The 141,649-nt window shown below is 39.8% G+C and overlaps 13 protein-coding genes and 1 long non-coding RNA gene across 44 annotated transcripts in view; 5 read left to right on the plus strand and 9 right to left on the minus strand.

Annotated features, from left to right (window-relative positions):
- Positions 1-1,001: 1,001 nt before the first annotated feature.
- LOC124219691 (RNA exonuclease 1 homolog) lies at positions 1,002-6,992 on the minus strand. Its single transcript, XM_046627634.2, has 9 exons — positions 6,559-6,992; positions 4,064-5,712; positions 3,612-3,978; positions 3,392-3,540; positions 2,754-3,218; positions 2,323-2,620; positions 2,009-2,174; positions 1,636-1,895; positions 1,002-1,512 (listed from the first exon to the last, which is right to left on the minus strand). Exons 1-9 carry the CDS (start codon positions 6,656-6,658, stop codon positions 1,427-1,429), a joined length of 3,540 nt encoding a protein of 1,179 aa, XP_046483590.1. The 5' UTR covers positions 6,659-6,992; the 3' UTR covers positions 1,002-1,426.
- Positions 6,993-8,447: 1,455 nt separating this feature from the next.
- Cln3 (CLN3 lysosomal/endosomal transmembrane protein, battenin) lies at positions 8,448-14,952 on the plus strand. 6 transcript variants are annotated; one of them, XM_046627662.2, is made up of 9 exons: positions 8,788-8,884; positions 8,967-9,250; positions 12,454-12,614; positions 13,049-13,188; positions 13,273-13,431; positions 13,827-14,172; positions 14,345-14,494; positions 14,592-14,732; positions 14,815-14,952. In XM_046627662.2, exons 2-9 carry the CDS (start codon positions 9,226-9,228, stop codon positions 14,950-14,952), a joined length of 1,260 nt encoding a protein of 419 aa, XP_046483618.1. In that variant the 5' UTR covers positions 8,788-8,884; positions 8,967-9,225. The 6 variants fall into 6 exon arrangements, with proteins under 6 accessions (XP_046483622.1, XP_046483618.1, XP_046483620.1 ...); XM_046627666.2 differs by lacking the exons at positions 8,788-8,884; positions 8,967-9,250 and adding an exon at positions 8,448-8,464; XM_046627664.2 differs by lacking the exon at positions 8,788-8,884 and having other exon boundaries at positions 8,961-9,250.
- A 124-nt stretch (positions 14,953-15,076) lies between these two features.
- On the minus strand, positions 15,077-17,831 carry LOC124219703 (actin-like protein 6B). 2 transcript variants are annotated; one of them, XM_046627667.1, is made up of 6 exons: positions 17,680-17,831; positions 17,270-17,464; positions 16,685-17,122; positions 15,940-16,280; positions 15,764-15,859; positions 15,077-15,673 (listed from the first exon to the last, which is right to left on the minus strand). In XM_046627667.1, exons 1-6 carry the CDS (start codon positions 17,702-17,704, stop codon positions 15,509-15,511), a joined length of 1,260 nt encoding a protein of 419 aa, XP_046483623.1. In that variant the 5' UTR covers positions 17,705-17,831; the 3' UTR covers positions 15,077-15,508. The 2 variants fall into 2 exon arrangements, with proteins under 2 accessions (XP_046483623.1, XP_046483624.1); XM_046627668.2 differs by having other exon boundaries at positions 15,538-15,673; positions 15,753-15,859.
- Positions 17,832-18,240: 409 nt separating this feature from the next.
- Positions 18,241-21,663, minus strand: LOC124219694 (serine-rich adhesin for platelets). Its single transcript, XM_046627640.2, has 3 exons — positions 21,540-21,663; positions 19,599-21,138; positions 18,241-19,449 (listed from the first exon to the last, which is right to left on the minus strand). Exons 1-3 carry the CDS (start codon positions 21,555-21,557, stop codon positions 19,034-19,036), a joined length of 1,974 nt encoding a protein of 657 aa, XP_046483596.1. The 5' UTR covers positions 21,558-21,663; the 3' UTR covers positions 18,241-19,033.
- Positions 21,664-21,791: 128 nt separating this feature from the next.
- Positions 21,792-23,440, minus strand: Trm7-32 (tRNA methyltransferase 7-32). Its single transcript, XM_046627669.1, has 6 exons — positions 23,249-23,440; positions 23,018-23,166; positions 22,868-22,937; positions 22,628-22,803; positions 22,176-22,570; positions 21,792-22,084 (listed from the first exon to the last, which is right to left on the minus strand). Exons 2-6 carry the CDS (start codon positions 23,136-23,138, stop codon positions 21,818-21,820), a joined length of 1,029 nt encoding a protein of 342 aa, XP_046483625.1. The 5' UTR covers positions 23,139-23,166; positions 23,249-23,440; the 3' UTR covers positions 21,792-21,817.
- A 926-nt stretch (positions 23,441-24,366) lies between these two features.
- On the minus strand, positions 24,367-31,187 carry LOC124219693 (FYVE, RhoGEF and PH domain-containing protein 1). 3 transcript variants are annotated; one of them, XM_046627638.2, is made up of 8 exons: positions 30,398-31,187; positions 28,762-28,838; positions 28,368-28,626; positions 26,467-27,188; positions 26,050-26,255; positions 25,538-25,903; positions 24,953-25,398; positions 24,367-24,858 (listed from the first exon to the last, which is right to left on the minus strand). In XM_046627638.2, exons 2-8 carry the CDS (start codon positions 28,835-28,837, stop codon positions 24,777-24,779), a joined length of 2,157 nt encoding a protein of 718 aa, XP_046483594.1. In that variant the 5' UTR covers position 28,838; positions 30,398-31,187; the 3' UTR covers positions 24,367-24,776. The 3 variants fall into 3 exon arrangements, with proteins under 3 accessions (XP_046483594.1, XP_046483593.1, XP_046483595.1); XM_046627637.2 differs by having other exon boundaries at positions 28,368-28,838; XM_046627639.1 differs by lacking the exons at positions 28,762-28,838; positions 30,398-31,187 and having other exon boundaries at positions 27,463-28,510.
- Positions 31,188-34,557: 3,370 nt separating this feature from the next.
- On the plus strand, positions 34,558-39,694 carry LOC124219697 (alkaline phosphatase 4-like). Of its 4 annotated transcripts, XM_046627648.2 has the most exons (9): positions 34,579-34,934; positions 35,006-35,072; positions 35,141-35,232; positions 36,333-36,553; positions 36,745-36,937; positions 37,543-37,709; positions 38,077-38,397; positions 38,641-39,067; positions 39,246-39,694. In XM_046627648.2, the coding sequence occupies exons 3-9, from the start codon at positions 35,148-35,150 to the stop codon at positions 39,467-39,469; spliced, it is 1,638 nt and encodes a 545-aa protein (XP_046483604.1). In that variant the 5' UTR covers positions 34,579-34,934; positions 35,006-35,072; positions 35,141-35,147; the 3' UTR covers positions 39,470-39,694. The 4 variants fall into 4 exon arrangements, with proteins under 4 accessions (XP_046483606.1, XP_046483602.1, XP_046483604.1 ...); XM_046627647.2 differs by lacking the exon at positions 35,006-35,072 and having other exon boundaries at positions 34,581-34,934; XM_046627650.2 differs by lacking the exons at positions 35,006-35,072; positions 35,141-35,232 and having other exon boundaries at positions 34,558-34,934; positions 39,284-39,694.
- Positions 39,680-41,504, minus strand: LOC124219700 (uncharacterized). Of its 2 annotated transcripts, none has more exons than XM_046627658.2 (2): positions 41,358-41,504; positions 39,680-41,215 (listed from the first exon to the last, which is right to left on the minus strand). In XM_046627658.2, the coding sequence occupies exon 2, from the start codon at positions 41,189-41,191 to the stop codon at positions 39,722-39,724; it is 1,470 nt and encodes a 489-aa protein (XP_046483614.1). In that variant the 5' UTR covers positions 41,192-41,215; positions 41,358-41,504; the 3' UTR covers positions 39,680-39,721. The 2 variants fall into 2 exon arrangements, with proteins under 2 accessions (XP_046483614.1, XP_046483615.1); XM_046627659.2 differs by having other exon boundaries at positions 41,389-41,487.
- An 891-nt stretch (positions 41,505-42,395) lies between these two features.
- On the minus strand, positions 42,396-46,578 carry LOC124219705 (uncharacterized). 2 transcript variants are annotated; one of them, XR_006883444.2, is made up of 4 exons: positions 46,322-46,578; positions 45,063-45,236; positions 43,553-43,675; positions 42,396-43,044 (listed from the first exon to the last, which is right to left on the minus strand). It is a non-coding gene; the product is annotated as an uncharacterized lncRNA (long non-coding RNA). The 2 variants fall into 2 exon arrangements; XR_011177108.1 differs by having other exon boundaries at positions 45,830-46,578.
- On the plus strand, positions 43,516-49,937 carry LOC124219699 (solute carrier family 41 member 1-like). 9 transcript variants are annotated; one of them, XM_046627657.2, is made up of 9 exons: positions 43,516-43,998; positions 45,155-45,187; positions 46,394-46,817; positions 46,890-47,361; positions 47,820-47,967; positions 48,071-48,273; positions 48,347-48,495; positions 48,583-48,771; positions 49,715-49,937. In XM_046627657.2, the coding sequence occupies exons 3-8, from the start codon at positions 46,431-46,433 to the stop codon at positions 48,766-48,768; spliced, it is 1,545 nt and encodes a 514-aa protein (XP_046483613.1). In that variant the 5' UTR covers positions 43,516-43,998; positions 45,155-45,187; positions 46,394-46,430; the 3' UTR covers positions 48,769-48,771; positions 49,715-49,937. The 9 variants fall into 9 exon arrangements, with proteins under 9 accessions (XP_046483613.1, XP_068992046.1, XP_068992041.1 ...); XM_069135945.1 differs by lacking the exon at positions 49,715-49,937 and having other exon boundaries at positions 45,155-45,224; positions 48,583-49,506; XM_069135940.1 differs by lacking the exon at positions 49,715-49,937 and having other exon boundaries at positions 48,583-49,506.
- A 1,529-nt stretch (positions 49,938-51,466) lies between these two features.
- Positions 51,467-61,116, plus strand: LOC124219698 (solute carrier family 41 member 1). Of its 4 annotated transcripts, none has more exons than XM_046627652.2 (6): positions 51,467-52,128; positions 57,582-57,915; positions 58,061-58,240; positions 58,922-59,361; positions 59,571-59,791; positions 59,872-61,116. In XM_046627652.2, exons 2-6 carry the CDS (start codon positions 57,631-57,633, stop codon positions 60,210-60,212), a joined length of 1,467 nt encoding a protein of 488 aa, XP_046483608.1. In that variant the 5' UTR covers positions 51,467-52,128; positions 57,582-57,630; the 3' UTR covers positions 60,213-61,116. The 4 variants fall into 4 exon arrangements, with proteins under 4 accessions (XP_046483608.1, XP_046483610.1, XP_046483609.1 ...); XM_046627654.1 differs by lacking the exon at positions 51,467-52,128 and adding an exon at positions 55,334-55,600; XM_046627653.1 differs by lacking the exon at positions 51,467-52,128 and adding an exon at positions 55,334-55,553.
- Positions 61,117-63,343: 2,227 nt separating this feature from the next.
- On the minus strand, positions 63,344-75,940 carry LOC124219695 (solute carrier family 41 member 1). 4 transcript variants are annotated; one of them, XM_069135939.1, is made up of 9 exons: positions 75,363-75,940; positions 69,461-69,580; positions 68,393-68,668; positions 68,026-68,309; positions 66,931-67,255; positions 66,215-66,509; positions 65,911-66,116; positions 65,665-65,813; positions 63,344-65,542 (listed from the first exon to the last, which is right to left on the minus strand). In XM_069135939.1, exons 3-9 carry the CDS (start codon positions 68,664-68,666, stop codon positions 65,363-65,365), a joined length of 1,713 nt encoding a protein of 570 aa, XP_068992040.1. In that variant the 5' UTR covers positions 68,667-68,668; positions 69,461-69,580; positions 75,363-75,940; the 3' UTR covers positions 63,344-65,362. The 4 variants fall into 4 exon arrangements, with proteins under 4 accessions (XP_068992040.1, XP_046483600.1, XP_046483601.1 ...); XM_046627644.2 differs by lacking the exon at positions 75,363-75,940 and adding an exon at positions 71,478-71,681; XM_046627645.2 differs by lacking the exon at positions 75,363-75,940 and adding an exon at positions 70,881-71,125.
- Positions 75,941-98,308: 22,368 nt separating this feature from the next.
- LOC124219692 (zinc finger protein 423) lies at positions 98,309-115,178 on the minus strand. Its single transcript, XM_046627636.1, has 3 exons — positions 115,111-115,178; positions 101,375-102,300; positions 98,309-101,293 (listed from the first exon to the last, which is right to left on the minus strand). The coding sequence occupies exons 2-3, from the start codon at positions 102,227-102,229 to the stop codon at positions 98,714-98,716; spliced, it is 3,435 nt and encodes a 1,144-aa protein (XP_046483592.1). The 5' UTR covers positions 102,230-102,300; positions 115,111-115,178; the 3' UTR covers positions 98,309-98,713.
- A 7,051-nt stretch (positions 115,179-122,229) lies between these two features.
- Positions 122,230-141,649, plus strand: part of siz (Brefeldin-resistant Arf-GEF family protein schizo) — a 48,193-nt gene continuing 28,773 nt past the window's right edge. For 2 of the 4 annotated variants that reach the window (XM_046629991.2, XM_046629995.2), the window contains exon 1: positions 122,230-122,762. In XM_046629991.2, coding sequence (XP_046485947.1) covers positions 122,536-122,762 — 227 coding nt within the window. In that variant the 5' untranslated portion in view covers positions 122,230-122,535. Of the gene's footprint in view, positions 122,763-131,865; positions 131,889-137,404; positions 137,767-141,649 lie in introns of those variants that run through there. The other 2 variants (XM_046629997.2, XM_046629994.2) reach the window with 2 other exon arrangements.

Genomic DNA, 141,649 nt, shown 5'->3' on the forward strand with positions numbered 1-141,649 from the left:
CCTTGAACTGAATCCAGGTAGGACTTGTACCCGTTCCGAGTTGTGGTCGAGGTCTTAACCCTAATCGGTCAATCGGGGTGAATTTCACCCCGAAAATTTTTCAAACTCCTCGGAAATGTCCTTGAATTTGTTACGGACCTTCTACTGGACACCATGGTTCATGCGAAATAGGGACCCTTTTTTTTTGATATTTTTGGCACCTTCGTCAAGTTTTCCCATGTATTACAATATTTAAACAATCAACAACAAGTCACTTTTGGGGTGAATTTCACCCAGTGTAACCGTTATGCGATTCTGCCAAGGTGTGAACGAATAAGGTTAAAAATAAATTGGCCAACTTCGGGAAAAAAAAAGGTTCAAGTCTTTGCTATTTCGACGCGGATATCCAAGATAATGCCAGTCTAAAAACTTCATTCCCACAAACCCATTCATTAGCGAAGTTTTGACCGCGGGCACGTTCTTCGAGTCACATATTCATGAGGCGTACGAATAGAGCGGGCGTTCCGTGAGGACTTTCGAACAATTTCGGTTGGTCCTAAAGTTCCCGCTTATAACATCTCGATGGTCCTTCGAAAGCGCTGCCTTTCACGCTCGGCGGTCTCTCTCTCCTCCCTGATTTATTTCCATCTTCCTCACCGAGTACCCACCAGCTGCAGCCCTTTCTCATCGGGTACAACGATGAAGAGACAAAACAAAACAGAGAGAGAGAGAGAGAAGAAATAAGAAGAAAAAATAACCAGGGCTTTCATAGGTCCGCTAAAATATTCATTGTCTTGAAATGGGTGTTTGTTTAGGGTGGCAAAGCAGGTAATAGTGTGTTGGCAACACTCGGGAAATGAATAAAAAAAAATTTAAAAAAAAACAAGAGAAGAAAAGAGAAAAAAAATTACTAGAAATTATCCACGCGTTAATAATAACGCATCACGAGCTCTGCGGGCGAGTGAAAAGAATTTACATGACGAGTAAATCCTGGATGCAGGCACAAAAATTGTTCTCTGGGATTTTCATTAAATTTAAGCTTTATTTCTAAATACGGTAAGACAAGACCTTACATTTTTCGAATAATTCCAGTGAAAAATTCCGCTTTTTCAAAATTCTTTTCGAGCATCTGTCGTTGTACTTTGCTGTGATATATCGACGAAAAGTTGCTCAGAAACAGTGGCAAAAATAAAAAACATATATTAACCGTACGCGTATCCGAGTTTTTTCGAAGCAGTTTGGCAAAAATTGAAACAAAAAATGCAGTAGTAAAACGTGAGGAATAGAGTGAAGAGATTTTCAGCTTAATAGGTAAATTGTACATCAGTTATTGCAACGTATTGTATAAAACAATATGGTATAATTTATTAATCAGCTAATATAAACGCAATTAGCTACAGGCAAATAAAACGACTCTTCCTGATACTCGAATATCCCTTCAAACATTTTATTGCGATTTGGCTTCCTCCTTCAGCTTCCAAAGGACCAACTCCATACATGACACAGCATCTTCGTTACTGTCATGACCTCCAACTAAGAACAAAATAATACACCTATACACGCGTATAGCATTGTGTACCTGGAAACTTGTTAACGAGGTAGGTACATTCATATTCTTGCCCAATTCAAACTAATAAGGACGCATTTACAACGTACCGTCGTTTTGTATGATTTTTTGAAGATATTCCGAGCACAAATTTCTCAGTGCCCTCTTTTGCGGATATCCGTTACGATGAGGAAACATAACACTCGTATCTACAACGGTATCGTGAACCAATTTGAGTGCCTTAAAATCACTCTCTAAGCTATGCCCAATGAGTATCGTTTTGTCAGAGAACATTGTCAATAGAGTGGCTTGTACATCTAGGAGAGACGTAGTGACTCCTTCCATATGTTGCTCTGTAATCCCTGAGAATCTGAATTGACATCACACATATATTTTTCGTCTTTCCAATTATTTTGAAACAGAATTCATCAATTCATATATTATGTTCCATCGTATTCCGATAGGCCAAGCTATATTTATTACCTTGTGTTATAGTCTATGACTGGATGAACTGGTTTAACTAATGTTTCGTAGACGACATTGCATTCCTCGTTAATCACCGTCACCCTTGTCAATTCGAGCCCCTGTGTTGTGTATGACATTTCGCAGTCCAGGGCGTAAACGCCTTGCTCTTCAACCGGTATGTAATCTACGGTAAGAATAAACTAAAGGCTAGTGATTTTCCTTTGAGAAACATGACTTTTCAGCCGGAATTTGTTATCATCTTATTCAAAGATGAGGGAACAACAATAGCAGGAACGAAGAAAACGGCTTCTTGCGGTCGGATTTTGGCTTACCTTTCGGTAAAGTTTTTACGTAACCGCGTAAATTTTTGTAATCAACGTATTCCCAAACGTGAGTTTTGGCGTCACAGCATCCAGTCGCAGATCCGTACTGCTGGCAGCAGCTGTACCTCCCCTCCCCTCTTATCGTAAACTTCCGACCCCAGTGATATATACAATTTTGTTGAAGCACCGCATTTCCGTGCTTGTCAACCATGTACGGCTGGTTGCAACGACTGCAGAATCTTTCGTTAGGCACTTTGGACAAAATTGACTGATTCCGGGTGTTGGTGACGTAGATTTTAACGCGACCCTGGAAACAAAATATTTTTACGCCATGTCGCTGCTTCCGGTTATCATCCGAATTCTCTATGATCTTGCCATAAAACCTGAAACGTGCATTCTCTTTATCTCACTCTGACAATGAGTGATAGCTAATTTTTTACCGTCGGTCCGTCTGGATGAGGCCTCGGAAAACCGTTGTCTTTGAGTTGCTCCTCGGTCATGATCCATTTGGAAAGAAGAGCGTAGAGAGTGGCTCCCTTGAACTCCATAACAGATCTCTTGGTTTTTACAACGCTCCATGAGCCTTTAGATTTCCCCGCGAGAACAGCTTCGTGTGAAACAGTTCCGCTTGCTGGGGAAGAACCGCTCTCTGCGCTAGATTGTTGGTCCAATTCCTTTCTCAGACGGTGCGTGGCTAGCATACAAGAATTTTTGTAAACGGCTACAGCCTTGCAACGCTCGTGACACGCAAATTCTTCCCTCAAGGCTCGCTGCGCCGCATCTTCGCCGTTTGTATATATTTGTATGCAAATGTCTTGCATCATGTTCACATAGTACTGACGTACATTCAAAGGGAACTTCTGTGTCGCTACATGCAGTGGTTCTGGCCTTATAAGTTGAGGAATCTGGGAAAAGTTCCAGGTGAAAATTTGAAGTATAGGAAGCCGCAATCAATGTTCCTAACTATTTACGTCAATCGCACCCTGACAGACAATCCAAGGTTTACGTATAATAAGTTTTTGGTAAATCTCAGCGGGATAAAAAGGATATTTTTTTATCAGGAACATCGAAAACTTACTATTTGAGGAACGTGGGCAACGCGAGATCCACCTTTGGCAGTTTGGGCGATTGTTTTACTTTCGGAATTCTTGTTCATAGCTTCAGAGACCTTTTTCTTAGCCAAGGCTAGAGATGTGGCATAAGGCACATGAGCTATCCTCAACCGGCCTGAAGAAAAACAAATTGGTAAACTATAAATCAGCATACGCGCGCCGTTTCATGGAAACTAATTGTATTACCATTTCCGTTAACAATCTGATCTCCTTTTGTCGCCATGTTTGTGGTTGGTTTATGCGAGGACTGAAGTGCCGAAGGTGTTGCGTCTGAGGTCTGACTCGAGGTTAAGGACGCAGAACTCTGCAAGGCAGCCGCTGCTGCAACTTTTTCAGCAATCGCTTCTCTCATCAATCGCCACCTATCAGTCAATTTTAGGTGAGGATTCGGCGGCGCCTTTACCGGCTGAATTGGAGTCCTTTTATACTCGGTGTATTGACCGGCTGAGGCATGAGCTACTCTCTTCCGGCCAGGTTCCTCAGCCTCTTCGGGCTCTCGTCTGGGATGCTCCTTCACTCTTGCTTCTTTGGGATGTTCCGTTACCTCGTATTCCTATTTTTGAGTTGAAAAAATAGATAATGAAATGGGACACAGCGATTAAGCTAGTACAAATAATTCGAATCTGTTTACTTCATACCTGAAAAATTTTCAGACATTCTTCTTCAATGTCATGATCGGAGTCTGAGATCTCTAAAATTTCTTCCAAATATGAAGGCGAGCCTCGAAACCTGATCGAAGGGCTGTTTTCCTTTTCGTCATGATCTTCTGCGCTGCTTACTTCGTCGTCGCTCTTCTTTCTGGCCTCCGTTTTCTTGCTCGAACTGCTTGACTTTGTACTTGACCTAGACCGACTCTTGTCCGTTTTCTTTGAAGAATATCTATCTCTGCTTGACGACGAATTTGATTTACTTTTGTGCTTTTGATGGCTACTTGATTTTGTATGCTCTTCATTTTTGTCTTTATCCTTACTAGACCTAGAAGAATTTTCTCTTTTTTTTGAGCTCTCCCGCGTACTGTGTCTGCTCTCCTTTCTTTCCCTTGAACTCCGCCTTTTGTTTTTATCCCTACTGGAAGATGAGGAATGATGTCTTTCCTTTGAACTAGAACTTGAACTATGTTTACGCTTTTCCCTGTCTCTACTCGTGTCCTCAGTGCTAGCTTCCTCAGAATCCTTTTTTTGCACTTTCCTGCCCTCCTTATCCTTCTCCGACTTATCCTTTGACTTTCCTCTCTCCTTGCTGAGGCTGCTGTCTCTCCTCTCTTGCGCCTTGCTGCTGTTACTAGCCTCCTTAGATTTACTGCCATTACGCTTATCCTCTGATCTGTTGCTCGACTTATGGCTTGTCTTAGGTTTATCTTCACTTCTAACTTCACCCTCTGCCTTATTGTCTCCTTTCACTACGCTATTTATCATCTGATCTGGCTCTTCTTCTTCAGAAAATTGGGCTTCGATCTCTGGATCGTAGTCCTGAGAATCCTGAATTTCTAGACGTGCACTGGCTTCTTTTCCGGCATTTAAGCTTTCGTCTATACTCATCAAAAGTTCACCAATACCAGGCTCTTCTAATTGCTGCACAGTTTTGAGCGGTGCTTTCAATTTCTTAGGCACATACTCTTCGCGCCGTTTCTTTGACCTAGGCCGATACTCGTCCTTATTCTTGAAAATATAATCATTCGAATTTCCATCTTCATACGAGTTTGAAGACGAAGAATCAGACTTGATTGTCGGTACATAGTTGTGCACAAACGAAGCATCACCGCTGCTTGATATGGCCGTGGGTTTGTAAGTTATTTCGGTAACTTTAACACTTGAGTAACTTGGAGCAACACTTGCTGTATTGTCCAAGGAGTTTGCGATCTCTTGTGGGATGCTCAGCCAGGGCTTGAATCTATCCGGTGAAGACTTTCTCTTGATCGCGACTTTGCTCTCCCTTGTTGGCATATAGGGTACGACAGGTATATGACGCTTCTTTAGCTCAGCTATAGGCGTTGGATTATAAACACATGGCGTGGCCTGCACTGTAGGTTTAGTGATCAATATCTCTTGATGAGAAACTGAACCTGCCGCCGAGTTCAGAGTTGGATTCAGCTCTTCTACTACTCTTGACACAATTTTCTGTGATATTTTACCAGTCTCTGCTACCTTGTGATCAGCCAGTACCTTTTTGACCGCCTGAGAAACCAATTGTTGAAATGTATTCGAATCCGACGGACCTCCATCGACCCTTTCTCCTTCGTTCGTTGCCACACTCTGAGTGGGGACTCCAATGTTGGATGTTCCATCATCTGCGACAAACAACTCATTACAAAATTGTGTTTGGATCACTATAAACCGTTCATTTAATCAAAACCAAACGAGGTATTCCTTGAACAAAAATTTTTTACACCTCGATGTGATTGAAAAGCATCATGGAATAATATTTGAAATGGGCTCCGTTTTGTGAAATTTGTAATAACATAAGTGAAACTTGTTGTAATTTCGCAGTTATTGAACGAACTATGTTAATAAAGAACAATCGCCTGAATAACAGAATTTTTCAATTAGATTCACTAGCCTTGCCCTGATAGAAACTCAGTGTAAAATGTTCTTGCGCACTTTTATTTAAAAGTACTATCCCTAGTGTTGTGTTGTTAAAAAAAAAATTGTTCCTAAATTTTCTCATTATTATACAGATTATACACATCTATGTAGTTATCATTCGACCAAATAGTGTCCATTTTTGTTGATTCTGAAAATCATCAAGTCATCAAATTTCAAGTGATGATTGCTTATATCTACACATGCTCACTATGATGTGCATGTGCAAAGTTAGATTTGCGTAACCAGCGAATGAATTGAAAATGCTATCTGATAACATTTGTAACTCATGGGGGGAATGCTATGGAAGACATGATATTTCGTCGGGGGCGGGAGGAGAAGTGGGGAGATTGAGAGGCGGATCCTATGTTGTTTCACTTGTCAATGAGAACATTCGCGTCGCAAAATTATGACCTTAAACACCCAAAATTGGATGCGACGCATCGACAGTTGAAAAAATTAGATGTGGAGGGGGGAGGGGAGGACGGGGTTATTTGGTCATGTTTTTATAAGGGTTCAGAAAGACATTTAAATTGTTTATTTTTCCTCATTACCTCTCCGTGGATGTTTGAAGTGGCAATAGGGCCTCTCGCAGAGTCCGTTGTCATAAAATGGGCAGTTTATTGTCTTGAAATATCCCGTGGACGGCAACATAACTGGATGTATCTCATTACTTCAACGAGCACATATTATCATGGTGACGAAAGAGTGATCAGTTTAATTGTAACAGAAACAACCATGAGTTAACATTAACGATATGATGTCAACGCATCTTAATTCTTTGTATTCATCTATTTCTTTACTTTTTACGTACAGGTGTATATATTTTTTTTTTTTTATAACAATTGTTGACAGATCTATCTATCTGCCGAGATATTATCAACAATCGTCACGCGCTCTACCCACGGCAAAAAAAAAAAACCAAGTGAAATGTTGGCGTGCAGATTTGAGGTTACGTACATTTCGCTTTGTGTCTTCCTCCACTGTATTTCTACCAATCAGTGAGAACTCTGAGAGGAGTGCCAGCGCCTACCGGCACCAAACACTTTCTTGCAACTCAATTCCGCTGACTTACGCCTGTCGGTAATCGACCTCCTTTACCACCCTACCAGCAGTGAATAGACATCAACAAAGAAAATAATTTTCTTTTGAGTTTATATTTAGATAAATTAATTTTGACTCTACATATTATAGAATATTAAGCAAAATCTTCATTCATTACTTTTAACGTTTGTCTTTCGTCTTTTTTAAATGGATAAATAAGTCTAGAAGTGTTTGGTTGATAGCTATGACCAAAAACTTGAAGAGCTATTTATAACGTAGAAAGGAAAAAAGCAAACTTTATGAGTAATAAATGAAGATTCTGATCATTATTCAATGTACAGAACCAAAAGTTGTTTATTTATGATTGGATGTAAATTCAAAACCAAATTTCTTTCCGTCGACCTGTGATTAATTATTATTTTTTTAACACAAGTGATTTAAATCTGAAACTGAAGTTTGTTTAGTTGTTACTTACAATAGATGTTTGGGGAAATAGGTAATTTTTCTTAAAATTCGAAATATCGTTCCGTTTTCTAAGAAAACGAGCTTCATCTAATGAAACTATTTTTTGTTTTATTAGTTACGTGGAATAAACGGAAATTTGACATCTAGAACCCAGACTGAAAATTCGTATTAACAAGTGAGTTGAGGATGCTTATTGAGGATACCACGTTAAAAAAAACGATGGTGTGGAAGGGAGCATAACATATACTTACGTAATTTGTTCAATATTAATAATTCTATTTGTGTAAGAATTTGTGTTTAATCGATTATCTTCTTCAAAGTTTTCTACATCAGGCAACACATTAGGCGACACATTTGTTTCAAAAATATTCAAATGTTCTTTATTCTCTTATGTAATACATGTTCCTACACGAATATTAAATTAATTAATAAATGTATAAACAAGAGTGTCAAGATTAATTAATTAATCCCTAATCTTTGCATCGAGTTGCTTGGAATCTAGTCTGGCTGCTCATTCTCAGCCACGTTTTCAGCTTTCTCGATCGTTATCGGCGGGCAACAAACAGACGTTACCATCCGTCGGCTGCAACCCAATTTTTCTTATCGGGAGACGGTTTTCATAACTCTGTATTACCGATACCTACGTCAACGGTATGCAAATATTGAAATATCGTAACAAACACATAATTGGTGTTGTTTAATATCTAAATACAGTTATATACTACACATGTCCATGTTTATGCATAAGAAATTTTCAATTCAAGTCAGGAGCGGACCAGTAACGAGAACCACCATTCAAACGTGAAAATATTTGCGGCATACCACCTTCAAAGAGACGGCACCAGTTTCCACTGAATTTATATTTCAGCAATGTGGCAGTAGCAATTCTTCTGAATATAATAAGGACATTTCAAGTATAAATGATTATCTATCGGCAATTATGATGTCATGGTAAGTAAACTTTCATAACTGTATGATTATTCCTAAACAATAATCATATTATGCAGTGTATACGTATATATTGTATGTATGTACAATGAAAGTATAGTTGCAATTTCATCCAATATTATAGAATCGATTGATATCCAAGTCATCATATGGTATGTGTCTTACATTTTTACCAAGTACCCATTCAAGTCTGACACTTATAGGCCTGTACGTTACAGTTTAAACATTGATCTAATTGCTCGGCTGCTCATTGAACCGTTATCAAGAGGTTATCGAATTATCATTTGTACTCGTGCTGTGTTATTGAAAGTACTAAGCTGCCGCTTAGAACTTGTTTCCCGATTGCCGTAGATAACATCTTACAACTGTCGCGTTTCGTTTCGCATCGCGATGGAGTTCTTACGTACCTACCCTGTGCAATAGGTGAGCTTAACATGTACACGAACACTGCGAGTGCTTTGCCGGAGTTGGATTGGGTACGGACTCTGATCAATGTCTCAAATAGGATAGTTTTATGTAATTTATAGAAAGAATCGAACTAACACACGGCAGCTTGTCAAAGAGTTGATGACGGCGAGGCAATCGCGGCTTTCGTTATCTGCGTGTAATTCTTATCCGGTCAGGATCTTCGACTAACACTTCAACGGACATCTTGTACTTGGGACTGAAACCTCGTTGGTCTCCAAAGTCATCAGCGTGCTTCCTGACGCAGCTTCTGCAGCTTCTGGTTTATCCGGTCCGGTGGTTTTAGTCAATAAGAAAATATGAGTACCGATAAGGAATTGTCAGGTATTTATTGCAAAAAAAAAAAAATTCATAAAACTTTATGCAGAATACGTGCGTGAGCGTGTTTAGCTTCGGACCAATATAAAGAGAAAGAAATTCATGCCTTACTGTGCCATAGGAAACATGTTTTTATTTGAAGACTGATGTTTTGTACGTTCATGCGTCATATGAATTTCTTTATACTAACATTCAAAACAAGTTTTGTCGATAATGATTATTCAATTGCATTCACCAGGATTCAATCTATCAATGATATTTATAAATACTTAAAACACATCCTGCCGATGTCAATATACCAACTGCGAATATATAAATTGAGTAAATCAGACGTTGAATACGTACATTTTCATATTTTGAGTGTACTGCTGCTCTTGTTAGCGTTTAAAAATTAAAGCCAACAACAGTCTTCAACTCAATACAAATTTCAATATACAATGTCAACATCATTAAATACGATACTTCTTTGTGGTATCTACGTAATTATGCTGGATGATTTAATATTTAAAAAATTATTTATCGTGCATGAAGGTTACTCGTTACTACGTGCATCGCTATAAGAATTTTGCATTGTATATCAGTTCAATACGCGGTTACTGAAAATCTGACCATGAGATCGTATCGTGTTTGTCTCTTTTATTCCGTTTCACTGCCGATTTCTCTATTTTGATATCTGCTACTACATGAAGCCACGTGTTTATCAGTTGGTGAAAAAAATTCTAGAACACATGTCAATAAGGTCAAAAATACAGATGTTTCGCTTTGCATATCTTCTATGCAAAACATTCCACTTATAGTCCGAGTGTATACCTATACGTATTATAACAGCAGCGAATTGAGGAGTCATGTAATCTGCGATGTTTAAGGCGGAATGAAATCTTTCGCAGCCGCTAAAATGTGTATCTTGTCATTAGCGGGATCAGTAGTCAAAAAAAGTAGAGTGCACGTACATGCAATCCAGTCGTCAGCACATTTTATATGGAAAATTTTGAACAAAAAAACAATTATACTCGTAACTAATGTTCAGAATGATGCTATACACGAGTAACTCTATAAGAGACGCTCACAGTGATTTCAACTCTCGGTTTCACTCTTTTAATCGTCGAATAATTGAATTGTCATTATCAGACGTACAGAAATAGAATGTATAAGTTGATCCGGGTTTCGCACTTCTCTTATGAAAAGAACACTTAACGGATATCGATGGGAAATCAATACCTTCATAAGTTCCGAACGTTCAATTGAACGCAAGTTCAGTTGGCAAACCTCACAAGTTTTTCCACAAACTTTCACAGAAATTAAGTTACAAATCTATCAATTCGTACTATAATTTTTGAGGAAACTGTCGAATACCTTAAACAGTGGCAAAACTTAGCATAGATTAATTGATCAGTTTATTTTATCACATTGTATCAAGTCTGCAGCTGCCGATTACAGTTAAATAAAACATTTGTCACCGTTTTGTCCTTGACACACCGACTTTGTCCGTGGAATAATTGGCCTTGACTGCACCGAACGCTTTCCATTCGCGTACACGATCTGAATAAAGTTTACTCTTTAAACGTACTCGAAACTCACTCGGAGCTCGGCCGTCACTACCCATCAAAAATAAACATCAGCTGTGCGATGATATCGGTGGAAAATGAAGGAGCCTGGCTAACAGCTATTTGGACGACAGCGATATGTTCGGCTGCACGAAAATGACACAGCTCAGTTATTCTTTAACGGATTTTGATAACGCATCAAGTTCCAGTGTTTCATTAATTTACAGCTGGGATTCCTTAGGTACTAAAGAGAAAACGTTCGTCCAAATCATGTATGTAATAATTAATGGAATTTGCCATGTCATTTTCATCCTTTCTTACACTTTACCTGTCTCATGTAGTGAATCGTAATCGTTTTCACTTTAATTTCGCAATCGAACTGGCTCGGCAGGTACATTGAGTGGTTATACTTAGTGAGAAGTCTGAAAAAAGCAATTTTCAAGGATATTTAATGAAGAAACATTTCAATTTATTAATATCAAAATTTATATACATATTGGAATAGCTTTGAACATCATTCTACATAGTATATTTCTTATTTCTAAAAATAATGATTTTCAAAGCTGCTATAGTAGATCTCCGGGAGTACCTATAAAAAAAGTCGTCTTGCGGTGAGCAAGATTTCTCTGGTCTGAAAATCCTAACTCTCAAGTTTCTTTCACGCTGCAATAAATGGAAGATAAATATTTTGCAGTAACGACAGGCCAACGTACGTGACACAATAACCATAATTATCCAACTGAATCTGCAACCGTGAAATGATTATACAACTTTTAGATCAATGTTTACATACAATGCAGATGCGTACAGAAATTTGAAGAAATTTCGAATAATGAGAATGACTTTTTTCGCTCAAGGTAGTTCCTCCAGCGTGTTGTCATCTGGTTCATCGTTATCATACGTTATAAAAATAACTCAATTCGCAATGATCTTTAACTACGTAATTTACATGCTGTAAAGATCAGTTCCAAAGGATGACCAGCTGATGCATAATTCATGAACTGGAGGATACCCTAAGCGAATTTTCAATTCGCTGGTAATGGTCGCGGTCGATCTTCGCGAGTTATTCAAAGTGTGAGCCAATGTATTGCATGAGGACAGCATAGTTGTGTAGAGGCATTCATAATCAGTTGAGAAAACCAGTCGGGTTGCATGGGTTCCTACTGCTTGGTTGCTTTGTTCGGCGAAAAATCGGACTGCAAAGTTATTGTGACTTGATTGCTGACGGTTTATCATCACTGATACGATACACGTATTCGTATGTATTTATATATTCGATTTCGTTATTGTCTATTTCCTTTACAATATCACCTCCCGTTCGTGTTGAAAATATATGTATATCGGGCCGGGATTTACCCACGGGCGTGCATTAGCATTTAGCTGTGTAGTCGTTATAGTTATCAAGAAACGTGGCAAGCTGGTCGCTGGCTTTATGAGCTGCGATTGTGCTCGTGTGCGAATTTGCGAACGAAGGCTGGAGGGAATAATAGTGGAAATATACGGAAAGTAAAGCTGCAGAAAAAGTGATCGCTTATTGGTGTGGCAGTGCCGATATAATATTATTATCGTTTAACGTGAATCGGAAAATTTTCACATCTCTCGGTCGAGTTGCCTGAACATATTTTCTTGTTATTGAAATGGTGAAAAAGTCGTTACCTATCACAGGGACGCGGAATGATCCAATCGACCCTGAAACTCAGGCTGAGAAACGAAAGAAATGGAGGAACTTGATTGCTTTTTGGATTCTTGGATTGTGCAACAATTATGGCTACGTTGTGATGCTGAGTGCGGCCCACGACATTATTGAAAGCAAGTTTGGTTCCACGGTGAGTGACGACTCGCTAGTAATACCGCTCGACGGAAATACAATCGTTATCGTTTTACTGCCCTTCCTCCCTCTGAATGCAACAATTAACTCGTATCATGTTAGCAGCATTCAAAAGGGGTATCTAATCACTGTCAGTTTTACTGTTTCACAAGCGTCTCGAAATCTTCTGTACTTAATTGACGATGCAGTGCTATTGAAATGCGTATAATTTGTACTAGAGTTTTCTACCTCATCAAACTGCTTCATTTCGGGGCAATTTGTGCAGATTAAAAAATGGCGAAGGACGAAAAAGCAAAAAAAATTCCATCTTCATCGGCAATGTTCGATTCTATTTGTCTGAATTATACTCGGACAACGTTGACGCATATAGGCAGAGCCATGAACCACAGGTTTGCACACACTGTTTTGATTATCATTCTCTTTTCTCTATAGTCCTCGTCTTCAGAAACTACCAATAACACAACGACGTCGAGAGATTGTAATACTTTGTCGACAGGTGCCATACTCTTGGCGGATATAATACCGTCGCTTATGACTAAGATCGTCGCGCCATTCTTGCCATTTTTCGTACAGTGAGTAAATGACTGTTTCCTAAATTTGTATAATTCGACCTTCTTCGTCTGGAAATCAGTCTACATCGAAAGTTACACTTGCAGCTTGAGATTATTGTCATGCGTTATTCTGGCTGCTTCCGGATTCGTCATGGTAGCTCTGGCTGCTTCGGAATGGTTAGCGATTTTAGGTGTGATCGTTACTTCCTTATCTTCCGGCCTAGGTGAAGTCACACTGTTGGGATACAGTCACTTCTTTGACAAGTAAGACATTGAAAATTCCAAAAACTTACACACTCTCGCATCACTTTGTGCATTATTTATTATGTTCTTTTTTTTTTTTTTTTTGCTTCTATTCAATTTTTTTTTCATCACGGTGCATGTGAATTCTTCTCATGTTAGTTTCTCAAATAAATTTCAATGACTCACAAGTAATCCGTTATCTTTATTGCTCTCGCGTCTTTATTAAGATATGCGCTCTTTAATTCTTTGATACTTGAAACCTCGTATAAAATATTACAGCAATGTATTATAAGCATATAAATGACCGTAAAATATGTGTCGTTTAATCATTCCAAGTCTAAATTGAGACGGTACAAACACGTGTTTTGTTCTTTGTTTGTTATATTTTTATATTTTATACTGTTATATTTTTATAGAAACGTTATTTCAACGTGGTCATCGGGGACAGGTGGCGCAGGTGTAATTGGAGCGGTTTCTTATGCCGGTCTGACGCTGTGGCTGAGCACAGAAAACACTATTCTTGTGATGCTGATCGTGCCGGTAATTGAGGCGATCGCTTTCTGGATTATATTGGTTCATCCTAATGAAACTGCACTGCCAGTTTCGAGCCTCGGAAATGGCAGTAAAGAAAATAAAAAAGAGGTCATTGCGATTCCAGAAAAGACATTGAAGGAAAAATTGGCCATAGTGCCAGGACTGCTAAAATATATGATACCGATTGGGCTCGTTTACTTGTTCGAATACTTCATCAATCAAGGATTGGTGAGAATAATTTCTTGATCACGATAAGGAAATGTTAAAGCGTTCTATGGCTTGATCTGTTCACGATGAATTTTTATTTTTTTTTTATCTTCTTTGTTTGCTTAAACGGTAAATTAAATTAAACCCAAACGTTACTGTAACATTTGTCTTCAATTATCTGCTACTTCTATAGTTTGAGCTCATCGATTTTGAGGGAATATGGTTGGACCACGCTGCACAATATAGATGGCTTCAAGTTGATTACCAAATCGGTGTTTTCATATCTAGATCATCGGTTAATTTGGTTACGATCAACAGGATCTGGATAATGGCAGCTCTTCAGGTGAATAATTAGTCAAATATTTTATCCAGGAAGAGCTGAGATAATTCAAATAATCATACATATACCACAAACGTTGTATCCTCTAATCGTTTTCCAGTTTGTCAATGTAATAATAATGACCTTCGAGACGTTGTACTTCTACATTCCGAATATCTGGATCGTATTTGCGATCGTATTGTGGGAAGGTCTTCTCGGCGGAGGAGCGTACGTCAATACTTTTTACAAAATGTCCAAAGAGGTGAGGAATAACGAAAGAAAGTAATTTTTTTTTTTTACATCTCGGAGAACACGATGAATTCATTGTTAAATGGTCAACATAGGTGCCGGCAGAAGATCGAGAATTCTCACTTGGAATAACAACCATGGCGGATTCAATCGGTATCGCTTTAGCTGGTTGGATAGCGATGCCAGTGCACAATGCCATTTGTAAACTACCTCAACCAACGCGACTAGGGTGAACTAAATCGAAGTCAAATTATATTTATTATAATTAAGATTGCGTACTGCAGTGATCTGCAGTTCAAGTCACGAGAAATGGCTCGAACAATTCAGGTACTTAATATTTATTTTTTAACTTCCGAAAGTCTGTCCTGTATACTAGGTGTACTTGGTATGTAAACGAGATTTTCGTACTCAAAAACCAATCATATTGCATATACATAGGCGAATAGAAATAGAGCTCTGAAAAATATTATCGTCAGTATGTTTGTACGAACGGTATTTTTATGCGAGATAGTAAATTTTATTTTCCATCTGTTATTGTTGTACAATATTGTTAAATTTATTATTAAAAATTGTTGTATAGATTACAGTTATGATAATATTTCAGGAAGAGCGTGGGTACTTAAATACAATAAACCTACTGGATGATTCGAGTAAAATGACCTATACTTCGTATACCTGTATATACTCTAAGGTTTTTTAATTACTTTCGAATGATCATACTATAATATTCTCCGACATGTCATACCCATTATCTGCAGTATGAAAATTGTTGAAATTCAACATTGAATCTCACGAACATCTGTCTAAAATTAATTTACCAGACTCTTCGTATTCCTGACGTGACAACCACATCTGTTGAAACGACCCGAGCGAACTTAAAATCGAACCTCCGATCCAAGCCCCGTATCGACGTTCGCTGGAGCTATTGGCACATATTATCTTCAGTCTCATACTCTGCGAAAACAAGTCGATAAAAAATCAAACATCATCCAAATTTGGTGTATAAGTAGGGACGGAAAATGATGATAGTCACAGCATAATTACCGGTGGCGTTTTGCTGACCAGATCTCTGTTGAGTCGATCGCTAAATCCCGATAAGCAGGAGTTGCCACCCGTTACAACGACACTGCCGTACAAACTCTGAAGCAAATAGCAAAGTGAAAATACTGCTCGTACCTACTCTGTCCAAGTCTTGGGTGGTTCTAGAATTCAACACCTACGGGTCGAATGTCCATGTCGCACATCCCGACGCTCGTCGTGACCAACGGACCAACTCCTAGAATACTGGCGCCAACTCCCTTCACGTTACTCGGGTCGAATAACGCCTCCGGTATCATGAGACGAGCCGAGCCGAAGTCGTCGTTATAACCAGTTGGGAACTCGTATCGCTTCATCGGCAACGAATTCGCGATGTCCTCGTCGTAGGGGCCGTCCGATATCTGTAACGTGTTCGTTTGAAAGTCCTGCAGAAGCTCCCGGACCATGTGATTCAGCCAGCTGGTCGTCGGCTCTGGACCTGGACGACGAGTCCAGCGCGGTGGATCCTGCTCTCGAACTACGTCTGAAAAAATCCGTATTAAGAAAGGTTTCAATTTCCTTCGCGCCCCGAATAACGACGGATTAATTATTGTGCATCATATTATACCGAGAGGTTTTCTCGAGAAGACCTGCTCGTTACGCGCGATATTCAAGCTGCTTAATTTTTATTGGCTGACAATCATTCTCACAATTCTTTGCCAAAATAAAATTCCCTGGTATCTCAGTCAGTTGACAAATGACAGTCAACTATAACCTTTCGAATAGATCTCTCTATAAGTCAATGGTTACGACGCCGCCGTGGTCCATTGCGCAACATTCACTTTGTCTACCATGCTACAAACATTTTTACAAAGTTGGCTGCGCGTATAAACTAGACGAGTTGTAATTGTCGAGCGGGTCCTTTTAGGAGAACCTCACGGTATATACCTTTAGATGCGACCAAATAGGCTGGTGTCAAGTCGATATCCTTATCCTCGAGAAACTGCTTGCACTGCATCGTAATGAAGTCACCGCCGAGTGGACTCTTTACTATCCCCTGGGTGATGACATATCCGTCGTGAACCGGGACGGCGCTGGTATGAGTCGCACCACTGTCAACGACCATTGCGGTCGATCTGCCGTTTGCGTACGCTGCCAGGACGGCGTTTTTGCAAATGTACATTGCAGGCACGTTGAACTTTTCGAACATTAATTCCAACAGCTTTTCACGCTTGAATCTGGTGTTCCATGGGCATTCCGTCATCAGGATTGGGTGATGCTCAGCGACAGCGTGGAGCCGATTTTTGTAGGTGTATTCAGCCAACTTTTCAAACATGTCCCAATCTTCGATCATGCCATCCTTCATCAAGCTAACTATTTCCATGTCTGCGGAAAAAATATGTGCCTATTATGGTCGATCGTATTTTACGAATCAACTTGTTAAGAGTTGGGTCGAAATAGGACAGTGGATGTCATTCTATAATATATGTTATACACAGACGGTCGTACGTCGGTATACCATGCACGCCATACCTTTCTTGCGGACTTGTATAGCCGTAGTATCAATGTTGAATCGTTTCTTGTTCGTTTGGTTATCCTGCTGCTGATCCGCGGCATCTTCCCAAACACCAAGGCTCGTCGGTACCTCAGCTTTCGGAGAATCCTCACCCCCATATCCCACCCGCAAGCTTTGGTGACCAATGTCAAATATAATAGCACCAACTTCGTCTGCATGGAAGAGAGTAAAAATGCGTTAAGATTTAACGAAATCACTCGCGTTTCTACTGTTTCCACCCAAACATTCCCTGCATGTATTAATTGCTGCTTCACGCACATTGACATGAAAACGATAAATCAATAAGGATCATTAGTTTCAACCTCCTCTCTTAATTCAACCGTATCCTTAATTTAAGTACTCATATTAATGACTGAGAGCAACTTACCACCGCCGTAGACACCACCGCTCATAGTAAGCAAAAATCATACGGTGCTGTCTTAACGAATGGGCGCATGCGCCGCACGAGAGGGAGACGGGTCCATAATCAGGGACGCGAGATTCGCTGATACTGGTCTGCGCCTCCGTAACCAGGTTACTGCCAACCCCAGACCCAGGTCGACGACCTCGCCGTCGTGCAGTTCGATACCCGGCCTGGTAAGGTATACATTATGTCTGGGCGAGGTGTGGCTGTCGTTCCGGCTCTTCTTCACATACCATAACCATCCACATTCCCTCCGTCTCGCTTGTAGTGACTGCAGATTTTTTTTGAACTCGGACTGCTTTGAAATTTCACGTTTATATTGATGATTGTGTTGAGAGGGATGGACCATTGCATAATCTGTTTGTGAATCGTATTCTATTACTGGTAGAAAACATTTTTTTATAATACCTGTATCAAAAACATTGTACGCAAAAGAAATTTCTACGCTTCATTTCCAACAAGAGGATGAAACTTTATCGAGTAGACTATTCGCTAAAGTCGTGGATATGTATCGAAGGTATTAATCGTGATTCTGTTTTATTCACAAAATATCTTATACAATGTCTTAGTGGCAATTGAATTCATACTTCTAATTAAATCCACGGAGAAACTTCTGTCTAAATTCAATAAAAAATTGGTAATTACAAAACACAATGTGTAAGGGTACGACACTTATGGACAAACGAATCCAAATACGTATACATAGTTAACAGGCATCGTAAAGTTAAGAATTGAGATTGGCACTTACAACCCTGACGATCGATCATTTATATACACGATATTTAAAAGTTACACGAAACAATATAATTAAAATGTAGAAGTGTTAGAAGATTCATGAACAGCGTGAAAAAAAAAAAAAAAAACAACACAACAAATGATGGCACACCATTTCCTACTTCTGTACAGCACAACTATTGAGTGGGCGTAAAAATATAGAAAAGTCAAAAAATAGAAGAGCCACAATATTAAATTTTTTAAGAAGCGAAAACTTAATTTATAGAATTTAAAAATGTGGTAAGCCGAAGTATGGAGAAGCAAAAAATTAAAAAGGTCAGAATATAGAACGCCAAAATATAGAATCGTCAGAATTCGTCTTGTTAACAGACAATCCTTTACGGATTCTACATTTTGCCGTTTTGTATTTTGATCTTTCTGTACTTCGATTTTTTACGTTTTGCATTCTTTACTTGGTCTTTCTAAAATTTAATAATTGTCCGAACAAAATTTTCAAATTTTTGTAAATTCGATATTTTGGTCTTTCTATCAACTCGCCATTCTAATTTTTTACGCTCACCCAAACTATTCAGCCGTAAAAACGCTAATCTGTTTGGGTCGACTGATGAGCTCTGGACGGAATTGGAAGTATGGTGTCTCCTGCCGATAGAGAACCCTGCTGAAAGTGTTGGGTTTCCGAGGAAACACCTCGGGTAGTTGTGGAGGCATCTCTGCGCATTCTGGCTATTGGGTCACGACCCCTAATTCTGTGCCAACTTCTGGGTCGCTTTGCAACCGGACTGTATCCCGTCTCGTTTCGAGGGCTGCGCAGCTCTCGACGGTAAGGTGATACTGCGTCGTTTATTGAATCTCTTGAACGCTTACCGGGACGGCGCAACAACGATGTTGCCATTGTCGAAAACCTCGAAGGACTTGTTCGTGATCCTGTAGAATTCAGCCCTCTACTCTCGCTTAGCGTCTCTGACACCCTGGTTGGAGAACTTTTCGATGGACCCGTACCTGAAATTGATTTCAGTTTAGTGCATACATTGTTGGACCTATGACCTGTATACTTTTCATCCACCACATGATTTCCGGTTTTGTTCTTGGCCGGGAATGACTAGTTTGAAAAGTGTTCAAATTTTTTGCGATTGTTCATTTAGCCTTACCCGGAAGTCCTCTAAAGGCGTTTCTCATGACTTGAGCCACTGCTGAAAAAATCCCACCAACATGAGTCAACGGCTCCGAAGTATTTTTCTGAGGTCCGACGGGTGTCATTGAAGATGTGTTTGGCGTTTCGTAATAATAATCAGTGGATGAAGCTGTGTAGCTATCAATTGATGAAATCGATCGAACTAAGCTACTGGAGGGGTGTTGAATGTGACTAGAAACGTTGGGCAACGAAGAAGTCATATTCTTAGTCAAAGACTTGCTCTGATCAAGTTTTTCCAGGCTGGAATTGATAAGCGGCATGAGTTTAGACGTTGATATTTCAAACCCATTTTCAACAACAACCATCATTACGACTCTTGATGAGGTTGCTGATGGGGTTGATAAGGGAGTTTTGAAAGACTCCGAATCCTCTCGATTCTCAACATTCTCCTTGTCCGAGTTGTCCTCGTTCTGTTGCACGATCCGAGCTTCCGAGTCGTTTTGAACACTGCAGGCCGATTTCTCCCCGAGAATCTCGGGAGCTTCATAAAATTCTTCATTATCTGAGACTGGGTCAACCGTACTGTCGGCCATGATCTGGTGCTGATCAGAGAACCGCACAACTTTCTTGGCAAAATCTTTCGGCGCGGTTGGTGAATCCGTATCCTTTGGGGCATCAAACAATTTTTGGAGATTATCTTGCGCTTCGGTTAAATCCATGCAGATGGAAGTTTGCTCTTCCTGTTCCTCCATTACTTCCAAAGCCCGGCTGGAATTCGTTTTGAAAAATTCTCTCGAATACCCAGAACAACCCTCTGACATGCGGTTTGCAATCGCGGTAGATCTCGAGGGTGTGTGAACACTACCAAATGATTTTGAGCTGGAAGAAATACTGCCGGCTGCAATCGCTGAAGCGCAACTGTCAGTGTTGATATCCTTTGAAGTGAGCAGTTGGCTAGTTGCTGAGTAATAGAGCGTCGGCGATGGGTTTTCCTCGACCGTTGGGGTTTTTGGAGTTTTAAGAAAAAACGATGGAAACTTGGACGTCTTATTGTTGAAATGAAACACCGATCTCTGATCAGCGACACTGCCGTGCATAGGAGTACTGGTGTTTCGCATTAATTCCTGAGGAAAGGCGAAACCCTGCAAGCTGTGAAATTCTGAATCGATAGAGGGCGATTCTTTTCGACAATATGCTGGACACGACAGAGTTTTGGTGATGGGCGATGGCGTAACTTGTGCAGAAAGTTTTTTCACCTGTTCCGGAGGTAAGGAGTTGCCATTTTTTTGCTGCTGCCAAAACTCACATCTTTTAAAACTTTGTAAATCCGAACTGCTGCGGTATACCTGACCGCACAAGACGCACATCAACGGCAAATGGCGGATAACCAAGTGGCAAAGAAACTTTGCATCCTTGAATTTTTCGAGTGGTAATTTTTTCGACAAACACAGACAGCAATTCGCGTCCGTTTTGGGCCTTGGGTGCTTCTTCTGTTCATGTAAATCACGGCAACTGCTGCAGCAGAAGAGTTTCTTGCAGCTGTGACAACGGTTATCCTGTTGACAATAATGCGCACAAACTTTAATTGGTGTCAGCTCAAGTGATTTATGGAATCGGATTCAATATTCGAGAAGTTTACGATCTTCTTGATCTTACAAATATTAATCGCATAACGTAATTGATTTATCAACTTTTATTCAACATAACTAACGTCCTTTCACTATGAAAACAGTACTAGCGTTAGTGCAGTTTTTTCATAACATTTTCGACCTTCAATGGCACGAGTAAGTTTTCAAAAATCACGTACCGTTAGGATTAGTCAAATTGTAAAGAATTCCACAGACACTACGCGTTGCAAATTCCACTCTTCATCGTATAACAGAAAATATAACTTCATGTGACAATCGAACCGAGAGGCTTCCGTTTAATGTGGAGCATTATTGGGATATATAAATACCTCAATCAATGAATTCATGTCTGCGCTTCGATCAACTTGACCAACTACAAAGTTGTTTACACCTGTCACTGCCTGAACTGGCGGCTTGTTGCCGGATACATATTACCGTAGTTTGCGCGACTCCTTACTACCTGCTTACTACTGCCGATTGCAGCGCTATTGGTGGTCGGAGATGAAAACGACAGAAGAAAAGAAGAACGAAGGTTTGGGCAAAGGTTTGGGCAGGTGGAACTGTAATGAATAAATCAAGAGTCGGTTGACAATATCTCATTAATTTATTACTTCGATTCATCATCAATTTCCTTCAATGCTTTGTTATCAGAGATGGATACTGTAAGCGATGGCTCTTCTTCTGGAGAACTGGATATGGTGCATTTTTCTTTGAAGGCAGAAATTGAGGATTCAGGTTCATTAAATACTGTCAGACTTGTCCCAGGTTTTTTCAGTTGAAGTTTTCCTTTTTCCAACAGTGTTATCGCCTCTTCGTATGGTGGAGATATGGGGGATTGATTGGGCTCATGATACTTGTACTCCTTTCCTTCATACTAAAATATTGACAGCAAATTGTTCGCGTTTAGGGAAATCTAACAGCATGGTAGAATGAATTCAACAGCAAATTAGTATTAGTCATTTTACCTCAAGTGAGTAGCAAGCATCTGAATCAGGTTGACTTAAATCACCGCATACTACGAATGGTACAACATATCTGTTGATTCCGGTTAACTGATTGAAATCACAATGCTCGTGAGTAAGCAAAGGGTTTAGCATATGTGGCTGGTAGCCTTCTGGTGGAGAGTAGTTTTTGCATACAACAAAAGCTTCGATGCTAGAATTTCTCGAACTTCTTGGCTTAGTGCAGTAGACATCTTTGAAAAATATTTTCAACTGCGAATACAGTAGCGATATATCTTTACCGCGGAAAATTTTTGCCACAAATATACCATGTGGTTTCAAAATATGAGTGGTAATATTCAGCGCAGCCAAGAGTAGCTGAGACTGAATATATATATCCATGTCATGGAGGCCGGTTACTAAAAAAATTTTTGTTAGGATAATTATTGTACATGTGCATAATACGCTAAACTTACCATCCGGTGCTCCGTCGCAAACAACCAGGTCGGCATGCTCGTTTCGAAAGTGTTTTATGATTTCTTCAGCAGTACTAACTTTGGTGATGTCGCCTTGAATTTGTACAACTCCGTCAAGTGGAGCCATAGCTTGCAAATCGACTGCAACAATTCTGGCTGTTTGATTCCCATCTTTACTGAAATCAAAACGACAATCATCCATTCGAATAAAAAATATTCGTCTGCTATATCGATACTCACTTTAATTTTCGTGACAAGACCTGACTCCAGCTCCCAGGCGCGGCGCATAAGTCTACAGCCTTGGTTACACCTACGAATATGTAAGATTATGCCAATGTAATTTGTGCAGGGCTATAGTAATAATTGGAAATTCATGCCGCTGGTATTGACCTTCAAATATGTGAAACTCTGAATCAATTTGGAGAAGTTTAAAAGCGCTTCTCGCTCTCCATCCTTCCTCCTTCGCCCGTCTGTAGTAAATATCACGTTTATCCTTTGAGGTCTTCCCCATGTCTCATCGTTTATGCTGAAAAAATACGCTGCAACGAAAAATTTCCAGCCACGTGAGAGCTGTGACGGTATATTACAGGTTATGTACACTATTTTCTGAAAATTGGCTACCTGACTCTCACGAGCAATTGAAATCATTCACGGTTTATCGATTCAGGCGTTTCGCACTATTTTGAGACTTTAACAATAGAATTGAATCGTTGTAGCCAACAGTGACAACAAATTTCGATGTGATGTCACTACTCCTACTTAATCATTTACTATACGATATGCGTCTGTTTACTTGCTGTTTACAACAGCATTGTGGTTACAGCGCCACCTCTGGGCTATGAGGAGCAAGTAGTAACCAATGGGTAGTAACTATTGTAAATGATTGCGGATAGCTCGTTGCCCGCGGAGAGGGGAGGGGGACAACAAAAGGTGCACGCGTTCGTGTTGTTACTTGTCAGTGCGATTTGGCGCGCAACAGGTCGTGGATGTGGATCCCTTGGTAGTAATTTCCAAGATTAAGTCAGATCACATGCACTGAGATGAAGAACGCTAGCAGTCTGTTTTGGCGATTTGTCGGTGAGTTGAAGGACTTAGCCTAAATAGGTATATCTCAATATTGTTAATTGACGGAACGTATTGTGGTTAGTTTTACTGGGCAGTATACATCGACGAAACGACGCGGCTAGAATTTTTATCGCGTCATTGTGAGATTGATGATTCGTTTTTGAGAGTTTCATACGAACGTTATAGTACGACACGAATTCAAAGAAATGGAAATACGACGCTTCTCTAATATTTGACTCTAAACTTCCACGTGTTCTGGGTCGCGACGGGTACAGGTGTTGCATTTCTTTTGGCCCTAGTTATGTTGGGATTTAACGATAGACGTCTTTACGCAGTCTTTAGGGTGAAGTATAGATTGCAGGTATGTGATCCAGGTAATTTGCAAAATATAACGTGAACGAAGCGTATATTAAGAGGAATTATGAAATGGACAACGAAAAATTATTTTCAACGGTCTTCCCAAAGGTAGCTGGTACTTCGACTGACTATTTACGTACGTTTACTGCATTAGAATAATTCTTACGCTGACATAGTGCTTCGTAAAATAACAGTATTTCGCACTTTGTGAGTATGATGGTATATCTATATGATATTATAATTCTCCCAACACCAAACGAAAAACAATGGATCAAATAAAAATCAGAGTGTGTTCAAAAAATGCTAACCTCATATAATTAAAACATCAATTTCATTGTTTAATTTTAGGCAGCGTATAGCGATTGGCATTCGAGTAGTAATTATAAATGTTTTACATACATATGCATATACATATATTTAAATATATGATAACGTAACATTGAAAACAAAACGAACAACAAATATTAATAGCCGTATTTGCAATACATGTAGCAATAATCAATTGGTGAATTTCGTTACATAGGTATAATAATCATTCATTCATTACAAAGTATGTACGATATGAGTTAACGTCATTTATAAATAATATACCTAAGCTCTATCTTACATTTTCTTTCGTTTTGTATAATTTATTATAATTACAGTTAAACAATTGTCTATTATCGTTATGTTTACCTAAATTACTATATTTCATTAAGCTATAATAATTGCTAGAGGAAACATCTGATCATGTTTCTTCGTCTTCTTGTACTTCCTCCTCTGGAGAAGGGAGCTCCGCTCTTGTGGCCAATTGCAATGCGTTTATCCACCTAGAACAATGACGATAATTCATTCATATGGCAAGATTTCTAGTGAATAATACATTTCTACTAAATTTCTCACAATACAATACAATACACTAACTTCTCGTGGTCCTGGTGGGTAAATGCCTGGAAGTAGTAACTTTTCTTCGAGTGATGAATTTTAAAAGCCTTCTCCCGGTCCCTGAAACTGAGCAGATCTTCTTCCGGAAGTTTTGAGCCTTCGGTGACAGCAAAACCGGGCATCGGCGTAGCCGTCATGGCCAAACTGTCCGTGTCAGACTTAAAAGAGTACAGGACGAAGTCGGCATGCAGTGCGAACCACCGTTTGGTCCACGGCTTGCTGGCCTGCGTTTTGAGCAACAAATAACCGGATAATACTGACGTAGCACTCGCTGATACTTGGAGCAAACTTTGTGCTGGTCCTGCCGGTGACGAGGGCGATTTTTTCAGCGGCTGCGTCAAAGCCGCGTGACACAAACGACATACTCTCATATTTTTGTTGTCCTCAAACAACAGCTTCTGATTTGAACACTTGCTACAAACCACCTGAAAATTCATCCAGGTTTATCGAAACATGTATTCACTTCTAATTAATTTCCAAACAATTTGGCATCGCCGCCCGATTTATTTTCAAAACTGACGATTAAGATAATAAGATAATATTAGGAGAATAAAATGCGCCTACTATTCCACAAGCTCTGCAGTTGTGCTTCCTTTTCATGACGGAAAAAATTGCCTCGCAGACCATGCACCTCGTCACATCGTCGGCGGTGACTAGAGTTGATTTAGTCTCGCCGGTTTTGAGACTAGCCTTTCGCCTCAGGATCTCTTGCATTGTTTTAAACAGGGCCTCCAGCCAAGCTGCCTTATCCTCCGCTGTGTGAGTGTATAATTCGACACTTTTCTTCTCATCCCTTACGTAAAACGTATTTGCCGTTTCTAAGTTATCTCCTTCAATAACTTCGAGGTTCTCGACCATGAATTTAGCTCGCAATCGATACAGTGGGCCAGGTATCAGTCTCATAGAACACAGTAACAAGACGTCGCTGAGCTGCAAAAACAGGGTTCACTAGTAAAAAATTGCAGCGAGGAATTGCGTGAGACGCAAATTCAAGCGAATAAAATTGTTTAGTGACTGCAAAATTTTCGATTATTCAGTAACATTGTAAATTTTCGGATTCGGCCCATGTGACTAACCAGAAACAAGTATCTCTCCTGATGATCGCCACTTCTAGCCGATATTTTCACGATTCTTCCCTCCTTCACAAGCTCTCGCGTTGCACTGACAAGATCGATAGCGTCGTAAATGCTCTCCTGTATCTCGAGTAGTTTTTTAAACTTGTCGATTTTTTTCATTGCTTCGTTTGTATGATTGGCGGCTGTCGAAACTAGCTCCAAGGCTCCTGAAATTGAACGTCAGAGTTGAGTCAAGAATTCACTGTCTGCGTGTAACGGATAAGAAAACTTATTGAATCGTCTTTTATTGAGCAATTTAGTTTAATTACCAATTCGCCTACTCCGTATTTGTGCCTCCTTAAATCTTTAGGTATAGTTAGGGCATTGTTCTCTTGAGAAGAATTTAGCATGCTGTAAAGGTGGCGTTCAAAAACTTACTTTTTGTATCCTCGTAGTCGGGACTATCTTCGGTAAGGTTTTTCAAGTAATCCTTGAGAAGTAATTCATAGCGAGGCAGTCGTTGAATCGGACTCAGCATATGATGGGCCAACGAAAGCTTGGCGCATTCGTCCCGTTTTTGTATGTCATTAACAATCGCCGCAAATCTTGGAATCTTTTGTTGTAGTGTATTTATCAGGTTCATCGCGTAATCAAAGTTTTTCACGTACTCGGTGTACATTTTTAGAAATGGTGCAAAATTCTTCATGATATCCCCTATTCTGGGATCATCGTCCCACAATTGCATACGGCCTTCAAGCTGTGGCAAAAGAAACTCGTTATGAAACTTGTATATCGATTTTATGTTGGAAAACATGTGCTGCACAGTTTCTGGCGGAAACATTGGATGAGCGCGATTTTCCTGGTCTACTTTGAACTGAAAGACTTGATCTATCAGGTGCAATATGTTCACGTAATTTCGTTCAGTGGTCAGCAATTCGTTTGCTATGTGATGACATTTTTTTTGCTTTTCATCCAACCCATCCCTTTCCGCTTTTATCTTCAGCTCCGAGCTCAGTTCCGTTTCAACGTCCACCCTCGTCGACGACTCGACTTTTGAAGATTCAGCACTCAGCTCCTCCGCCTCCTCTTCACTATCAGATTCGCTGATCGCGTAAGTATCGAGCTCATACTGATGCGAAGTCCTTTCCGCCACGACGTATCTGCTCAATGTTGGAAATAAAACATCATTAGGAGATTGAAACTTTCAGATGCACGCAGTTTTTCAGTTTCTATTTTGTAGAAAGCCTTCTGGAGTGACTGACTTCCTTGTAAGAATTGTTTAAAGTTAGGTTATTTTTTCACCTTGTCCAAAGGCTACTGTAATCATAATGGCCTGTAAATAAGTATAACGTATCAAGTTCCTCATTATTATTAATTTGAACCGAAGAAACCTACTGGGCCCTGTATAACGGATATATTAACGGGAAGTCGTACCTGTTCGTACTGGCTGTCTCCAAGCCATAGTAAAAGACACTGGTTCTTGTCTGTTTATGGTAGTGCGGTGGAGCACCGAGAGTCCACCGCCACCAGTCAGTTGATAGCATTTCACAGTATCGACAACTGACCTAATATAACTAAATATGTGTCTGTCATTGTTTCGTCGCATAGGAAATGATTTTTGATAGCTAGAACTCAGGTCTCCATACTTATTTTATGAGGAAGCGATCCAACGAACGGTCAAATAAACGCACAACAATTTGCATCTACGAGGATACTAACTATGACTCAATTGTCATCACTTACTAACAAACATGGCTTGGTTACGAGCGCCACCTTCTTATCGGCTACAATAAGATACCTTATCGCGGTTTTACTCACGATTCACACGCTCATTTATTTTTTATACCTCTATGCACGCCTGTTGTATACAGCGGAACCTCATTTTGACTTACCGATCTGGTCAGGTTTTTGTATCGTGGTCATTGACTGTTACTGGGAATGTATCGGAAAAACAAATTGTGCTGCTTGTGTATGTACTTAATCGTATTTCAAATTGTTCTAAATATCTTACTACCCGTCTACCCCTAAAGTATATACAAATTTCTTTGATAATAACATCATTCATCGGATCAATCAGATTCATTAACTAATTTCAAGCTAACAATAAATATGTAGATTCACAAGCGTAAACTTTTCGAAGAAGAAATGTTTGCAAATTTGTTCATAAGTGTACAAACAAGGTTTACAAGAAGCTGAAGATTGATAACATCAATCCGAGAGACAGTCGTGAAAAAAGTGGAACATATGACGTGAAACATTTTAAACAAGTTCGGTTTGTTAGGAGTCGTTTTTCAACCAAAGACGAGATGTGTCGATCGTAGAATGCTTTATGACGTCACCTGCTACTACGGTACTCCAGGACACTGTGAGACATTTTGACGAAGGACGACTCCGAAGATTGTTCAACCACACTGCCGACTTCCGCGCATACGGCTGGACTTGAAGCTGACATAACGAAGTGCTGAAACCTCGGGAATCCACCGTAGCTTGGAATCCTGTGAAATGACGAGCGGGTTGGGTTGTCCTGATGATCCTCCGAACCGCCCATCGAGTCTGAATCCTGCGAGTTGGCATCCTCGCTCGTCGTGCTTTGACACTCTAATAATCGTGAGTTTCTATTATCCCGGGAATTTGAATGCTGTACGGATCTCTCCTCTTCGTCCGTCACCAACAAGTCCGTGTAAAAGGTACTTGTGGACGACGTTATCTTTGAACTGAACATTTTTATTGTACCAGTCGTTCCTTCGGATGGCTCCGGAAGTAGACGGGCCATCCAGGACGTGATGTCTCTCAGCTGCCCTCGCTGCATCCTGCAGTCAGAGAAAGAAACAGAATTAGAAGAATGAACTTTTCTCCATCAAAACTACTACGAAAGTTTGAGTGCGATTTTTTGACGAGTGATCGCTAGACTCAAACAGCTTCTGTGGGCCACGTTTTACAGACTATTCGTTTACGTTGACGTCCAAGTTCAACATTTGTTATATTAATGCGATTGTTGGGCGTGCGCGGTGATCGTGGGTAAATTGCTGTGACGCAATATCTCGCCGAGCGAATCTAATAGAGAATTTAATTCACGTAGGCTGCATAATTTTTTCATTCAAGAGCGTGAGATGACAGCAACAGATGCCAAAGCACCCGTGTGTTTGACAACGATTTTACAGAAGGCTTGTTGAACTGCGGAAGTAACTGACTACTCGGTCCATAGTTTAGGAAAGTTCTACTAAGTACACATAGAACGGATTTACAACAGTTTCCGTGTAGCGTTTTGCTTCAACTTTTCCGAAATAGGAAGCTACAGAAAGTTGCTGTATACTGTCGTGCATATGATAAACGCTTCAATGACGGAGTCGGAAAACAAATTCTGATACGTTAGTGTCCGTTGAAAATAATGTTACGGGTGACGCAGTATTTGATCAGGATACAGTTCGTTTCTTGATTACGGGTTGTAATATGACCACGCAAGAATTAGAATTGAAAAAACAATTGCAAGTGTACACGAATAAATCTTTTCCGGCATTAGAAGAAACTTCAGAAGTATAAACGGTTCACTATATTTTCTTTATTTTAATCAGTTTGGAATCTTCTGATAAATATTTACACTACCGCATTTCAAGCGGTAGGAATAGTTGCGGGCGTTCATGAAATGTAAACACGTTCCTAGGGTTTCTAATGGGATGCGCATTGCACGCGTGTTTGAAATATTAAAAAGCAATTATTCATGCATTTTACAGTAACTCATACAGTTAAAAACAATTTATATTTATATTGAAGTCTGTCACACCTGTATAATTATTTCTACACAAAAGATCAAAAAAATAGTTCACGTCAGAAAAAGTAAGTCGATTCCCGCGCATCAACATCCAATAGATGCAGCGTATAACATCAAGTCGTATTTATCTATTTACGAGAGAAAAAGCATGACTGCAGTTGTATATATAGAACCTGATCTATTATGGTATAGTAGGAAATGATCCTACGCTTTACGATTAATGAACCTAATTGTTGAAAATGTACTATCCTCGACGTGGTTTACCTTGAAAAATTATATTCCATCACGATATCTGTAACAGTTTATTTAATCTTAATCAATCGACTTGCGATATCTGTTAATGATTTAAGGATAGGTATGCATCGCTAATAATACCTTCATCGACGCGGAGTGGTTTACAAATTTAATCATTCTTAAATCCGGCCAAAACCAGGCAAGGGCGACGTGAATCTAAGTTTACACCGTGATTGTTTGTATTACCGTATAGCGTTCCGGAAATGGATAATACCATATTCATTCGTTTCGGGAGCTTATGATAAAGTACCCAACTGTACAAAAGTACTATCAGGTAGAAAATACGATTTGCAACATAATATTTACCGTTTCCCCGTTTTTTCACGCCTTGCGGATGGTTGTAATGTAGTAACAAGGTGGATCGTCTTACGTCTAGCATAGTTTCAACTTATTGTTAGTTAAAATACTGGAAAAGAGTTAATACACCCGCACCAATGCTCCAATTGCACTGATAATTAATTTATAAAGCCAATGATTGACACACTTGATATTAGTATCGAAGGTTTGAACAAAGAATCAGTGCACCAATTCACAAAACTTGAACCCTCAACTGTGTGTTCGGAATAATGCACCACGAGGCACATGATTGAAGCGGTTCGCTTCAGTCCACACCAACCGAATGTCGTTTAGGGTGAATCGTGTCTACTGCACTTGTTAAGCCAATCACTAACAGAGTCACAACATTTTCCGAACAGCGTCCGTTAGGATTATCTTCCACTTGTGATCAACCGAGGCTTGCGGTCTCGACCAAAACGTTCTCATCTCCTCTCCTCGTCAGTGGGCTAAAGTTTGATTCATCGTCATCCGTGGTATGTTCGATCTTCATTCTCTCTTGCTCTCTTTCTCGCTTCCTCTCTCCTGCCTCTCACGTCTCTCTGTCTCTCTCTTGATCAGATAAATAATCAACGACGGTGTATGGGGGGTATCCCTACCAAAAGATGGCGTATCGTTGAATTTCCCCCGTTCCCCTCTCCAAAAAATCATGCCTGTCAGTTAATTACGACGAGGCGTGCACCCGCACTTTGGTCAGGCACTCGCCACACTCCACACCACATAACCTCGTCCAAGGAACCTTTTCCCCTACGTTCCGTCCCACTCCGGCTCGATCTCCGTTCTCTGCGCATGCCAGGGGCGTAACTATACCGCCTAAATTATTTTGCCATTTTCCTTCTCTTCAGGGTCGATAGTCATTCGTCAACATGCTTTTAGATGTTTTGGGATTGCTGCAGAAATCTAGCGCCAGGATCAATTCGCTTTGTTGCAAGGATCTTTGGAATGGCAACTAATCACGTCATAATTATAGTCACATCCAAAAATCAGTAGGCAATACTTCAATTTTTACTTCATCTATTTCCCACACGTTTCACAACCACAAGCCTAATTGGATTACAATAAAAGTCTTATGGTCATATCAATTGAATCAATCGATCCCGAAGATGAAATACCAAGGTAACATTTCTTCTAGTGACCTAGTAAACAGTAATTTTCCTTTGACCACACTTTGCCCATTACTAATTATTTTACGATTTTTCAGCCTGATCAACGCTGGAACTCTTGCAACAATATGGATTTCATACACAAGGTACGTAAACCATAAGTTCATGCACCTTACGTTCACTAAACGTTCAGTTCGCAAGAATTGATCGCTACGCTTGAGTGACTTCGTTTTTGGTCGTTCGTGCTCTACTGAAATTCATTCGATTCTCACTTATATGTGAAACAATTGGACTACTGGTTGTGAAACTCGGCTATTGGTAGGTATACAAAATTTATTCTTATACTTTAACGTCGATTCTAAGTGTAATAAACACCATTGCAATAATGTTATTTAAAAAAAAAACTATGTACTGACGAAGGTTGAGCAGCTCGTTCAATTTTTACTACCACAATAAAGTTTGGGACACAAATATTTGGGTGAAATCTATTTTGAATACGTGTGTACAGTTACAACATTCGATATAGGCATAATTCTCGTAATGCTATACAATTTCAATTCAGCAGCACAGGGCATAAAAGTTTATGTGGCCTTCACTGTACGAAACTCATCCGGTAGACGTCGCTACATGTGCGTTTCAATAATAGGTACTCTAATCTTGTCACCGGATTGGCGCTCAATTACGAACACTGAAACGATCTGGTAGTTGCAATTAGCTTGTTGTTAGCTACAGGAACAATACTTCGCGACTTCGACAAGGGCAAAACACAGCTAACCACCCGTCACCAATGTTATTTAGCGCATTATATGAGCGACACTTGTATTAGTTGCATACTGATGGCGGTAATAGACTACGATGTCACTACTGTGCGCTCGTGTAATTCCTTGCAAAAAGCCGCACATCGACATACATCTTCAAGAACAGTACAAATAAAAAAGAGAAATGAAATGCATCTCTTTGGTAACAAGATGGTTACAAGATTTGGTTGATGATCCATCTGTTTCTTGGAGGCTCGCTCAGCTTCTTTACTATTTGCTCACGTAAATCGTACTTGAGGCTTGTTTTTCATTCCGGTCAGGCAATCGGTTTGGATGGGCCTAAAATTCATCAGTCAATTCTGAAATGGATGTCAGGGATATTTTATACGATCATCGTTGCCGTCGCGTATAACGAATCCCCACTGAAAACTTTAACGTCCTTTCATTGAAAATTTACTTTAGATTATTCGTTGTATGATTTTCTTTCCGAAAATCCGTCAGCCGAACTCTCGAGCTAGGAGAAGACCGGACATGAGTTCAGCATAGCAATATTGCGAGACATGAAGCCGTAAATTATTATGAAACAATTCACCGATTGATGGCGCCAGCTCTCGACTTGTTTGTCCTTTGTTGATACTGTTGACCCCGTCGGTAATATCCAATGCTCGGTGGACAGAGTAGGAACAGCGCGAAAAATCCGAACGATCCATATCCCCCAACTAGCGAAATCCGATTCAGCAGTTCTTGGTGACAGTGAATGTTGCGATAGCACACGAAATTATTCCGATCATGAAGGGTACTATTTACACGGCTTAACCGCTCAGAATTATTCAAATACTGAATTCTGATATCGTGTATTGCATGTAGCATGAAACGTGACGAGCAGGTGTTCATTGAGCTGTAAACCGTAGGAGACTTCAGTCTTAAAAGATATTTACCTGACGCATATTTTTAGCATATCGCTCACTAGAGGAAATGAAAACGGCTGGTTACACGTGAGGCGTTCTATTTACCCATGCGACAGGATCAATTGAAAAACACATTGTATAATATCTTATCATACTGCGAAATTTTGGTGCACATGAGGCTTCTGATCTCTGTCCATGTGACAATCACAATGTAACAACACATCAGTTATCTTTCGTCTTCTCTAAACTCTTGTGCAACGTACAAGTCCTATGAGCCGGTTGCTTATCGAGAAATCACGAGAAAAATTGAGATGCAGATATTTCTGACAGAATGTAATGTATATTTTTTAATAGCGAATTTATTGATCATTTTATTGAATCAACAGCTTTAGAATAATTTGAGTTTCTGATAATTCTGATTTGGTATTAAAAAGAAAAATTTTGAAATGATGAATGCAATGTTCATCGAGCTTGAGAAGTGAGAATGCCATGTTTCAGGTGTTTACTTATCAATATTTCTGGTATTTGATGTTTCCATAGCTGCAAAAATAACTGTTAAGCGTTGGAAAACCGTTGTATTCGTCTGCAGACCTACCAGAAAGAGTCAAAATATCCCTGACACAAATACAGCGGTATGTTCATAAAATAAACGAATAAAATATCGAATCGACCATTTCCACGAGAAATTCTTGCGTATCGCAGGCTTTGAACCGCAAGAATTCAAAAAACTGCAATGGATTTGGCTCACGTGATGTAAGAAAGTGACAAATTGGCCACGAATTGCAGTTTGCGGCATCCTTTTGATTCCACGCGAGTTATCGCACTGACGCAAGACGATATGGTAAATATGGAGAGTGATATTTTCAAACAATGCAGCAAACTCATTACTTGTTTCCGATGGTGTCACCCGTATTCTTCTCATTATCATGCGACGTGGAAGAATCATGAAACGAGCTCTGGCAATACGCGTCTGCATTTAAAAGGAGTGCTTTTATCTGAATTGTCATATGAGGATTGTTCCATTTGTCGCTATGTCTGGATTAGTCGGTAATAGCAAATCTTCTCCAGGTTGTAAAACGCCGGAATCCCACCAAAGCCTCCACGCCTGCGAGCACGTGTTTTGCTGCAACACTCCCACCTTGAATAGTGTCCCCTAAACGGCAAACTTTATTTGCTTCTGGTTGCGAATGTGTACAGCGAAGGTGTGTGTGCAGCCGTATTGTAAAGTCTCTGCTATTGAACGTATAATATTTACTGCACAAGGATTAACAACATGTTAGGGTCGATCCCTACTCCAAAGAGTTAATGCCAGGCAGCCGCTGCTGGTGTGGGAACTGTTATGTGCGTACACACAGATCCATTCAATCAACCACTGCAACCTTCTCTTATATATAAAGTGATAAACTCGGTTCACTCACATACCAAGTCACGACTTCGCCGGACACAAGCGTCAGAATTTGCAGTAGATCATCAGATCACATCCGACCTTTCTATTCGATTATCAAACGGCGCGATCGACCGAATCGTTAGTCCTGTATCGAAAGATTTTTTACCGCTCGAAATTATGAGTATCACTTTTACTCCTTGTTTTACCCACCAGTTAATTAATATTGATTGATGAAAGGAGAAAGTTGGGAATACGAGAAACTAAAAATCGAAGTAACCGTTCCGGTTTCACAATTTGACGCTATTAAGAGTGACGGTTCTATTCTGAAGATTTTCAAACAAAGAAACATTAACCGTAAGTACAGTTTGCCAGTTATATGCGTATAGTCCAAGCTTTTGCAAGTAATATTAAAACTCCGTTTACAGCATTCCACAAGTCACATTAGTGCTGCATGTGAAATTATCTTTATGACTGCATCATTCTGTTAGCCAGGTATTCAGAGTAGCTGGATATGAAATTCTAAAAGATTCAAAACGATTAATAATTTTTCTCTATATCAGAACGGTTATGATGGTTTCAACCCTCCTTCTGTGCACCCTAATTGGCTTAAGTTCGTCACACATTCTGCCAGATGTTCCCACGCATTTTGAAGGTAGGTTTATTCCAAAATATAACACATCTTTTGGGTGCTTTGAACTTGGACTACTAGTAACAATTACGTAGAGTGTTACACGCGAAATTATCACCAATTATTTCCACTCAGTTAGCATTTGCCTTCTGCATAAATTTTTCACTCGCCAACAGCGAGGTAACACCTCAACCAGACCTTGGGGCGTTTTTAATTAGATCACATCGAGACGAGGCTTACCGATATATTTATATATTAAAAATAATTCGCCGAAGTTGGTCATAATAAAAAATCGTCTTATTGATTATTCAAAAGGTTGCGACGTTTCGATCGGCTACGCCAATTGCCAATCATCTTCAGGCAATAATTATTGACGATCCTACGAGCTTAACGTATTATTGTCTCGCCATGTCGATATATTTATCGTCTATCATGAAAAGGAATTGTCATTTCTTTATTCAGATTCTGAGAACAGCACTTTCAAATTTGACAAAACCATGAGTGAGAGTATTTGAACATAGAGGGTTCATAAGAAATGTATTCAAAAGGTCTTCTCAAATTACAGTTGACCTAACACTAGGAGTACATTTGTTGAAATACCTGAGACAAACGCTGGGCAGTATTTCTCAAATTTCATTTTCCTTGACGTTTTTATATGGCTGCTTGAAGAAAATAAATTGCAAAATTTTCAGCGAGACAAAAACTGGATATGTCTTTACTGAACATAAAGTTATTACGAAGGTAAAACGAAATGGTTGATTGGACTAAATTATAAATACAATTCCGAGGGCAATGGAGCATATGTTAACCATACCGATGAGTGACTGAAAAATTCTTAAATAGTTGATGAAATAAGTTGTTCAGGGCATTCGAAAGCCTATAATATAAACCGAATTACTTACGTTTACTTGCGCAGTGAAGCACGTGGTATCAACAATGTAGAACGATACGCGGTTGATTGAAATGTAAAAAGTACCCCCCTACTTCGTGAACCGGGAGAAATTCGTGCCAAGGCAAATGCTTGAACGAGGCTACAATTCACCTACTATGCAGACCGTACTGCTTTATAGTCGAGGGTCATTTCTCATACAGTTTAAATGGTCTTTTAATATTCACTTTCGTAGATACTTCCTACTGGATGAAATCTGGACAAGAAAATCTACGAAAAATCCTCTCGTTACACGATAATGAGAATCAAGCGAGGAACATTATCATCTTCATCGGGGATGGAATGGGAATGACATCTGTAACAGCTGGTAGAATTTTTCAGGGCCAAAAGAAAGGCGGCTCAGGAGAAGAATATAAGCTGAACTTTGAGCAATTCCCAAATACTGGTCTTTCCAAGGTAAATCATCAGTCATTTAGAACCACCTACTCTTGATCAAAACCAGTGTTAACAAATTTAACGTTGCTCAAGCTATGATTTTGAAGCAGTCCGTAGAAAGAAGTTGACAAAAAAAAAAAAAAATGTAATTCAGTTTTGTTTCGCACCGGAAATCTGCCATGCCACTTATGTCTCGTTGCGTTTTCTTCAAGACTTACAACGTGGACAAACAAGTACCGGACTCAGCTGCCACAGCAACTGCAATGTTCTCTGGTGTAAAATGTCGCTATAAAGTGATCGGACTGGACTCAAAAGCCATTTTCGAACATTGCGATAAAACTGTGAACAAACGAAGCAGATTGTCAACGATCGCGGAGTGGGCCCAAGTGGCTGGTAAAGATACCGGTGTGTGCTCAACGTATTTATTCAAACATATTCTATGCGACGTCTGACAAAGATGTTGCGCCGACACACATAAAATGATTGAGATCGGTATCGATTCATGCAATTTTACTTGCGTCCATTTCGAACATCCGTTTTCACAAATGTGGCTTTTTCTTTTATTTTTGTCTCAATAAATTTTTTGTCAATATATATAATGCCTGGAATTGAATGCAACTTGAACAGGTTTACGACGGTTGTAACTGAACCGTCGGTCCCGACGCGATTTTCAAGACTTACGTAGGCCCACGAATAGACAAGATTGGCAAGGCCACTTGTTAGTCGTTTTTGTGTCCTCACAGTCTAATCTGCACGTGTAGATATACCGCATACATCGTATACTCGTCCCCATAAGATATGATATTATTTCTAACAACCCGTCGGTGTCGTGTGTCGCGCAAATTGTATTAGTATGCCAGATGAGCAACATCCTAAAGATAAGAAATGCTAAGAATAATTTCGAGATTACGTTTTTATTCACATCCTCCCGGATTGCGGAGGTACAGGTCGGTAACCCTTCGACCTTTTACCCCCATATAATTTTACCTTGCGTTATTGTTATACCACAGGGTTCGTAACCACCGCCCGAGTGACTCATGCCACACCGGCAGCGCTTTACGCGCACGTGAACAGCAGAAATTGGGAGTGTGACACGGAAATTCCTAATGATCAAAAAGACTGTACCAAAGACATAGCCAGGCAGCTGGTCGAAGACGCTCCTGGAAGTAATTTCAAGGTAAACGTCACTTCCGAACTATCAGTCACGCGGCGTTACCGTGCATCACGTTCTGTAACTTCAAGCACGTAAATAACAATTTAACTAACATTGAGTGAAGGCCGTAAACGTTCACTGTAATCTTCTCTTCATTTCGTAAACTAATAATAAAAATGAGTTATTCGTCAGGTCGGAGTTCTTTACATGCTACGTGTTTATCACTCTGAAATTTTCGACCTGCGTATTTCTGGTTGTTGAAAGTCACGGCCAGTAATTAGCAAAATGCACGGACAACTCTAAAAAAGAGATTTATAATCATGCTTACAAGTACATACTGTATCCTTACAGACTCTGACTAAGATAATTGTCTGGAAATTTTTAATCCTAGGTTATAATGGGCGGTGGTGCACAACCGATGGGAACTATTAATCGGCAAATTGATACAGATGTATGCATCAGGAATGACAGTTTAAATATAACGGATCTATGGCAGAAGAAAAATCCCCAAGGCAAATTTGTCGCAAATACAGGAGAGTTGATGAACCTTGATATTGGAAGTGCTTCGAATATTTTGGGAATATTTGCCCCCAACCATTTGCCCTATCACGCGGTTCGTGATGTGAGTGAAAAAGGATCTCCATCTTTGGCAAATATGACCTTGCAGGCCATCAGAATGCTACGAAGAAACAAAAATGGGTTCTTCCTAATGGTTAGTTTCTTGTTTCATAGATCATTCTTAACGCGTATTTTAAAGTTACCTTTACAACCCTTCAGGAATACCTTGTGTCCCAGCTTTTCTTTTCAAAAAACGCCCTGGCCAAAAGTTCCACACTGATCATTGTCTTCTATTCGCAATATCACAATAATCGACCCTCTCACCGAGGTTTCCCAAGTTGGTATTTCCAACTTGGCCACGAGTAACTAGCAGCTGAAGTTGACGCATGGCCAACAGGTTGAAAGTGGCCGTATAGACATGGCGCATCATAGCAATTATGCAAAACACGCGCTCCACGAAGTCGGGGCCTTAGAAGAAGCGGTTCAAGTTGCCTTGGACCAAGTGAACGTGGAGGAAACTCTGATCATAGTAACGGCGGATCATTCTCATGCCTTCACGATGAACGGCTACCCAGAAAGAGGTAACGACATCTTGGGTCTAGCTAACAAGCCGGGAGATGTGGCCTATGAAACTCTCGCCTACACAAACGGCCCAGGATTCATCTACCACCGCATAAACGACACTAGCTTACAAGGGCCCAATAACACATGGAGATCGGTCGCCGATGATCCGAACAGAGGCGATCCTTGGTACAGGAACTTTGCTGGATTTTACATAGAGGATGAGACTCACGGCGGAGAAGACGTGCCCGTTTATGCCGTCGGTATGTATTTGATACTCGGCTTGTTTTCCACTAGGGTGGTCCTAGAAAAACTCATTTTTAAATTTCGTCTATCCTACCCTCCAAATCGGGGTTGAACAGTCAAAATCAAAAAAATGACCTTCTTAAGGTCCACCCCAGTATTCCACTAAACATTTGAAACATTTTTGCCACGTTACAGGGCCTTACTCCCATCTTTTCCGTGGGACTTTTGAACAGAACTACATTGCTCACGCCGTTGCCTACGCAGGCTGCCTCCAAAACTGGCCTTCCCATTGCGATAACTCCTATCATCACGGGCGGGCTTACAGCAAAGGGACCACGCTAGCTTCCTCATCTCTGCATTTAGCCACTTTTGCCTTTGTGTGCGTGGGCATTGCGCTCGGTAATAGAGTCGCCCTATGACATAACGTGGCGCACACCGTCGAACGTGTATTTATTTATTTTATTGTAGCGAGTACTACTATGTATGATTGTTATTGTAAATGTTGTTACCTGTAGGATGACGTGGTCGAAATTCTTGATTATCCAATACATCGGAAACCTTGGATCTTCTTAACATATCGATATACCAAACGAATATCTGAATACATAATAAATAATTCGAGATGAGAATTGTTGAACGATAAACATGAGCATTTATTCTTTACAAATTAGTTATCCAGCAACTCTTACAATGCTTAAATAATAATTTTTGTATATCAAAGGCACTGATTCGTCGCTAACGAAGTTTCTATCTGGCTTCAAACTGGCATACGGATTCTTTTGCGGTGCCAAAACGATTTCCAAGTCCGAACAGACGCCTTTTATTCTTTCGATATCCATCGGTATTTCACGTTCCGTATAAGCAGTTACTAAAATTGGGACCTTGCTTTTGCACAATTCAAAAATAGTCTGTGGCCACGTGTCTTGACCCCGGAAACCAGTCGTCCGGTACAACCCAGCGTTAAACAAACAAGTCAGGTCTGGTTTTTTATAATTCGGAGAATAGCAAAAGTCGTGATATAACGTCTCGGGAACGAAGGAGACGTCGATTTTTCTGTCCCTCAGTTTACATAAGCGGCAAAGTTTGACGTGGCTTAAAATATCACGCGGTACTAACTGGGGCAGGATCAATTCAGGGCCAGTTATAATGACTCTAAGAGTTTTCAAGTTTGGTAAAAAGTGAAGGAAAAGCTTCTCCCAAACACGCAAATTTATACCTTCGTACTGGAACTCTGCACCGATCAAATGCAAGACAATGTTATCGGTAGATTTCCAACTACTGTAGGATTCCTGTAACGCATACAATGCTGTCAGAGGAACACTTGCCATGTGGGACAAAGTGGTGTAATTATAGAAGTCCATGTTTACGAATCGATCGGAATCATTACCACTAATCATAGACGCAACGGTGTCAAAATTAAACTGGGAAAGTTTTGGAGCCATAAAGTACACATTCGGAATCCCGGGATCCACATTTCCGTGCGTAGCTTGAGCCAAAATTAACTTGTGAAATAATCGGTACTGCAAACACCATTCAGAGTGATCGTCACGATGTTCTTGACACCAGAACACAACTTTGCAATCCGAGCAACACTGCAACGATGCACCCTTATTTTTACCGAAACTATGGCACTTGAAACAGACCCGGGGGTAGAGGATTACTTCCTTTTCCCAGAGCTCGAGGTAACGGTTTAAAAAAATTTCGGTCACTTTAATGAGGTTGACCCTTAATATTCTGTACTCTTCTGGACTCGGCGTGTTTTTCCTGTCATCGATCCCGTCGCATTTTTCCTGGCAATTTTCGGCCAAAGCTCTGCAAAAGTCCTGATGTAAAGCTGCGTCTTGACTTCGATGATCCTCCGTGCAGTATGAAACCATGAAACAGTTTTTACAGACTAACTTTGGATTGGAGATGTGGGAACAAACCAAGCACGTGTTTGAGAGGTACGTTTTTCGTGGTCGGAAGTCAAATTCGATCGTTTCTTCATCGTCTGTATCATCCTCCGATTCAAATTGCCCGGTGTTAGTTGAAACAGGAAAGGATAGCCTGGATAAAATGTCAACATTTTTCTTCAAATCGCTTCCGTTATTCTTATCTATAGATACTTTCAATTTCTTCGGCTTTCTTTTACTGCGACCCATTTTTCATTCTGCTCAAATGCCACTCTGAAAGCAATAATTCAACTTATCATAAATAGGTTTTGGCGAGATGTTGAATTATTGAAAATTTAATATAACTTTAGAATACTGGCAATTATTTCAGCATGTTAATTTATCGAAATTTTCATTTATGACAATATAATCTCACCATCTGCCTTAACGATTCGTGCAACACTTACAACGGTCTGCTTTCTAGTGGGCTTTAGATAGCCGACCGAAATCGCGCGCGGGTCTGAGCAATGTGATCTGTACCTTGTAATTGTCTTTTGGTTAAATGGAAACACACGTAACCGAATTAGACGGGGGGAATGCCAAATAAATGAAGTGATGGTGACATGCGCAGATCTTCAACGGGCACAATGCCCAGTCTGGTATTATTTCTAGCAAACGATCTGATCCGGGAATCTAAGCCACGCATTGTCCACGGTGTCTATTGATGCCTATAGACACGTGTAAGTTATTAATGTCGAACAGTTACAGCTGTGAACAAAGTTTTCGACTTTTTTTTGTCCCAATTTCCAATATTAAGTCATGGGTAAAACCCTGATGAGCCTGGCCAGGTCAGAGTGATGAATAAATAAGAACCACGGATGATTGAAAAGTCCATAAGTTTTTAATTTATGAAAATTTATACTAATATTTTCTTATATTTGGGTTAATTAGGTACTTTCAAATTATTGACACCCGGTGTCTACGTTCATAGGAAGCGCCCTTTCAAATTTCTGCGGGCATTTGCCATTCGTTTGAACGCGGTACCGTTGTGCAGGTCGGCTGCCGAGCCGAGGTCTCATTAGATTGGTAGCACTGAGAACGGGGAATCACGTCTCAGCGTATCTTCAGCTCGCTGAACTCTGCTTATACTGGAATGTACTTATATCTACTACGCTGACCGTGCCGAGAAAGAGAGAGAGAGAGAGAGAGAGAGAGAGAGAGAGAGAGAGTTACAACGGCTGCAGAGTGGTATCTCGGATCTTTGTCCTCCACTACTCCTGGTATACCAACAGTTATAAATCAAATTTATTGGTATCGAGATCTTTGTCGGTGCTACTCGTGGTAAACTCATATGATACCCTCTCTTTCGGCATGTAGCAGTCTAATGGAGCGTTTCAGTTGCAAGAGAGATCAGTGTTTTCTGCCACCTGTAAAATAATAAATGAAACGGCAAAAGAAGAAAAAAGGCTTTATTAATAATTAATCAAAATCATTACATATGTATTAACTTTTTTTCCGAAGCCCAAATTTATTTAATTTGAATTATATAATACGTAGTAATGGTATTTCCCCGTAGATGCTTCAGCCTCGATTATTCAATTTTACTCAATTACTGTTGAGTAAACATTTATAAATCTTCGCCCTACTAGTTTGTATCCAATTGTCTTAAAATAACAATTGAGTTACGTCAAAACGATTTAAATTATGCTCAACATAAATGAAACTCAACGATTGACGCTTATTCTTATTTGCTTATTTATATAGTTCAACTTTAACAACTTTAAGTTATTTCTACAAAATTGAAAACCCATCCTGTTTTCAGCTTTGTTAGTGACTAAAATATGAATTCTTGGTGTTTGATTTTACGAGAGTATCAATTTTCAAGGTAATAATAATTGCTGTACAGTTATTGTTTGAAGTTTGGACCTTTTGTGATTCGCAAATTTTTGAATTTTCGAACAGCTGGTTCTATGTAATGACCGTGACATAACATGTACTCAATTATTGACTGCCAGTATACTGTCAACAGTCTCATGTGCATGCTTACGTGCTTCTATTTCGGCTCCAGAATGAGCTCTGTCTCACTTTCAATGTATTTTCAATACTGGCAGTCGGTAATACAGCTGTAACAATAAGGATTAGCAGAGTCCTGAATTTAAAAATTCTGATGTAATTTAACCTGAAGAGCATTCGTTATATTTGAAATTTCCCCAATTATTTCTGAGTATACTATAGTTTCTTATTATTACGAACAAAATAAAGTTTACAATTTCATTCGAATGGAAAAATTTTCAAATTATGCTTGAGGTGCTTGCAGCTGCTGTACTGCAACGATTAGAATATGCGATTTCATAGGCAAATGTGATGGAAACATTCTAGTGCCAACTAATCAACTCATTCTGACTGGTAAAACAAAATGATAATTTTACACATTTATGAACATACCTATAATATAACGCAATTGAGTTCCGAGCATATGTTAATATGACTTTGTGTTCAACATTTCAGTTTGTTCTGATACTGCGTCATCTCGAGTTGATAACACGTCGCGCTACTCGTATACGGATAAAAATTGACTAATTGTAAGCTTACTACCGGCGCGAAATCACCGATACGTACTAGTATACTTACATACGCGTCACAAGTTTGCTTCGCTGAGCAGTGCCACGACTCTATTTGTACATATGCCGAATACACACGCTCGACTAACCCCGCGGTAGTAAAATAATATCCCTGCAAACTGGAGAGTGAATCCTGGAAAGAAAAGAACACAACGTTGCAGACGTTGCAGTGAGTTCTGATAATAACGGACAGTGCGGTTGAACGAACGATTCGAACGCACGTTGGCCGTTGCCACGCGTTTAAATGGTGAGCGCGCAAGACGTTTCAGGTAGGTAGCCGCGTAAACAAGGATAGAAACAAGCCCCGGTGCAGGCGATCCAGGCAGCTACAACGAAAATTCACAATACAGGCCGAAAATTGACGTTGCATGGTAAGAACGGTGACAAATGCAAGATACTTTGCGTGTAAGGTTTGAAACGTGGATCATGGAGAAGAAAAACCGGTGTGAAATTTAGGTTCGTGGAATATATTTTCAGGTTATGTATGTAGGGTCGAAGGTCCTTCTGCTACTCATTATGCCTATGTAAACTGTTTTTTTTTCAAATATGTCAACAATGGAACGAGCTCTGAACGCGGTAAAGTTTCGACGGTTTTAAAATTTCAAATTAGAGGTATTTTTGTAACTGTGAATGAACAATTTTTTCAGTTGAGATAAGAGCTCCCAGACAGCACGAAACTTAACGGCGTCAAAAAGATGTCTCATGCGGCACTTTTTCACGTCTCTAACCTCCCAAGGACGTATTTCAGGCACAAAGATATCTTTTAGGCGTTGGGAAATGGCATATAAGCCATCATTTACACGTCTTTTTGACGACTTTAAGTTTTGTGCTATCCGGGCTCATTGATACCTATCAGATAAGTTAGCACAGATAATTCAATCTAGAGCATTAACTGATTATAAAGCATTGTTCCAAGTCAAATCTTTTTTTGTTGAATACACAACTTGAATATTGGCTGAAACCTGCTGGTCCTCTGATTTATGGATAACCTCGATGAACGATAACACTCTTTCTGCTTACTTACCACAATCTCTGTTGCTTTGACCTTACTTTATGAAAAATATCAAAATAATGCATACGGTGCAGGCAGTAATCGATATGAATCCATTAGAGTGACAATCTCTTCGTTTATGTAGAACTGTAGTTGAACTGATATGTAGTTATTATAATGTATATCATAAGGTTTGGATTACATGTTGCGCTCAAGGGGGTATGAAAACTGTGAAATGTATATTTGAAAAACCAGGGCCTTCGTTGATGAGGTTCATTAATACCTGATATATCTTTTTTATATTGATACTTCATGCATGAAAAAATTTCTTGTTCATCCAAGCAGTTATCCAATTATTAATTGACCTGGTTCCTTACGTTTGCTTTTACTAGATTTATATATCAATACAAGCAACAGTGTCTGAGGGAATCACGCATTTTTACTGACAACTATTGGTGAACTGCTAAAATATAAATGACTTTTGATAAATGTTCTCAAGTAACTATATATGGTTAAATGAAAATGTTACCAATTTGAGTATTCGTATCCCCTTAAATCATCCACTAAAGCTAGGCCTATATCACGTTTTAACCCAGTATTTGTATCTTTGTTTTTATCCAGAAAATGATCATGAAGACCTCTGATAAAAGAACGGTGAGTCCCTCAAAGTGGCAATATTGGGCATGGATAAGTATGCATCTTGCTGTAACAAAAATTCAACCATGATATTTACGAAGCTAATATACCTTAAGCATGCATTTTTAGTTAACAAAATTCAAATATTTATTCTTAAAATGTACAGATTACATTTTTGGTTGGTGATCTTATTACTTTGGTGTAAAAGTTATTTCACGTCGTTCAGAACGGAAAATTTTCTCATAATAATTTTTGTAACGTATGTAAAAATGTTCAGAGAAATTTTGTCCACAGCTTTGCAAAATTGTCCTTACATATGTGAAATCTGTAGATAATCATTGCTCCGCGATGACACAGCTGAATTGTAAAGAAAATGGGTGCGTGTACTTATGTACGCGCGTGAGAAGTTATACTTCTTTGGCATCATTAAAAAACAATAAAACAAATAACGGATGTCTTACATTATATTTAAATAATCTATTAAATTTTTGTCACGAACTTTTTATTAAATGTTCTATTAAATTTATTTCTTTATTTTGTAAATATTAAAAAACCAATAATAAATATTCAACATTGATAATTTAATAATATTTAGTATTAATTATATTAAATAATGATATTTTAATTTATATCAATAAATAATACATACGGATAACTAACCTCAATTATATTGGAGCACTTGAAAAAGTATTTTAGCACAATTTTTTCACTAATATTCACAAATTTTTCGAGACTTAATGAATTTGGTTGAGTGGGCAACTTCATCCTGTTAATTTTGTGTTACAATTTTGTGTTACAGTGATGCGCGCGCATCTTGAAATTTCACTCTCATCAGTTTTTCATAACGCGCCTAAAGAAGTATAACTTCAAAAATTGATTAATACGAGCTTGTCAATCGATAATACACTTCTTTTATTTATTCTCATTTGTAGAAAATTTCCATGCTTCCGTGAAGATTATTATACAATCAAAAAATTAATTATCATCTTTTCATGAAGCAGTTGCCAAGGATTTGAAGCTTATGAAAATAGTTTTAACTCTATATTTAGTCTACTGAGCCCTAGCTTTTGCATCCAGCACAGATTCAGTTGGTTCGCTTGCCTGGTATTACATTTTCTCTTCACTGATCGCGAATTCGACACGTATTGTTACCTCAAGTCTCTGATGTTTTACTCCTGATCGATATGATAATCGTTAACTAAATCACGTAATTACTGTTCTCAGTGTTTTGTAGTGACCTACAAAATCGTGGCAAAGAAAAATGGACGGAGCCGATAACGTTGTAACAACTGCTGTGAAGGAAAAGAAGCTATTACGGTATCGAAAACAACCAGACAAATCATATACCTTCAAGATGGTTGGTTCAGGTGGCGAGGAGTCTGTAAATGTCAACATGACTGACATTGCAATGGAACTCCAACCAGACTCAGAATTTGAAAATAGTGACGATGACACAAGGCATTTGATATCTCAAATACCATCGTCAATGATCAAAGGATTGAGAAACAACAACAACCACCGCAAAATAAATAACGCGCATCAGCCGGAGGATGAGAATGTCTGGTCGATATCTGTTCAAATGTTTATCCCATTTTTACTTGCTGGTTTTGGCATGGTTGCCGCTAGCCTGTTGCTTGACGTCGTTCAGGTACGTTGAGAACATCTCTTACCCAGCTTGGTTCGAATCGCCTACTGCAAACTCATTGGTGTATATTTTCAGCATTGGGCTGTCTTCAAAGTAGTTTCCGAAGTATACATACTAGTGCCTGCTCTACTAGGTCTAAAAGGCAACCTCGAGATGACACTAGCCTCTCGTTTGTCAACCCAAGCTAATCTCGGCCATATGGATACCAGGAAACAGCAATGGACGCTGATTGCTGGTAACCTTGCATTGATACAATGCCAAGCAATGGTTGTTGGTTTGCTAGCATCGCTCGCTGCCGTCATACTGGGATGGATACCAGAGGCCCACTTTGACATAAATCATGGCCTCCTACTGTGTGCCAGTTCACTACTGACAGCATCTATTGCTAGTTTTATTCTGGGTCTTGTTATGGTCGCAGTTATATTATTGTCCAGAAAGATGAACATCAATCCAGATAATGTAGCCACACCCATTGCTGCGTCGTTAGGAGACCTGACGACGCTAGCACTCTTGTCTTGGATAGCATCGATGTTGTACAACGCAATTGGTAACTCGTTTATTCATTTCGATACCATTTTTTTCTGTTTAAATAACTGACAACGCGTTTGGTTAGCTCATGCTTCTAATTTTCTATATTCGTATATCCGAGACACAAGCAAGTCGTTATTTCTCTTCAATGGCCTTGACTTCAATGGCCTTGGCTGCTTGTACTCTAAAAGTAAATAATACCTCTTTATTTATTTTATACCCATACACTAGTCGTTTGAAATAATACGAATATCAAGTAGTAAACTGTCGTGGATGTTTGATGTAACACAACAGTCCACAACTTTGTCATTCCTAGATGGCGTACAAATTTTTGATAGAATTTTCGTAGCAACCACTACAACGTAAATTTCGAAACATTCGAATAAGCTGTATTCTACAACTTGTGTTAAATTGAAATATTAAAAATTTTCCATTATTGCATAGATTTTGCGAATTATATTAATCCACAATTTTCAGAATATGCTCCATGGATAGCACCGCTTGTCACAGTCATTTGTATAGTTGCAACACCTTTTTGGGGATATATTGCAGCGAGTAATCCATTTACAAGAGAAGTATTGAATCATGGGTGGACACCTGTGATATCAGCGATGTTAATCAGCAGGTACTACAGAGATTATGTACATATTTTCTTATACATAGAACTTGAGAAATGTTTGCTCGGTTTTCCACGTCATTAGAAAACAAAATCAATTTTGGTCTTTCAGCATCGGAGGTCTCATATTGGACTTTACGATATCGACCTATAAGGGCATAGCAGTTTTTCAGCTAGTCATTAATGGGGTAGGGGGGAATCTGGTGGCTGTCCAAGCGAGTAGAATTTCAACATCGTTACACAGAAAGCAAATAACTGAGCACCATGAAATTCCAACAATTTGCATAAGTCCGGTCCACGCGTTTCTTGATCCAGGTACGAGAAATGCAAGAATGAATTGATAAGCTAGCGCGAGAGAGCGTAAGAGTACTGAACTTCTTATTTTCAGGTGGACATGCCAGAACTGCTAGAGTTCTAATAATGATGGTGGTGCCTGGTCACTTGATATTCAGCTATACTATAAGTTATCTCCAAGCTGGACATACGACGCTGACCCCAATATTTATAATCATATATTTATTTGCCGCCCTGCTGCAGGTAGGTTTAAATTCATACTTTTAAGAATAACGATAAACTTGTATAAAAGCCAAGTTAATCGCAACACACATGCAATATCGTTAACAGGTAATACTACTGCTGTACATAGCACAATTAATGGTTGTCTGGATGTGGACACTTGGTATGGATCCGGACAGCTCTGCAATACCATACTTAACAGCTGCCGGTGATCTTATAGGAACTGCGCTGCTGGGTATAGCTTTTCACATTCTCTATGCCATCGGCGACGGAGATGCCGATGTTGGAGATTGAAAGGTGCGTTTATTTTTTATACGAAGAATAGAGTGATATATGAATAATTCCTAGAAGGCTTTTGAAAATGATTAGACACTCTCTCATCTGCAGACATTTGATAAATAATCAACAGATTTATCCACTGCCATAGAACAGCTAATGAATGCAAGTATTGGAAGTGATAAAAGATTGGCATCGATCATATCATTTGCATACTTTGTATTTGTGTTAAATGTTTTTTCAACTCTCGACAAATATGCTCCAAATTTAATGAACTTAAAACTTGATATTTTCCGTATTCTTCAGATAGATTAGACCAAAAGTGATATGAATATTATCATTATTATTACTCATAATATTTTTATTGTTGTTATCAAAGCATTTCAACAATTATAAGAATTTGTTTTTAATGCTTTGCCTTACAAATATCTGAAAAGATTATGCCAGTATAATATATTAGCCAGATGAATTAATTTTTAATTATTACAGCTAAGTGTAAGATACATAAGTATAATAAGACATATTTAGTGTAATATTTTTTATCGCACGATATCAGAAGTAGTTGAACCAATTTGTACAATTAGTGATCGGTTAACCTAAGATTATAGTTAGGTAATTTGGTTAAATATTAAGAGTTTGCAATTGCCATAGAACTTTATCAAAATATTTAGGTATATTTCTTTCCTATTAAATTGTGTCGCCATATATATGTATATGTATATATACATATATTATATTCTAAGATTTTGTTGGTTTCTCAATTTTCTTTACTTAATCTAAGTCCTATCGTGGCAATCACTATTTACTTATGTACAAAAAAATTACAATAACGCGAGCTTAAGATAATTTTTTTTTTTATGACACGTTTACCTAGTCCTGGACTACTTGTGCCTTTTATTTGCTGCTTCATTTTATCACCGTTGAATTAATAATTTTTTGAAAATGCTTATTAATTTGTCCATAGACGGATCATAAGTAAATCAAAGTTCCGCCGATGCACCGAAATATTTCAAATAGATTTTCAACGGTTTCTCAAATGCTCATCTCGGTGACTTACGTCACGTGAACACCGTACAGGAATGTATAGTGAGTTCGCGTACGGACAATTTTTTATATCAGTAATGTTTAACCTATCCAAGAAACCAAAATTTGTCGATAAAATATACCTGTACATGCAGTTCTGAATAAAATTTTCTGTAGGTACATTCGGCAATTTTTGAAAGATTGATAACAATTTTTAACCTGAAATTCGAATTTTATCAAATTCGTTTGAGAATTCCGCGCAACGTGTACTACACCTTATAAAAAAATATAACCAAATGACTGACTGCGACTAAATTTCTATCTTTCCGACTGAGCTGCAACCGTCTGGATTTCGTATGTTTGATTTTCGAACGAGTATCTCGTGAACCGCTACCGATAAAGCTGGGAACAGTCTTACTATCCAGATCCCATTATTTTCGTTAGAAGCAGTCGCTTATTTTATATGCTGTGAACAGACAAAATATGGTCTTCCCGTATTCACCAAAGCGACCAAAGCGTATACCACAATGCTCACGAATGAACAAATTGTGCAGTATTAATCCGTCAATAGTAGACGCAGAACGCGACATGGAGCGAACTGCCAATTTTCAGTTTATGTATATGACGCGTAGAAACTAAAGGCCAAATCCCTGAAATTGTAATTCATATCTCTTTTCGTATGTAACGTAACGACTCATTGTGTTATGAATCGCCCTCTATAGGTATGTACATATAGGAGATTTGCGAGCGCAAGTGACGCATGTGCGACAACGATATGTCATGATGAATGCGTGACAGATCACTATCTTCCCCACAGCCATTATTACACACAATCACCAGTCAACTGTTTAATAGAGAAATCGTCTTAAACACACGCCGCTACACTCGTGTATGCGTATTTGTACAGTTGTAGGTATTACGTTATGCACTATGTCAAATTCATACGGCACTCGAATCACATGACCTGCAACGATCATTTTAGATCAGTTATTGCAGCACGTTGCCAAATTAATTGTCACCATTGTCTCTAATGAATCAGTGATTCTACAAATGAGTATCATTCTTGCCGGTATTTCTTTTTTCCGACCCTCTGTCACGTTTTGAAGGTGGCCGTGAACTCTTTCAGCCAGGTACTGGAGTAGTAAAATAAGTTTTATCGCTGTAACGTCTCGTTCCGTTTCACAAACAAAGTGTCATGAAGTGTTTGATCTTGTGTAGTCGGTCGGTAGATCTCTTAATATTTTGGGTAACCACTCCGCTAATTGATCCCATAATCGCTGTAAACTTGTCCAGCGTACGTTATACTCAAAGGTAAACAATGAATTTTATAATAGACAATATCGAGCTCACTGATGAAGACGGTAGCGATGATTGAGTCTGGAAGAATGAGGACAACAAGCGTGTGTTCAAGAAGCCCTTTCCGCCTTTTCATCGTTGGATAAGAGTCGGTTAGTCGTTCATAATTATTTGCTTACCAAGTCGTTCGTCGCGACGCGTTATGTCCACCATCCACCCACACCTCAAGCTCTTGTAGTACCTTAATTCTCATTCGCAAACTTCGGCTGCTCCGTACTCGATCCAAAGTATATACATACGCAACAAGAACCCCGTGCCAACTTCTCACCCTCCTCCTCCTTCTCCTCCTCTTCCTCCTCCTCCTCCTCCTCAAATCAACAACTTGCTAAGTTTTATTCACCAGTGCTATGTCCAACATCGAACGGTGTGGAGCATACATCACTGTTACGCATTATACCTATATAGCAACGATCAAACGACGAGCGTAACACCAACTGGGAATGAAATAGTTGGATCCGTCAGTAAGGATTAACTCAGTCGTCGCGGGCAACGTTTTACAGCCTCTTCGTCTCACTCCGTTTTCTCCCTTCTCGCGATCCCAGGGAGTTTTCCATTTTTTTCATTTTTTTTTTCTTTTATCTTCTTGCAACCAAGTTACTCTTACTGACACAGTTGTAGAGAGAGAGGAGACATTTTTTCCGACCTGAATGGGGTGAACTGCTGATATGTATAAAAGCAGTACGTGACAACTTTATTCAGTCGATTAGAATTGGTGCGACAAAACTTTAATAAATAAATTAAAATATCCTCTTCAATTGGAAAATATAAAGTTTAAATACGAAGAAGATAAAAAGCGGGTAAACAAAACACGAGAAAAAGAACAGAAATCCGTTTATTTGTTTAAAATGAGTGGTGAATATTTATAAAATGTTGCCGATTTTCAAGTTCCATTGCCGAATTACTTGATTTACAAATATTGATCAAATGCGAAATCAGAGGAAAAACTCCACGTTCATTGAGGTGAGGAAGAAATGTCACAGCTGACCTCCAGTGATCGTCGTAAGTAGAAGATTTCGTTTGTAACGTAGTACAAAATGTGACAACGTACATGTTACATGTGATCCGTTTGACGATGGCATTCTTTAACGGTATTACTCATTGTCTCTTGGACCACCACTTGAGATGGGTGGCTGAGGTAGCTCGAGGGTAAAACGAACTCTTGTTTCGTGAAGTATTTTTGAACAGGTGTAGATCGAATGTATATTCGTAAGAAACTTCGGCTTCTTGGGCGAAGTTTTATAAAAGTAACAAAATCAAATTAACGTATATGTTCATAATTGTTTCTAAGTTATGCCAGTTTTACGTCACAGTACACATACCTTTCACTAATTGTAAGCCTAAGAAGATGAACTTGCCTTTAGAGATATACTTTATGTTATATTAGCGTTACCATTTTGCAAAAATATCCCACCAACAGTGCTGCAACTGATATGAGCCTTTTCAAATTTAATTCCTTGGAAACAATAAGGTGGCTGATCGGTATCAGCAGCATCGCATCCGAGAATTGCGTAAAAAAAGGAACGCAAGCAGCTATGTCATCGCTGCCTTAACGTTTTTACCGCGAATCTTAAATATTGGTGCAGCTTGTTGTCTAGAAATTAGTGTCCATCCCAATGATTTTCAACCTTATTTTTTTATTCTTCACCTTCGATTGGGTTAACAATTGAAATTACAACCTCAGAAGGTGGGACGCTAGCATTAATATTGTAACAGTGGTTCCAAAAAATGAATACGTTTGACAATTACGTTGCTACTATTAATGACTTGCAGAAAATTTGTGTGTCGCACATTAGAGAAAGGTAGAAAAACAGTAGAGTCACCAATTCGTACGTCTGCAAATGATCGTAGTACCAGTAACAGTTCTTTTGGCAGTTAATATTTTGTATTCCGTGTAGTGTGTTGTATTGCAGTCCAATTTGATTGGTTGGTCAGAAGTATTTAGTAGATAATATATGAGTTTTATATGAGATACAGGCACCATTGGTGATTAGACTCAGTTCTACACTTGCTTATTTGCATACGTAATACAATTAAACCGGAAAGTTACCCATCGTAAGCGATTCAGAGACAGCTTTGAGTAATCATCTGCAGCGGTATTAGTTCTTGGCACATCAATGCAAAGTCGTCGTAAGGTGCACTCTGGGAGGTTAATGGCTAACTGTTGACCATGAATCTGGTTGCAATGTCAATCAGATAAGTCTATTACGGATTGTACTATGGGTTTAAATCATCTCCACTGGCATTTAACTGTCGGTCTGCCAGCTGGAAGCAGTTCCTCTGCGTCCTTCTCAACGACTGGTAGACCTAGTTAAGACATTGACTTGACCTGCACACGTGTGTTGTCAGTTATGAATGAAGACAGGAAGACCAGAGATGAGAATCAATTCAACTAAATATGATGATGACAAGTGATATCCAACTTTTGAAGACTCTTGCTTACGTTTAGGAAATCCATGTTTTCCACTGGTTTGTAAGCAGTTGTTTGTGTATTTGAAAGAACAACATAAGGCAATGTGAGACCGCGTAAATACGGTTCGTAACAGTTGGCACGACCGTGAGATTACGAATGATTTGAATACCTGTAAGTAGAATTCGTCGCTCTTACATGTTCGCTCGTAAGCCCATCTCCGTAAACTTGATTTTGTTAACAAGGTCAGAAATTCCTATGCATTGGTTTATCAATACTGGTCTCGCGATTTACGAATCGAAAACTATATTCAAGTTTGTTGGACGGAGGATCGATCACCCACGTACGACCTTAGACTCACTTACCAAAACCATCATTTAGAACGATTTCATTCTTAAGAGCGATGGGTATAAGAGGTTCAAAAGTAACACTTCCGGTTACAAATTAACCGCTTAACAACTTCTGGCCTAAGCAATACGAACTCGGCGTCTTTGGAGTTTCAGCTTGACGGTACGTACGTACGTACGTACATTGGTCAAAGCAATTCTCTACTTAACAAACTACGACTTCCTGACAGAATTTTGACCGAACTTACTTCAACTTAACACGAATTACCTTTATTTAAAGACAGAAAAATAGTTTCGATCACTGAGAAGTCGTGACATAATTGACTGCTCATCCGACCGAAAAAGAGAATATTGTTCATATACTAACCTCGAATTGCATAAGAAACTTCTCTGATTCAATGGAGTAGGCGACCTAGGCTGAACCATACTTGGTATCGTTGAGCTTTTGTCATCTCGTTCGCGGATATGTAGAGAAATCGGAGAACAGATGCATTCCACATAAATTGGTTAGTCCTGAATTTGCATACCGTAGAGATACTCATCTTCCATAAGCTACCCGGTCTTTGAGCATCAGACTAAATTGAGTAAACCGTTTTGTTCTAGCAGTTGAGAGTCGCGTAGATAAATTGCCGAGTGGAATTTACGCGACAATTAGGAGTGTTCGTATAACGTGTCGTTTCGATTTTTTTATTACGGTACCAGAAACAAATCCAGCGATTCAACAATTGCCTTGAACGTTTGTACTTCCGTCAATTGTGGTAAGATTGCCTGGATACGGGAAACTTCGTCCATATGGCGCAAAAAACTATTCGTGTAAGTGCTTTTCTTGAAAAGAGTCCCAAAGTTATTCAAATTTGCCTATAGTGTAAACTTTGCACAACTTAGATTTTGGAGTTGTTGATTAAGTAATCTGTTTTTTGCTCAATGCTGCCCCAGTAGACAGCATTTAATACAGAAGCTAATAATTAAATCTTCTCGCAAAAGAAATACGCGCAGTCAAGAAAGCAGGACGCAAATAAGTACAACACCTCGAATCCATTGGTTTACGTACCGCTAAATTGGTGAGGTCAAATACCAAAAGATTGTAGAAAATCAGCAACGCTCCAACTATGATTCTAGATTACACAGAAGACATAGCGAGCGAATGAACAGTTGAATTTGAAATTTGAGCTTTTTCCGGTTATCAGTTAAGAGTTGTAAACAATGCAATGCAGGAAAAAAATTGTAATGACAGAGGGAAGATCGTCCATGTTTTTTTATCTTGAAAATATTGATTGCGACATAGCATGCAACCGATTTTCCAGAATGATATGCAATATAATGAAAATCGGATGGTCGTCCTCCACTATCTTCACGTATAACTCGTATTGTGGCGGATCAATAATGTCGCGGCTGCTCCATGGGTGTTTTCTCAGTCTGGCCTAGACATGCTACAGACGACTCGAACGAAGCATCGTCTTCAGTCGCGATGTAACCTCATGACGCGCTGGCCTGTTCCTGGCCTCCAGAAAATTCCATCCATGCTGGAAACTAAGGACGTCCACTATCACGACCTTATTCGGGAACCGAGCCAATCCGTGCCTTAACCAAAGACTTACAACTGAGTCTCTGGACAAGGAGAAGAATTGGAATAAATTCTCGTAGATCGGGGATCAGATCAGAAAAATAAGGTATGGAGAGGGTGCAGTGCCACTGTGCAACAGCCGTCTATATAATGGTAATGAAACATCAGGGGCTTGACGTTAACCCCTCCAGAATGAAAGCACATGGCTAGTTGAACAACCAGATTCATAGTCTGCTCTGATAACCTCATTTTGTAATAAGAAACGCAAATGTCAATTGTATGATTGAAGCTGCTTATAAATTTGATCGCCAGCACTCATACTAATCTATTCATCTCTTGACTCACGGTCAATTATTGCTATTGCATATTTTATATTTTCAACACTTATGGTTAACTCTTTATCGGGTTTATTATTTTCTTCGGTAAGTATGTGTCCAAATGTAACAATTTCGAGGGATTAACGGATGTGCTATCAGAAAACCTGTTGATTCGACTATTCACTGAGTTACTTTGAAATGCAAAAATGCAATGGTAGACTTTACAGTTCCTTAGGTACACTTTGACTTATGATTTTGAAAAGCTATAAACATCGTGGTACCTCAGAGTACGCTGTCTGATTCTAGACAGCCGGTGGTACTCATCGAAAGTCGCGAGAGCTAAGGTTGCAAAAAGTTTTTGAGATCACTGCCAATTTTGTACATCCTTACTAAGCAAGGGACAGAATCTGCACTGTAATTGAATTGATAGACTAAAGAAAGACGAATGTTGACAAGTGAGAAAGACCCGCGAGAGATAGGCAAGCACAGAGCTCTCGTTAGATTTACAACTCTTCTTCTTGCCAGGCGCCGCATTGTTAATTACGCAATTCCTTTATTTGTATCTTAAATAACTCGGAGAAGCGTGTAGCGAGGTAGGAGAGTATGACTACTGGTATGGAAAGTCTTATCATTGTCGAAGAACAATTGCTATATATTGGTAGTATGTGCCGGAGTTAGGCCCAGTCGTAAGATGATAGAGGGTCAGGTACATTCACTTCCGGTACAGCAGCCGCCAGAAAAACATCCCAACTATTCCCCAACGATATACATCAAGTTCGACAAGTATGACGTTCATAACGACATTTCCATTGTCTCGTCAGTCCACCCATTTAACGAATGCCATGGGGATATTTTTTAGTGAAGTGAAAGTGACAAAAGCTACAAAACTGTTATAATATAATCACACGTAGTGAAGGTATAAGTGTATTTATGGGCATGTGGAATTTTTCAGTAATTTTTTCGTAAAATTTGCCTAAGAATTCTCAAATATTCAAGAGTGATCCGCCCGATTCTAAATGCAATATCAGTTCCTAAATTCACGTATCGTTCAATATACGGATAGCTTATTATAAGATTGAAAAGTAACGTTTCGTTAAGATTGAACTTGAAAACTTATTGTTAGATGAGCCTCGGTGAACGGTGCAAGCTATACAAATCGAGCTCACCGATCCGCACACTATGGCCGAAGTGAATCTATTCAGTTATAAAGTACCCACGGCACAAGTATTTACGCTAGCATATGAATGAAGATGATACAATTTCACTACCTCTCACGGTGCTCGCTGCTGTCACCAAACTGATCCCACTGAGAAAAATTTCATTTGTTACAGTAACTAGAAAAATTCAGCAAAACAGGTATCGTTAACAAAACTGTTTGAATAATGTTGGAATTACGAAAAACGAGGTACACGTAACCATTTTGCGCTATTGTCGATCCTATTTTCCAGTAATTGCAACGCAAAATCACTTTGTTCGGTTTACTGTACTTTTTTAGTTCAAATAAGGCTTTAACATCAATTTATTGTCGCACAAGGATTAAATTTTTGCAACAGTTACAATAAAATATAGTAACAGTGATCATAATGAGAAAGAATATTAACAGATACTAGACTTTCTGGTAACAGCTAGAACACTAATTTTCATTTTGTACCTGGAACTATATTTTTCGATTGGGGTAAAAAATGAAAATAGTTGCGGACTGAGCGGTAACCGGAACTAAAAATTTCTCTCAGTGCCGAATTGACGAATACTGGACCGCAGCACAGGCCGAGCAGCTCTGAATTCACATTAATACGAGGTATCTTTTAATTTTCCAGTGGGCAATGTAAAGAGTCGTTACTATACAACAAAAGACATTCGTACAGGATGACACCGACGGGTGGCCGCTCGCGCACCGCTTCCGAATCAAACCCTGGAGCCGGTGCCTCGTCGGCCCTGTCATCTGCCGAGGAAGGGGCAGAGGTCAGCATGCTTGAAGATGGGGACGGAAATCGTCTTCCCGACATCGTGGTGGAGAGTAAACTTTATGGCAATGGTGCTGATGATGAGCCTATGGAATCATACTTGGCAATCACCATCCAAGTTTTTATACCGTTTCTGGTTGCCGGGCTGGGAATGGTCGGTGCGGGCTTGGTCTTGGATTTGGTTCAAGTACGAAAATTTCTAAAGCTAAATTCTTGGTATCCTGATGTGAAATTTAATACTGATAAGCAACACGCGCTGCAAAGTGCGCGCTGCGATGTTGACCGAAGCACAATCGAGCGACAGCTAACAGACGATGATTCAATTCTTGCAGCATTGGGTGGTGTTTGAAAGAGTAAACGAACTGATGATCTTGGTACCGGCACTCTTGGGACTTAAGGGTAACCTTGAAATGACCTTGGCATCGAGACTCTCTACTCAGGCAAACCTCGGACACATGGATACACCGAAACAGCAATCATCCATGATAGTGGGAAACCTTGTCTTGATTCAGGTGATGATGGAAAAAAAATATTTCAGACAAAGACAAACAAACGATGCATTTCCGACCTACCACACTGTCAAACGATAATGCATATCTACAATGCTCTAGCGCTTAATTTTAGACATGGTAAAATAATAAAAACATTTGTAGATGTGACGCATTTAATGAGGTAGGCAAGTACATAAACACATTTTTCTCTTACTTAAGCTACGGCTGTGAAAATTATCGCCAGCTGCTCACCAGGTGCACGTTTTCTTCGCGCAACTTGAAATAAATATGAACTCTTAACGGGCGTGTGTTGCTAAAGTCGACATCAAATTTCGGAATATAATGCGAACTTGCGAGATCCTCAAAGCACATTATCTTGCTTTAATGTTTGCTCTTCTGTTCTGACGTATAGCTCTTTGGCCTTCGTTTCAAAACTGTCTCTGGCTTGTTTGACTACTCGATAATATGATCTCTGATCAAAGAGCTAACTTTGTTTTCGGTTGAATGTTTTTACTTGATTCGAAAAGAATGAGATACAAAGGACCAGGTATAAAAGAGCATCGTCGAATATTGCTCATCCCATTAAATTTTATAAGGTATCTTCGGGAAAGAAAAACACAGACCCACAGCCAGCAATGACGTATTATGAACTCCAGCGTCACGCTATGTAATCTTTCATCGTAATCTTTTTCGCCCCTACAGTGCCAAGCAATAGTCGTTGGTTTCTTGGGTTCAGTAGTCGCCATAGTGATGGGGGCATTACGGAACGGAACCGTATCACTGGACCACGCGTATCTCCTCTGCGCTAGCAGTCTTGTTACAGCGTCGCTTGCGTCGTTTGTCCTTGGTTTGATTACCGCTGGAGTGATTGTTTTTTCACGACATTGTCACATCAATCCCGACAACGTGGCAACGCCAATCGCAGCCAGCTTAGGGGACATCACCTCTTTGGCCCTCCTATCCTGGATTTCAACAATACTCTACGAATCCATTGACAAACAAGACTGGCTCGCGCCTCTAATTATAGCCTGCTACGTTCTGGTCACACCACTTTGGGTCTGGATTGCAAAAAAAAATGAACACACCAACGATGTTCTCTACACCGGCTGGACGCCAGTCATGATTGCTATGCTCATAAGCAGGTAAAGAAATATCCGCTTTCACGAGTCCGGATTTATCTGTCAATAGTTTCCTTTATCAATGCTACAACTCACTATAGTAATCCAGTGCATTCCGATACATTTTCTATCGCGTACAATTGACCTTGAAGTCACTTATAAGGTGTGAAAACTCCCACAATAGCAAAGCGCATGCTGCTCCAACAATTAACGATTAATTACTGTGAATTCAGTTGTGGAGGACTAATTCTGGAGTTCATGGTGTCCCGCTTCGAAAACCTGACAGTTTTCCAACCAGTAATAAACGGAGTTGGTGGTAACCTGGTCGCGGTACAAGCCAGCCGAATATCCACAGCCCTTCACAAGCAGGCTGACCTCGGAACTTTGCTGATACCACCGGGTCTCGCTCATCCGGTAATCTTCATCACGCCGATAGCGAACTTTTTTGGAAAAGGTTGGAACGTTAGATTAGTGCCATCTCCATCTTCCTCGATTCGCGCATCTAATAATACCGGACAACCTTTTCGCTTTCAGGTATGCATGCCAGGACTACTCGAGTCCTGATGGCGATGGTGATACCGGGTCACGTGATCTTCATATATCTTATAAATTACATGAAGGATGGCAACGCATCCCTGACACCGCTCTTCGTATTCGTGTACCTTTGCGCGGCTCTACTTCAAGTAGCGGCTCTCCTTTACATTGCGTACATAATGATCCACTGGATGTGGAAACGAAAAATCGACCCCGACAATTCTGCTATTCCGTACCTCACCGCGATGGGTGATCTTCTCGGAATCAGCTTATTGGCAATAGCATTTCAATTCCTCTACCTCGTCGGAGATCAGGACTCTGACCTACCCCTTTCACCTTAACCGTAAGAGTATGCTGGCAAATAGTCTCCCAGGTTAACTTATCTCCACGCATATTGCCAATCCGAGAAATGGTGACTTGTCGATGTTGGTTCAGCGTGACGTTGAATAAATCCTTCAATACCTCAAACCTCAGACGATAAAATTAAAGGTTCTTTTACCGGGTAACGGCGAACTGTTGACAAACCAACTGCAATTGCAATTGTCATCTATACGGAAAGTCTTTGTTTTCACTCGTGGTCTTGATCACTTATTGCTGGAGGTAAAATATTTTCCATTCAATGATATTATTATTCGGTGTTACAGGCACCCTCCAGTTCCCCCAAGGATTTTTTATTTATTCGAAGAATGAGCTGAAATTTCTATTCGTAAACGATACTTATACGTCAGTGTGCGTATGATGTTATATCGAATTATACAATATACTCGTGGAAAAACTTCGAAAGCAAATTTAAAAACCTACAATACATAGCAGTATAAGTAATTGTCAAATGGATATAAGAGAAGAATATATTTTTCAGTAGTTTTACGTGTATATAGTAAAGTATGTATTGTTGAAAGGTTAGCAACCAACGACCGTAATTCTTGAAGGCCAAAATTATCTTAGCGGTAAAAGTCTCGAATGCCATTAAAACCAAAATATATAAATAATGCAGATAACTGAACATAACGAAAATGACTGTATTCGCAGGTACGAGTATAGCAGGAAAAACTTATTTAATAATAATTATTATGGTTACAACTATTACTTGGCTACAGTGAATATAGCGGATTGCAGCATAGCATGCGAAAATACAGCGAAGTTTTATTTACTTGGGGAAATGAATAAATGAATAAATAACCAAAAATCGGTGGAAAATTACCAAAGGATCACACAGACTAAATTAATAAAAAGCTGTGGATGAAATATCAACTCTTTTTTAATCTATTTCACGCTCTATTATGTTTATTAATCCGAATAATGCGGCGAATTGATCACTCTTGCGTTGTTACTTTATGTCAAAATATAGTTTTTCATTCTTTTATAAGTACACCTGTGTAAGTACGTATTGAACGTACACACCATACGTGGTGCGCACGATTAGGAAGGAATAATGAAAAAATCACAAGCTCTTGAGTCAAAATTAAACTTGTTGAGGATTCTGTATCCCTCGGTCATCGTATCCAGATACAGAACGATCACCAGCAAAGAAATTAATCCAAGCTCAACAATCTAGCGATTGTTGTAATTTTTTGACATATTTCCTTACTTTTATTACTATTATTTAATTGTTTCCGCAGGAACCGGGTAACCCTACCTATGAACGTAAATCTCCATCGTATATGCAAGGGAAATTTAGCGTGGAGCACTACTGTGAAAAAACTTGGTCAGGTTTTTTAAATTTAAGAAGGAGAATACGATAGCAATAATAACGGACGAACGCCATCAACCTGGGATTAACGTCACCAGAGCTACCCTAGTGGACATTGTGAGAGTCACATTGTGATTTTTCTCTTTTTTTTGGCCGTAAATAAAGCCAAAACGCCTATGTCGATGTGTTTCAAAACTGCAAGTGACCGTGATTAGGGTATGCTGCGCATGCGTTACTATTGCCATCGTTGTCGCACACACTGTTGAACAGATCATCACTCGATTGCAGCAATCCTAACGACATTAAACTGAACAACGGAATCTGATTCCGTTAGAAAAGTCATCTATGGCACCCCACTATCAGAGTTACAGGACGTGTATATAAACTACCATTTCCGGCAGGAATCCGCATCTTACCTCTGATTTCTTTGATCACAGATAAGATGTGAGAAAGAAGGTGACGCCACCGAGCCTAAAAATGCGAAGCACTGTTCATTCGCAAGGTTCACTGATTATGAGCTTCGTGAAAAGCGCCAGTTTTCATAGAGATACAATTAGACGTAGCGTAAGCGGGTGTTTCACACAGGTATCAAATGAATGCGCGCAACAGTGCAAGTAAGTCGCGTCCAGCTTGTTCATGCACATACGAAACTCGCAATTATAATTGAAAACTAAATTCGATTATACCTTTATATAACCTGAGCATGTTTTACGCGTTTTTCCATGCGTGTTTTCCGTACAATAAAGTACCCGTATCTACGACGATCGAGTGTGTCTGCAAATGCGCATGCGCGTAGTACAAAAAAGACCACTTTTAAGTAGTTAAAAGTGATCTTTTCTGGACTACGTGCTCGCACCGTCTCAAAAAAATCTGACATTACGCAACCCTAACTTCAATTTCACGCTTCGTGAATAAACGCGTAACACACTATTGCTATATAGAGAATCGTGTGCAGCAAGAAGGCAACGGTCTTTTCGCCTCGCGTATTTGCTATATTTGTCTCCGGCTCACCTGCAAATCGTATTGCAAACTTACGCTCGGCCCGCAAATATCGAGTTTGCCTCCTTGTTACACAATGCACTATTCTCGACCTCTCAGCAATCGTATACGTGCTTCCACAGCGTTATGGTACAGATATTTCTGCTGGAAACCGTTAACCAAACCGTTGCTAGATTCTCCAGTCAACGAGCGATCAAAGGCGAAGAAGAGGAAGAAGAAGAAGAGGGCTGTGGAATCACCTTTCTCACGTTGCGGTCCCGCCACTTTTTTGTTGGGTTGTCATTTGGGTTGTTTGCTTGGGTAGGTTGGTATAAGTTATACCGTATAACGAAAGATACATGTCTTCATCATATTCGGAATCCCATTTCACGGTTGCATAATTAAAGTGTGAAGTACTAAATACTTCCTTGCGAGAATTAACATTAGGTTCGACGTAGTGCAGCTTTCCCGATAATTCAGAATTCTTCGTATTAGGTGGCATTAGTTATAACTATATACGTAATGGAAATGCTATTTTTCTGCTAGCAGATAACTATAAATAGCATACATTTTTCAACACACGAAGGTTCATGTGCTTTACTGTCATGATAAGCTATCGGATAAAATACCATGAACAAACAAATATTGTTTCTTGTTAGCTACGTGCAGATTTTTTCGGATAAAAGGTTGAACAAACTAAGAACGCATAAAAGACGGAAACATCTCATAATATTGATCTGAATATATTTTCATTAAAACATAAATGTTGGATCGATGAGATAACAAAATGAGTTTACAAAATAATACAATTCAAAGTTGCAGTTTATATTACAAATTACTTTAGGGTGTATATACATGTCTATGTAATTATTCTGTGAACGATTGTAAATAATTTTCAATTCATATTTAAATAAATAATTTACTATTACGTATGATATATCTTGTATGTTTTGTGGGCGCCAGGTTTATCGTGGAACACGTGATTAACTTTACTTAAGGGGGTATTCTAGTGTAGAAATTTGAAAAAATCGATTTTTTTTTTTTTTATATTTTCAAAGCTTAACCTTTCAAGAATGTGTCCTTAAAAGGACAAGTCAAAATTTCAATTATTTTCAGAGATATAGCTATTTTAGTGACACGTCTTCAATACTGGCTCGGCTGGAACGAATTTTACTCGAAACTTTAAACGCGTTTTTCTCAAAACTACATTTTTCAAAACGGTTGACATGATTTCTCAAGTTCTATTGAACCGATTTACTTGAAATTTGGTGAGAATCTTCTCAATACATGTCTCTATCGCACGAACTATTATTATAACGAAATAATAATTTTTACTATTTTTAAAAAATTCAGAAACGTCCAAAAAAGTCAAAAAAAACGTATTATTTTTTCGGACAGCCGTAATTTGGCAAAAAAAAATTTTTTTTCGACTTTTTTTTAGTTAGTACGATAGCTGCATTTATGTAGATTAATAATCTTTTTTTTTTTTTTTTTTCTGATTTTGAAAATGCTTGCAATCGTGACAACATTGGCGCGCCATTTTTTTTGTACCCCCCACTTCAACAACTCATAGCACTTTCAATTTTGTATTTTTTGACTTGTTTTTTTTTTTTGTAATCGTGAAATAATAATAAACGCCTGATAAAAAAATGGATGGTAAAAATATTTTTTGTTTTTTGTTTATAGCACTTCAAAAAACACCTCAAATTCATGCCTCTACACTAGAATACCCCCTTAATTTCGGTTACGCGAAGTTTTAAAAATCATATTCATTTCACAATTAATTCAGCAACACGTTTGAATTATTCGAATTTCTTTTGCACAGAGTTCTAAGATTTCACCCAAATTGTATCAGCTTTCAATCGTCCGTCACATCAAATCGGTAAACAACTGCAAACGATTCTAATAAAATTCTCCTTTGTCGTACGGATTCCGTTTAAAAATTCACAGTGACCTTCATTTCGTGAAACTAAAATTACATTCACGACATTAGATGACTGTTATCATTATTCACCTATCAAATATCTGAAAAATATACTGAACTCTTTCTTGTGTGCTTTAAAACATCCCCGAGTCATAATGAGGATTAATATTTGTTCATACATTCAATTACAGTAGATCCATATAACCTAAGTCACTGAGCTTCTTTTTTTTTTTGCACTTCACGGTTTTCTTTCTTGCATTTTACCGCATCTTCTTATTACGTAAATAGAGTCGGAGGTACAAATACCATTCTGTACGAAGTACTTCGTGTGATACATTTACGTATGATTGCTTTATGGCAATTGATTTGTTTGGATATAGGTCAATAAGTTCGTGTGTAGGTATATACATAATGAATTTGACTGAAGTTACACGTTAGTTCACGCCCAAATGACTGCGGTGAATATGACAGGCATTAAAAGTTCACATATTCATTCATTCACAAACCAATTCTATTCACTGGCAATGAATCATTGAAATCATATTGTGACCGGGAAATATCTAAAGACCGCCAATAATCTGCTTTAGGATAAAACGAAATTCAATTCATTTGAATCTTGTGCTTGATTTGAGATATATATTTCGCCGATTCTTGCGCGCGAATATGAGGCCATGATCTGTCGCTGGTTTTTTTCATGGTTTACAATCAATATACTTCTGAAACTTATCACTTCCGATGATGTCTATACCAAATTTACGTTTTTGTTCTTGCAGTCTAATGGTCGACCGTCACCATCGATGATAAAATTTTGTCATCCATGAGTCAAAGCTCCAGGCCTGTGACGATCTCACATCGTTCGCCTTAATGGTTTCTCTCCGGTAATATTAGATGTATACACTTCAATAGTCACCGTATTCGTACCCGATAGACTGCAGCATCTTGAAAGCACCAGCCAGCAACAACGATCCGGTAAGATCACCGAGCGATGTCAAGTACGGGATTGCAGAATTGTCCGGGTCAATTTTGTACCGCCACATCGCGTGAATGATTATGTGAGCGATATAGAGCAAGAGCATTATCTGAAATGAAACAGAGAAACTCGTTCAACCATCTTCTCAATGCCGAATACCAGCTGTATGAAAAATGATTATGCGTATCTAACTACCAAAGAGAAACGCTGGAATTTTTTCACCGATCATACCTGCAATAACGCGGCAGTCAAGTAGGATAGTATGAAATAGATCTGCAGCGTCGAGTAGCCCCATTGAATGTAGTCTGCAGTGAAGATGAAGACCAGTTGACCAGGTATTGCCATACCCATCAGAATTCGTGCTGTTTTGGCGTAAGGTACTAAAAAAGTCAGATTTGATGAGTTTCGGGTATTTTCTGAAGGGCTGAGTGAACTGATCTGTAAATACCCCTTTTTTATTTTTCGTATGTTACCAACCTCCTTTGAAAAGCGCTGCCCACGGAGAAACGAAGATCTTTGCGTGGGGTGGCAAAATTCCCATGATTGAGGTTTGGTGCAATAGTGTTGAGATTCTGGATGCCTGCACCGAGACTAGATTGCCACCAATTCCGTTTATTATTGGTTGAAATATGACGAAGCCGTCGAAGACGTCAACCGCTTGGTCAAGGACTAATCCGCCAAGCCTGCAATCACAAAATGTCGATTTCAATGATCCTGGCACTGAGGTGGTCGGTAAGTGAGATACGAGCAACTATAGCCCCTTCAAATTCGGCACACTCACCCGCTAATGAACAACGCTGACAAAACCGGCGTCCAACCCGTTTTCAGAACGTTTCTGGTATATTTGTTTTTCAGAACTATGCATATCCACAGAGGCAAAAGGCAAATATAACCACCCAGGATGAGGTAGAGAATCCATATCTGATTATCCAGTATTTTAAAGAGTGCGGATGCAACAGTCGCTAAAACGGTGATGGAGACTACGTCACCAATGGATGCAGCGAGCGGTGTAGCAAGATTGTCGGGGTTCATTTTACAGCGATGCGATACCATAATTACAGCGATCATTACGAAATCTGGAAGCACACATAGTATAGTTACGTGATTCTGAGAAAGGTCGGATTATCAATAACGCAATTATCGTAATATCACTCTCGGAGTGATTCTCATCTCGGATTTGATACGTTGAATTTGACCGGTTCAAGTAAAGTGTCAAGTATGCATATTCGTGCATGTATTGACGTTCGTAACCGCGAGATGTCAGTTAAGAAAATGTTGTTCCAACTGTGAATCGCCGCAAACATTGTCTAGTGCTTGTTTCACTAGTCAACAAGCAATTGATCCTACAAGGTGTGCGAATGAAACTCCGTCAAGAACAAGCAACGGAAAATAAGTAAACGGTGCTTTTATTTGCCGGCAGTGCGTCAACGTTGTCAAAACAAATGGCAGACAAACAGGTATCCAATGAATTAATTTTAATCTAGACCTTTGACTCACCTAAGACAAAGCATGAGCTGGTCGCAGTACAAATGCTAGAAGTGGTCAACAGAAGAGCGTGGTTCCAAACGAACTGTCCCTGCATCACCGCCCCCACGGAGAGGGCGAAAATAGATACAAGAATAGCTGCTACTGAAGCCTGAATTTGAACGAGAACCACGTTGCCAATTATCATCTTCATGATCTCTCGGAAGCTTGTCATGTTGCCGATATTTGCCTGCGTGCTCAGTCGTGAGGCTAAACACATGTCGAGATTTCCTTTGAGACCCAGTAGAGCTGGTACAAGGATGAAGAGCTCACTGACGGCCACGAACACCGGCCAATTCTTGAAAATAACATTCAATCATTGGCTTAAGATACCCACATCTGCCCGATTGTGTGTTGAGTGAATTGGATGACGCGACGTGTGTACCAACCGCATTATCCTCAGAATTTGAAAATTTTTAACGCAAGTTGAGACAAATCTGTCCGATACAGTTGGTGGTATTTGCAAAATTTGATACAAGATAAGATCTGTGAGAGGGCGATATTGGTGAAAGGATTTTACGATTCATTCAAACGCTAGGCTCACTCGATGCTACAAAACGATTTAATGATCGGCAGCGGTGACCACTAAACTCGACGGCAATAAAATCAAAGTGATTCCAGATATAATATTACTTTTATACGTATATATACATATGGGGTACGGACGAAGGCTTAGCGAGGTGAATGTCGGAGCAGAATCTATATACGACTATAATACTGATTCACGATAGTTATTACTTTTGTTCCTGTATATCGGGAAATGTGATGTGGGGACATCTCGTAAGAAATGGGGCGTTAAAACAGTCAGGGCCCACTTGACTTTGCCACGAAGTAGTCCATTAATCCAATACAAAATGGCGGATTTCTATCCTCCGCTTTTATTGTGTCATGAAACAACTTTTATTCACCTCTATCGGTCTCCCGCTGCTCCGCCAGACTCGCTAAGCTGCCAGAACCCAGAAACTCCATTCCAATTGTCAAGTGACATGCTGAAGGATTTGGAAAACATGGCGTGCGAGACAAATACAATACAGGAATTATTAGAAATCACACTCAGAAAATTCCCACCTGCACATTCGACAGAACCAATCCAGCCCCGATGGTGCCAATTCCAGCGATGAAAAACGGTACGGAAATCTGTACCGTTGTCGTGTACCACTTTTCGGCCTTGACAATTTTCCGCTTATCTCCAGAGCCTGGCGATCCAACGGGAAAGTCAGGATCTGGGTCGGAGTTTGTGATCGAGGTGATCGTGACGATGGAACTGCTGCTGGACAGCGATCCGCCTCCAGGACTCGGAGGTGGCAGACCATTCTTTTCAGAATAAGCTCCAAAGGGGAGCTTCAGTGATGCTGGAAGAGTGAAGATTTTCAACTATTAATACCCACGTGTGCCGCGCTTCAGAGTTTCGTGACAAAAATCCGGCCAAACTAACCTGCTATTTTTTTGGCAGTGACTTCGTCAGCGTTAAGATTCGAGATTTCGATGTAGTCATTTTTGGAGAATTTACCGACGTCGAGGGTGAGATCAGCTTTATTGTCACCGAGGGTAAACGAGTGATCGTTGTTTATCTTCGCGTGATTTTCCTGTTTGGGTGCTGGGTCGGGATGAGCGTCAGCCGGGCTCTTGTTCGATTTCTGGTTTTGACTGGCCAAATCTGTAATGCTCAACAGTTTTGGTCTGTCCTCCGGATCCGGGAAAGCAACCATATCTAAAAAAAGAGGAATCGTTCCCGAATCACGAACACGTTAACGGAAATGAATGTCAGCGCTCGTAGTCGTGGAAATGAATTGTCCATTCCTGTGGAATAACATTTGACAGTCGATTCCATCACCTTCGAATTGAACAGATTCATACGCACGTGTTTGTGAAGCCACGCTTGTTATTCTCGTCAGTGAAACGTTCCGTTTATTAACGGAGGGCAATTACGTTTAAAAAGTATATAACATCAAAACGAAAATAACGTCATACGCCGCGGGTCTCAGTGAATGGTCGAAGTTTCATAGTTCCAGATTGAATTCCGATTTCATTCATGCCGATGCTTTCATCGCGATCAATCGTTACAAATAAACATTGTGTACCCAGCGTATGACGTAGCCTATATTTTTCTCAACTTTTAACCGTTTTGCTCGTTGCCTAAGAATTGATTGACGTATATTGCACCGAATGGAATAGGATCGGGTGTCTCTTTCGGATTATAGTTCAACTGTTATCCTATCATTTAACCATTTTTCTCAGAACCTTGATCGCTGTCGTCTTAATGACGTCTATGATCCGTTTTTCGCAAAATTCTCAATGTGCTTATTTTCTGACAAGTATATATGAATATGTATATATGTATATACTTATACATAGTGTTTACACAGTTGTAATACAATTTCAAGGAAACAGACTATTTGTCACGGAAAAGGCGAATACTTTGTAAAATGTTCACCGTTGACATAGAAAAAAAATAAGGTGATCAGTGGAATAATGATCAGTGAAAAAATGACGGGGAACTCACCGGAATGTGTATTGCAGCGAGTCGTGTGTTGAGTATCTTATACCAGTTGACCAAAGCCACTGCAGAGGTTTTTTTGATATTCCGGACGCCGCCAAGCCGTAAGAGTTCTGCCACCACAATCTGTTTAGAAATGAACGAACTCGTTATTTTCGACTGTAAACTACCGCGATAGGATCACCGTAAAGAATTGACTGGGAGAGATTTCCGAAACTACGTTTTATTCCAATGTTGAAGCAACATTCACGAATGTTCTTCGAACTTGCGAACTAGCGAAATTGCAGCACGATTTACCGCGGCCAACACGCTGCTCATTATAAATAACGTCGCGCGTGGAAGTCTAACAGATTACTTTTTCCTTGAGAACATAATCTGGTCTAACAGGAGTCTCCCTTTCTCTCTTCGTCTCGGATAGGAATTTTACGGCAGCTAATAAAATTGTTCTTTTCGATCTTCGCCTCGCGATTTTACGATATTTTTTTTTCCCGATCAGGTTCCCGCTAGTTTCGCGTGTTAAATGTTTAGAAGCAGTTTTTTCACAGTGAATATTTCTCGCTAGTTAATATTTAGTCTCTGCTGTCATTCACCAAACGCCTTGAAAAGAATTCGGACCGTTTGTTATGTCAACTTTCATACAACACTCGACTTTCCATACACGTGATTTCGAAATTAAAGATATGCCACGACTATAGCATCATACAATCTGCATACACGTATAATCAGAGGATAAGTACGGAGGATAAACAAAAATTTTCCTAACGTTCCCCAAGTATCTGCGTGCTCTGAATTACTTACGGTGAGAATCCGTTGGAAAAAGTTAGAGCCAGCGTGTTCTATTGATTCGAAGACGAGATCTTTTTTCCCCCTCACTCTTCCCAGGCTACCGACCGGACTTCCGAGTCACTCGATGGTGAAAAATTAATTCGAACAATATCGGGCGACAATTTAACAAAGAAAATCGTAGATTTTCAATTATGGATTTCTTTTGTAAACTGTTGAAAACCGTAAGGAAAAAAAAATACTGATGCCGAAAACGTTGGCGAATGAGGAAATCGAGAAAACCGGTTCGACAAAAACTGCTTTAACAAACGACTGTTCAACACTTTCAACTGGTCTGAGATATTTTTAAGCAGCGCCGTTTCTCCAACGCCGACCGACCACCGCGAGCGACAACGTTTCACTGATAACTCGTTGCAAAGTTCCGCCTGTCGACGGCCTCACTGCAACACCTCACAATTAAAGATGTTTCATCGTCTCTGTATCAATCCTTAAGTACAATCCGCTCCGTGCACGTGGACGTAATACCCGCCAAGAGTTCCCCGAATCTCACCCCACCTTTCTTCAATACCGTCGCCTTTGTTTTAAATATATTTTTTTTTTTTTTAATTCCTAGATGGGATGAAAAATCCCAGTGCTAACAAACATCGAATACCGCATGAAGAATTTCCAAACCGGTTGTAGAGATAAACGTAATTATTGGCAAAACTATCGATCCTTTCGCATCGTCGATCGAGGGATCGTGTTAGTGTAAAGGGTCGAAGGATAGCTGATTTTCGCGATTTTTTTTTTCAATGGGCAAAATACGCTAATCAGTCTCACTTTTTTTTTACGTCAAATCAAAGCACTCGTGAAGAACAGGAAATACATTTGTATACGTTAATTTTTTCTTCTATTTTTTATATATTTCTTTTTTAACGGTTTTCTCGAAACGTGGCTTTTCAAAGCGGTGTACACTCTCAGAGGAAGAGTTTTCAAACTATCCGACTCAAATTTGGTCACAACGTTCTTCACGCCATTCTTTATTTTGCTATGGAAACTTTTTTTTTTTAAATTGTCACATTTTGTTAACGAAAAACTATAGAAAAAATGAAAAATAAATTAATCGGATAGTTTTTTTACAAACCACCGCCGTTTTGTCAATTGAGATTAAAAAAAAAAAAAGAAAAAACTGCACAGCAAGATAGCGGCTTTCATACTGATTAATAATCTCTTTACAAATTTTGTTTCAGATTATACTTACGGCCACAACCGTATACACCGTGAGGACTCCTCTTTTTCAAAGACATGTTGAACCGTTAAAACAAAAAGTAAAAAAATTAAAAAATTCACTATCGAAAAAAAATCGTGAAACTTGATTATTTTTCGACCCGTTAAACTGGCACGGTGATCCCTTAATCGGATGAAATAACGCCATTTCATCGTCTGGCAAGAACGTCAGCTCAGTTTCAAAGTTTCACATGTTGTTCCGGATGGTACGTGTTTGTTGGAAAACGAACACCGTATCTTGTCTGGTGCTTCATAATAGGCTACAAAATTGAGCTATTATAACGCGTGATAACACTTTTTTTCTTCGAGGCAAATTCTTGGCTGTCTTAATGTTTGCCGCTTCGTCAACAATTTTGTCGCAACTTTCGTCGAAATCGATTGACCGATATTTGTGTTTAATTCGTTTGATTCTACAGTAATAAAAGGAAAAGAAAATCCGAATTATCATTAACACAATCATTGTATACACTGTACATGTGCACGTAATTGGAAAATGGAAGATTTTCGTTTTTAAAACGATTGTAAATGAAAGTATCAGTAATTATCGAACGATTGAATCAGCGTAGCCAACTGATTGATATGAATTTCTGAGAAATAGCACCTGATTTTTCAACATTACAATTATTATACATACATAAATAAATTACAATTATTCAACAATTATTGAATTTCCCCCTCCTCGCCCAAATTGGCCGATCACCTGACGCACAAAGTATGACCACCTTATTTTTTGATCAAGACAAATCGAAAAACTAGCGACATAATTATTCGTCGGCCTTCTATCAATTGCTCTACTCCTCTAATCGCATTAACTGAAGTACGATAGCTAATTATTACAGTGGAACCTCGATCAAGCGGAAGCAAATATGACGTATATATGCTTGTATATTTTTTTCTCTTTAAATCAACAGTTATTAAGAAACCCCGAAAATATAAACATCAACATCGCATGAATAAAAAGTATTTTTTGTAACCATTGCATCGTTATGATATTATCACGAAATTTCTGGAATATTTTTTGCACTTAGTCTATCTGTTGACAATATATGGATCATCAGGTTTAACAAGAACAAGAAAAATTATTCCGAAAGTCCGGACAATCAGTATTCGAAATGAACCGCGTCTCTCTGCTAATCGAGGTTTTTAACCTATACTTCTGATAACACAGGTCTGCAAAAAGATATTTTATTCCAGCTGCATGGGATGTTATCGCTAAATACCGTTTTCGAGTAGGCTGAATCCAAAAATGACTTTCATTTCCCTCCATCACGTACAGTATTTTTGCAAAATACAAGGTGTTCGCATAATAAAAAGCATAAAAATAATGAAAACAACACCATTTCATTACAATGAATTAAGCAATATTTCTTATAAAATTAAACAAACAACATCTTCGTGAAATGTGCTTAACATTCCGTGCTCATTCTTTTTGCCTATGAAACCTTCTTCTTCTCTTTGATGCTCCTCCGAACACGCTTCCGCTTTCCATTTTCTCGTTCCCTTTTTGTATTTATTCTTGACTCTCACTCTAATACATATTAAATGAAAATAAGAAATCACTTTTGCACAGGATTTTCATAATCAAGAATAGAATACACACCAGATTTCGAATTAAACGGGAGTTTCACTTTAAATGAAACTACAAACACGAGTTAGTGAAATAGACCTGTCGTGATGGAATATTTCGAGTATTTTACCCGGTTTCGGTTAGTGAAAATTCATAAGAAAGAGTATCAAAAAACTTATGCAGTTTTTTGTTTGCAAACTTGTGTAATCAGCCGCGTTGTAGATAAAAAAAAAAAAACAAAAAAAATTAGATTTTTTTCTCCTCTCGAAGAGAGAAGAAGCTCCGAACGCTTCGTCCGGAATGCGTAATGGAGTTTTGAGGAAACGTTTCCTTCGGCTGGCAGCAGCCTTGGACTTACTTAATTCATTGTCATACACCTCGACGGTTGATTTAATCGTGGAATTGAGCACCGCCGTGTGTGGCATTATGCAGCAATGAGTAAAATTACCAACGGCCCGAGCATAATGTACGTTGTCAGAGATTCAATTGCAAGCCTGTTCTACCAGTGTAAAAGAACAATAAAAAACCTCGCGTTATTGTGAGCCATTACAAGCTATAGGAGCGCACTTATCAATCTCGTTTTGCGGCTATAGTTATAGTAGTGAAAACAGAATTTTGTAACCAATTTTCTTCTTCCAATTTCAGCGTCGATAACATGTAACATAATTATTATAAACAAAGTGTTGACCGTTATTTCCACCTTGACACTGCGGTGTGTAACATAAATATGGCCACAGGTTTTCTCTCGATGTCTCGTGTTACACCTGCAGTGCAATTTTGTACGTATTATTACGCATGGATGTGTAATTGAGATACGAAAACGTGTATTTGCCGCAGCTCGGTCAGTTTTGCTTCGGTAATTTTACAATTGCAGCTCGATTCCACGGTGCGATAAATCGTTATTTTGATTCTTATTTTTCGCAGACTCGTTTTGCTTGATTTTCTTCGTCAAACATTACCATGTGCATCGGCGTTTCCACACTTTGACAATGGCGATTTTTAAACTTGAGACAACATTTTTCTGTCCAGGCTTCGATAAAAATTAATTCCTAGCCTAGATTACCTGGGTATTGAAAAGTTCACAATTCAGTGCAACCACTCGACGCTGGTGAACGTCGATTCGATCGATCCTGTACTTCAGCAGTGTGGCAATCGCTCGCAGTTTTATATTTTCATCTACACTCGCGATAAATTATATCGCTACATTTTCTCAGATGCTTTTTGCTCCACCCTCTTTCTTCTCACTCATAATCTTTTGTCAATATATTGCCAATTATTGCTTGATATTGTACACCGCGTTTCTTTGCCGAGCATGTGTGCATACCTCTAGACGATTATCTAATCACCGGTTGTGCGAATCGAAACAGACGATAGCAAAAAAAAAAAAAGAAAACAACTGCAGCGAAAAAAATACTTGCACCTGCAAATTTTACAGCTTGACAAAGTTTTTGAAATCCTCCAAACGTTTCGGAACTATTTAAAGTCGTAAACGCCTAAAAATACGGTTTTAGTAACGGAAGGTCGTAGATTTTTCTCTCTCTCTCTCTCTCTCTCTCTCTCTCTCTCTCAATAATAGCGACGAAATTAGTGCAAATTTTGGAATCAACTATTTGGAGGTTAAAGATTTTATGCGAACGGATACAACGTTTCTATTTTAAGTTGAATGAAAAAGAAATCTTAATTCCCATGCATTAATTTCGTATGGCTCGTATCCACTATACACAGTTATTTTTGTTACTTTTATCGCTTTCGGAAAAAAAAAATAAATAAACGTAAAGTCAAGCAATTATAAATTTCCCACCATTTTTTCATAAGTATACATTTTTCCCCACAAAAATGTCAGACTTGTATAATGTCGCCTACTGTATTTTGTAATTAGTTTGCATACCTTATTTTCAGCCGAATATCGTCATATATCGTCAGCAATTACAACCTTCTGTTATTTATCTTATCAAACTTTCAATTTCATGCGCTTCCGAGTAATTTAAAAAAATATTACACGACCTTTCGTTTTTTTAACCAGCAAACAGCATTGTTCGTGCGATTCATTTTCTGACTCATGTTCACCGGTCGAACGCTGTTAAAAAAATTTAAATAAACATAATATCCTAAAAGATCCACTTTATATTTATGTTATTTGTTACATCTCTGTTAGTAAATATGAAACAAATTTTTGTAATTTTAACATTTAAATTGTAATTTGTACTTCTTCTTTCAGTGAGTAATACATTAAAAAATGGTTGAATCAACCCAAAAATTTTAGTCGACTTGTTGGGATATTTTTTTTCTAACCGTATACATCCGTCTGCTGCATCCAAATGTGATCACTATTTTTTGGAATCCTTTTTTTTTTATCACAAAGCTTCGTATCCCACAGTCGACGACGTTGCACTGATCACATATTATTCCGATTTTCAATGTATTTCAATACACCGAATAACTACGAATTTATCGCCACAGCCAATTCACAGCATCTTGTGAATTGAATGCCGACAAAAGGTTCAGTCACAACGACGCGACGGTTTGTTTACACCCAAAGGAAAATAATGGGACACATTAGACCGAGAGAAACGAGGTAACGTATCACTATTGCTGCGGAAAGTTGACAGAAAACTTCATATTTCACAGTATACTCGGTACCTTGAGGTATTCGAAAGCACTTACAGCAAAACGGATTTCAGACTGCCTGCAGTTAAGGGCCGGGTGAACTTTGGAGCAAAATATTATGATTTTCTAAGCGGTCTTACATGTCGAGCAAAATCTTGGCACGTGTAGTAATCGACGTCTTATTGTTGACCGTTGCCGGAATAGAACTTAGTCTTGTAGTATGATTGAAATCTCTGTACTCTGCAAGGTATTCATATTCTTATAATCGTTTTTATCGGTGTTGTGATTTTTGCTATCGTCATTGGCATTGTCTTCATTGTCATCGTAATGAGATTCCGCCCGGCTAATTGTCGTTCGGATTTAATGCAAGTGATGGATTGTCCAAGTGATTCGAATCTGTGATGGAGAATAACCTGTGCGTACTGCTCATGTCCCAACCCGATTTTACTCCGCTGGGATTTTCCCAATAAATCCTATGTTCGATTGTCAAATTTGTGCTTGTAATTATCAGAGTAATATCCTACGCACGTATTTATTTCACCGTTTTGGTAATTGATCGCATCAGATTTCGATCTATAAAGACTCAGGTAAGAACCATCCAATCTGCAATTGTAAAAACACAATCGAAGATCGTCTGGCGATTGAAGTAATTTTACAAAAAAAATTATACTCGAACTTTAGTTTTCGTCGTGGCATATGTTCACAAGAACAGCTTTTTTTGGTCGAGTAAACTGATCATGAGGTGTTATCATTAATAGAGAGCGTATACGCTGCAAATCGATTTTCCTCAACACGTCGGCTACAGGAATTTCCTGAAAAATGAAACGAGAAAAGTATTTACGGCGCTTGCTGTTACGTTTCATAGACCATTAATACTGGCATACTTAAGCCGTTGCATTGCATCGCAGTCGAGGAGTCAAGCCGGCCTGTATCGGTGATCTGCGCAAATACGGGGATTAAGGTAAATATAACGCTTCCGGCTTTCATTCGGGTATTTCGACGTAAAATTATGATTCACTCGCCGTGATTGTGGATGCTTGTCATTTTATCTCGGTTGAATCGATCATCGTTTTGAGAAAATTTAATGCTATCCCGATCACGGCAAAGAAAATCCCCATTACGTGCTTTGATTGATTAAGAAATTACCTGCGTGGTAATTGAATAGAAAGAAACAGATTCACCTCTAATAATGTCTAGACGTGTGCCAAGAATGCAACGATCCGTAAAACAAAGTTCTGGGAATACCGCGGTTATCCACAAATTGTCATTTCCGAGACGATCACTTAAGCTTCGCAGACTGCATGCGCATATGTACCGAGAATTTCGCCTGAAAGGACCAGCTCGTAGCGAGCGCTATTCAACTTGCTCAATTTTAATCGGCCGATATCCACTATCGCAACCTGAAGCAGACTTTCGCCGACGAAAACAAATTCCCTAAAATTGACCAGTTGACAAGTGACAGTCGACCATAAGCTCTCGCTTATTACCGTGCCGTCCCATGTAGAGCCAGACCGCCGAAATCCGGAATGACGGAACGGAATGGATGGAAAAGTCACTAGAATCCACGTTCCGCTAATTTCATTCTTTCGTATTTTTACGGAACGGTGGATCTGTCAATTGTTACGATTTTTACGATTGTACTCGTTGTATACGTAGGTGTATTCAACAAATTCCGTGTACCGTTCCGTCTATTTGCATCTGTCTAGCTCACATATAATCAAATGTCAGAACGGAGCGTTGAAGGGTCGACTTTTATTTTATGAAATAATTAATTATAGTTACAAAATTTAATCTTACATAAGAACTAATTAGATGAATCATATATAATGATACAAATGCTTTATCTAAACTGACAAATGAAGCCGAATAGCACAAATATGAATCTACTCCGTTTCGTCCTTCCGTGCAATGTTGGTCCAATGGAACGGCGGGGTTTTGCAAGACTCGGAATGGACTCGGAAATCCACTAGATTCATCTGCGTTGCGTTCCGCCATTCCAGAGAACGGCAAGGGGGAGTGAAAAAACACCCGTCGCGGATTCAAAATTCCCGCCGCAAGAGAACAGCTTACGTTTTCGATTCCAGGTGACCGACCATAATTCAATTTTTTGGAAGTTATACATTTTTTTGGCCGACGTGATTCTTTATTAAAAACCAAAGAAAATGGGACCCTATAGCACTCTTAGGAATAACACATCGAATTTTTTAGAATTTTGTCTGTCATTTAATAATTAAGAATATAATCTAAGAAAAAAAAATTCGATTGTCATTTTAGTTAGGTTATACATTTGGCAACGTCGCAAGTATGCACATTACGTGCGGTATTCAAATTATTTGTTTATCTGCTGTTTAGATGTGGTATTGCTAAAACACTTTATTTTAATTTATTTTCTTTGGGAATTACCTCTTCAATTGTAACTGATCCGACATTTTGATTCACAAAAATAAAAGTTACAGCGAAGTAAACACCGAAGGTTCAAGCAGACTACAACACAAGAAAATCACGCGACATTGCCAAATTTATTTTCTGCTTATTAGAGGATTATTTGAGCGCTCACGAGTAGCCGTCGGATGGCGTTACTGTCGCTACCCAACTACCTTAATTATTGCACAAATATTGCCTTAGATATATTCACGATCGATACCATATGTATAGCCGGCCAACATAACCGTATTTTATTGCAGCCTATCGTGTGCCTCGTGTCCGTGCTCGTGTCCAATAAATATTATTTGGAAAAACAAATGTATCAAAAATGACAAAGTGTTGCGTACGTCATTGTATAAAAAAATGGCAACTTTCGTCGAAAGCAGTGGGAGAGAACAATAAGTACGAGACATGATTTTTGGTAATCGGTAGAAGTACCTATGGAATGAGCATTAATGTCGCGATAATCAAATTGCCATTGTCGTTTGTTGCATACGGAATATTATTTTGTCTGACAAAATTGAAACTTTTATCGTAATGCGTCAATCTGTATTACAAATACAATAAAATTCGTGAACTTGATACATAACCTCAATCTAACTACACTTACAATCAGAATAATAATCAAGACCGACTTACCGTTCTTGTAGATCTCTTTTTTATCCTGTGAGGCTCGCACCAGGCCGTTGCAATTCATTATTTACTCGACAAACTGTCCAACTGCGATATTTACTGTCGCCAAAAAATGCAACACTTCTGATACGAACAGAGAATTTAATTTTGCGCTCGCAAAAAATCCTACAAAATTGGCACCATCTACGCCGTGTTTGACGAATATGGACCTTCATTGTCGAGCTGGTCCTTTCGAGAGAACCTCTCGGTATATCAACGTGCAGTGAAAGAGGTGATTTACCGCGGGCTGTATTCTTATCGGTAAATCCCCCTTCTGCATTCACGCCGAAGTCATTCGCACCTCCAAGTTCTTCTCGACATTTGCACAACAACACCTTGACGAATGTGTTGACATTGATTTCCTGCATTCGGTGTAAGGTGCAGCAGTCAATTGTTGAGCAACGCTCGATTGCAAATTACTTCACGCTAGAAAATATAAGTATTCTGTGGAATTCACGTCACGATCTAAATTTCTTACAATATCCAATTTGTTCACGCATTCAAAGACAAAGCACACGCATGCATAAAGTTTCACAACATGTTACATTACTTTGAAATATATACTGCAGCTTCACGCACGCGCACAAATTTCCCATTACACCTCCGGCTCGAGTGTTATTTTTGCCGCCAATCATCGATCATGTAACAAAAAAGTAGTTTTCGTGTGTCATTATTTAACCCGAGTTGATAATTACTCTGTATTCTAACTATAAATTTCGCGTAACGATAATGATTTCAATCACTTTTCTACTTTAGATAAAAAATTTATCCGACCCCCGTTACGCAATCTCGACTCACGGAATCATTTCATTACAATCGATCAAGACCGTATAACCGGCCGGTGTCACAAAGCTTAACGACTGTTAGATACTCCTATACACCCACTTAGCCCGCCTGCAACAACCATTTGTATTCATTCGAGAGATCTATCACTTCGCAGTCAAGATAACGAACGAGCTTTAAAATGTCACGAAAAACTATAATGATAACTACACTTCTTACTTCGAATAAGATGAGCAATAATTATTTCCACGAGACAATATTGTCATGGTTATCTCTGATCCAATCCACAATTTCGAATTGACGGACGTGTTTATCGAACAACGGAAGTGATTACTCAGCCAGTATTCCTTAACGTCGATCATCTTTTTCAAGAAGAAACGGTGACTGTTTGCCGATAAACAAAATTGTTTTTATTACTTTTGTTATTCAAAACACGTTCCATAGCGAGCCCTCATTAGCCAATTAATTTCCAATTATTGGGATTGTAACTTTGCAATGCGTCATCTGGTGAAAAACACTCAAACTAACGCAACTGGGCTGACAACTGACCGTTGACTGTGTTTTTTCGCCTGTGGCTGGTAGAACAGGTATATTATCGATTATGTTTAACCAATTTATGTAACATGAGTAATTCGAAACCCTAAGAATTACGATCTGCCTTCGTTATAATTAAAAACTTAGGCTGTGTGGTGATAAAATTGCGCCGACAACCAGGCTCTGACATCACGAGGACATTTTCCAATACAGGAAACTATATGCCGAACGCATGCTCACGGTAAGTATGTCTCTGCCTTCTGACATAACCATTATTCTCATGGTATAAAACGCCGTCAGCCATACTTTTTAATGACACACGGCAGTACCGTGACTCGATTGAGCAATCGGGGCCCAGCGTTCGTGCTCGACGCACCACTGCTGCGGATTTATACGGTAGCCCAAAATTCTACGTGCCGATGATCACAGACCTATCACCTATATTCATTGCCGTTTAACCTTGTCAAGTGGAGCATTGGCCAGGTAACGTCTCGTCAGAATTCAAGGTCTTGCATTTGATCGAGCGAATACATAAAAACAATTCCCCTTTCCTCCGTTTGGCCATCGCTTCAAATTTTCAATGCGATATGCCGATTAACTCGCGATCTCGCGACTTTGATATAGCAGAGAATAATTCAAATCGAAAAGCTTACGACTAATTCTGTGTCTTCTTTATCTGCGAGGACGATGCACGTCTATACGTCGACGGTAAATACAAGCTTCACAGGCTGAGCTGACGGTGTTGGAAATCCTTCCGCTGGCGTGTAGAACCGTCAATTTCAGGTCAGGGCTTAAGTGATAGTAACTCTCGAATTTACTCAGAGATTAAACCGCACGATGGATGTAAACTGCATCGTCTGCGTCAACACGGATTTTCCCTCGACGTGGCGTTGGCTTGCAGTGCCGGAAGGCGGCTCTTCGACATGTTTTTCGGCACGTGTCTAACTGACTCGATTGGATACGGAAGAGAAGTGACTGTAATTCATGCGAATCCTCGGATTGGTAGCCGAGTCTTGAAAGGGCGAAGCTACGCTCGGCTTAACGGCGTTCGATTACTTACAACTGATGAATGTATGAAAATTTGACAAGATTCGCCCGCTCTTTCGGTAAGATGGTGAAAAAAGATAACTGTTTAATGGATTCGACGCAATATGTAACCAAACCGTTGAATGGTAAAAGCGGGTCTCGTTTCAGTGCTGCGTTCAAGAATAATCCGAAAACCCACCGTGGTGGTGCAATTTATTCAAGCATAGCATCGCCTCTCGAGTTGGCTAAAGGCTTGATTAGTGAGCAAATACTCGACGAAGTATCCGCGAAAAGACAACAAGTGTACGTTTACTACATTGTCTGCTCTTATTGCGATGGCATGAATTCCCGCCTCATTTATCATCCGATTTATTTATCCGCTGATATCGGCCTGATATCGCTTGTCCTCGAGCATCGCGGTAAGATCTCACCAACACCCGATTTGATGGTTGTTGATGAGATGATGATGATGATGATGATGATGATGATGATGATGATGATCATGATGCTATTGTTATCTGCTGGTCGACCATTGTTTCTGTAAACTGGGCCCAGAATCGGCACAAGCAATTTTCAAAATAAACTCGATTGTGGCGTTTCCTCTGTGAATAAATGAATTTCAGGGACGCTGCATTGGGTCATCTGGTGGGAAAAAATGAAGCTAATGCAACCAGGCTGACAGCTGACCGTTGACCGTGTTTTTTCGCGTTTGGGTGTTAGAACATGTGTATTATTGATTATGTTCAATCGATTTATGTGACAGGAGTAACTTGAAACCCCAAAAATCACGATTTGCCTTCGTTAAAATGAAAAACTTAGGTTATGAGGTGATAAAATGGCGCCGACGAACAGGCTCTGACGTCATGCGGACATTTGATCCTTTACCAATGCTCGTTTGGAATTGACTGTACTTATCTTCTGTATACCCGTGCAACGACACGAGGCGGCACTTAATCCTGCAGCGATGCAAGCCGAGCATCCAGGCGATGGTCCCCTCCTTTCTAAATCTAGTTCAAGACTAGACACACGTGCATGGTGAGGTGGCCTTGCTGAGTGATAAAAATTTGCTTCCAAAGGCAAACGGTGAAATACTAGACTGCGGTTTTTGCCCGAGGTGATAAGAGTGCTTTTGCATAGCAAAAGTCGAAGCTTGTACGAGATCCTAGGCCTGCATCAAACCTCGTAGTGTGAAATTTAAGAGGAGTTGTTGGAGAAACGAAGAAAAGAAGACTCGCTGACTGGCGGCTAGTCGGACTCTTGACGAACTTGCATATCCAATTTCATGTCTCATACAGTCTTCGTGATTAGATTGTATTATTCGCTTTTCGTCCAGGCGACGTAGGAATTGGAATGAAATTTTCTCACCTGTGGTTAAATTTGAGGTTTGATTTTACCGATCGCGTAATCTAATTGATGATTGTTACACCTCATTCAAGCAAATTCTGAATTTTGAAGAATAAAAAACAAAAAAAATCATATCATGTAATATATACGTGAGAGCAAAAAATGGAAAGTAAATATAGATTCGGCACATTAAAACCTTTATATCTATAATATGTTGTGTTTTTTTTTTATTTGTTTTTTCTATAAGAGGATTTCGTTGCAGACCTGTGTTATTATCATACGTACGATTAAGCTACGAATGATTTCGTGTAAACGATTTTTGATTTATAACACTGATTCACGGTGACTGAGCACCACATTCAATTCTCTTTTTATTTCCTATTACATAGATTGGTTTCACTTTCCGTGCTCACGGTCCGGTGCGTTACCCTCCTTGTTATACAGTCGCGTTTTTTAGCCTGTAAAGAAAAATTCGAAAGTCACCGTGAAATGCGGGGGAAAAGAAAAGAAGAAAAATGAACCGCGGCTGTTGGACCTGTACGTACGTATATATGGACCTACCGAAGTTTGTAATATAACTTGAATTTGTGATAATTATGCATATCGCAGGGCGTATCATCGACAAATTGACAATTTTCATCAATTCTATCATTTTATTTCAATATACAGATGTTTCACCATACAAACCTAGTTTACATCACTAGTACACAGAAAAAGGACAAAAATTCAGCTATCGATTCGTCCATTAGTAGCTCTGGCATACCATACGTATAGATAAGTATAATTTTTTACGATAACATAATAATAGTAATCATAATAATGATAATAGTAATAATGCTAATAATATGAAAATAATGCGAAACATGATTTAGAAAAAATACAACAAATTGATGGGAGTATTTAATTATATATGTATATTATAATGATCATTACAGTACAATTATGTCTTATCCATATTTGACTAATGAATATTAATCATATAAGTATATATGTATGTATCTATAATGTATGTGTATACATATATGTATATATATATATATATACACATAATTTTTATATATATATGTTTACATATATATATATATATATATATATGTATATATATAATAATAATAATTTACTTATCATACTAGGTGCTTACAGTCTAATTTTGATTCTCAAAATTTGATTTTAGATTATTAATTCGTTTTTGGCGCTCGTCCGCCCGCGCGCGTCTCTTCAACACGTAATACATCATATACTATACGCAATGTATGAACTTCATTCCTCCGTTCGTTAGAAGAATTACCGACCGCCGATAATACGTGAGATAAGGATAATTTCAAAACTTGTATCTGTGCCAAGGAGGAATGAAAAAATACAAATAATAAATCCTTTTTTTCATTTAGTCTCTTTTCAAATTCTCTGCAGGCTTTTCCTCCTCGTAGAATACTACCATAATACCAATATTTGCAGCTTGAGAGATGACTTGTGATCAATTATTTTCTCATTAGTTCAGTGGACTTCTTTGCAAGAATAGATCAATCCAATCCCCCCTCTTCTTTTTAAACATGTACGAATAATCACTTCCGAGTTAAATTTCGAACTAATTAATTACGTTTTAAAATACATTTTAATGACTACGATTTTCGTATAGCTTCTATATCAATTAAATAGTTAATGGAAAGCATCGATTAGGAACATTCGATATTTGAGTGCTGAATTGTAAATTTTTCCACTTGGTATATTTATTTTTTCGTGAATTTCATTCTCAATACGAATCATCGCAGCTGCTGCCAACCTACGCAATGTATACCCATGTATATACCTATGTGTAATCACACTCCATTCGTTGATCTTGAAAAAAAATCCGATCACCTATTGTTCATAATTGTAGCGAATTTTTGTATTTTCACCTAATCATAACGTCGGAGGGACAATTTTCTCCGTGTGCCTTTGTATATGATGCATGAGTAGGTAAAGTAGATCTACAACCATTTCTTGATTCTGTAGGTGTCTGTATCTAGATACTTTTAAGAAGTAACTTTCCCAACACTGCATTTCGTATTTTAATTTTAAAATATACGGTAATTGTACTTATTTTCTCCGACTTTTATATATGATTCTAATTACATTACACGATCATACATACACGGTATATAAATAATAGTAATAGTAATAATAATAATAATAATAATAATAATAATAATAATAATAATAATAATAATAATAATAATAATAATAATAATAATAATAATAATAATAATAATAATAATAATAATAATAATAATAATAATAATAATAATAATAATAATAATAATAATAATAATAATAATAATAATAATAATAATAATAATAATAATAATAATAATAATAATAATAATAATAATGTATTATATATAATTTGTATTTCTAAAAAGTAACGAAAAGACCCTGAATCGTAAAACGTGTCAAATCCAATATCATCTAAGCCACCTTAATCAGTTAATCGTCTTTACTATGTAAGTTCATCAAATTGTTTTTTATCCTCAACTTACAGACTAGTTTTGATTTTGTGCTTAAAATTTACATATAGATACATTTTAATTACGTAGCGACCTTAAACAACTAGGTTTTATTAATTTTCCCGTTTCTCTTTCTTACTCCTCTTTTTTTGTTTCTCATTTTGATTTTAACAATATCAACTCAACAGAGTCAAGTATTTGGTCCAGCCCAGTTTAAGATTCGAAGCATCCATTTCTCATTTAAATATTCTCTAATCATGTTTGCCCATTGAACTTCGTTACATGTCTCAAAAAACCTTTCAGACTGGACGCTATATATAATATATGCGTTGTGTAATATTCGCGTAAAATGAAGCAAAAAATGTGTAGGAACACAGAGTATATGCATTTCATATATATATATATATATATATATGATTTCATATATATGATTTCATAAATATATATATATATATCTATGTGTATATGTATATATCATAGGAACTTAATGTTTGGTTCATTATTCACTTATATATGTTTACATGTTTTTTCCTTTTTTTTTTCTTCTTGTTTTGTTTCTAGTCATTCATGCGTTGATTATTTCATTTTTCTTGTCAATCACACACAATGTAGGTATAGGTACGTATGCGGTTACATAGGAACATTCGCGTAGTTTATTCTTGCGCGTGAAATACTTAAATTATACCGAGCATTCATACACGCATTTTTTACGACACTGCTCAATCTAGTTGCTTCAGGACTGTGAAACCTTACAGAATGAAGAAATAAATGCATAAATGAAACAACGTTTAAAAAGTATCCGACTAACACTGTTTGAAATACGTCAAACAATCCAGACCATATGTTGTCAGCAGAAAGTAATCGCCTACGTATGACGTAAAAAATGTTTTTTAGGAAAAAAAAAAAAAAAAAAACTTTTCGATGCGTGAAAGAACAAGTCCGAGAAAAAAAGTTTCGCCATAAAACCTCAACGTTTGTCCCTTCGTGACCGTGAAAGGGTGCAACAAACGGGCCTATTCGCTTTTACCCTTCCAGTTGATCGCAAGCGTCAGTCAGCATGCGGTGCAGACAATACTCATGTTAATTTACCGGCCTTTCCAGGCTTCTTTCCCTTTCTCAACCACCCTTAACCCTAATTTTACGATTTCGATACATTTTGCAGAAAAAAACTCTGAAAGTGGCAAAAAATTCTTTTCTTTTTTTTCGCACCCCCCTCCTCCCCCCTTCCGACGCAATCGCTACGCACGTGCTTCTACGCATCTGTCGGCCGATTCCTCCGCGTGACAATGAACGGCACGCGCTAAGCCTAGTCCGAAGGGTGATGGAAATTTATAAAAGACTTTCCAAAATATTGTGTAAATCGGGGGTTTGAATAAAGCGACATTCAAAATCCGGGGTGAAATATCGGCGAAACGAGGATAAATTGGGGTGACGCACCCCCCCCCCCCCCCCCCCCCAAAGCCGCGTCGCGTATCGCGTCTGTAGCTACAGCGAAATGCTAAATAAATAAAGGGTTGCTAAGTTCTTACCGCTGCTGTTGTTACCGTTGTTATTATTGTCACACCGACAGCCGAAACCTTTCACACATACCTATGAGTGCAGCGCGGCTGCCTGCGGCTATATACCTATAAGTTTGATGCCTATTCCACACATCGATCTTCCCCCTTTGTCGGGATAGCTCGGATTTCCAAATTCAGGGAAAGTACTGAACTGCACAGCGTCGGCAGGGGGCGAGAGAACCCTTTTGTCAAAACCCCGTGTTGAAATCTGTACGGCAATAAAGTTAGGCCGAGAATAGGAATATATATATGTATAGAGCTATAGTGTTCATATGTGAAATATTCTATCTAACCGAATGTATCGCACTGCGTAACGGATTTGGAAAAACTGTTACACTGCATTAATCACATATCCATACGAGCATCCTGAATGTGATGAATAGTCTATTGTGTAACAAGGAGGCAAACTCGGTCTTTTCGGGCCAAGCGTTAGTTTTCAATATGAGTCGTAGGTGAGCCGAAGACGCATATTGCAAATACGCGAGGTGAAAAGACCGGTGCCTCCTTGTTGCGCACGATTCTTTATATAACTAGAGTGTGATACGCGTTTTTTCACCAGACACGAAATTGAGGTTAGGGTCGCGTAATGCCAGATTTTTTTGCGACAGCGCATGCGCGAAGTACAGAAGAGACCACTTTTAACTCCTTGGATTTGAAAGTGTTCTTTTCTGTACTCTACGCATGCGCATTCGCAAACCTACTCGACCGTCGTAGAAACGGGTACTTTGTGTACGGAAAACACACATGGAAAAATGCGTAAAACATGCCCGCGTTATATAAAAGGTATTTAATTGGACAAATTTTGGCTGAACGTGGAACGAATACAACAGATATTACAGAACTACAATTCTCTGAGAATAAGTGGAAAGTTGTAACTGTGACAAGAATGTAAATTCACGTATTTCAAAGTATTGTACTTGTGAATATTTGAGGTGAGACATTGTATGGCGAATCCATACTATACCACACGGTTTCCCTTTCTGATTTATTACAGAGCACAATACAAAGCAAAGGAATATTCTCGTACAGCAAAATTAAACATACTTCGCCCGAGTTTGGCGGATGGGAGGGGATGAAAGTGGACCAACTACGGAACGACGGTACGTCATCACCGTCCAATCCTCGCTGGTCATTGCAGGGGTCGCGGATGAAGGACGGTAAAATTATTACGAGAGGATGAAATTTCCAAGTTTGTGTAAGATGGTATAGAGGCGGACGAGATGGAGAAGGAAGAGGGGCTCGCTCGCCCGGCCGGCTCGACGGTTTTTCTGCGCGAGTGTGGGGGCATTTTTTTTTTTTTTCATTTGGTGCGAAGGAGGGATGGACTTTGATAATTGCAATCCACTTCTATGAGGCGGAGTTATGGTGTCGCGTAGGCGTTGGTAAAGAGAAAAAAAACGGAGGGATCGAGGTGGGAGAAGGGAAGAAAGTGCGTGTGAAAGCGAAAGAGGGAGAGAAAGAAAGGAGGGCAGGGGTGGTTTTCGGTTCGATATCTCTCTTAGCGTTCGCAGCAAACCAACGGGTAGCCTTTTATATATGTTCCCTGATTAATAACGAGAAAGAAAAAGCCCGGGTATACTCAAGGAGAGGAAAGACAGGTTTTTCGGCGGAGGTCCAAAATTTTCCGACTTTCGCAGAGGCGTAATCGTCAGTCGAAATTCGTTGAACCCCCCCCGCCCTGATGTCCTTTCCTGTTCCCGTGTTCTCTCTAACGAATACCATTTGCAACTCACCTGACACACATGAAGAAATACAACGCTGACGAAGGTCTTTTTTAAGCGTAGCTTACTTATTCTACAATATGTTTCAGATACGTAGTATAGGTAAACCTAAGGAAGTGGGTTCTAACCGATTCCAGGTCACCGGTATCGTCTGTTACGTAGGTTAACTAGATGCTTGCAGACGACACCGGTGACATTGAAACGTTGAGAATCCACCTCGTTTGATTCCTTGTTCCGTTTGTGCGTTATAATTTAAATCGACAGAAGACAACACGACGCTATCGTTGCTTGAGATTTATTCATACCGTTACTCCTCACAAGCTGTAAACAGCGAGGAAGAGGGAAGGGGGACAAGCTGTCGGTGAATAAAAACTGAACGCCATGAAAGGTACAGCATCAACGGTAGTGCAAAAATTGTACATTTCATGTCACCGGCACTAGTGTAAGGAAGTGAGAAAAGTGGAGTCTAGAAGGGAACACATGTGGCGGTTAAACAAGGGAAGAACAACCTTCGTGCTGATTCAATGGAATGTAAATACGTTATAATCAATATACACCGAATAATTTAACGAGATATCGAAGTCAACAAATTGTGTTTTGGGTTCGCCCAAGTCATTTCATCCACCTTTTTCCCGCAAGTCCATTTTGACGTATGAGATACTAACGAAATAGCGGTACGTTTTTGGCGCCCAGTCTCGAATTTCCGTAGAGGAACATCTTTAATCGAGAATACGGATTTTGAGGTTAGGATTCATAATTATTTGTCGCATATCCGACGATGGTCAGACGTGCGTTTAACGCCGTCGCGCATGTAAGGGAGTTTTTACTACCGATGACGAGATGTTGGTTCACCGTGTACCGCAAACTCGTCCCCCCCACCCCCCTGCCGCCCACCGTCCACCCTAAAACCGCGCTGCACGCTTGCGCGCATGACATAGGTACACAGATACGTGTACAGTCTGGCCACCTTATACGCGCGTATACATACATGTATGTATAAGTATATGTGTGTGTATATATATATATATATACACACATATACCTACATATCGCGATCCCTCGAAAACCGACGTAATATTTCGCTCGACACCGCGGATGCCCCACCCCTCGAATCTTTTTGGTAACATAAAACCCGAGATATTGGACCTTCGCGAAGGGTCCTCGAGCTGCGTGAACTAACCTAAATATTATATTATATGCAGGAAGGGTGTTGCAGGTTTATTTTTTAATTAAGAACCTTGTCAATATTTGTATAAATTGCAATATAATAATATTGCGGCCGCCAATGATTTTTCTCTAACGTCCCCGCGCCCTCTTTATTTATATACATTTTTTTTATCTGTACGTCATATCCGAGTAAATGGACATACGCCCCTCCGTCTTCTCCGTTAACTACGGTTATCTCAGCGTTCGCGCCTTTCACTTTCTCGGCCCTCTCACTCCGACTGGTTCTCCACCCCCCTTGGCTCTCACTTTCTCTCTCTTTCTCTCTCTTTTTTTTCTGTCCCTCTCTCTCGGAAGCCGCAAGATATTATTGATTTTTATACATGCCCGACTTGGGAGGCGAGGGTGGCCTGTGCACGGTGTCTCTCTCTGTTTATGTTTCAGAGAGTTTCAGGGGTGGGTCGGGCTGTGTCATTTACTCATTGGCCGCGGCTTGCTTGACGGGGGAATCCCCCGCTACTACAGTCTCTACTCTGGGCTTTCCTGACCTCCTCGCCCTCCCGCTAAACAGAAACACTCGTCGCATATACATATCTGATATCCCCAAAACTGTATATATAACCTTATATCTGCAATATACATACATTCTATTTGTATACGGTATTACCCGGCAACGTGGAGACTACTGCCGATCGTCTCAGTTTGTTGTGCATATTATATTTAACGCACGTATTGAAAGTGTAGGCACGTATGTATAAAATATTGTTGGTAATATATTCGATCGGGGGTTGGGGAGGAACCAGCGATTGGCGGGGGTTCGACCAATTTGAAAAATTGACGAGTCCCCGATGCCCCCCTCTCGCCTCTTCGGGCCTTCAGCGTGTTTCACGCCCCCGCCAACATACATCGTCATACATGGTTAGTAATTTTTGAAAATTTTTCAACGCCCGATTGCAACTTGATCGAGCAAGTGAGCGTGACCCGATGGGTGTAAACGTATTAATATCCTATGCACACATACCAAAAAGTCAAATAAAACTGATTGTAAGAACACAGCGAAAGATAGAAATAAAAGATGATAGAATAAAGAAAGAGAAAAATCAAACAAGTCGTTCGGTAAACTGAGATAAAGTAAATAAACTGTAAACGAAGGTGCAAAATTAAAGATATTAATTTTATTGGGACCAATTTCAGAACACAAAATAATAAAATTAGTATATAATGTAATGTAATAATAATAATAATATAAAGACAATCTCACCATATTGTGTTAGCCATATAAAAATACGAGAAATATACTCGGAAAAAAGAATATCTCGATATAATATACTTAAACCCATTGACGCACACGCGTGTGTTATTTATGCATTGCATGCATGTACCTATGTATACATCAGAGGTCGAAACTGCATATACACGTAAATATGTATGTGTACCTTTGTTAAGATTCGGGAACGCTTAACACAACCGAATGAACTTAGTGGTCTAATATTTTTGATGAAATCGAACCGTAAAAGGGCCTCAAATATAGTTTGCTACATGTACACGTAATATATATATACATATAGATATATATATATATATATATATATATATATATGTATATGTATATGTATATGTATGTACATATCTTTATATATATTATGTTAATGCTGAACTTTTTTGAGTAATTTCCTCAACTACGATAATAATATTTCTTCTTTGACTAGCTTAATTAGGAATTGTAAACCGTTTCAAAACATGACTAGAAATACGTACTACTAAATAAACGCTTGGTTTCTTTCGCTTTGTTTTTGTGTACTCTGTTTGCGTACTCCGTACTTGTTTTCCCAAGTTTCATTCACGCACGACTGCACTTAAATCAATACGATTTACGCATACATATATTTTATACGTACAGTTACTGGTTAATATCTATACAATATATATTCATATGTATATGTGTATATATATATATATATATAATAGAATCGTGTCTATTTATAATAATATAATTTCGTTTTCCATGTATCGATATTAATCTACAGACGTATTAATATAATTAATAATATATGTATACAGTGTATACATACTAAGTCAATGATCAATATAATATTTTGTTCATTCTCATTCACACTGGTATAATTTTGATTTTGCGCTCATTTTAGTCACTCAAGGCAAGTTTACAGACGATTTTGAAGATTTACTTTATTATTCTTTTTAATTAATTGATTAATTAATATTTTTTTTCCTGTTTTTCTTTTCTTTTATCAAACATTCTTCAATTTCTCTATACATAATAACCGGTTTAGACGACCGCCGCAAATTTTCTTTCACTTATAATGAAATTCATTATTTTTAATCCTTGGTATTATTATTAGTACTTATTATTATCATTATTTTAATTATTATTATTTGTTGCTATTCATATTTCAATCTTTCACCTTCGGATTCATGCTTCGCGCAAAAGCCGAAGGAAACGCGTAACTTTCCCCTCCCCCTCTTCCCCTAGCTTCTCGCAATGGTTGGACATTTGAAACGGCGAAATCGAATTCGGTTATGCACGAAAAATGTGCTACCACCGTTTCAGATGCAGCCCCCTTCACCCCCGGCCATCTTTTATTATCAATATTCAATGGGTATAACAATTAATATTTATGGCCGATCGATGCTCGGCCCATTGAGCTGACAATGCTCAATCGTGGCAATTAAAAACGTTCAGGATATTTGCATGCAGGACGAAGGTCGCCGCATTTTCGAGCATTGTACACCGTGCAGGGTATGCGCATGGGGTAGGGAAGGAATAATGGGCGATTCGGACACACGCGTATGAGCGCGTGCGCCGCACACTCCCCATACCGCAGCCCGGCAATCTTTTTCAACGTTTTTCCCCAAAAATTCCCTCTGAGATGGTTTTTACAAAGGACTTTCCAGCCGGACCCATTATAAGGTCACAGGACTGACCTTAGGGCCCCTCCTCTCTTTCCTACGGCAGCAGATGGGTGTCGGACCTTTTCCTTTCTTCTTCCTTTTTTCTCCCCCTTACAAATCCTATCATGTATGCGCGTTCGCAAAACTGGATTGCTTAACTTGTCAATGATCTATATGTGATTGGTGACGATCGTTTTCGCGAAAGTTTACATCCTTTAAGGAAGAAATAAGTTTCAAACTTTAGAAACATTTTTGCAAAGTTTTTCACTGTGCCTAGCTCGCATTTGTTGTAACGTATAAAAATTCTTGAAGCTTCCGTCACGCGCTGGATGTCTAAAAGATGTTACTTTTATGTCTAGCCTGACCTATTTTTGAAAATTATTCAAGAAATTGATTAAATAAATTTATCACAGCAGTAATTATAGCGGTGCTGATATTAGTATGTCTTCCTAATAAAATCGGATATATTCATTGTCTGGCAACGAGTACAGGACTTTTATTCGCACCTTTTTTCATTGCCGTTGCACGAATGCCAAGCGAATTCCCAGTTTCTGTTATTACCGAATCGACGCTACTCTAAAAACAAACCATACATTAAAAAAAAAAAAAAAAAAATCGCACCATCCTGGATTCTGACTAAAGACAAGCCATAAAATTACATTGATAGTGCTACTCGGTCGTCAGGAAGTATCGAGATGAGAACCAGGTGGCCGTTTTACTTTTCAAAGTCAGAATCACTTCAACCGCTACGGAAACCAGTTCTGCCTCACAGCACGAATTCTAATCAATCATGAAGACTTTGCAGTCAGGGCAAAGGTAAACGCTCACTGTCAAATGATGAATTTGAAGAAAAACCTAAGCCTTTCGATACTGATTGTACTTTTGTACTTTTTGGTGGCATAGAACTTGGAGACACGTGGAATCATTGCAGGCTGAAATCTAAAAACCATTAAACATGAAACGGCAATCTCACGTTTCTTCCCTCGAAAACGCGTTACACGAAGCTTCCGACCCAAACGATAAAATATTGTCGCGTTTAAGTCGCGCGATTGTTACGTCTGCGTTTAAACTTGTATTGTCCATGGGTGAATACCCGATGAGGAAACACTTGTTCGCCAGATAAACATGCGCTCAAGTTCGCAGCCTATGGCTCTACGGTTCCCATTCCGTGCTCGTCGGTTTGCATATCAATTGCATTTGCACTTGAACGCGAGCCAATGTTGGTAAAGCCATGAGCGTCATAAGCGTGAAGAACAATCGCCTGTCGCGTTCACTGAAATATAATAATACTGAAACGATCACTTATAGGTATTGCTAGGTATCATAGACTCATAGAGATAGACTACGCGGTCTGTGCACCGAGCTAAAGCCGTAATTGGAAAGAGAGATGAATAGCTGGAGCTGGACCTCTCACTCTAATCGGTAACTTGGCGGCGGAAACACATAGACTTATACAAGTATGTATACCATCCGGCTTGCCTTATTGCTGGCCGCTGCTCCCCACTCTTTTGATCGTGCAAAAAAGAGGTCCGGCTACAGCTGTTGCTCTCTCTTTCTAATTACGGCTTCAGCTCGGTACATCGACCGCGCAGTGACGCGTTGCAAACACTAAAGAAATCTCTTTAGATCTAAAGAAATTAGAGTCAGTTCAAAGAAAGAAGAAAAGTTGTTTTCTTGCTAAGAAATATTATCGCTTAGCCCGGAATCTGAAGAAAATCTGAAGATCTCTAACGAAATCTCTAAATATGGTCTGTGAAATCGAAACAACAGACTAAAATCAACCAATTTGTGAGGTTCCTGAGAGAATATGCACCGATTAGATAGCTTGTGCAATTTTCAAACACACTTATTTGACAAGTTGGTGGTCCTAAATATTAGAAGTAAAACCATGTTATCTCTGTGTTACCTTTTTCGGTAATTATCATTATATATTTCTAGGAAAATTGTCCATGTTATAAAGCGAAATAATGAAGTATTTGATGTATTCCTGTATTTATTGAGTTTCAATACCGTCGAACATCACTCTTTGAAAATGAGAAATATGAAGAATTATTGGCGCGCCGTAAAGACATCTGAAGAATTATTGTGGTGCCATGTAAATAAGAAATTCAAAGAATTTTTTTTGCATTATACAAGGAAATATTTGTCTGATGGGTTGGCAACGTTGGGCCCGCAGTCTATCTCTATAAGTCTATGCTAGGTACATAGTTGTGGATTTCCGGAGAGAGAGACAACACTTCATTTCCCGTGCTTTCTTTCTCTCTCTCTCTGGTCGTTCCAGTATTATTATATTTCAGTGGTCGCCTCACGCCGCGTCCCGTATGTCGTTCGTCCACGACTCAACAACTACAAGTTGCGTGCACGCGTAACCGGCCATACGACGCGACGACGGTTGCGTGCTCTGCAGTGCAAACGCGCACGTCATCAAATGACATGCAGCGATGAAATAAGCGGGTAGTTATCGGAGTTTCGCCTGCAGGGTATAATTGCGCTCGAGTTGTGGGTTTATTCCCTTTTCCACGGATCTCTCGGTGAAATTGAAACCATAAATTATTCAATCGGCTAGATAAGCGGTCATTGATTTATTAATCGAGAGTGGCAACTTTGTTTTTGTCCAGCCTGCATCGAAAATATACTTCTTCGTGCATGTAAAGTGGGCGAAAATTGCCTTTTTCCCGCCCAGAAACGAATAGGTGGGCGCAAAATATCGCAAGCCGGCGTCAAGTGTGTTTTTGCGCCCGCTTCCCCGAATTTTAACCCTTTCAGTCATACATTTTTCAACTCAATATTTTGGCGTGAATTTTGTTACTCGTGAATTTTTGGGTTACTGATCCCGAATCTGAAGTCAGAATTTGACAATTTCTAAATCCAAGATGGCGGATCCAATATGGTGAATGAAAAATCGAAAAACTGTCAAAATACGATGATTCTGACGGAAACATGTTACTCGAGGGTTTTTGGAATTATATAAAATAACAAAGATCACTTAAAGTTGTGAATAAACTGATAAGTCTAGGACGTGAAAATTTATGAGGTGAGACGCTGCGCATCCCACTGTAACTGAAAAGGTCAGAGGACGATCGTGCGCTAAAAGGTAAACTTTCGATGCAGGTTACGGACAAAAAATACCGTGTGCACCATAGGCGGAAGGTGGTTGACGTTGATCGTGCGATTTTTCCCTTAGTCTCCTAAAATTCGCGCGATTGCTCACTTTCCACTCTTGATACACAATGTACTATTTTCTACGGCTGGGACGAATCGTGATTTCTTTTCCCTTTACACCCCGCTTCTCGACTGTTTCCCTCAATTCAGATTCGCGACAAGGCGGGAGGGGAAATCTTTTTTCTTCTCGTTCGCACACTGCCGCAAAATATCACTCATTTCCTCTGAACATAGTCGCGCATATTTTTGTCAGTGGCCAGATGGTGCGACGAATTTTTTTAATCAAAGTCCAGCACTGTGCGAACAACGATCTGTCTTGTGTTTTGACTTTTTTCATCTAGCTTTGGTATTACTTTTTGCCATCGTGCTCACTGTTTTGTTAATCATACTATTTTGTTTATAATTCTGTATTTAATAAATTATCTCTCATCTTCATTCCGTGTCTAATATTTCAGGTTAATGTTGTTTTCACTAGATATTTTTGCATTTTTAAATTAATTATTATTATTATCGCGTTATTAAGTTTTTCTTCTTCTGTTTCGACTTCCATTTAATTATATAGTTATAATCTCTTTTCCCTTACTAAAATTTTGATTTCAGTTTCAAAAGCTGCAAGGCACGAGTATGAACAGCTTTTTTAAGGAACTATATGTTTCTGATGCCCTCCGAGGTCACAATGATCTTCTTAAATTTATTTATATCGTATCTATTGTATATGTATATGTATACATATATATTATATACATATGTAATATATACGTACTATATATATATATATATATATATATATATATATATATATATTTTTTTTGTTTTTCCTCACGTTATAAAGACTAGATTACGATCTATATATAGGTATAATAATCCGACTAGATTTCGGTTTGTTTATCATTATTATTTTGCGGAGGTCGCTGCTTGTACTTTTATACGAGGGAAACAAGAAAATGAGTCAAAAAGTAGCTGTCGTAAAGCCACTAGAGGTCAGCCGTCACTTTATCGATTTTACTGAAAACAAATATTTATACGAATAATTTTTCGAGCGTATATATAATATCCCGGTTGATTTTCAAATTACGGTATACATATAACGGTAGGTAGGTATATCATAATAGACTATCGTATAGAAAAGAAGAGGATTATATATTTATGTACTATATTTAAGCTACCTATATGTATATTCAGTTTCATTTTATATTTTTAGTTTCATTTATTTTTTGTAAATTTTTTCTTTCGTTTTTCTTTAATTTTTTATCTTGGTAATCATCTTGTTGGCTGTGTATATGATTGTACTTTTGGTTGCGAGTTATACTGTGTTCACCCTGAGTTGCGTTTTATTTATTTGTTATTTTGTTATTTAATTATTAATCGAGTAGCTCGTGATTCGATAGACGTTAATAATGATAGGAATAGTAGTACTATTAGTAATAATAATAATAATAATATTAATAGCAGTATTAGGAATCGTGGTATCAATATCATCCTGGAATTTCCGACGTAGTCTGTATTATACTACGTACCGTATCGAGTATTTACAGAATACACACAAGTACCAATTATATTATTATATATTCTCTTGGGCGACGCTGGATTATGTCGAGTTAATAAAATTCATTCAGAGAGATGCATTCTACTGGCAAGTGAAATACGAAGGTGTAATTTGAGAACTCGCTGAGGCCACTTTCTTGTAAGTTATTGAGACGCCACCCATCAACAGTCAACGCGTAAGACAGTCCATCTTACTGAATTTCGGGAACAGGATATTCACAAATTTTCCGTAATCGAAAAAAAGCAGGACAAAGCCTAAGCACATTCCCGCCTATTGGTGACGCTCTTCGCGAAGGTACGCCGTTGAAATCAATTATCTTCGCTCCTCAAATGTTATCATAAGCACTACTCAGTTTTGAGAATTCGTTTCACAAAAATAATCGCCCGCTTTATGTCGATGATAAATATGCGACTTGCTTGTAGACTATGAAAGTTGATTCAACGAGTAGCAAAGTTCTGCTCTTCAATTTTCACTTTTAAATCTTGCACATGCCATTTATAGCAGAAACTCGTCAACTCTAAATGCCCCTTGCTATTCCATGCAATATACTCTGCACTGATTTCACACTGATATTATATCTATAATACAAATATGCGTACACGTACATATTCCTCTGGCGTTTTGGAGTACCTATATTTGTATCGATATAGATAAATAACCGCGTATTCGCGAATCTTTTCCTCCTGACTCAGTTTCACCTCTCTACATATTATCAAAAGTATTGACTAAAAATTCCACAAGTAAATAATGATGATAATAATAAGAACAATAATAATAATGACAGCAATCGTGATAATTGTGAAATTCTCTCCGACTTAGCCTGAGATTTTATTGGTCGCGATTCTGTAGACTCGCACGTCTTGTTTACGTTGAGCGATAAAAAATTAAGCCAAATACGACACGAGGTACAACATCGCAAGGAACATAAAAGCGTGCGAACCCTTTTCCGGGGCTTTATTCACGAGCATTATTATTATTATTTTTATTAGTTTAGTTTCTGTCTTTCATTTAATTCCCTCCCTCCTCCCTGAACTGGGAATTTGCAAAATTTGCAAAACAGTTGAAACACGCCGTGGTAGTCCGTCGCGCTTAGAATAGGAACTTTGTTAATCACCCATTTACATATTAATTATTAATAATTAATATTTACAATATAACATCACGATTATAATATACCTATAACAACGTGGTTTCTAAGCGCTCCGTACGTTTTTAATATAAATTCCAACCATAACGATCAACTGCCATCGCAAAGCCTCCCCCACAATCGCTAGTCGATGTAACAAACTGTTCTCCGTTTCTCTACATCCTACACTGCCCTAGGCATGGTATATTAAGTATAGTATATCATATCTGTCACGCAATAAGTTTTTTTTGCTTCGAAGAATTAATAAGTATATACGAATTATAAAGGAACTTAAAATCACAGGTGCATATAAAAGTCTTTGTCTTTGTTTTTTTATCTTTCATTAAAAAAATATGTTTGTCGCGAATAATATATATGTATACGTTTCGCAGTGGGTTGCGGTTCGCTCGCAATACACAATGACATTACACATGTATGTACCTATGCAGCATTCAAAGAAACCTCGAGCAGACTCATATTTTCCTTTAGTATTTTATTCCTTTTTTTTTTACTCGCAATCAGACGCAGATCGAGTTGCAAACTTGTTATGAAAATATCATGATTAGGAACTGTGGTTTGATTTCAGGCAGGGCTAAGGTTAAAGGACAGCGTCAAGGGCGCGCTTATGCGCGTCCTAACTGGCAGGTAGACAAGTGCGGGACCGAATTTCTTCTCCGAGCTTGCGGTATCCGAGGTACCATGGACAGCCTCTGACTCCTCTATGAGAAACGGTTGCATCACGGTCTTCTCGGGGCTGGAATTCATGTCTTGGGGCATGGCATAGCTGGCCGGGATCTTTTGCTTGCTCGCAACGTCTCTCAAGGTGCGCGTCAACTCACCAATCACGCTTTCCGATTGGTCGGCGGTTACCGTTCGGTGGTCTTTTCTTATGTGTTTTTTGATCCTGTTCAAATTCGCTGTCGCGTAGCCACACTGAGCACATTTGTAAGCCCCCTGGGGCGTAACTTGTACCGCGGTAGCGTCCTCCGGTCTTTGACCCTTCGGAAGACCGTTCGAAGGAAGACCGGCCGAGGTGTGAGGACTCACCTGCTTCAAGTCGTCCTTCGAATCCAGATCGGTGCGGTCTTTGGACTCGCTATCTTTTTCAGAGGACGATTCGGGCCTTGAATTGCTGAATAACTGCGGTTGAAAGGATGGAATTAGCCCGGAAAATTGGTGCTGAGTGAGTAAGTGATGCTGGAGCAATTCGGGCTGAGAGAAACCCTGCAGACATACGGGACACTGCAGCGTTTGCTCGCCTTCTATGCTAGTCCCGCTCTGAGGACTCGTGTGCGATCTTTCGTGGACGAAGAGAAAGGCGAGGACCGGCGTCGTGAAAGTGCAGTACGAGCAACGATAACTCTTCAGCGGCTGGTCTTCGGTCGACCCGAAGAGAGTCGATAAAACCTGATTTCCCAACCCGCTGTAGTCCCCCGTCTTCATGTGCGGCGCCAAGTCTATACCGTTGGGTATTTTCAGACTTGGATTTGGATGCGAGACTCTCGACGGTCCAGGTGTCCTTCCGCCTCGAGGTCCTGACTGATACTGTTGCTCCAATTCTCGCCACTTTTCGATTCCCGCCTTCCCGTGATCGCTGAGCAGATGTGCCTTCAGCCACTTGGTGCTTCTGAATCTCCTGCTGCAAATTGGACAGACCTCCGTGAAGTGGGTGAAGTAACGATGGCTCAAGTCGCCGACTTGCTCCGGCTTCAGGGCGGGGTCTTCGCTGTTGTTCGTGTCGGTGTCTGCCTGTTTAGCGGAGTTGCTAGTCGACGGCATGCCTTCCTCGATGATGCCGTGTGTGTTGTGCTTGTGAACACGTAGGAAATACTTACTGCAAAGTTCCTTGTTGCATATGTTGCATATGACGCCACCGATCTGAGCTCCGTTTTCTATCTCGATACCGTGCATCCGGTGCATGTGTGTCTTCATGAAGTATTTGTTGCATAGTTCCTTGTTGCATATCTCGCAGTAGCTCGACGTGGGCATTATCAAAACTGGAGCCCTGCGTTCCGGAGTTGGAGCTGTTGGCGTTGTCGACGTCATCGTTGCCGAGGTGGTCGGCAACGCGCTCGGCAATGGCACCGAGGCTGACGTCGAGGGTTGGTGATCTTCGGAAATGTGTTTTCGCAGCGCTTCTTGACTAGGGAATTCTTTATCGCACAATGCACTGTTCAGGGCAGTAATGCTGTTCGGTGTCGGTGACTTCTCGGTTCCTTGCAAAGGCGACGAAACAGTCTCGTCGACTATAGCGTCATGTTCCATCGCCATATGGTTCCTCAGAGCTTGTCTGCTGTCGTAATCCTTTCCACAAATCGGACACGGTGCGCCTCGGCCAAACTCCAAGCCATTCAATTGCAGTATCATGGTTTGAAGCTTTCGAAGATCTTCGCTTATGGAATCGGCCTTTTGGTCCGTCGTGTCGGCGTCATTCTCGTTCTTCGGCGAACCCTGCTCCTCGGAATCGTGCATCTTCTGACGATGCGCCTGATGCAATCCTATTGTCTGAAAACGAATGCCGCAAGGCTTGCACTCGTAATCTTCACCGGAACGATCGCCGGATTCTGAACTGTTGCCGCTGGTTTCTCCTACGATCAGATTCAACGGGCTGGTCTGCACGTGATGCCACGTCGCAGCCGCTCCAGGATTACTCGGCGATTTGTCATTGTCTTGAACGACGATGCCGTGTCTCTTCATTTTGTGTGTACGTAGAAAGTACTTGTTGCAGTATTCCTTGCAGCACACCTCGCAAAAAGCCTCGGGATTTATAACGCCCAGTCTCTTGAGGCGATCGGCGTTGAAACCGGAATCCTTGGCTTGCTGAATCGACTGCGGAGAGAGATGCCTCGGCGCTGGCATAAAGGTCGTGTCCTCCTGTTCAACTCCAAATTCCTGCTTGAATAGTCCTTCCATTGCACCTGGGCTCAAGCTGTGATGCGAAGTGTCCTTCTCATCTTCGACAGTTTGCGGAGGAAGCATTTGCACGTCACTCCCTTCGGTTCCGTCGCTGTTATGCACCTTCTGCTTGTGTTTCCTCACAGACTCCTCGTTCTTGAATTTCTTCTGACAGATTTCACAAACCGCGTTTAAGCTCGGTGGCGCTTGCAGAACAGCCTGCGCCGGAGGCATCGAAACGGTTGGTGATTCCAGTTTGAGCTGTGGCTGCGATTGCTGATCTAGTTTCATCCCTGTGGACAGAAAGGAACCCGCGTACGAGGTTCCGGTGAAGCCCGTCTCGCTAACCGTTTGCCCCGGAGTGTCTACGTAGATCCCGTGCTTGTTGGCTTTGTGTGTTTTCAAGAAATACTTGTTACAAAATTCTTTGTTGCAGAGGTCGCAGTAAGCGTCCGGATTGAATATCCTGACGGGCGCAGGTCCTATTGGCGGTCTGTTAGGAACCTGGCTCGCGTCGGTTAAGGAAAAGTTTGGCAATGGAAGATACTGAGCCAATGCACCGGGGAAAGGTAGCGCTTGGAGGTGATTGGATATCGAGGACAGGGAACCAGTCGAACCCGGAGGTGGCCAATCGTCGGTTTGGGATTGCAACTGAATCTGGTGTGGCTGCGATTGAACGTGACCCGACAACCACGTTGCCGCGAAATTTTTGATACCGATTCCTGACAGATTGACAGGACTTTCAGGCTGCTCCTGATGTGTATTAGATTCCTGCTTTATTTCAATATGCGAGTGAACCGGCGAACGCTGCGTATTCTGCCACGAAAAAGTGGAGAGGTTATGTTTACTGTTCAAGTGATGATTAAGCATTTGTTTACTATCAAACAATTGACTACAATATTGGCAGCGGAATTCGTTATTCAAGTTTTCGTCTTTTGACGTCTGATGGATCCGGTCGACCGTTGGCTTACCTTCGCTGTCTTCCGCAGCACCCTCTTCCTCCGACTCCTCTTCCCGATCATCGCTGATCAACGTGGCTGGAAATCGAACCGGCGTTGACTGCTTGCGCCGCTTCTTCGCGCCAGCGGAGTCGGCGTCGCCGTGAGGACGCTTCAACGTATCCCTGTCTTCGCCGCTTGATCCATCGCTGTCCGCGTCACCGGATTCCGGAAGTATAGGGCCTCGAGCCATCGTCGACGCCATTCCCGTGTAGCTGCGCCGCCCTCGCACCTGCTTCTCACGCGAGGCCCTGATGGCCTTCAAATACCCTCAGTCTGCAAATCAGAAACAAATGTCATAACATCAACGATCAGTTTAATTCACCTGAAACTCCTATTGTCTGAAAGCAGTGTTGTCTGCAAGTCTGCAGGAACCGCGGGGTTAATCACTCATAGATTTGATCTACACCTGATTTCAAAATTACAAAGACTTCAAAAGATTTCGGATGATTTTAGAGGATTTCAAAAGATTACAAGAGACTTCATGTGATTTTAATGGATTTCAAAAGATTTTAAAAGCTTTCTAAAGATTTCAAGGCGCTTCAAAAAATTTCGAAAGATTTCACAAGATTCAGGGATTCCAAAAGATTTCAAAATATCACAAGACACTTCGTGGGATTTCAAAGAATTTTTTTTTTTTAATTTCAGAGATGTAAGAAGATTTCAAAGATTTCAAAGATTTCAAGTGATTTCACAAGATTTCCGGAAAAGTCTACACCAGGTTTCACGACTGATTAACCCCTCGGCACGAGCCGTGAGATAGCTCACCAGATACTTTGGGGGTTTTGCATGTTTCTAATGTGGTTGCACACATGATCGCTTCCTAATTGGCAGCTGACATCACAAATATCGCGATCTTCTGTCAAGGGTGATGGGTGATTCGGTCGGGAATGAGTCAGCCGATAGTCCTCTGAATTATACCTTAGTCCCTGCACTTTTACTTGTCACGCGATTCGGGGAAACCGGCGCCTAACGAAGCATTGTCGAAGCGTATCCGGTGCTAAATTATTGCAACAGCATCGCATCCGCGAACTGCGGACGATAAGTCGGTCAGTCCGTCGGTCAATTGATGCCTGTGTCTGCAATAACCACTTTACCGCGGGGGAAATATTTCTCACGTTGTTGTTGATAGAAATTTCTATCAAGATCTTGAAAGGCCCGAGGCCGGAACGAGATCGGAAAGAGAACTTGGCCTCTCGCGGCAAACCTTCATTCAGAATCTTATGATGATTTGAGCCGGTCTGCGAAGGTTTTCGGCACATACCCGCCCACAAAGGGACCCTAACAAGTATTTCATCCCAAAAGGGCGAAGCAGAAAAGCAAAGGCGGTGGACAGGACGGTGAAAATGAAGCTTGGGGGGGGCGAAACGGCACATGACTCATATATATGTATATACATATACAGATAAACACTACACCCGCACGTTGCTGCATTGACGCACGAATTTTATTCGTTTCTCGGGATTAAACAAGGAATTTCCATAACAAATGCCCGATGTATGAGCCACCTCATATCCCTCTGAATAATATTCATACAACGGTAATCGGGCATAAGTATCATCCGGTTGAGTTAAAAGTTTTCTCAAAAGTCTGGACGAACTCGTTCTAAGCACACGCACATTGTGTGCATTTACAGATGTCATACTGCAAGTGAATAACAAATGCGTGTAAAAGCTATTCCGAGGATTTTTTTTATGACTTAGAAGAAGCAGTGACAAGTTATCAAACTTCGATGCTGTAATTTTAATGCGGTAAGCACTTTGCGAATTGATGTCTGTTAAGGCCCAAATATAGTGATACCCACTGCTAATACCTCAAAGGAGTAATCGTGCCGTGATAAGATTGTACTATCATAGAAATTTTCATGCGCCACATCAATTGGTTTGAAAAAATTGTTCATGAGTTGAATTGATTGACAATTATCGTCACCTGTTTGCTTCATAGATACACGTAAAAATGTTCGAAGCGACGATACCAATTTAGGTGTAAGCAAACCTGCACTCCGATTGTCAAAACCAAGGTCCCTCGTTAGAGCGTGAAAAATGTCCGACTGTCAACCTCGTTAGCGTCAAACAGAAAACCAAGAAAGTTGACAAGAAAGACTGACCGTTACTGCGGTCGTAATATTTAGGGTAAAAACAGTTAGCATTGATTCATCTCAGAAAAAATATATTTCGGAAACTAAATCAGCTTTTGATGAACGATAAGCTCGCAAGAATGACATTCGAACGGATTCTTCAATCGAGGATAAGATAGCGAAAAAAATAGAAAATAAACGAACTCAGTTTTGAAGCAATTTCTTTTTTGCTAAACTCGATATCTCAATAATCATGTGAAATAGGGTAGCGAAAAATGGAGGAATAAAACTTACGGTATAACAGAAAACGTTCCTCTTATATATGTCTCTGTTACCGTAATTTGTACAAAGTGCCAGTAACCGAATGCGTCATGAGTACAAATCATTGGTGGAATTCGTCAGTGTCATTTGAGCGGTATAGTTGACACGTGGATAAATGAGTTCTCTCATGACAAGAATAAAATATTGACACTTCATAAAGCGTACCGCACCGCTGAACAAGCGGAGAATCACAATAACTGGCACCACTTCGCACAAAAACCATGACACGGAACACAAACGTTTGACAAAACCTTACGATCTTCTTGTAAGAAACATTGTGCTGTTCGCGAATCCCGGCATTATTTCGTCACCCGCACGTTTGACCGTTGTTGTTACTTTTACGCTTCTTCCCCGATGATCCTCTCATCCTCGAAACACGGTGTCAAATATATGCTGCCAACTGTGCAGTGGAAGTCGCGTGCGAAAGGTCACCGTGCCAGGTAGGCTGTCACGTGCGAGCCATGCTCGAACCATGTGTGTGCCAAGTTCGATGGCTGGTTGGCTGGCTGGTTATGAATCCAGTAACGCCTTGCCAAGGTTTCCGGTATTGTAGAATTCATCAACTTCCCCCTCCCAATACCGAAATAAGGGCCCCGATCCCCAATTTTCCGCCGAGCCCCCACGGCCCCACCACTCGGCCATCATTATGCGTTTTCCCTGCATGCTGCAGTTCTGCGATAGATTCCCGGACTCATTTCCATCCCTAGGTATATGGCGTATGAGCGCGATGTTGCGAAATGATTCTTTCTATTCTCCTATTAACCTCGAATGCTTAACTGCGGGCATATTTTATTTTTTCTTCTTCTTCTTGCCGACATCTTTACCGTGATCTGGTCGTTAACGGTTCCCCGCTCTATTTTTTCAACTTTTATCTATTTCAACATAAAATCGTTCGTAAGAAACTAGACAAATTATTTTTAAACCCCTCTTTCCAAAAATTTTGGTCAGTCTGTTGATCTCGCCTTCATTTATTGATAATTGGATTCTAACACAATTCGTTCTCACTGTTCTATAGATGATGACCCGGCGCTCATTTTGACTTTCTTCATCATTAATGTAAGTACACATGTCTTTCCTTTTCTCTGTTCTCTGCTTTCTTTATCTTATATTTTCTTTTTGTCTACTTTTCGGGTCTAAGATTAATTACTTTTCTATTAGTTTGCGTTAATGTTGTTGTTTTCTTTTCAAAGAATGTTCAGCCTGAGAACCCCCATCCCCCAAGGACTAAAACGTCATTTTCATATGTTTTTATTTTATGACCGAGAAAATCCCTACATCTTTTTTTTCCGTTTTAAACAAAGTGAGCCAAGTTTTACTTTTCTAATGATCTTCTGTACCTACTTGCATAAGTCATCCATCATCATTTATATTAGAATTTAGATTTTTTTTTTTGCGCGTGTCGGCCTTGTCTCCGTAAAACACAATCCACCCGGTCGCTTGTACACATAAATTAAATTTAATTCTGACACGACTCGCTTTATAGGGGCATATGCACTGATCTCCACCCTGCCAGGTGCGCCTGTATCTGTTGCATTTGGGTTGCGTAACGGGCGACAGATTTTTCCGAAAAATATTCGTAAACAAGCCCGTATGCTCAACGTTTTCCCAAAATGCGGAGAATGCAATGCGTTTAATAATAGCGGATAGAATGCCGAATAGAGGGTTCTTCGGGGTGGAACCAAAGGGAGGGAGTCGCTACGCGATAAAAGGGTAAATTTGACAAACAAGTTGCAGTCGTCCTCGAAAGTACAATTCTGCCCGTTTTCGTCTCTCTTTGAATGCCGTTTTCCCTATCTCGTACCTACGTCTCTCTTTCACACCTTTCGATGGTCCTCTATTGTTAGGTGAACACAATATGTTACCAGCCCATTTGGTAATGCAAAAACAACACTGCAACAAGCTCAAGAATTTCACACTGCTCTACGGTGGACACATCGGCCTTTACTCATTTCAAAATGTCCACTAACGTTTATGTAGAATGACACAAAAACAATCAGGACGATATCCTAAGGCTCCTCATGCTTTTGAGAATAAATTAACCCGTTCACTTTAAAACGAAAATATTTATCCGAAATGACTTTATTTGAGTAAGGAAAAACTTTTTTGAATGATTTTGACATGTTTTGAACATGTTTGAGAAATTGAGTTCTTTTTTCTTCAAAATTTGCGTTTTTCACGGATTCTGAGAATAATTCTACAAGATAAATGTAGGCAATCGATTTGGCAGAAAATTTTACCTCGATTTCATATACTTGACGACTATCTAATATACAGCGTATTTCGAGAAAATCGTAAACAACGGAAATCAAGATTGTACACTATATAGTATGCAAAACAACAAATGGGCTAACCACACCTAAAAAACTGCGTAAAGGGTGAATTTCACCGTAGCATATAAAATCGAGTTTTCTTCAGTATTCATGCAGAGAATAGTAATGTCGACGAAGCGAATGTAAGAAAGTCATGCCACGAGATCTTGAGAAGCGAAATCACTCGGTCACAATCAGTCCCACACGAGGACATACAAACATCGAAATCTACAGCAAGAGTTATGACTCGGCTTGAACCGTTATCGATTCGTCCTAATTATCAGAGCCCGAGTCGGCCATTATTTCAACAAACATCGTCCCGTCCCCCGACTCTCACCACGATATCCCGTCTTTCGCTCCGCTATTTCCCATTTTTCCGTTTCTTTCGCCCATCCAGCGATAGCCCGGGGCTCTCGTCGTTGTAGACCTTCATAACAAAATACCGCTGCCTCGATATTATATACGACGACTCCACCAGCCATGTAGGAGGAGGAGGAGGAGGAGGAGGTTACCGAAGGTGGCGGCGTCGAAGGGCCAAGGGGGAGTCCTGAGGGTGAGGCGTCTACTCTGTAGCGCCCTTACACACGTATAAGGAAAAACGGGAACTCGCCGCATTCCCCCCTCACGAAATGCGAGGGAAACAAAAGAGGAGAAAGACCCGGCAAATGAAATGAAAACGTCGAACGAGCTCCGCCTGAAAGTTCGTAATTCCGTAGATTTACGATATAATGCGTGTCCGTATCCCCCCAAGCCCACCCCCAACCCCCTTTCCCCGACCTTATTATTTGTACCACCCCCCCATATTCCATCCCTCGACCCCGTGTGTATTATACGTATGTACCGACATCCACCCGCCCGCTCTAGGCCCACCCCCCTCATCCCCCCTTCCCCACCCCGCTCCCGTTGCTCGCGCGCTTCTTTACACACGGCGAGCGATGGACGGACGGGGGACAAGAGACACAGTACGCCGTACCTCAATTTGACAGCTAGATGACAAGTTACCGACGTTGAGTGCCTTGCAAGCTTTTTATAGATTTTTCTTTATCCATACACGTTTGTTCACGCGAACGAAGCAGACACGGAATATTCTATTCAATAGTCAGTACAACGTACATACGAGGAATCATCGTCTCTTCAAACGAAGAGAAGTGATTTCGTTATGATTGCGGAAAAGATTATGTCAATTGAAAAATAATATTAATTCATTTGTCAGACGACCAATGCAGCTTTTTGTCGATCGATCAGGTCGAGATCTCGGATTTTATTTCCCTCGTAACGCGTTATAGTAGAATAAAAATTAAGCGCCACGTCTTTTTTTTTATCCGACATTAAACACTTTAAGGGAATTCACCCACAAGAACAATATTTTTTAACCAATCCAACTGGAAAAGTTTTCTCGAAACGAGATGTAAAAAATTTAATTTTCTCAATTTAGAAAAAAAAAAACTGCCAAATCGCCCCTTGACATGCCTTCATTTGAAGGGTGGTTTCACTCCCTCGAAGTGATTAATGGCAGATAAACAAAAAATACGTGTCACTTAATTTTTAGTCTGCTATAAAATATTACAAAATAAATCAAATCGGACATATCGACTTGGGATACCTTCTTTTTAGATCGTTTTTTGTAGCCTAATTACAAGTGGCGTTAACTCTCTGCTTGAATGAAAAAAACAACAAAAAAAAACAGACTCTTGCATTTTGAAACCCACTTAATTTACGGCTATCATGCTTGGAGATTTGTGTAATAAGATTGTAAGTTCGACTTTGACTGGAATAGTACGCGTACCTATATTTGGTCTACCGGCATAGTCGACATTTCACAGGATTATAGTAATAAATAATTTAATACCAGCCAGTTGATACATAAAGTGTGTTTATATCGCCATCTGTTCAAAGGTGAGTGATAAAAAAAAATTATCAACAAGTATGTAAGATTTGTTGAATTTTTATCAGGTATTCGTGAATTATGTATCCTACTTCCAAATGTCTGCATATCCTGATCTTGATACGCTTCGGTAGACAAAGTGAAAAATGAGGCGGAGATTTACAGAGAGATGTTTAACAAGGCTGGATTTTTGTCGTCCCTTTATTTCCTTCAAAGTGAATCTTATATACGTCTTACGTATGTAGGTAAGACGTGAAATTGGCGTCATTTGCTGATTTTCGGTAACGAGTTTCATTGTCAGACTTCCTCGTTGTTATCGAAATATAACGAAAACCACGGGGTGGTTGCGAGCATGTTTACGTAAAACGGTAAGCGGCTACCGAGACAGTGTTTCACGAGCACGTGACAAATAAAATCTGCAAGAACCTTACGCATGTCAATAATTGTCGTACAGTATGTTTCTACACTCCAGGAAAAGTAAAAGTTATTAATCAACAACCTAATTGGGAAGTGTAAGTGATATTTCTAATCAAGTATCTTAGATACAGTAAACCATCATCACCGATAACGTCACTGTCTAATCACGTGGAGTTTAACATGCCCACTCAAAACTGAATACAACGCGGTTACGCACAATTTATTTTGGATCGATTAGACGCTTAAAAATGTATACAAGTTAAATTATTGTCGCACAGGTGTGAAGATAATGTCACTGACATATAGTGGGTGTAAGATATCGACAGTTTGGCTCTCGGATACGTAAAATCCTGAATTATATTGCAGATCTGATAGCGAGCCACGGGAAGTGATTATAATCCGACGGTCCTTACGTCGCCGGAACCGCGGGCTTTACGTTTATTCGCGATGGCCGTCCACGGGTACCTACTTGTTCAAGTATCGCAGACTGTCCCGCTTGCATGCGAAATTATTAAACAGCGGAGGAAGTCGAGCTCACGTGCCGAAACTTGACGACACGAAACTTTGACTTGTTTAAACGCTGTAGACGGCCACTCTTCGCATCGTAGCTAAATTTCATGCCTCACATTTTTCCAAGGCACGATACGCCCACGAAGCCTTGGAAAAACGGTCGCAAAAAGAAGGGACCACATGCACGTGATAGTGATGTAACGAATATTCGCGTCCGCATTCGCAAAAATCGTGCGAATATTTTGCGAATGTGATTGTCACAAGTACTTCATTTCTTGCTTATAAAACTTGTGAAAATTATATTATATAAGAAGAAAAACATTACTTTGATAATGAAATTTTATCATAAAAGTTTTTCTTCACGTTTGAATCACACTCTAACCTCAAAATTAATTTGTTTCTGCTGTCAATTTGTCGTTAAATAATCAAACAAACAGTCGGCTTGGTTCGGATCAGCTCGGCAATTTCCGGAATAAGGTGCAAACGGCGCTAATGCGTGCGTGCGACTTGCATGGTGTACCTGTCGGTCAATCAACTGTTGTCTTATAGCCAAAGAGAAATGGCGCCAGATTTAAAAATGTTTATTCGCATTCGCATTCGCGTATACTTGAAAATTTATATTCGTTACATCACTAGCCGGTGTAGCCAATGCCGGAATCGCATAATTATATTTTCAAAAGAGAATTTCAACGCGATGGTTGGCCAATGTTTCCAACACATTGCAGATGTGCGAATGCAAGACATCGGATTAAAATTCAGCGACTAACTTCTGACACACTTGAAGAAAATAAGGCAGATCTTACGTACTGATTGGTAAATCGAGGAGAGGTATTCTTACACAGTGAACGATGTCAAGTTAATGGAATCGTTGGAGATGAATATCTTATCAGAAGAGGTTAGTCGCGCGAAACTTTCGTAAACACGATGTGTGAGTAATAACATATGTATTAACCCGTTGTACAAAGACCGTAATAAACACCAAAATTGAGTTCCGTCTACGCATCCTACTTCATTTGTACAACCTGGCTGGCAACTTGAATTTCGTAGACCATCTTCAGACAGTCGATAAACATTAAAAGACAATTCTGGCGATAGAGCATCGGCATTTTATAGGGTGGATGAGGTTTCAGAAACTCCATAATACCGCTCAATCAATATTTAATTCTAATTTCATAGAATTAAATTTCTGACTGGCCAAAGTTACAGGTATATAGACTGGCGTATGGCTCTCTTTCATTAAACCTGAACATCACCGCCTGGACAACAGTCGTGTCCGATGTATCGATTCAGCCTCGGTTTAATGCCTCCCTGTTCACTGTCTGTTTAAATCAATTTCAATGCGCGATTCGTCATGTTAAAAGACAAATTCGATATCATAGGTATGTAATTTAAATAAGAGACGAGAAATGTTTCAAGAAGCAAGTGTACCAATAGAGCCACGTTGCGACCTACCACAAACTAATCCAAGGTAACCTTTGCCTAACCTAACCTAACCTATCTCATCCTAACCCAACTACAAATTACTACTTAAACCTCTCCTGTCTATCTTGTTGCCGGGAATGAAAAAGCGGTTATAACCGTTCGACAATTTAATCCCTTACAGTAAATCCTCTTTGGATAATACCGCAGGTTTTTCAGTAGTAAGAAAACACGCAAAAGAATCAGACAAGGAAATAAACGGAAATAGATTTCCGACGTCGGATGAGCCGGTTATACATAGAACCCGAGCCAAGAAGAGGAGGATGACACGTGAAAAGGGTGAAGGAAGGAGCCGGGAGAAGACGGGTGGTGGGTAATGCAATAAAAATTGTAAAGCCTGAAACTGTCCGATTGTGCTGGTGTGTAGTATAGGGCCATGTGGAGTTTAGGCTGCGAGGCCTATTGATCGGTGCTGGACGCACTTCGGCGCCTGGCACACGCGCATTCGTCTTCCCGTAAACAAGACAAATATCGTCATGCCAGCCCTGTAAACCTCCGCCGAGTCCCTCCGCTCCGCTCCAAAAAGTCCCCTTGGTTTTCACCCACTCCCACCCCTCCTCCAAGTCCTCCCTCCTTTCCTCCCGCCGCCGCAACCGAACCTCCAGCCCCTTCCGCGCCCTTCGCCGGAAGCCTAGATCCTATATACCGCGACCCTCGCGAGCCACTCCAAACCTTACATACCACCCACACCATATTTGAAACTATAGCAACGCGAAATGAAACCCTCACCCCCATACCCCTCCATTTCCCTCCGCGAGTAAAATTCGGATCGGGAACGAACGGACAATCAGATTGACCGACTGATATTGCATGTGGTGGTGACGACCACGGCGACCGTCCTGGGCCTCTCCGTGCCCTCATTCGCGACCAGGATATATTATACCAACATCGATACACATTGTATATTATATACGTATACATATATACAATATATGTACACACACACACACACACACATATATATATATACATATATTTATACAGATGTATATTTCTTCTCGATATAATGTTGAGGCGTATCCGTAAACAGGGGGCCGTGGGTGCGGAAAGCCGGAAGTGACGTCACTCGTCGATTAATTTCACACTACTTTGACAAATTTCTCTGCAAATTTCAAATCATGATCTTCGGGTTTTTTTGTCCATTGCGATATCACGTTTAATCGAATCTTTTCTTTCGCCCCTCCCGGGTACATATTATGATACATGATTTCTGTAGTCATGTGCATATTCACGTTTTACATATAATTGCAGATCCTATCTCGTCCTTTTTTTTTTTTTTTATTGATAATTTAAAGCCCTGAAACGAATCCAAACGTACAGAACGCCTGCATTGATTCATGAATATGATTTGAGATAGTGAATTGACGACAGCAAAAAGTGATTAAAGTTTGTTTCGGCAAAGGGTAAGAAAGACGGGGTGCAATTCCCGAAGATTCTACAGTGGAAGACAGAAGGGAGAATGAAAAAAGTGATAGTGCGAAAAAAATGGGTGAAAATGAAAAGTAAAAATAAAAGCCAGACGAACCGCACGCCACGCCCTTCTATAAAAGCATTCCCAGTTGGTCATCCCCTCTCCCCCTCCCCCTCAATTCTCTCGCCCCAATTTTATTTTCCTTCTTTCTCGGAAAATCGTTACCAAATTAATTTCGTTCGTTACTGGAGAGGAAGAGGGAGAAAGCGATAGAGATAGAGAGAGAGCGAGCGAGAAAGAGAGAGAATGGAAAAAACTGGCCTTATTAATACACCGAAAATCAACCGTGTATTGTATACAGTTACATCCTCGAACTTGGATCGAATTAATTATTACCGATGTAATAATCAGAGCAATCTATCCTCATACCGCTTTCGCATGTAACGACGACGTTTTCGTTCGGAACGAACTAAACAACGCTTATGACTTGTTCCTGTTTTCTCTGTTTCCCTCCATGTCGCAACATGTTTAAAAATCGATTTCGCACTTATCCGCTGATGGTAAGCGCTGTACGAGAAAATCGGGGCTTACTGTAAGCGGACAAGCTGGACTTGCAGAGAGGCATTCTTAAGCGTCCGGAAGTTGAAACAGCCGGACGGCTATAGTGGAGTCGTGCAGTTATAGGTGTGCAGACAACGAAGTGTTTACATCAGGTGCGCGAACGAGGTTGAGGATCGGGCCGGCAAATAAGGGGTGTTTTGGCGTGATCTGCGCACGGCGCGGCGTCAGATGAACCCACGTGTCGCGTTCACATGCAAAAGACGTCCAGTGGCGGGACGGACGCCCTCGAGGATCACCAGGGAACACACAGTCTGGCTTGGGAAACTCATCGGAGAAGAAGCAGCGTAGCTGCAGACTTGGATCTGCTTTTCTATCAATACTAACAATAACATCAATAAAAATAGCGGCGCTATTTTCTAACGATTAAAAGCCAGCACTTCAGTTACCGCGATTTTTAACGACCAAACCGATTCAATCCAACCGTTATCAACGGTTCGGGCAGATCAAGTGCGGTTTACGCGTAATGACGATCTTTGTTCTATCGCAATGTCTGAATTCTTTCAAAAATCGAAACCGCCCAGCTGCACAACGTTTCCGCTGATTCAACCTGTCTTGAAAAATTTTACCGCCTCAAAACGAGGAATGTACGAGAACAATGAAGTAAAATGAGTAGATTAATTTGGAAATCCTTTGCGTTCGACAGTTGCTGATAGCTGGACGCCAACGTGCAAATCGGGGAACAAAAAAAAAAAACCGCATCGATGGATGGACACACCCGTTTTATACAGACTGGTGTGTCAATTATTTTTTCCTCTGATCAGAATTACAGAAATTATTTCCAACAAAGCTATGCCCTGATTTTTTAGTTCTCTACTCGACGCTTCACAGTAAATCATATTTTTTTTGTTCAAATTTTTGGAACCACTCTTTACTCGCCACTTAGTTTGAAATTTACAAAATCCACATTCATCTACCACTTCCGGCCCGAAGGGCTTTCTATTACATTCAGAAAGTGGAACCTTCAAACTAATGGGCAATATAAGTATGTAAACTTGCGTCACCGAAACAATACACCGATGATTTACTAACAAGCGTCTACAGAATTAAAGCAGAATCAGTGCCTATGATTAATAAAACGTTTCTCCACTTTGCGTATCTTGCATCTATAGCCAGGAACGCGTATTTTGGAGCACAGAACATTATTTGTTTATAATTTCTCATTTTCTCTCACAATCGAGTTCAACCCCGTTTAACAACTCGTATCGCAATCAGTTTCACGGACTCACCGTCACTTTTTATCAGTCCGGTAAAAATTTCGTCCACCCTCAACAACAACAATGAATAGCAGCACTTTTATTTGTCTTCCATTATTTCTTTTTCTTGATTTTTATAATTGCTTACTTATTCTCGCGCGGTTGACTTTGTTTATATTGAATACGTATAATTATATGGAACTACAGTTTAACGGATTGTCTTCCCAGTTTAATCATTTTACTATTATTATTTTTGGTTATTATCGTTATTCTTTCATTTCTCAACTCATAACATGTCGCCGCAACGTATATTCGTATTGTAACGGACACAAATCACCTGTCGAAAATACGTATAACTGCAATTGATAGTCACACGATGATGATCATTGAACAAGAACAAACACCACATGCACCAACAAACACAAAAAACACTTCGGCAAGCAAGTAGATAGTTATATTTAAAAAAAAAAACTGACATCAAAAGGGTAGTTGATCACGTTGTGTTTCAGTATGTCAATGTGTGTGTGTGTGTGTGTGCGTGTGTGTGAGGAGTGAGTAACATAACCCAGAGTGAGAGATTAAAGGGGTGCACGTGTAAAATCAGTTCGGTGGTGAAGAATCAAAGTGTGTTCAAAGTGTTTGAATTCATACTTGGGAATTATTAACGAAAAAAAGGGAAGGACAGAATTGACAAGACGATAAGGGAGATTCGAAATCGGGGAAGAAAAAAAAATAAGAACAAATTATTATTATTATTTTTTTTTTCTGTTTAACAAACAAAAACAAAACGCAATATCATTTCGTTTTCTGTTGCAATACGTAATTGTATAACAATTTGTGACAGTTGTGCGTCGGCTACTTACAATTGTTTTGGCCATCATGCCACGATAGCGGCCATACTTGATATGAGAAAGTATCCCCACATTGTCCGCCAGGCCGTCCACTAATTCTACCTCACCTCCCCCTCCCTGTCCCTCGACGCCCCCGCAACCCCCACCGATCGTACGCGACTGAGCCTGGCGTACGAACTACCCCCACAAGCATCCGAGTCCAGGAATGGCCTCAACGAGGGGCGCCACCGTTCCACAAATTTACGTCAAAATTTGTCTTGGGCAGCTTTTTATATCGTGTTTCTTACTGGTATTTGTTGAAACATAGGTACCCTCAAAATTTGGTCTTAAAGCATCGATCTGCTTGCTGATCTTTTCCACCCAACTGTTCATTCGCAAACTAATCAGATCACGCTTTTTTTTAAGTCAACCCCTCACGTAGTGATAATCTGCACAGCTTCGCACATGTCCGGGATGAATCGCGAATTCAAGAAGATAGAAAACATAAATAAACGGAAGCTTGAATAATTATACAGGGAAACGAGCAAAGTGAACAACGGTCAACGGATGGGGGGGTTAGATTTAGGGGGCAGACGGTTCGGCGACTGACCTAAAGGGGCGCAGTCTACAACGGCACAGGAATCTAATCTCGAAGTACACATCCCTGGTATATTTCGAAAGACGCGGGGAGTTTCGGAAGAGTCACCCATCACTGTTTACTTTCTCCCGTCATCAAACCGCCCCCCACTCTGGTCCGCGCATACGCAGACGTAAAGCGAAAGAAAGAGAGAGAGCGAGAGCGCGAGGAGGGTGGGGGTAGGAAGCGGTGCAAAAGAGAGAGAGAGCCAGAGAGTGACGGGTGGAGGGTGGACAGAGCGTCGCGCCTCCTCATACTTCGAGGTTCGTTCTAAACTATCGCCGTCCTCCTTCCAATTCGGACGCTCGCGCGACTCACGAGTAGATTTTTACCCCAGTTCACAATTCTTTCCCTTCCCTACCCTTCCCTTCCCTTTCCACCCCTTCTTCCCGGGCCGCTACTCTCCGCATTCAAGCCTGTCAGAAATACGGAGGGAAAGAAAGAACGAGGTAGGGGTCGAAGGCGGCTGAGGCGGAGGGGGAGGTGGTCACTTGGAATTTGGCCACCGTCTACCCCCGAAACTCGAGCACCTCTCCCAACGCGTTTTTCCCCCCTCGCGACGCAGCGCCAAGCTCTAACCCTCCGGCTGCCTGCCCCTCACGACCAACAAATTAGTTTAGCCTCCCGGACAAGTCTCCGCTGGTAGAAGCTCTATACGTATGTATTCACCTACACTTCCTTCGCCGGCTATGTAGTGCGCCTAGAAATTTATACCCATCTCTATAAGTATGAAATTTCTTATACATACACTATTTACCAAAGTATAGATTCCGGCTGGGTAGTAAACATCATTCCTATACGTCGTATTCGACGTTATAATATCATAATATCTCTTCTGATTGTCCGTGGGAATCTTCTCTTCATACGGTATCTACAATTGAAAATCTACCCCATACGTTGTAATCGGAGAAAAAAAGAAGCAATTCGATTGCGTCGCGACTTTACAATCCACGCTTGTGCAAACTGTATTCAGTATCTCTGCAAGTCCGTAACAGGTTAGGAAATGGCACGTGGTGGATTGTGAAATATTAATTGTAAGAGGTAACCTGCTCGAGCACAGTTGTGTTTCTGCGAACTCGAGAACCTAGGCACGTATGAATCCCCCAGTCCCCAGATAGAGCGTGGGGTGGGTGACTAATACTCGACTGGAAGGTCCGGATCAAAAATCGTCGTATAACGCCGTAGCCGATTGCATGATTTATATGATTGAATATGAAATTAGGTGATTTAGAGAACGTACAGGGAGCCGGCATGTGAGCTATGACCAGGCTGGACTGTTGGCAATAACCCGGAGGCCCGCACGCAACGCAGTCTGAAATATTAACCACAATAATGAGGCAGACGGTCTGCCAGTATTAATGGTATTAACCTGAAGAACGTGGGTTTAAGGTAATAATTTTGATCGGTATGAAAAAGGTGTATTTATATATTTTCATTCGTAACAGACTGCGTGCAGTTTCAGACATGCAGGTATGCGTTACGCCGACGTGGGGCTCACCATTTGACCGGTAGTGACAGTACTCCCTTCCATCGATAACGCCCGAAGAGACGAAAAAAAAGTAAGAAAACAGAAGAGAGTACACGATGACGCCCTGAATAGAAAACGAATCTGACATTTTGGCAAAACGCCGTTTTTTCAATTTTTACACGAAGTTCTGAACTGTAGGTTGAATCGCGAAGATTCCTTTAACGAGTAGACCATCACTATAGCGAGCGCAGCAGCGTGTGTCACCTCCCAGAGATCCTTTAGCTGGTAGCACTTGCAAGTGATAAAAGCGACGCCGTTCATCACTCAGTGATCATTACGCAACACTAGTCTTCTTCTATACCTCAGCATGACATTTCTTACCAGGAAGCTATCCCAGGTGGATCTCGCTGATTTAATATCATTTGAAATATGTTATAATAGACTAAAAACAAAGCGACACGTATTTTTTTTTATTTGCCATCAAACACTTTAATGGGGTGAAACCACCCTCCAAAGTAAGGCATGTCAAGAGGCGATCGGGCAGTATTTTTTTTTTTGTATTTAATTGAGAAAATTACATTTTTAATTTCTTGTTATGAGAAAAATTCTACAGTTGGCTCGGTTAAAAAATATTATGTTCTCGTGTGTGAAACTACCAAATCGGCCCTTGACATGGCTTATTTTGGAGGTTGGTTTCACCCCGTTAAAACGTTTGATGGCAGATAAAAAAAAATTCTTGTCCCTTAGTTTTTTGTCCACTATAAAATATTACGAAAGAAATCAAATCGGAGAAATCAACCGGGGATACCTTCCTTGTTAGATAACCGAATTTTCGCAAGATATCAAAAAATTTTCATTTCAGTTTTATCCGTATTAAAGCACTTTTTTCCATTTAACGGCGATGTTTCTACGACTCTTAGGATGCTGGGTATAGGATGACGATAACATTGGACACCCACATGTGGCGTTAAAACAACATTCCATCATTCATAGTATCAATGACAACAGCAACGTCACTCGACTTCACCACATACGGAATCACAACGTCGCGTTCCGTCACGGCGTGAAGAAAAATACGCTTTGCCAAACCTGCGCGTGAACATTTTTCCGCGAATGAATTCGCAGTCACCAGGCTTTCATGAGTAATGAATGGCGTTCCATAACAACTACCGGCCATTGTATTCTGCAAAGTTCAGTGCGAATAAACGAATATTCATGAGAGCTGTATCCAATCTCAACTCCTTGAAATTCTTTCCAATCAATGAACATTGTTTTTTTTTTCAAACATCATTCAATTATTTCAGTAGCAACCAAATGAGAATGGGAAATCTTTCGTGTGTCGATTCACAGTCTATACAAATAACAGTGAAATGACGCCACTGAGCACGCGATTAGCCGTATAGCGCTGGCTGTAGTAATTGGCTTGAAGCGTGCAGGTTTCATAAATAATATTATCACATGCAAGTTCGTACAAATTTTCAAGCTAAGCACCGTCGCTGTTGATAAAATGATTTCTACAATCAATATCAGGATGCGTTCATTCATAAAAATCACGATACGTATGTTAATCGCTGCTGTATTTTTATAGCGATGAAAACAGTCATAATAATAAACCCATATACGGTATAAAAATTCTTCGTAGACTGACGGGCATTTTTACACGATGAAAATTTAGTCCCCACTTGACGGACTCAATAAAGTAATTAACTTTGTTTGCGGTAGTGTAACTTAATTACAAATAAAGAAGACGACTCGACATGTTATCTCTGATTTCAATCGCTTTACTACGGCTATATTGCAGCTTAAGGCACGTCGCATAATCTCTTAATTTAGAATAAATATCCAGTATCAGTCCAATGTGTATAGCAACAAAGCCTGAGATACAATTTTTTCCTAACACCACAATAAAAGACGCAGTAAAAGAATCTTACGTGATTAGAAAAATAACTTCCAGGTCTGGAAGATCCTCGGGAACGGTTTAAAAAATCCAGTTACTTCTCACAGAGATTGTATAGGTATTCTAATATAACGCAAGATAAGGTATACACATGTACTGCGTTTGTATAAGACGTAAAAGCCCATAGAATATCCAGTTACGAGCGACACGTGCCTGCAGTCAATGGCGCACACTGCCGAAGAGCAAAAGAAGTACTTCTCTCCTCCTCCAGATACCTACATGACCCCACCTGCCTTTCGAAACTTGAAATCCATCTTTACTATTCATCAAGGGGCAAGAAACCCTCGTCGAATTGGCTGCACCTTTAATAGTGAAGAAGTCTTTTCCGTCAATAAGAGCAGGATGATGGGTTCGAGTAACTTGTATATTCACTGAATGATTTGCCCTTTAGATGGTGCCGTGACAGCCTTACAGCTGATTAACGATAAATTGAATATGTACGGTGAGTACATCTCGACGATACATATAATTGTATACGTTCAATGAAAGTCATATTCGGTTTTGGTTTTTTCCATAAAACCTTTCCATTTTCCGCCCTGTTCAACTAATTTTAGCATTTCGTTTTTGTGAGAGAAGAGAGAGAGAGAGAGAGAGAGAGAGAGAGAGAGAGAGAGAGAGAGAGAGAGAGAGAGAGAGGAAGATTGAAAAAAGATACCGAAGAGAGAAAGAAAAAGAAGGAAAGAGAGAAAAAAAATTGTACAGAAAAAGCTGACAAAGGGGCGCGAGAGGTGGGAGAAAGGGAGGCATTGTCCAGCTGTCCTTCCGTACCCGACTGACCGCTCTGCGAGTCCGTGGTCCCTGTAGACCCTCGCGTAGACCCCGTATAGGCCGCAGTGAAGGTCGTAACAATATCGCATTGATCGTGAGATTTGGCTTTGGCGTTTGCGTACCTCACCGCTTGTTTGCAGCACCGTATTTCATACGCGGGAGCCGGATGAAAAAAATTTTTTTTTTTTAAACTTGGATAATACAGCTACCAGTTTTTACCTTTGGCTGCAGGATCGAGATTTGCCGGTCGCATCTGCTTGACCCGTGCGGTAGGTATTAGTGGATATCGAATATCGTACCGATCAAACCGAAAGAGATGACGAGAAACAAGGAAAACGGAATTTTTATCGTTTTCGAAATTTCCACCTATGTGTCATACACGGTCGTATCGGTGATGTTGAACACCGAGTTCCATCGATGGACAGTCCATGATATCCGTTTCAATGTCCATCTGTCAGTTTCGCCCATCTGCCGTTTGTTCATCCTAAAAGCTTCTCGGACACCGCTGCGTATCAATTCAAACAGACAATTCTCGAAGCATATCGATACGGCCGTTTTCGTTTTCGGATCGCAAGCGAACGGCGGAGATAATTTCTTTTCACGAAAAACTCAGACCGGAACGAAGAGGAATCCTCACGCCAGTTTAGTACATCTGTGTATCTGGCATGCACGATCTATGCTACGTAGCAAATGTACCTGTTGATCCGTGAAGGCATGCAAAGATGTATGGCGCGCCTGTTGAAGCCGACGCTAGTTTGGGCTAGGTTCGGTTTATTAGCCAAGGCAGCACTTCTATGCATCCACAGGTCACAGGTACATATGTTACATAGAACATAGGATACATACATCTATACCTCTTCCTCGGAGGCGGACTGCAATCAAGTATATATACCTACTTTGACTCATTCGCACCATCGCTATCTTGCTGTAGCGGAAATCTGCTCTTACAGTGGCACATCACTTTACATGATGTCCAATGGATCTGGAAATATCCTCGAATTTTGCTTGTCCTTCAAAAATCCTGGAAACTGTCTTTGTATTCTTCTTGTGTCCTGGAAATATTCTATTTTTACGTCTGTTTTTTAGAAGAATAGCGCAAATATGACTGGATGTTCTATTAAATTGTTTCACAATCAGATAGAATGTCTTTCACCTCTATACAGCGCAGCGGTACAACATACTAGAATTTGTTCCTGGTGAATCGCGGCTACGTGAATATCACGAAGGCTACCTGTGAATGGCATAACTATCTATTAAGAGGGTGCATATGTGTAGTTTATGGATATAAGAACATAAGTGGCTTGATAAGACCGAGATAAGAGGTCAGCTGTTCCCTTCCTGTAAAAAAACGTCTGCGTTAGTCAGAATTAACAGTGTTCCGTTTGCATGGAACTCATGACCACGTGACATTACAATGGAAATCTGCCGCGAATAATCTGATACGGTGGACGTGAAACGACGGTGCAGCAACTTTTACAATAAAACGAAATTTTATGTAACATTACTCTAAATTTTCCCATCTTCGGCTGCTTGACCATAATACCTGCAGATCTTTATGCTTCATTTGGGATTTTCCGATCACGCGTCGTACTTCGACGATGTCAGGACTGATCATTGAAAAGACACAATTTTCAACATAGTTTATCGCAGCGTTAGCTGAAGAGTGCAACAACCTTCCAAGAAAAAGAACTTGAAACAATACCAGAACTACACATAATCGATCCGACTAAGCGACGTGTACATAATTTCAACGATCAATGCTCTTCGATCGAAAAAATATTTGTCTTATTGTTTCACACTTTGAGAAAGACTCCGACTCTGGAGAACACTTCAGTGAACACTCTGTTAGTGGTGACATTAACCGAAGTAGACATATTCATTCGCATCTTTTCCGGTACCTGGAACGAACATCGATAGATGGTTTTCGTCCGACGCCCAGTAACGAGCTGCTGCTGGTACTATCGCATGGTAATCCATCATGCGGTACCACGTACTGTTTTATCGACTCAGCGCTTCAGTGAAATCCCGCGATTCGTAAATTTGAAATAATTGAAAGTTCTAAGGCTTTTCACCAACGACATCGGTCATCTGACGGACATACAGGGTAAATTTATTGAAACCCACGGTAAGTTTACGATTCCTTGAACAATGTACTTGGCATTCGGAATAAAACATCGAACGGTTCCACCGTACCAGTGAGACGAAAGCAGCAAACCCGAGATCGTTGAATGAACTCTGGCTGAGCGCGCTTGCGCGCTGCAGCTGCTAGTCGTTCACCGGGTCTGGTAGGGTTCCGGATCGCCGTGGAAAGTCCGAGACTGGTTTTAGAGGTAAGCACTAACAGCCAGCAGCAGGCAGCGGGTACCGGACTACAAGATGGCGAACGTGAGCCGAGAGTCGTCCGCGTCGTGAGTTTATCTGCGACGGCGTGGAACGCTATCAGTGAAGAAAAAACATCGTCGAGTTGATTGCTACCTGAAGGTGATGTAAGACATGTTATGGCAATAATCGCACGCGCGTGTCCGGAATCGGGTGAAGTGAGAAAGGGCCGATAAACGCTTGTTCCAAGTTGGAAATACAGAGTGTAGTAAGCAACGTACCCCCGTGGTGTGTGAAAACAAACAAACAATGAGCGATGTGACGAAGATCGGTGACCCGGGAGGGTTTCCGGATCCCGACCTCGAGACGATGCTCGAGGAAAAGAATCAGCTAATAGCGAGGCAATATGCAGAAATAGAAAGAATTCAGCACGAGCTTACGGACATCATAGGTGAACGCGACGCGTTGTTGTGCGAAGTGTCAAAACTCAAGTTTGAATTGGAGATGGCTGATTTGAAACGCCTACAGGATGACAGGTGAGTGATTCCTACTTCCCATCCAATTGCACCATCGTACATCATACTTTACAGTTTACACACAAGATCGACGGCGCATCATCGCTCTCGCGGAACCCTCATATTTCACATCTTATTTCGCTTCATGCTATCTAGACATCGGTACCTTCACCGCTAATGTCGGAACATTTTTTCTACCTAACGAGAGACCGCCAAAGCGACCTAGGATGCTGAATTACGTCAATCCATTTTCTTTCATTTGATTCCAGACCTCGCCGGATCTTCGAAACGTTGTTATCTCGCGATTTGTTATTCACATTATCGATATCGTTATAAGTGTCTGTAGCAGATTCCGTTCGACCGCTACTAACTACAAAATGCTTCTGCACACGTTTCAACGGTTGTGATCTCATGCCGGAAGCAATGTTTACGACGCGTACGTCTTACTTGGAGGATCACTTCGGTACGATTAGCACCGTCGCAGTACTTCGATCACTATTAAACACATCGGTGTCAATGATAATTGGGTAACATTGAATGTTGCGCTGGACAGAATCAACAATCTAATAACGAGGTAGACGCGCGGCATATTGAGTAGGCTGAGTACGTATAATTCCGAGCGCATCTCCCAGTAAAAAGTCATGAGGAAATACGCCCGAAGAATTTCTGGCGAAGGTGGATGGAGGTGGTGCGGTTAACGCTAACACGGTTCAACAGCTTTCGACGTTTAATTTTCACTTTTTAAGACGAGCCGCAGTCCGCCGGCGACACCCGTCGCTGTTTATCTTCAACCACAGACGAGTTTCCTATCCTACACCCTACCTGGTCTGCGGTTGTCGGATAAAATTCTCCTCGTGCAGATGTTCGTATACGATTACCATCGGTATTATTATATCGTGCGATTTTTCATAATCTAATTCCAACCTCTAGCTGCGCCTTATCGTTATCACTCATTTCTTTTCTTTCCCACTGAATTTTTGCCTTCAAGTCTGCTCGCAGATTCTTATCAAATCAATTCTATATCTAGATTTACGAATTTTCGGTTAACGAGTCAAGCATCGCTGTGGTTTTCGATCGCTGTTCGGTTAGTTCAAGTTCTGATCGTGCTGACTTGTAAATTACCAAGTCCGATTGCAAGAACAGGGGTACATTTCCATATAGCGATCGAGAGAATCTGCTGGTGCTGAAAGTATTCGAATTGTGGCACTTGAGGACCAGAAGATTATCTTCGAATTCATTCCTGCATTATGCCGAAACCAACGTACTTTTTTAATAAAATTTTCCTCCGAATCATCTTGGCAATAAATTCTCGACCAATTCATCGTCTCCTTAGTTGCAAATAACCGCAGATTTGGTGATTTGAAATGACGCTCAATTTGAACGCACTTTCAGTGAGGAATGTTCCCGCGCTAGTGCCAACCGCTAGAGGATACCTAGGTATATATAGGTATACCTAGTGCGCCGAAGAGATTTAACCGATAGGGTCATGGAAAGTAATTACGCTTTAACCGGAATCCCGATCGAATTCCTAGGCATTATCGGAAACGCCTCCAACAAGAATTGATAAAAAAGTCGGTGTTTGTTGATGCAAATTTTCTACACTCGAAACTGAACTTTTCAAACTTGAACAGCTGGGATATATCCAATTATGACATCGTGCAAATTAGATACATCTAGGTCGTGGCCATGAAAAAAGCCATTTCGTGCGTCGAGGACGTAACGGAAATTTTTGCGCGTTGCCACGTTAGTTTACCGCAGCGAACGCGTGACTACAGAGGCTGTCTAAATAATCCATAATAAGCGGCAAAATTTAATTAGCTAAATTTTCGCCTGAGAGATTAAGTTGAACAGTGTACACAGACATACATGCCACGAATTCGAGGAACCTTACGGTGGTCAAGTACCTTCGGTGACCATCGTTGCGTCCCTAGACTGGTAACCGTCTCAAAAAAAAAAAAAAATATGCAGGATGATTTGTAGCGAACCCTGAACGGTACAAAAGGAGAAACGTGTTCCTTAAAAACTGCAGTTACACACGTTATCGAAGAAGACTTACGACTGGAGACTTTTGCGCATGCGCATATTCAACTGTCATTGTTGACCGTACGTTGTACACATGCAGCTGTAGACCGTATGGACGACAAAGCGTTTAAAATAAGTTCCTCGAAGTGCGGACCCTCCTCTCCGCACAAAAGTCGACCTGATACTCACCGCTTCCTAACGTAACATGCACGTGGTGCCAACGCTTTCCTCTCGACTATTATTCAGAAAGCACACACAGATGCCTCGGCTCTCGTTTTAATCCAATTAAAATTTCTCTCGTCAAACCAGAGGGCATGGAGACACGACAGTGTGGCGCGGCTATCTTATCACGTCTGGCACGCGTTCTATACGCCGGACTTTAAATACGTGGATTATCCTGGCCTGTTAAGGCCAATTAATCTCTAACTAAATTAGGACCATTTAAACACTTTCGTTCTATGGGATTACTTCGCGAGTCATTAACGCTATGATTTTTATACTCATTGTCAAACGTATGAAAGTGTAGAGGACATCACATATGTACGTGTGTCACGACTATGACGAATCACCGTTCTGCTTCACCCAGACGTTAATTCGAATAACTCGACTTCGGTTGAGCCTTTTACAAGTTTACTACCGCTTATAGTCCGAAAGGCTCTGCATTTCTATGCGCTATTAACCATGTTTGGTTATCTCTTACGATGCAGTTGGTATTCGAATCGCTCTACAACTCTCGTGTAGCTCGGAAGGATGGCAAATTATTTCATTCTCGATTATCGCTTCGATGCTAATCGTAAGAGTGAAATGAATAGGAATCTGCTTGTCAGAAAACAAAGATGGAACTATCGCGTAGAGCGGGGATGCTGAAAACGATCCGATGAGCTGTTGACATTGAAAACGGACTTTGGGTCAGTCATCTCTTCCCGCGGTGCGTCATATGAGATAGATGTTAGAATATAATTTTATTATTTATACAGATGTGACGGCGGTCGTGCAGAAAAAAGGGTCGGCCTGTCCTGCCTCGCAGGCAAGTACAGGACACAGTGAAATTTTTTTAAATAATTTGGGAAGATTTCGAGTTTTAGAGTCTTCCTTTGAAAGTGCAGTATTCGTACATATAATATATTTAGACTTCGTCACGAGGCTGAAGTCAGTCACGTTAACGTAACGAAAAATTACCATTTTTTAAGTTTATAGTGACTTTGAAGTAGTTTTCATCGTGTTGAAGTTAGTAACGTTATCGTAACGATTCATACTGAGGAAAAACCGTTATTTTACAATTTTGGAATTGTCTGAAATTTAGTAAACTGTAATAGAACAAAGCACACTCATATTTCAAAAACTTAGATCCTTCAAAATTATTGTAAAATACGGAAGAGTGATTTTTTTCACCAATGTTTCGCTACGATAACGTTACTAACTTCAGCCTCATGATATTTTAGGGAAGTTTAACCGGATACGTGAGACTGAAGTTATTAGCGTTATTGAAATGATTAACGCTTCGGAAAAAATGTTATTTCACAATTGCAGGAATGTCTGAAATTCAGTAAATCATACTGAGGCGATCGTATTGATATTTTTAAAACTTTACTTCAAAGTCACTATATATACTTGCAAAATAGTAATTTCTCCTCCCAATGTTTTGTTACGTTAACGTTACCAACTTCAGCCTCGTAATTCGTCACGATTTTACGAAGTACGTGAAACCTGAAAACCGATCGGAGCAGTTTCGAAATATTTTCACGGAATCTTCGTACGATATTCGTTTGCCCCGTGGCGGTAGAATTTCTCAGAATCAACCGATTCTTTGGTTAGGCTCTGGTGGCTGACCTCCCCGAAGCACACCACACACACCTATGTAACCTTAAGCCCACTTATTTAGAGGCACAAAAGATTCGACTCCGTGACCGTCCTTGAATTTGACCCCCGAGTCAAATGACAAAAATTGATCCCCGAGTTCGGCGGATGCTATCGGGGCCTTTGCCAACCAGCCACGTATGATTCCGTTATGTCGCTCCGTAATTTCAAATCCAACAAGAACCGTGTCACCGGATCCAGTAAACGACGTATATCAAGCCACACAGCTAGCTTTTCCCATCGGTATTGATTTGAAAACAAAAAATGCCGAATGTGTAAACGGTTGCCAGTTTCAATGTTTGTTCATTGCTTTTAAACTCGCGTGCCTGCGAGAGAGTGCCGGGATAGTAATGTGCTCGCATAGTTGAACATGATTCTAAAAATATCGACTCTCCGATGGTCCATTGCAGAGCAATGGAGAGCGTCTTCCTTTCCTCTCCCATCTCTTCTACCATTTCTTCCCCGTCATCTTCCTTCGCCGCGGATGCGTAAGTTTTCTCGGAGTTATTTTCTTTTGTTGAAATAGCTGTGAGTATAGCAGCACCGCTGTGTTTGTGATTTCAAAGAAATCTACTATCACGATCTACGTAGTTGCTGGGCCTACTTCGTTGGCTGCGTTTTATGTAGTAACCATCCGCCATTGGATTTAGGCATCCCAAATATTCGACGGCTGAGAGCCTGCTGCCGATAGAACGAAATTAATATCAGCATGCACGGGGGCCACTTTCGTTTGCAAACAACGTTTCACCATCGACTTTTCGAGTTGAATGATATTAGCCAATGACGTAACAATGTTTGCCAACGTTCGGGAAATGTGAGTGTGCCACGAAAAAAAAAAACGCTACAATGGTCGAATAAAATTTCACTCCAAATAGGGCGGGGGTTAAAATTTGAAAGGATCAATATTTGGAATGACCGGTATATCGGAATTTCAAACATGCGAGAATAAAATAACGTCACTAATTAGAGTGACAACTAATCCCTGACACTTTCAAAAATCCAGATTTCGAACAATTCATCTTTCGTTATTTTATCTTCTCATGTTTGAAATTTCGATATACCGGCCATTCCAAATATTGATCCTTCCAAGTTTTGACCCCCAGCCTCCGCCAACTACTCGCATCGGATTCAGCTAGGACAAGGAAAAAATCGATTGAAATTGGACTAAATCCACGCCTTGTATCTGTTGCGTATGGTGAAATTTTTATGATACGACACTGCGAGTAGACCAGACGAATTTATGACGACGGGGCGTCATTCTGCTGAGCGAAATGCCCGTACAGGTCTACCCACGCGCGGGTCTCGTAAATCGTCAAAGGCACCGTCAAGTATCACAACATCCCGATGACCATCTATCGTCCGCAGTTTACAAGCGAGGGGCAATCGCGGCAGGAGCCAAACGGCGATACATTCAGCGCGCCATTCGACCAGGCCCGGATTAACCGTAAGGCTAAAACGGGTGAAGCCTTAGGTCCCTGAAATTTTCTGCCCTTCAATTTTCAAAATCAAAATTTTCAAGGTAGTACCGAGATTACCAAAAATGTGAACTCCCAATCTTTACCAATAATGGATCGCGTCGATGTCAATCTCTCGCTGCTATCCGGTTTCGAAGAATTTCCTGCATAAGGTTCGAGAACTTTGCATACACGGGTAGATACAAAATATCGTAGACCCCTAATTTTTTTCCCCAGTATCACAGGAATAACCAAATGCTTTGTCCCCGTTGAGCATAGAGAGTGAAATCGCTTGTAATTTAGATTTTGAAAATGTAAAAGATGATTTTTCCAGCATTGAGGCGTAAAAAAAGATATGAAATATCATAACTCAATATCGTAGTACAAAATGTGTTTCTCTGTACAAGATTAATTTAAGCAAACTTAATTACATATACAGAGAAATATTATAATAAAAATGTTCTTCTTAACCTAAGTTGACTTAATTTTCTGTCACCACTTTTGAAATTTAACCTATTGGACCATCTTGCCGGACAAAAATTCGGCCTTTTTTGTAGAAAAACCCCCTTAATCCGGGCCTGCATTCTACGCAGCTAGGAGAGAGGCGTAGACCGATTTTATCCCATCGATCAACGGCGGTCCGTCAAGGGTTTCGATCCCCGACACCCGATATGTTTTGCTATAGTAGGTGTATGTAGGTACCTCACATGTCGCATGCACGTGCGCACCTTTCTCTTCCTGCGATCCGCCACCATTCATACGTACACTTGCAACCCCATACTTGCAGGTCTTTGCACAAAGATACGCCCCGGTGAAAATGATTTCTACGATTTTCTACGATTTTTTAAAGGAAATTGGAACATTTCGTACAATTTGGTACAAAAAATTATAAATAACGATAGTATTTCATAAAAACTTATAGATTTTCAGTAAAAATTTGCGAGATGGTACAAGTAAAAAATCAGTAAAAATTCGTAGTAGTATAAATTTTCACCCGGGTATCGATGTATGTATAGAAAGATTTATTTTTCCACGTGCCAACTGAGGTACCGACGACTTGTGACAAGTACTCGCCAACGACTATTTCTGACGGATTATAAGTTTCTGCTTCTAAACCCCCTGCTTGGCTGGTTTAGAGTCTGCTATTTTCAGACTAAATGGCGTATATCACTTTTCGTTCACTTTGTTCACTGGTGTTTTTTTCGTCTAGAATGTTTAGGTTCTTTTATTCTCGAATTAAATGGAGTCATGTGCTGCTCTGGATGATAACAACTATACCTACATAGTTAACATCACGTACGCTTACTGATTGGGAAACTCATGAATACGATAAGCTCGAATGCAGATACATTGTGCATTCTGTGCAGAACAGAACTTATTATGAAGCATTACTAATCTGAGAAATCGTGACATCCCGTTGAATACCAACTTGTGCGTGATGAAGAATGTTCATCAAGACGCGTAATCAGGTACAACAGTGACTACAATGTGGTGAGACTGCTGAAGTTTCCACTCGAAGAAATAAAAGTGTCGACAGTCAGAACAAGCAGCTGCCTGAACTTATATCAAAACAGAATAAAATATTCTCCTTAACGGTGTTATTCACGTTTCTCAGGCTGTCTAAACTGCAAATATGAGTGCAGGATATATAATTATTCTCAGTGACCGTGAAGTCTTACAACTAGTCGTGAAATAATTGTATCTCAGCGAGGGGGTATTGACCGACCGTGTAACGAAACTCGCAGAAAATGAGGACAAAAAAATCGCGGTATTGAATCGAGGCAGAATTAAAAAAGAAAACGCCGAATCCTTTGATAACACATGTTTATAATCGTGTCCGACTCCGGGCGTGTAAATGAGCAAGGTTTTTTTTTTTTTTAATACCAATTTCAGGAATAAGAAGTATCGTGTATATCTCGAAGACCTTTTTTTATTACGAGTTCCTTTATGCTCCTGTTACTTAAGCGTTCATTACAACCCGATGTATACAATTAAGTTCACATGGGTAGAGGATACATGGAATTACTATAATTCCAGGTCCGTGGGAATTCAACGGCCGGTATAAAATACTAACTCCCATGTTTTGCTCGTGTTATTTTCTAACCGTCTTGCGGATAATTGTTAATTATGAATTTTCGGTATTGATGAGCTGATATACCACGGTGCGTTAGCTGTGCACCTGACAATAGATGGACAATGTTAACAATTATTAACACGACTCAAGCACATCATGAAATGAATTTTTTTGTGATATTGATGATCCTTCGCACATCCACGCACCCACATTTACGAAAAATTGGAAACAATGACGAAGTGAATTTTCATTTTCAGGGTTAGGTTGCAATAGGGATATAAGTGGTAAAATTCATTGTATATATTACAGAGACGTCATGAGCTCTGCTACTTGTTTCGTATTATACTATTCGTTCTGCATTCATGGACTAGATGTAATGTAATAGGCCTGGAATTAAAAATAAATAACGAAACAAGAGAGAGAGGAAGAATAACACAGGTCTGCGATGGTTTTCCTCTGACAAAACTGAGTAGTAATTTCGGTCGGTATTAGGTACGAATCTGTGAGAAAAATATTTAAAAAATTCTATCACGTAAATTTTCTGAGAATTTTTTTTCTGTTTTTTTAATACTGCTAGAATTAACTTCCAACTTCTGTGTTAATTATACGGATCAATGGTAGTGTTGATATTTGAATATTCATCTACCCTCGCTAGTTGCTGTTTATGATGATTTTAAGCATATCTAGAGCTACGTAAGTAATACAAGAGAAAAAAAATTAAACAGGAGTTTCGAAGAAACTAGAAAAAGATATCACAAGTCTTTTCGATTCATCTAGTCTGAGTCTTGTTTAGAACTAATGCTATTCATTTTGTAACTAAGAATTCAATTTAATATTCACTGTATATTATTTTTTAATAAAAATTGATCGAACAATCTGTAAACATGTATATCTGGGATGAAAATAAATCTCGATGTGCCGTTAAAATAAAAAAAAAAATAACTAAAAAAACTAGCGATATATATTAATTCAACGTGCCTAAATACCTAAAAAAAGCATTGTTACTTTAAAGGTGAAATTAAAGGTTATATTTCGCAGACCTGTGTAATTCATGCAGTTTTCTTAGGCCGCGAAGTGACGGCGTTTCCTCCTTCGGGCGTCAGACATACGATAAGGGTTGGTTTACCGAATACAATGGGAAAACGCAGGGATTCGAAGAGCGCAGACGCCGAGGGTTGGTTATAGGCAGCGATGACGCCGAGGGTCGGGACGCCGACGTCTCGTCCCCGCCAAAGCCCCACCAGTAGTTCCGTATAACGATTCGTCGTCGGTTCTTTCATTGACTGCGCGTGGAAACAAAAAGGAAGCAGGAATAAAAACGACCGGCTAAAAAAAACAAATCAGTGCCCTTGTAGTGTTGACGCCACGCGAGTCTTACACGGCAATGGAGTGCAGTCGCGTCATGTGTTTCAAGTCTCTGTACAATCCATGCACGTTATAAGTGCCGATTGATTTTTGTTTTATCATATTATTTTAATCAACTCTCACGACGCCGGTTGAGAACAATCGTTCTATGAACTCCATAAGCGTCGGCTAAGAGTGAAATTTGTTTTATAATTATTGTTAAATTATATTAATAAATAGTTGTGAAGCTGAAACTTTTCTTGATGAAAAAATCATTTCTTATTGGAAAATGAAAGTTGACACGATTTAGTTTGTTTGACGTTCAGTGAGGCTTACGAGGATCCGATAGTTCCGACTTGAAAATGGTACTGTTCTAAGGCCATGCTGCAATATGAGGTTTGTTTTTATCTCACTCAGCTCTGACAATGAATAACAAAGGAAATAGGAAGTCATGTCGATTAGGTTATTCATGATAAAAGTTGTTTCACGAACCTTTATTACGAATATTGAAAATCGTTATACTACCATGCTTCGAATATTTATAATTCACAGCTCCTACACAGCAATAATCAATTTCTTCTCTCAACCTAAATAATTAATGACCGTTTTCTTTTCTCTCTTCCTCACGTTATACATTCTTTATATCATATTTCCTTTGCGATACGACTATCCTTGCGGCAGTGACTAATCAGTCGATGATGAATATACTTGTCACATCCGTGTATTTTTTCTCTTTCCCCTACACTTTCAAGGTCCGTGAAGTTGGGCTTCCCGCTCAATCACGATCAATTGCATCAATTAGATCAGACTCATTGTACCCCTGCCGGATTATTAGCATGCGTTCCCCAACTCGTTTAAGCTATTTAATGCCATCAATTGCTCCTGAAATAATAACTAGCTATCCAGTAATCACCTCTAATGGTATTGAAATCCGGTACCCGATGCCAGAAGTTCTTTGGCTGCTGCAATAAAAATTCTTTTTCAATCTGTTCGACAAACGATTTGCCGAATGGGATAAACTTGACTTTTTCAGACTTTTTCAGACCGCATCCAACAACAAGTTTCTGTTAATTCAGCAAACTGCTGTATTGTCCTTTCATCAACTTTTATCAACACTTGTCTTACCGAGCGGAAATTATTCCTCTCTTCTGGAATATCTCTGCACTCGGTTAAGCACCGGAGTGACAGCGACTATATACCAGGAAAGCCAAATGCTGCACCCAAAGAGCTGAATCCTGCTATACTAGTCGCAGTTGCATGCGTGGGCATCAAGTTCCAAGATGTCAGTGCGCGTAGGTCGACTTTAACCTAGAAACAATCAAGCGTGGGCAAACCGCTTCGGCGGTGTACATATGCTTGGTAAATGATCAATTTAGGCTTAGGGTGAATAAAAATATCCGAGCGTCGCCTCGGTAAAAGAGTAATTAAATTTATGAATACGATTCCCACCGGCTGGTGCATTAATTAAATAGGTACACCGAATTAAGTTAACGCAAATAATAATTACTATACCGCTCGAATCGGCCAACCGTAATCTTATCTGAAAACACCTACTACTTGTAACGGATAAACGCACGTCTTTCTATCAGCTACTCTACTTTCTAGATAATTGCAAGTATATTGAACAACTGTTTCGAGAATTAGTATGGTACTCAAGTATTAAAAACCTTCGTCTTCACCACACGCAGTTATTATTCGTTAAGAAAAGTAAAATTAATTGATATGAACGTATAATTTGTAATTAGCAAGTCGTCAAATGCGTAAAACCTTAGTAGCTGCAACAATGTAAAGAAAAGCAGGGAAAGGACCCCACAGAATCGTTATGAAAATTGGCTGCCGGTCAAATTGGCCGGATTTTCAGTATGTTACAGTACGTATCCTCTCTATCAAAAGTTCTTATAAACACAAGTCCCAAAATCAATAGTTTCCGAGATACAGGCTTCGATACAGGCTGTGATTGATTCCGTCAATGCATTGACTCCATCCATGAACTCGCTAGTTTACCGGAAGGAGGTGCAACGTCAGATTTCGCGAGAAGAACGACACCCTTCGACTCTTGCGACAATCGGCTTGTCCTGTTTTTCACGCGTATGCGGAGTCTCTGCGAATCGGCTGTGGGGTTTTTGAGTGATATACTTGATCTCAAGTCCGCCTTGAAGCTTTGTAATTCGTAAAAATTTTGTAACCCATAGATATCAAAAAATCCATCCACCACCCTTCCGAAGCCTATACCTCTACTGATTTTTTGGGACCTGTGTCCGTAAGAAGTTTTGATCGGAAGGATATGTACTACAACATATTGAAAATCCAGCCAATTTGATCGGGAGCGAATTTCCATAAGGATTCTGCGGGGAGCTTCGTCGAATCAGAGAATTGAAACGCTAAATTCGAACCCTCATCCCTTTGGCGTCGCCTCTCGTGGAGGTGCTGCAGCCATGCCAGTCACCGTGCTCTGTTATACCATTGCGCTCAGACTCTCTCGCCCCTTAAGCGATCGATTGCCGTTGCACGGTTTCGGGAGGGTGGATAATAAATTTTATTGCACCCTGCGCTGCACGCGATACCGAGTGCTCTGCTCCAGCTCTGCTGATGACAGCCTCGGCGAATAACATGACTGCGCTCTAATCGCGTCACACTGCACACATACATGCCAATAATATAATATGTACCTGTACATGCCAATGCGCGTGAGAATGACGCCATACATTAGCCGCCGACACCTTCAGTGATTAATTAATTATCAGAGAACCGAGTAATAGCACGTTGCAATTTGGTAAGACAGATTATTCCTTCACTGCTCCACTACAACGAAACGACAGTAACAGTTAAACATTTGACGTGAAAGAATTTTGCCGCAAGTTTTTACACTATAGAAATATATCGCGGTGATAATTCCAAAAGGGCGTATAATTTTTAACAGTACCATTTTAATATTTAGCTTGAAAATTAGTCTACGGAAAGATAGGCAATGAAAAAAAAAATCAAAATTATACACCTTTTGGCAATAGCACCGTAATACTTATATTCACGATTAGTTATGGAGCGCAGTTCTTTGTATAAAGCAGGAAGGATTTCATTCCTTTCGTATAGCTACGCATTTTGTGAGACTGCTGCAGCATTTTGAGAATTGCAAATACAGTAACCGTCGTTCCCCGTCCGACATGAAACACGTTCCTGAGACGATATTGATCTTAAAAACTGCCCTATAATCGTTCTGATTCACCGGGTGCACCTCGAACCTTTGCTCCTGCCACACTGCAACCCCGTGCCGTGAACCACGTGACTGATGAAATTACAGGGGAATGAATGACTCACACTCTGCTACCCTCCTGCCAGGAGCAGAGAGAGACAGAGAGAGACAGAGAGAGAGAGAGAGAGAGAGAGAGAGAGAGAGAGAGAGAGAACATTGCGCTCACGCAAAGAGCATAATATAGTTCCAAAGAATCATTCGTATACAGGGTATATACGGTATTTTATTAATAGACTAAAAAACAGCCAAGCTATGATTCGATGGCGGCAAATTAATGTTACACAGTTTTTTGCACTTGTTTTTCACCGCGTCCTTGCGTCTTCCAAGCTCTGCCGCAGTTACCCTCCAATCTTTTTATACCAAAATCGATATTCACGCCAGACTAAATATAGCTGCATTATTATACCTACATTCGTACTATACCATGTGGAAAAGGGTCGTATCGTAAATAAAGCGTGCTTCGAATAATATATTATGAAATGAACAAGGAGTGAAGATGTTTATGAGTTAGGTTCGCTGTCGTGCGGAGATTTGAAGAATAAAGCTGTTAGTTCAAGTTCATGATTTACTGAAATCCAATTGTTGAAAAACTAATAAGCGCTGTACCGCCGAAAATCAGAAATTAACTTGAAATCGTTACTTTTGTGAAACAACAATTCCACAACATAAATTTCCAGTCTGTGTACGCAAACACAACATGCTCTATGACCCATAGTGTTATATTGATCGTTGCAGTTGGGATAAGGGTAGAAATTCTCCCGAGGGATTGTAGTTCGCGGCTTACATGGAGCTCCACTGTCGCCGAGAGAGTAAGGGAAACGAAAGAGAAAGAGGAATATGACGGTAGAGGGAAAGAGAAAGGGAAATGGAAAGGGAAAGGAAACGCCAAAGCTACGTGGTGCGGACTAAATTCGCCATAAGTCCCAGCACCGTACTACACCCCGTACGCTTGGCAGCAACGTATAGCCAAGGGTGAGCAAGTGGAGTAGGCAATTTCTCTCGGGTAAAATGCCAGCTGCACTCGGAGATGGATAAAGAAAAATAAAATTCCGCCCTGGGGGAACATGCTGATAGTATAATCCACATTTGAATTCCAAGTTCATGTCCGTACGAATTTCATACGGTCTAGCAATTCCCAAGATGAGATTGAAATTTTTATCTTCATTTAATCAAACACAGTTGGACCTTGTATCAATGATTGAGTAATGAGGATCGTCGAATATACGGTAGTTGTTGGTTAAAACCTGCATGCATAGCGCGTATCGTTAAACGCCTGCTGTATGCAAATTTCTATTCTTTGGAGTCATGCGGGCTGCGGTATATAAACTCGCAGGCGCAAAAGTTGTCATTGCAAGTTGGCGTGATGCATGGTTGGATTTATCGAATGATCCATACAAATAACAGTATACGCGGCGAAATTAGAGGAAATTTTCATATCGCTGATAACGACTTGAGTCAGTGGTTTCAAGTTTGGCACAAAATCACAAAATTAATGTAGTATAATTGCGCAAGTGATAGATGTTTCCATAGCAGTCGGACCTTGAAACCATTGAATATTCCAGGAGGAGCATGTGACTGTTAATAATATACTGTAAGAAGGAAAACAAGAACGTTTCCTTCGTGATCGATTTGGAGCTTACAACGCGACGACAGCAAACATGCCAAAAGATATTCATTATAAAAAAATAAAGGCATCTGTTTGTATAGAATAAAGAGATATACATTGTTTGTCTTTCCTGATTAGTCAGATTGGGGGCGTATAAATTCGACTGGCAATTTCAGTCAGTGTTTAGTCATTTAACATCTGGCTAAAATTATGCGATACATTGAATAACGATTAATCAACAATTACTGTTCAGAGTTATGTACCATCGTGACAGATGCACATTTTTTCTATTTCACTCTTGACGAATAAAAATATGATAATTATTCAGTTTGAATAAAATTCCTGTGCTGCACTGGATTCTTGCGTTATAATTATTCTACGTATTATAACTTATGTATCGCTTTAAAATAATGGGTCCTCTAATAAATAAAGTAAGTTCAGCAAAACACAGAAGATGATTAGTCGTAGGAAAACAGTTCAGTATATTAATTCACAATTCGTAAGTTGAGGTGAGGCTTCTCCTTGTAGTTGAAGCTCGTCATAATTCGCGCTCATCAACGAAAATTCAATTTTCACCAAATTGTAATTAAGCCTCGTAACGACGTAGCCACTCCACGTTATAAACCAGCCTGACAATTTTCCCGATCATTTTCACGCCAGCCACAGCATCCAATTAAATGGCGCGAACCAATTTGTGAAAAAAGAGAACGAACTTATCTCAGTCGTTGATAACGCCCCGAAAATTGCTAGAGATTCATTATTTCGGGCTTGGATCGTGAGATAGTCGAACGCCAAGAAACTGATCCATAGCAAATCACTGCAAACTTTTACGGTTCACGTGATATAAATCCTATTTCCAAGCGTAAGTTTAAGTTCGCGTAGTCACGTGTTCATTCTTGGAGATAAATTTACTGCCTGGTTGTCAAGATCAACGTTGACTGTGGATAGGTGTATTCAAACAAGACATTAACGTCGCTTCTATAGCTGCATGTATTCACGATAAGTGCCAGTCCGTCACCAATAGCGGTGAGTGTAACGTGTGGAAAGCTTGCGAGTGCGGCTATTTCAACTCTGGTTTCAGCAAATCAAGCGATTGTTGTTTGACTATCGCAGCGACGTATTCTTGTCGTGCACGAATACTTTATCTCGCAATGTAACATCAGCGATAAGATAAACTCGAATAATTTAGTATTCCCTTATTCGATCTCGCGATCAACCATGATCGATATTCTTATACGTAAAGTATCGACGAAACGGCGTAAGATTTTCGAAATAAAGAAGACAAAGACAAAGACAAAAACAGAGATAGATTGGATTCTTTGTGACGGTGCGATGTGCGAGGAGCAGTGCCTTTTTTGGATGTACAGTACCGTCAAAATGTGCTTCGCCGCTGTTTGCTGTCGTCGACTTGGTTATAGGTACTAAATAAAAGACATACAAATATTACAAGTCAAATGTGGAATGATAGTTCGTGCGTCTGTTTAACCTTCGAACATAAAATTTTGTACACTTGAGAACTTTTTTCTACCTTATCCAACCTTATTTCTCGCACACGTTTCTCCGTTCATTTTTTCATACGATAAATTCTTTTAATGTTTCGCTTCAGTAAAAGGCAATTGTCATTACAATGAGTTATGTTGTACCATTTTATCTGTTTCAGGTGAGTTGCCCCGGGCCGTTCAACAAATCAATTGTTATTAACAGACTACTTCGTGCGCTCTCGCTCAGGTATTTTTAGCCTATAATGCAATGCAGAATAAGACTGGAAACTGGTTTGACTGGTTTGCAGTATGGAATTCTCTCGATTCTTTTGTTCTTTTATTTTACAGGTATACAGTTTTATTTGCAACGGGGGGTAACAGCCATACATACACTAATCACACTTTTACACGCATCAATATAATAATAGTAATAATAATAACAATAACACATATACCATTCTGATTTCTTACCTGCGAATTATTTTATTATTTGACCACAACATCTTCAAATAATTGTACCAGACAGGTAATCCACATCTTTTGAATCTCAAATAGCACAGTAGTTTTTGCCTCCTTCAATTATGTAAGCCCGCGTTACAGCAATGCATGTCGTGTTGCCTTGCATCAGGAGATAGATGGTGGATTCGATCTTATGCTGGTCAAGAATTTTGCATATTTATAGACGTACTATTTATTAATTTACTTTCTAATTGCTGATATCATTTTCTCTTTCCCTACTTACTTCAATTTTAATAGCAGATGTTATCCTTCAGTTATGTATATATATATATATATATATATATAATTAACAGTACTTAGTCATGGGAAAAGTCGTTATTAGGCGAATTTAGTATACATAATTAGAGCTCCCTCCCGTTCATATTTCAACCTTTATCTGCACCCAGTAAGATCGGAGCCGTGTTTTTATTTAATTGATGTAGGTCAATTTGGCTTGCAGGAGTAATTAACAGTGGAATTTCGTCATTTCCGTGTTTTATTGTCTTTTCTTATTTGCATCTGTTACCTTTACACTTTCTCCTTACATATTTCGGCCTCTTATTAATTCCTACACTGCTCCAGATAGTTCTAATCAAATTCAATTCCACGCTGGATATAATATATTTTCCTCAGATGTAAATTAATATCGGAAAGCTTGTGTTTACATTGACAAAAAGTCGAGTTGAAAAAAAAAAGTTACTTTAAAAAGTTTAACAACAAGTCAAACCATAGTTGTTGTTGTTAATTACAGTTCAGTTAGGAAAAATGAACGAATTAACATATGGAGTACAAGTCGATTAGGTGTGTATAATTATATTAATATCTTCCGATCGGTGAATGTCAGAATCCGCGAACAAGCTACCTGGTACAAATAAATTCTGCACCGTTACACGATTATCCAAGGCCGTCTATTTCTTGCTTCAGCAGGCAATCGTTTATAAAGTAAAGTAATATTAACAGCGATACAGATATATTAACAACGAACTGTCACTTTCGAATGGGATCTTTTTAAGGTCTGTAACTAGTTGATTTATTGTTACCATTGTGAAAAACGTTGTATATACAATACGCGCAAGCAGTGCATATTAATAGTCCGATCAGCATTCGCAGAAGTATTAATTAGCTGAAAGTTCTCTAACGCGAAATTGAAGCCCACGTCCGGTTTCTGTACCAATGAAAATTATAGATACTATAAATAAGCAGAAGAGTCGTCCAACAATACGATTCGTCGATGTTGTGAGAGGTGCTATATCCGTGACCGCAAATTAGGTATACGAAGCATTAACCTTAAAGAATCAGCAACGAACCGTCGCCGTTATCAATACGCAATGGCGATGTTTAAAGGATTTTCATTAAAAATCTGCATGTTACTTTCGCAAGACCCGCACGTGACAAGCGTCGTCCATGTCCCACATGTGCAACTGTCGAATCGAACTACGTGTCACAATCTGCATAACTCGGGTGAAGCCGGCGCAGCTCTACATGCGCGTTTTAAGTGCATTATCGAGTCTAACTGCGGGTATATGCGTGAACTTGGCGTCGCGTCGGAGACAGGATGTCCCAGCATGAACCCACACATACGTATAAGGAAAGTTTCTGCCTTGCGTAGGTGCAGAATTCACCGATCGGTGCACTTTCCACGAAGCGAGGAAACGTCACGGCGAACATTGGAATATTTATCTACTATCGGAACTTGGAAAATTTTTGACATTTTACTATTGAAAATATTACGGAATCAGCGTACACTCGAGTTGTGTTCAGCGTTGCTAACCCTAAAGAAATTTCGTTAAATCTAAAGAAAATAGAGTCCGTTCCAAGAAAAAAGAAAAGTTGGCTTCTTATTAAGAAATATTGTCGTTTAAGCTGGAGACTGAAGAAAATATCTCAAGATCTCTGACGAAATATCAAAACTAATAGTGCGAGATCTCTAAATATGGTCTGTGAAATCGAAACAACAGATTAAAAATCAACCAATTGTGAGGTTCCTGAGAAAATATGCACTAATTAGATAGCGTCTGCAATTTTCAAAGGCACTTATTTGACAAGCTGGTGGTCCTGAATATTGAACACAAAAGCATATTATATAAGTAAAAGTTCCTAATATATACAATTCAGATTGTCGGATATAAATCTGTCTGTATTACCTTGTTCGGTGAGGATCATTATACATATTTCTAAGAAAATTGTCCATGTTATAAAGCGAAAAATGAAATGTGTTATGTATTTTTGTATTTGTTGAGTTTCAATATAGTGAAACATCGCTCTTGAAAATGAGAAATATAAAGGATTACTGGTGCGATATTAAGACATCTGAAGAATTATTTTCGTGCCATCTAAATAAGAAATATACAGAATTTTTTGCGCCATTTAAAGAAATGTGCGTCTGATAGATTGGTAATGCTGGTTATGTTAGGTTAGGTTACGATCAAGAGGGAAGCCACGATGACGCTGCTACACGTTACGTCAAGCTGTGCCACGCTGTGTATGTACAAAAAGTTTACTCATCAGCAGCGACAGCCGTGTATCTTGTAGGCGGCTATAAAGGACGATTTACACGGGACGTTTACCTTCACGTTTCCTCAACATGCGAATACTACAATCAAAAAGTATGCATGAATACGATCGTAGGTGTGAACATCAGTACAGTCATTATATACATTTTAAAATGCAAACGAACCGAGAAGGCTGATTTCTATATATGGTGCAGGGGGGACTTAGAAAAGCTTAACTTGAAATTGTCGACCAAGACAATTCCTATGAGCTTTATCCGCCATATTGTTTTATTGCGATAACTCGGCTTTCCGTTATCATACGAAAATTGCAATTATATACGTTTTCGTTGCTTTTTTTACGATCTACAATTCAAGTGAAATGAATTTTTCACCTACCGTTGTTCGATATCTCAACAACGATCATCCGTTGTTGATTGTGATGGTTTTATCCCGAGTTATCGGTAAAAAAAAAAAAAAAAAAAAAAAAAAACCAAATGGTGCAGAAAGCTAATAGAAAATCTTGGTCGACAATATTAAGTTAACCTTTTCTAAGCCCTCCGTATACAATATATAAAAATCAGCCTTCTCGGTTCACTTGCATTTATTTGCCTTTTTTCGGATATAATGATTAGACTACATGGCTTGTATTCGTGTTGTCGAAAACGGGAATGTCATTCTTATGCCCAAGTCACGCAACCGACTCATGCTGCAGCGGACGTCAATACTTACAGACCGTCCGCTCACTCACACCAATTTGGTCGTGTATAGCCAAACGCGTATGTGTGTGAGTAGCGGCCGCGACATGAGAACAACGCGACGCGTCTCCAGTA

The sequence above is a fragment of the Neodiprion pinetum genome, chromosome 5 (genome assembly GCF_021155775.2).
Source record: "Neodiprion pinetum isolate iyNeoPine1 chromosome 5, iyNeoPine1.2, whole genome shotgun sequence".
Lineage (NCBI taxonomy): Eukaryota > Metazoa > Arthropoda > Insecta > Hymenoptera > Diprionidae > Neodiprion > Neodiprion pinetum.

Bases quoted from the DNA above. Each gene is read 5' to 3' on its own strand.
- LOC124219691 (XM_046627634.2), bottom strand. From the start codon at position 6,658: ATGTTGCCGTCCACGGGATATTTCAAGACAATAAACTGCCCATTTTAT. The intron at 2,621-2,753 runs GTAAAAAATTAG...TTTTGTTTCCAG, and splicing joins CTCATCCAGACGGACCGACG to GGTCGCGTTAAAATCTACGT. The intron at 1,896-2,008 runs GTAATAAATATA...ATGTCAATTCAG, and splicing joins GTCATAGACTATAACACAAG to ATTCTCAGGGATTACAGAGC.
- Cln3 (XM_046627661.2), top strand. From the start codon at position 12,426: ATGGTGAAAAAGTCGTTACCTATCACAGGGACGCGGAATGATCCAATC. The intron at 13,432-13,826 runs GTAAGACATTGA...ATATTTTTATAG, and splicing joins TACAGTCACTTCTTTGACAA to AAACGTTATTTCAACGTGGT. The intron at 14,173-14,344 runs GTGAGAATAATT...CTACTTCTATAG, and splicing joins ACTTCATCAATCAAGGATTG to TTTGAGCTCATCGATTTTGA.
- LOC124219703 (XM_046627667.1), bottom strand. From the start codon at position 17,704: ATGAGCGGTGGTGTCTACGGCGGTG. The intron at 17,465-17,679 runs GTAAGTTGCTCT...TCTTCCATGCAG, and splicing joins CGGTGGTGTCTACGGCGGTG to ACGAAGTTGGTGCTATTATA. The intron at 15,674-15,763 runs GTAATTATGCTG...TTGTTTTCGCAG, and splicing joins TGGTCAGCAAAACGCCACCG to AGTATGAGACTGAAGATAAT.
- LOC124219694 (XM_046627640.2), bottom strand. The intron at 19,450-19,598 runs GTAAGGCTAAAT...AATCAATTTCAG, and splicing joins CGCCTTTAGAGGACTTCCGG to GTACGGGTCCATCGAAAAGT.
- Trm7-32 (XM_046627669.1), bottom strand. From the start codon at position 23,138: ATGGGGAAGACCTCAAAGGATAAACGTGATATTTACTACAGACGGGCG. The intron at 22,571-22,627 runs GTAAGTTTAGCG...AAATTTTTTTAG, and splicing joins TTGCGACGGAGCACCGGATG to TAACCGGCCTCCATGACATG. The intron at 22,085-22,175 runs GTAAAATGACTA...TCAATATTTTAG, and splicing joins ATGCTTGCTACTCACTTGAG to TATGAAGGAAAGGAGTACAA.
- LOC124219693 (XM_046627637.2), bottom strand. From the start codon at position 28,837: ATGCAGCGAGGGCAGCTGAGAGACATCACGTCCTGGATGGCCCGTCTA. The intron at 25,399-25,537 runs GTAGGCGCATTT...ATGAATTTTCAG, and splicing joins ACTGCAGAGCTTGTGGAATA to GTGGTTTGTAGCAAGTGTTC. The intron at 24,859-24,952 runs GTTAGTGTATTG...TCATTGTTCTAG, and splicing joins ACCCACCAGGACCACGAGAA to GTGGATAAACGCATTGCAAT.
- LOC124219697 (XM_046627646.2), top strand. From the start codon at position 34,811: ATGAAAGGAGAAAGTTGGGAATACGAGAAACTAAAAATCGAAGTAACC. The intron at 36,938-37,542 runs GTGTGTGCTCAA...GTTATACCACAG, and splicing joins AGTGGCTGGTAAAGATACCG to GGTTCGTAACCACCGCCCGA. The intron at 37,710-38,076 runs GTAAACGTCACT...TTTTAATCCTAG, and splicing joins CTCCTGGAAGTAATTTCAAG to GTTATAATGGGCGGTGGTGC.
- LOC124219700 (XM_046627658.2), bottom strand. From the start codon at position 41,191: ATGGGTCGCAGTAAAAGAAAGCCGAAGAAATTGAAAGTATCTATAGAT.
- LOC124219699 (XM_046627657.2), top strand. From the start codon at position 46,431: ATGGACGGAGCCGATAACGTTGTAACAACTGCTGTGAAGGAAAAGAAG. The intron at 47,968-48,070 runs GTACTACAGAGA...TTGGTCTTTCAG, and splicing joins TCAGCGATGTTAATCAGCAG to CATCGGAGGTCTCATATTGG. The intron at 48,496-48,582 runs GTAGGTTTAAAT...TATCGTTAACAG, and splicing joins TATTTGCCGCCCTGCTGCAG to GTAATACTACTGCTGTACAT.
- LOC124219698 (XM_046627651.2), top strand. From the start codon at position 56,456: ATGATAGAGGGTCAGGTACATTCACTTCCGGTACAGCAGCCGCCAGAA. The intron at 58,241-58,921 runs GTGATGATGGAA...TCGCCCCTACAG, and splicing joins GAAACCTTGTCTTGATTCAG to TGCCAAGCAATAGTCGTTGG. The intron at 59,362-59,570 runs GTAAAGAAATAT...CTGTGAATTCAG, and splicing joins ATTGCTATGCTCATAAGCAG to TTGTGGAGGACTAATTCTGG.
- LOC124219695 (XM_069135939.1), bottom strand. From the start codon at position 68,666: ATGGTTGCTTTCCCGGATCCGGAGGACAGACCAAAACTGTTGAGCATT. The intron at 66,510-66,930 runs GTGAGTCAAAGG...GTGTGCTTCCAG, and splicing joins CAGCTCATGCTTTGTCTTAG to ATTTCGTAATGATCGCTGTA. The intron at 66,117-66,214 runs GTGAGTGTGCCG...TTGTGATTGCAG, and splicing joins TCAGCGTTGTTCATTAGCGG to GCTTGGCGGATTAGTCCTTG.
- LOC124219692 (XM_046627636.1), bottom strand. From the start codon at position 102,229: ATGGCGTCGACGATGGCTCGAGGCCCTATACTTCCGGAATCCGGTGAC. The intron at 101,294-101,374 runs GTTAGCGAGACG...CAGCAATCGCAG, and splicing joins TAGACACTCCGGGGCAAACG to CCACAGCTCAAACTGGAATC.